General features: G+C 38.5%; 3 protein-coding genes across 5 annotated transcripts in view; all 3 read left to right on the forward strand.

Moving 5' to 3' along the window:
• The first annotated feature begins 5,755 nt into the window (after positions 1-5,755).
• sema3aa (sema domain, immunoglobulin domain (Ig), short basic domain, secreted, (semaphorin) 3Aa) lies at positions 5,756-42,516 on the forward strand. 3 transcript variants are annotated; one of them, XM_055153674.1, is made up of 17 exons: positions 9,903-10,438; positions 25,179-25,339; positions 26,215-26,277; positions 28,728-28,847; positions 29,926-30,016; positions 30,099-30,218; positions 32,809-32,951; positions 33,124-33,238; positions 33,317-33,386; positions 36,594-36,738; positions 36,835-37,054; positions 37,141-37,232; positions 37,333-37,374; positions 37,562-37,719; positions 39,208-39,275; positions 39,357-39,505; positions 40,164-42,516. In XM_055153674.1, the coding sequence occupies exons 1-17, from the start codon at positions 10,333-10,335 to the stop codon at positions 40,851-40,853; spliced, it is 2,553 nt and encodes an 850-aa protein (XP_055009649.1). In that variant the 5' UTR covers positions 9,903-10,332; the 3' UTR covers positions 40,854-42,516. The 3 variants fall into 3 exon arrangements, with proteins under 3 accessions (XP_055009650.1, XP_055009649.1, XP_055009648.1); XM_055153675.1 differs by lacking the exon at positions 9,903-10,438 and adding an exon at positions 5,756-5,947 and having other exon boundaries at positions 33,124-33,386; XM_055153673.1 differs by having other exon boundaries at positions 33,124-33,386.
• Positions 42,517-49,758: 7,242 nt separating this feature from the next.
• pcloa (piccolo presynaptic cytomatrix protein a) lies at positions 49,759-90,490 on the forward strand. The gene is made up of 26 exons (XM_055153672.1): positions 49,759-49,952; positions 51,328-52,321; positions 52,870-53,862; positions 69,323-69,562; positions 71,920-75,892; positions 76,188-77,644; positions 78,194-80,270; positions 81,108-81,155; positions 81,542-81,621; positions 81,766-81,841; positions 82,056-82,181; positions 83,323-83,431; positions 83,511-83,575; positions 83,750-83,919; positions 84,040-84,090; positions 84,201-84,331; positions 85,092-85,118; positions 85,810-85,903; positions 86,166-86,237; positions 86,337-86,577; positions 88,160-88,342; positions 89,060-89,201; positions 89,280-89,341; positions 89,821-89,955; positions 90,121-90,266; positions 90,347-90,490. Exons 1-26 carry the CDS (start codon positions 49,759-49,761, stop codon positions 90,488-90,490), a joined length of 12,030 nt encoding a protein of 4,009 aa, XP_055009647.1.
• A 6,630-nt stretch (positions 90,491-97,120) lies between these two features.
• LOC110161913 (voltage-dependent calcium channel subunit alpha-2/delta-1) overlaps positions 97,121-144,179 on the forward strand; it is a 52,839-nt gene continuing 5,780 nt past the window's right edge. Inside the window, exons 1-36 of the mRNA XM_055153880.1 lie at positions 97,121-97,291; positions 108,991-109,072; positions 110,543-110,659; positions 120,778-120,837; positions 122,432-122,467; positions 123,153-123,276; positions 127,099-127,230; positions 127,326-127,395; positions 128,035-128,085; positions 128,248-128,347; positions 129,962-130,120; positions 130,922-131,026; positions 131,108-131,186; positions 131,531-131,580; positions 131,686-131,775; positions 132,462-132,524; positions 133,241-133,324; positions 134,464-134,538; positions 134,727-134,798; positions 134,898-134,969; positions 135,051-135,112; positions 135,200-135,276; positions 137,460-137,520; positions 137,586-137,692; positions 139,350-139,434; positions 139,539-139,601; positions 139,708-139,823; positions 139,909-139,980; positions 140,313-140,380; positions 140,455-140,493; positions 140,567-140,638; positions 141,883-142,035; positions 142,895-142,947; positions 143,042-143,097; positions 143,422-143,548; positions 144,157-144,179. The exon at positions 144,157-144,179 is cut by the window's right edge and continues 90 nt beyond it. Of these exons, the coding sequence (XP_055009855.1) occupies positions 97,212-97,291; positions 108,991-109,072; positions 110,543-110,659; positions 120,778-120,837; positions 122,432-122,467; positions 123,153-123,276; positions 127,099-127,230; positions 127,326-127,395; positions 128,035-128,085; positions 128,248-128,347; positions 129,962-130,120; positions 130,922-131,026; positions 131,108-131,186; positions 131,531-131,580; positions 131,686-131,775; positions 132,462-132,524; positions 133,241-133,324; positions 134,464-134,538; positions 134,727-134,798; positions 134,898-134,969; positions 135,051-135,112; positions 135,200-135,276; positions 137,460-137,520; positions 137,586-137,692; positions 139,350-139,434; positions 139,539-139,601; positions 139,708-139,823; positions 139,909-139,980; positions 140,313-140,380; positions 140,455-140,493; positions 140,567-140,638; positions 141,883-142,035; positions 142,895-142,947; positions 143,042-143,097; positions 143,422-143,548; positions 144,157-144,179 (2,935 nt within the window). The 5' untranslated portion in view covers positions 97,121-97,211. The remainder of the gene's footprint in view (positions 97,292-108,990; positions 109,073-110,542; positions 110,660-120,777; positions 120,838-122,431; positions 122,468-123,152; positions 123,277-127,098; positions 127,231-127,325; positions 127,396-128,034; positions 128,086-128,247; positions 128,348-129,961; positions 130,121-130,921; positions 131,027-131,107; positions 131,187-131,530; positions 131,581-131,685; positions 131,776-132,461; positions 132,525-133,240; positions 133,325-134,463; positions 134,539-134,726; positions 134,799-134,897; positions 134,970-135,050; positions 135,113-135,199; positions 135,277-137,459; positions 137,521-137,585; positions 137,693-139,349; positions 139,435-139,538; positions 139,602-139,707; positions 139,824-139,908; positions 139,981-140,312; positions 140,381-140,454; positions 140,494-140,566; positions 140,639-141,882; positions 142,036-142,894; positions 142,948-143,041; positions 143,098-143,421; positions 143,549-144,156) is intronic.

Raw genomic sequence — 144,179 nt, forward strand, 5'->3', positions numbered from 1 at the left:
CAGAGTTTCTGTTTTATTTCTGAGAGTAGTGTGTGTGGAGTCTGTGAGTGCTGATGGAGCTTTGACATGGGCTCAGGCTGAGTACACAAACACATGGATTTCACCTAAAGAATATCTTATTGACATGCTCTCATACTGAACTAAAGGTATTTCTGAGCTCAGTTTTTTAAGTATTTTTGGTCAAATTTACATTTACATCTAGTTTCTGTTGTCTATAATTGCTACCTTGAGGCACCCAGTTATACAATCACTGACAGAACTCCACTCCTGACCCAGCCGATAAAGTCTGTCATGAAACATTAAACTCAAGTCCTACAAAACACTTGAAGACAAGCTTCCCCATACTTTGTCTTGGCACTCTGTCCGGCCCAATTAACCTTACAAGCATTCCCCTTTTTGTGGTGCCATTCCAGGGGCAGAAGGGGCACCTCAGCATTGGCATTTCTCTGCACTTGGCAATGGGACACCTTGAACAGAGAAAAATGCAGAAAATGCTCTCCTCTCCTCTTGAGCTCCTGTGGCGGTACTCACGTTGAATCTTTTCAATTAGGCTGCTTGACTTTGCATGGCTAATTAAGTCCTCATCCTGACGAGCTGTCTGACTTCTCCCCAAGCCTCTTACTCTGGACTTACAGCTCCACAGGGGCCACTGGCCAGACGGATTGTTGTCCAGCTGGAATGGGATTAGCAGCGCGCCAGGGGCCTGAGGCCCAGAGTCCCTCTGCTTTGTTTGAGTCTGAAGTGTCGATTTGGACGGGCTGAAGCAGGGAGAGGATTGAGGTAATCCCCTTCTTCAGCACTGCGCCCCAGAGGAGCCAATCCCAGTAAAGCCCCCAACACTGGACCACCAACCACTATCAGAGCACTATTTACCACTAGAACAGCAGGTATCACACCTACTCATTAATTAATTTGTATAATGAAGCTTGATTACCTATTTGTGTCATAATAAAAAATATATATATCTTTGAATTTGACATAAATGATTGGAACTGTGTGGCAGGATTGAGAGCATTAACCTGCGGCATGCAAAAGTTGAAAAGCCACCTGTGCAAGATTGTTTCACAAACAAAATAAAATAATAAACAAGTCCTCTTAATGGCAAAACCCATGTGCCTGACTCAATGAGTACAGTTACACCCATAACCTGAAGAAAGACTTCAATATACTTTGACATTGTTACTATAAATAAGAAGGGATTTGTCATGGGGCATGTCATGTTTTGTGAGATAGGTTTTGTGTACATATTTTGCTGACAGATGTTGTTATAAAGTAATCCCGCATAGACTTGGAGAGACAGTCTTCATTCAGAGAAGTTGATGTTTCCGTCTTGGAAAAAAATGCTACATAGAATTCAGAGGCGTATTTAATTCCTTTATCCTGAAAGGATTAGATTGGGGAAAACTTCGTTCTTTAAATTGTCATGGTAGTCTAAAATTATGTCTTGCAAGCTGAAACAAGCTTTAAGTTTCTGCTAGAGGCTCATTGTGACATTTATAGTGATAATCCCTTTCAGCCAAGTAATAGTTTTCAATTTGTTGTTCATCATCCTGTAATACTGTATGTTATTGGTGTTATTTGACTAAGGTACATAATAGAGTGCAAACAGACATTGCAGCAGTTGTGTGACCTCCTTCACTGTGGTGCACCTGTGCCTCTGACTCAGTCCCTGCATTAAGCCAATACCAACATGCTGTCTTTCATCACAGTGTGACAGAAGCACACGAGATTAGAGGAGAATCCACCAAAAACAACCGTGCTGATCTCAGGGCTAATCCAGGGCACTAACTTCACAGGCAAGGAGACGGACACTGCCCCATCTATCACCCAAAAAGGGAATCCGCCCTGAAGAAAAACACCAGTGGAGATGTACAGCTTTTGTCCCACCCCTCTGGCACAAGAAAAACAGGAAGTGATGGAGGTTTCTGTACCACTGGGGAACAAGGCCTACTGTGTCACCATCATGGAAATTTGTGATGGGATCAGCACAAACAGCACTGATTGGAGAACAAAAAAAAAGTTTTACGTTTTATTGAAAGGTGAATTAGTCTGTAAAAAGGCTGCCCGGGGTGCGTGGCACGAAATCAGGTCTAGCAAATCCTAGTTAGACCTGTCTGACAGTTCATTAGATGTAAGCTGAATTTTACTTGTACATATAATACTGTGTGTTGCGAAACTTTAGCAAGCTGTTTATTTTAAATAGTCTTTTTTTAATCCTTTGCTATTATTGAACCAATCCTGGGTGACTTTTGGATTGCACATCCTCATAAAAACATGTTTGATTTACAAAATGGAGGACAGAAATAGACCTAGAACACATAGATTAAAATGGCATTAGGAATTTAAAAGAAGTTGGCTACAGTGCATTCTCCCTATTTTTTTCCCCCGTGTCTTCACATATTGCACTGTGATTATTTGTTTTTGTGTAGACCCATGCTAAGCAGAGTTTAATTCACTAAAGGCTATAAAGTGTCAAAAATATAGTCAGAAAAAGTCAGATTAATTTTATCAGCCTGTAGATGACCTTGCTTCTGTAACCCCTGAAGGTAGAAGCGGTAATGAAATCTTGGCACAGCAAAAGTTAAACTTCATATGTGTGATTCATTGCCAAACTGCTTGTAATCCTGCTGTTTGAGACAGTCAATCCATCCATATCTATATTGTAATCTTTTATTTTTATCCATCAACAAGCCCAGTACAAAGCCAGCACCCCCTGCCATTGTACAGTATCTTTTGGCTCTCCTCATTGAAATGCAAGCTGGTCTGGTGCCTCTGTGTGCCAGGCAGTATCATATAATTGTGTGTATGTGAGAGTGGCCCCAGTTCTCACCAGCAGGACCAGACACTGTTTTCTGAAGCTGTAGTTTTTGTGTCAGTTGTCAAAAATGTCCAAAGAAGACTCTTATTCAGTCTGATCTTGTGCCAGACATCATCAGTTGGGGGCCACTATCTCCACTTCATATTTTGTAACAAGTCCCCGCCCCCCTCTCATCCACACTCACCCGCTGTCCACCGCCCCTCTTTAATTTCTGGACCAGCTCTGATAATGGAATTTCTGGGGAAGTGTCCAAACAGATTGTCCTGTGTAGTAGAGTGGGAATGTTTTCCAGTACAAATGGCACAGTGCAATATTATTTCATTAGATAGTTTGTTAGCACCTACTGCAGCATGTCAGCACATTTTCTACACCTAAAATTCTTACACTCATCTCCAACCTCTCAAAATGTTTGAGAGGTTGGAGAGGTTTTAACAGTCTTCTCTGAAAATTAAGCATAAATTAATACTTCAAAGATTTGAAGATTAAAAATTAAATCTTTAAAAATGTAAAATTTTAATTACAGATGAGACATGTTAAATTGTTAAATTGTTATTATTTAATTGGGTGTGGATATTTTAATATCTAGTCCTAGTACAGATATTTTATATTTTATTTTATATTGTGTTTGTGCACAGTTAAATTCTTCTGTACCTTTTCCTCGAGTTAAAGCAGGTCTTCAAAAGTCATAGCCACCATTCACTTTATAAGCTGGAAAAAGCTTCTGAATAGTGTGGCTTCTTTAAAGACATTTATTATAAGACAGTAAAGTGTAATGGGGTGTTTCATTTGCCATAATGAAACCTAATCACCCTGTGGACAGTGCTCTGGATCCATCTGCCCTGTGGTTTATTAGTCGGAGCTGAGTGGCAGTGAGCAGAATGGCTTTGGTCTGCCGCAGTTATTGGGATAGAGGTTCAAGAAGCCATCCTTTACAGCTTAAGGAGTCTGACTCAGTAAAATGTTTATAACCAGGGATTAAATGATCTATTTTATATATTTTTATTTTATTTTATCCTATGTATGAAAACACAATCATGCAGTATAATTTTGGCCATTACGGTGAATTAAAGGTGCACTTTTCTGGTAGCAGGACACCACCAACTTGTCTCCTTGGAAATGTTATTGCTGTGCCCAAAAGGGTTCACAGTATGGCATTAAACGTATCTTATTTGTTCAATAACATTTCAGCATTTTCATAGCATTTCAGTGCTCAGGACTACCTTGAAAAACATGTACTTAAGCTGGGTGGTTTCTGCACAGATGTGACCTGTAACTTGGCCTAATGGCATCACCTGCTTATCTCTGTGGAGAATATCATACTTTCATGGAGACAAGCCGAGGGCAGACCCTCCTCCAGAAAAGTTACATATGTTTTATGATCCTTCAGCATTAAAAAACAGCATTATTTGCACTCTTTATTGAATAGTAACTGCAATATACTTTGTCCTTTTTTTTTACTAATAATGAAAAAAGGTACAAAATACAGGTAAAACTACTAACTACTTTTCTTTATGTTTGACAGTCAAGGCTGAAAGATAATTGGCCACCTTGGAGGTTTTAGTTGAGCTGCTGTGATGGAGTCATTTAGTTGCACCTCTTTGCATTTCATCACTTTAGACTGTCAATTATAGTTGATTTACAAGGGATCCGCGGCACGGCCAATGTGAAGCATCAATTTGAGAGAGGGTGATTGCTGTGGAGTGAGGGAAGATGACAGGATATATCATTCATTATCATGCAGCATGTCCTCCAATTATTCCTGCTTAGATTGAGAGTGATTTGGGCCTCTTTCAGGTGGAGCTGGGCCATAGGGTGTGACTGGTAGTAAAGAGCCACAACCACTTCAGAAGCTTGGGAGCTGTGTGGTGATGTATTATGCTTTATGTACAGGTGGGGGGGGGATCGTTCAGCCCAGCAGCCTGTCAGAGCACTCTATTTACACAGATGGTTTGTATTCACACTGGCCTCTATGAGAACACTGTAAAACCTGCAGAATACCAGCACACTTTGTCTACACACTGTAATGAATGGAGAAGACTAGTAATGCACTTCTCAGGGTTACATCATAAAGGAGTTCATAAAAAGCCAGAAGAGACAGACCCAAAGGACTTTCAACACTGACCATTTTACTTAAAAAATAACACACAGAAATCTAGAAGTTTGGTATGTACTTATGTTGCCTTATTGTGTGAAAGATGACATAGTAGAGATGGGTTAAAGTAAAATATGTTCTTTGTGAAATGCCCTTGCAAGTTTTTTGAGTTCTAGTGATGATAAAGCACCAAACGTTTTGTTACTATAGAAGCGTTATCCCATTCACACAGCTGTACAGATTAAGTGTTGGGAAGCTTTGTGTTGTGAAGGTCCCACACTTGCCACATTGCTTTCACAATACCGGAAATTCAGCTTGGGTACTTTAAAGAATCTACCCATGTTTAATGCAAATAAAGAGCAATAGTCAAATGTTTACAAGGTATTTATAGTGTATTATGAAGGACAACGCGAGCCTACCTGACCTACCTCTCTTCTGCTTTTACTTTTAATTATTTATTTTAATCCACTTGCTCCTTGTAAGAAAACAGTACAATATGGGCTACAGTACATATACATAGAAAAGGCTTAATCATTACTTCTCTCGTGCCTGCAAGCAGGTCTATGCACTGTAGTACTACCAAAGGAAATAACATCCTATTTGAGTTGTCCCTGTGAAGCAATGCCATAAATGTTGAAATACAGTAATCTGTGTTTCCACGTCTCTGCCTCTTCCTTATTCAACACACATATTCTTGGAAGTGAATATGAGCCATATTAAATGTGACTCCTGTGCTGGGCTGTAACACGAGCGGTGGTGGTTAGTTTTTATTTGTTTCACAGGCATGTAAATATTTAATACATATACATAATGTGTATATATAAGTACTGTTTCACTTTACTTTAATGAGAATGCCTTTCCTACAAGATTATGTTTAATATAGTTTATGGGTACTGGCATATTCTTAACTATACTATGCAGTAATTTCAAAGTAGTTGGGTGTCTCACAGTCACTGGGTGTCCCTGGATCGTGTGACGCAGACAAGAATATACGAGCTGTTTGTGGTTGGAGATCCTGGTTGCCACTAACTTGATAGGTAAGAAACAAGATGGCAACAGCAGCAGCCTTATCCTGAAATGTATGTTTGAAGGCTTAGCTATGCTCTGCTGTTCTGCGTGTAATTCTTGAAAGCTTGCAAAGACATGCAATATTTATCAACAATTCTCAGTATTATGCATTCAAAATGTTAATATAGTTGTGTTACAAAGATGATTTTTTTTTTCAACTTTTAATAGTTGATTTGTAAAATGCAAATGATCAAATACACTGTTTAGTATGGATAGGGATTTTAGTTTAGTGATGCCATGACTAATTAAAAAGGAATGGTTACTATTTGTGTGAGAGTTTTTAAGCAATAAATTCTTTCGGAGGTTTAAAAATCCCTTGACTCAGTTCAACAGAGCACATAAGGAGTTTGACTTCACCATTGTCTTTACCTGAACCTGGAGTTAGTCCTATCAGAAAGCCCTATTGACAGAATGTGTGCTCCGCATTAACATATACATACATTTAAAGAATCTTTGAGATGTTGGATTAGGCCATACCCCCTTCTCTAAAGACTTGACTAAGGACTTTCTGCATCAGCAGTGTTGTATGGTGGACTTTCTTTGAACTCAACCGACTTAGGAGTCTTTCATCTTCAAGTAAGAAACATTCAGATGCATAACATTGCAGTATATAGTAGTTACTATAATTTACTGCAGAGCAAGTGATTACATGAACATTGCACATGTCTGTTGTTGCCCAACAAGTGCACCCCAGCTGTCAGAGCAAACAGGCCCATCCGCTCCCTCCTCCACACTCACGTCAGAGACACACTCCTCGGGAAGTGATTACATTTTATGAATCAGTCTTACGTTTTAGGTGAAGTACACATTTCCTGCAACTTCATCTGATCTGTACTACCAATGTTATGTGCCTTAACTCTATCTCCTCATCCCTCTCTTATGCTATAAAATGTTATAGTTTTTCCTCTGTTGTGAAATGTGAGATGTTTATTTGTCCTCCCATTCACACATTTTTTTTCTAGATGAATACGGAAACTGCGCACACAAGTCTTTGAATATTTCAACAAAGGAAGTTACTAAGAGCTATTACACAAGCTGTGTCATACTCAATTTTGGTCAGCGTGACCCTATTGTAAATGTGAGGGGTGACCCATGACCTTTTGAGAAGACATGAAATGAGGGGAACCTCCCATTTCCAGCTCAAAAGCATTGTGGGAATTAGAATGAATTTTCACCAACTTTTCAATATAATTGAAGAAAATAGTTGAAACAAAAACAGAACATTTCTCAGTTCTCTCAGTCCCAGGATAGTACTTGAAGAGTGGTGTAAATTACAGCCACCTTATACTATAAAACTGTTTACTGTGCCTCTCTTGGTTTTCACTAAGGTTAATGATAGTCAACACAGATGTTCCTCTTGCTCTTTTCCCATGCCTACCTAATCTGCATCTGTGTTATCCTTTGCAATGATCTATATTTCAGTTGCACTGGTCCCTGTTCTATTCAGAATACACTGTAATACGACTTTCATTTTTGGGCATCAAAGTTACTACTTTTCACTGCTACTGTCCTTCCTGCCACCTTTCCTGACAGTGCTGCACCTTTTCCTGCAGGATTCGTCATGTGCTGAGCCAGGCGTGCCGTGTGACCCCCTGTAACAGAGTGGGTGGTTTGGGACCAGGACAGTGGAGGAAGAGGAAGTCATGTAAGATAGAGGAAGCAATGGTTGTTAAGACCTTGAACCTGGTCTGCAGTTATCGACAGAGCCATTAGTTGTACTGCAGTTTGCCGGCAGTAGTGATGAACTTAGAGTATAGGACTAGGATATGAGTGAGAAGGTCTGTGGGCGTGGGTTAGAACAGGGCTTAGGTCATAATCTGGTGCACGCAAGCATGAGGTGGGACATTTCCGATATTCTCAGTAAAACAGACATGTGGGGTCAGGTTGCAGTAATAATTTTCCCTCTCACACAGAGCCATACACAGGACATTAACAGTGGCTTTAATGCTCAGGATGAAGATGCATATCTCTGACACTGACCACACACAGATCCACTGCGTCCTCATAACTATGGCGTCTCGTGTTCACTTCTATTTTTACCAACAGGCGCTGAAAGCCTCTTGAAGCTCGTTGTCAATGGGCATCTCATTCCAGCACCAACAGCATGTCACCATTTATTAAGTCGTCATTACTTATGGCCCTGCGCTGCCGCTCTGCCTGGGAGTGTCGCAAATAGATCAGTAAAGATAGGTTTCTGCTCTTGCCAAAGGTCAAGCCATGAGCGGGCGTGTTGCGGCACATCTCACTCCAGCCGTGAAGATCAATGCAGGTAGCAGCGCTGCCATTAGTTTGACCAATGCAGATAAATGCAGCTGATGGGGACAGTGCAAAAAGACAGAGGTCGATGAGCAAGACTGTCCTCACTACGCTCTGTTTTGGGTAAACAAATAAAAAGCTTGTTTGGACTAAAGGGGTGATGAGTTACAGGGCCATGGGAGAGGGAGCTCAATGACCAGTGTGGATGCAAACAAGGCAGGCTTTGTCATGTAGGTAATGATAAGAATGCTTACACTGGTATTACAAAACTGCTAAGTATGAATAATTTTTTATTGAGTAATTGTTGCCTCATAAAAGTTGTTGGAAGAGTTTCTTTTTCCAAAGGTTTGTTGCATCAAACTTAAGTCTCTGGATACTGCCCTTACTCGTCCAACCTTTAACAAAACATTGTCTAATACAAAATGCATTTGTTATTGCTAGACAGTCAGTATTGTTATGTCACTCTCCCACAGTCTATATATTAGCCTCATTCTGGATTTTTCTTCAGGCTTCATAGGTGTGTAAGTTTACACATCAGCACCCGGGTTTATCAAAGCTGTTATCACCTCTCCACTCTCTGTGTCACCCAGAGAGAGGAAACAGGAGGTGCCCACACACCTGCACTGGCCTTTGGGGAGGAGGGAGGGCTGAGGGAGGCAGGGGGCACTGTGTGGTGGTGTGTGAATGACTCTAACAGAATTCAGTATAGGCTTCACAGGTGAACTAAGTGTTCCTCTTAACTGGCAAATTAATTCTCAATGGGAAAAAACAACCCCCTTTGTTAAGTGTTCCAATCAAATGTACAGTGATTCTGTGAATAGTAGTTTAATCTGTGGCTTTATCACTGTAATTAATACAAGACGTAAAGCTTTTATGACCTTAAGGAGGTTTATGTTCTTTGTTCTGGTTTATGTTTCTCAGTCATTCCTACCAATACCTCCAAGACCACCAGGATCATTTGTTCCTTTTGTTCGTTAGTCCTGAGGTAAAATAACTTACAATTTGACTTAAAATAAACCTTATACTATCACTATACTAAACTATTTTACCAAGTACAATCAGTGTACAGTGACAAGGAGAATGAGCGATAAGTGAATATAGTTAAACTTTTATTTCTCTTAACAATTCGGAAATTGCATAGCTCAGCAAACTTTTCAAAACATAAAACCTAAAATAAATGTAGTGTAATGAACAAAAGTAGGTTATTCTAGGTCATAAAATGAACAAAGAACAATGAAAAAGTTCGCGAGTGATTGTAAAGTAGCTCTTTATTCACATTTTTCATAAAAAATCTATGATCTACAATCTACAAGTAACTTATTACTGTGTTTTTTTTCACTGTTGCTTAGTTGCTGTTTTATCACAAGATAGATTGTCTTGCCAAGTGTTTGTGGCTCCAGGGATCCGTGAATTGTTGCATGAAAACTGAAGGATATTTTAATATTACAAATAAAATATATATGTAAAAATATGTACTGGGGACACAAACTATAAAAATGTGCCGTCTGATACTTCCTTTGCGCTAAACTGGCTTCTCATCCCTCCCACTCCTCTCTGTCAGCTGCTCTTCCTCCATCCCCTCCCCTCTCTGTGCTGGACGCGCTCTCTCTCTCTCTCTCTCTCTCTCTCTCTCTCTTTCTCTCTCTCAGCCAGTCTGTTGAAGCTGCACACAAGGATTAGAGGCTCGCTGGGAGACAAGCAGCCAGAAGACACACAGATAACAGCAAGAAAGGATAGTGTGGTAGATAAAGCATTTGATATTATTTATTTTTTCTCTTAAGATACTATACTTCTCAGTCTATAAAAGAAGAGTCTACCTGGAGCGGGACAAGCCAAATGGACAACTATCCTAACTGGACATCCACACTGGGAGCCATGTGATCCGCACCGCTCTACCCACTTACCTCTACTCAGTCCCCCCTTGTTTTATACTCTGTGCTGGGAAACCAAAGGATTTTGTTCTTACCTGGAGCCACCACTTTGAGGGCTGGCGTTGTGAGGGACTAACCCCAGGGGAAGACGCTCATCTTGGGGCACTGGTTGGAGTGTAAGTGCCCCCTGGTCTTGGAGGGCCAGCCAACAGCACTCCACCCGCACCATGGATTACCTGTTGGGGATAGTGGTGTTGCTGTGCTCCGCGGTGCAGCCACTGAGAGCACTGGAGCCAAAGCACACTGTACCCAGGTTAAAGCTGTCATTCAAGGGTAAGTCCACTGCTGACTCTGGGACATTCAAAATCACGCTTTTATCCTCGCACCAGCTGGGCCACTAGTTTGACTTTTTGCCCGTGGGTGCTCTTTCCTCCTCATTCATTGTGTCCCATGTTGAGTAGTAGCCTTTCCCCCTCTATTTCTGTAAATGCCTTTTCCGGGCTCATTGTTGGTCACTACACTCTAAATATATTTTTCTCCCTCTCCCATTAACTTGCTGCTTCTTGCTGACTTGTATGCATCAGATGTGCAGTATTCGTTTTACAAATAGTCAGATTGATTCCATATGGTGAGGCAGGGGGCTTGCCTCAAATGTATATATATATTGGCCCTTATTGGACCATTCTCCCATGTGTTGTCCCTTCTGCTAGTACAGTTCAGACCAGCTATAAGTGGCTCTTTTTAATGGCTTCTGACCCAAAACTCCTAAAATGGGTGTTACATTTGACAGTGGCATTTCTTTATAGGTTGTTTCATGCTTCTAATTACCACATCTAGCATTTCAGGGTAGTTTATTCTTCAATGCAAAACTATTGATTTAAATCCGTGGCGATAAATCATTTTTGCAGACTGGAGACAGAAAGGCAGCCACGTACTTATTGGGTCTTTTTATGTGTAAGTTTTTGACGTACACAGCAAACATGTTATTCTCACAGCTTGTATGTTATTTTGAGGGGAGACTGCGGAGCGCCGGCTCTTCCTCTCCTCCCTCCTTTGCTCGCCCGTCCTCTGTCTGGTCGTCTCTCTCACACCCTACGCTAAATCAGGCTCTTTGTAATAGCAGACTTTTCATCTTTAGGCTAGAAATAACCCGTAACATTTCTGGCATATTTTAGTAGTACGCTTTTTCTCATTTAATGTCAGTGAAAAGTGGTCATTGTGGGTTGATGTCCTAAAACAAAATTGAAAAGTATATGGCTCAGCGTGTGGTCTGTCAGTTCTGCATTTTAGTGGAGATTTTTTCATGAAAACAGGTTTTATGTGCCATGCTCAAACATCTGAGAACATGCTTGTGGACTCTTCCTGTGTCACCCAAAGCTGAGGTTGTTCAGATAAATCTAACCCACGTTGAGAGAAAATTGTATTTTACTCCTGAAGAGAGTCAATTTGATGTGTGTCACTCTAATTGCTTGTCTAACTTTAGCCGTCTCACTTGCTATAACGTATGTTTAGAGGCTTACGATATGACATGCTTTATTCTTTATACAGAACACAAGTTGTAATTTTGGTATTTTTTCTCTCTTTTGAATTGAAAAGTCAATTGTCCACAAAACACTTCTTACATTCTTCTCATTTGGAAGGGTGCAGGGTGGCGATAAATTTAATAGGTGATGACACACGTTAACCAGATGATCAAATCAAATCTGGAAAACATCACAGCCAAACTTACCTGCATAAAGTCATAAATCCCCAGAGCTCCATCATGTCAGTTCACACGAAACTGAGCCTCAAGGCATGATGGGAAAATGTCAGCCATACTTTAAACCGCCATCTGTTTAAAGAATGTGAGTTAGGTCCTGATCCTCTGTACCGTTCAATATGAACGTTAACATTGCGATGACAACAATACGAGACTAAAAGTATGTCATTAACTACACTGGATGGTGCTAGTGATGGCTGTGTTCATATAGAAGTTCATAGTAGACAAGTTGTAAAATTAAGCAAAAGTCAAAATTGAACAAAGGAAAATGCCCCTATCTCAAAAAAGAGGTTCTATACTTCAGTATAAATGCAGTTATTTTAGTTTATATAAATGCTTTTAAATTGATTCACAATATTTTTTGTAAAGAATCAACCAAATATTCTATTTTTTTTCATTCTCTTTGTCAATGCTTCTCACCATTTTCAGTACTACATGCCAGCCATTGCATTATTCATTATTCCAGACGCCCTTCCTAACGCAAAACTTTCAATTTATCTGGGCTTTAAACAAGCACTATAGATAAGCTTGCTTTTGGCCTAATGAAACCTTTGTTTTGGAGTTTGAAACTGTTTCACAGTAAAATATGGTTAGCAAAATCCTCTTTGTTAAGCATTTTCAGTTTCATTTTAAGAACGTGTTACCAATTTAGAAATCTGTCAGCTCTGGCATGTCTCCATAATGTAACACCTGGTTGAGCCACTTAGCTGCTTTTTGAGGCTGCAGACTTGGCGTTTGCATTGTCTGTGAGCACATTTGGATGTGCTGGTTCTAACTGCTGTTGGGTTGTGCGCTCTCTAGTGTGTCAGCGTCTTTGTGTCACTTCTCACCAGCGTCTGCATGTGTCTGTGTGTTAGCGGGGCCCACAGGTGTTTGATGGCTCTTTGGATGCCTGTCAGAGGACAATTCACAGCTAACACCCACGCAGATGAGGAGCTAAGGAGGGAAGGGGAGGATGTAGGAGGCAGGGTGAGAGCCACACAAGCAGGCCAGGCCATCAGCTTTAATGAAGGAAATGCTGGCAGACTTACAGTAGACGACACAGGAGGAAAAGGGAGACTAGTTGTTAAGTGAAGTGTCATTCATCTCCCTCTCGCAGTGCAAAGCCGGCATAGTAATTAAGTCAAATAAACAACAAGGGAGGAATCCTCTTGGGGAGGATAGTCAAGCAAGCGCTGAGCTCAACAGTCAGCTAGGCCCTTAAGTTGGACACCGAGAGAATGGGAGAGGAGCAGTTGTACTAGCCTCGAGCAGCAGAATTGATTTATACAAGTCTCTTAAGCTCAGAAACACAAAAAACATTCACTTTTTCTTTTCAGTTTTACATAGTTTGGTTGGTGTTGTTCTTGTATGGGTAAATAGTGTTACTAAACACTTCTCCTTGCAATCTCTTGTATATAGCTGAGAAATAAATTTGTTTTACTATATTACTATTTTTGTTGTTGTTATTGTTGTTTGTTCTTGTAGATTATATATATATATATATATATATATATATATATATATATATATATATATATATATATATATATATATATATATATATATATATATATATATATATATATACACACCAGTCTCTTGTTATATTTGCTACTTATTTTGAATTAATTATTACCATGTATATTTTTGCTCTTTGTTATTGTAAAATATAAAATATTGTGATGTGCGGGCTGAGTCCAAATAATTTCCCTTGTGGATCAGTAAAGTTTGTTAAGTAAAGGTTGTTACTTTAGCTCAAGTTACCTGTGAATATTGTACTGTCTTCAAGAAGTCTTCCCACAGAAATGTTGGCTATATTTTTTTTTTTTTTTAAAAGGAAGACATTTGTCTGGGACACTAGGTTCAGATAATTTGGTTTGCAGTTGGCTTTGGCTACCATACACAAGTATTATTCATCATACTTCCTCAGAGTGCAGTGTCTTTTAAACGTGTACTTTTAAGCGTGTTCTATCATTGAGTAATCTTTTGGCTTTGGCATGGTTTGGTATTTGCAGTTGAGCATGTGAGCCCAGTCCCATGAAATCCCTCTTAAGTGGGTGCTGATGACATGCCTCCAGGGACACTTCTTGTCTGACAAAAATGAGTGATTTTCAACTTTTATGCAGGAGACAGGCCCATGAGTGCAGAGTGGGCAGTTTGAGAGGAAGGTGCTTAGGAATGGCAGCAGGTAGATACAATGACCTCTCCAGGGAGTGACTGCAAGCAACTGCACGGTCAATGATTTCCCAGTGGACATTGAGAAGGATGTGACCGTACAGGACACAGCCATGATCACACAAGTTAATGATTTTCTCTTCTCCTTCATACTGAAATGGCTTTTACTCATCTTAAGTAACATGAGGAGATGAACAAACTTGTGTCAAATAATCTTGCTCAGGTAAAGTAAAGCATGAATGAAGGTTTTGAAGGTTTCTTTTTAGTTTTCATCTGATTAAAGTGATGATTCAGTGTCACTAGTTTTGTAAGTAGTTCTAGTAAAATGCATTGCAAACGGGTATTAAAGGCAAAATATTATACAAAATTTACTCTTGTGAGCTTTAAGCCATATTATAACGCTGTTACCTCATCAAAAGCATACCTGGAGTTGTGTTTTGTTTCTTTCACACATGTTTATTATTAGTTTGCCTACATCTCCAAAGCTCAAAAGGCTCTGTTCCACCTTGTGATATCATGTAGTGGTCGTCTTCATATTAACAGCTCCTTTTGTTTAGTTGAGACAGACAGTATCAGGGCTGAAATTATCCAAATTATTCTAGTGAAGGTGTATGTAGTTTTAAAACACAGTGGAGCACTTCCTGTATTACCACATGAAAAGGCTGAACAGAGTGTTTTCTGTTTGAGAGAAGAACTCAGCCTAAATATACAGAGTTTGTGTGTTAAACATGTGTGAGTGAAACAAAACACAACTCCAGGTTTGTTTGTGATGAGGAAACAACATTATAACAGATCTAAAAATAGTGCAGTGTGGGCCCTTTAATACGCCTCTTTTGATGGCATTTAAGATTAGTTTTGATACTGTTAAAAGTGTCAACAATTATTCATTTATCTTCACTTTATTTACTGGCTTTTGATTGTATCTGATATATGTCAAATGCCCTCCAGCAAATGTCTGCACTCTCCCATTGATCACTACATATCTCCACTCCATCACATTTCTCTCCCATTGTACAGTAAGAAACAATCAGGAGGAACACTGACCCCTAAAGGTCAATTGATGCATCCGCACCAGACTGTCGAGTAAATGTCACTACTGGAGACTGCCAATAAACCGCAGCAGTAACCCTATTGTGATCTCTCAAAAGGTTGCCAGAGACAGCCACAGTGAAAGTCCAAAGTACTCATTAAAGAACATGATAATTAGTAAAGGCCCTGTTAATTATGTAGCCTGCCGTTTGACCTTTTAATGCCTTCAGTAACCCCCCCCCCCTTTCCTTGCTTGATGGTTTAGTGGGTTGAATGAAAGACAGACTGAGAAGGAGACTTGGGAATCTGGAACAGGCTTGCAACCTTTCAAAATAGATACTCAATGCAGAACCGCACAAAATGCAGACTGGCTCTAGTGCCATAATAAGAAGTCTGCCTGAATGACAGAGAATGAGGGAAGCCTTACTACGAGACTGGACAGTAGGAGGCAAATATGCTGCTGAATCTTGATACTAGCTGAAGTATGACGAGCAATGTTTTGATATAGAGCCTCTGAAACTGTCAAAGATTAATGTAGAGGATAAACTATGCATTTATTACAAAAAACATATTTTTTTATTTTTTATATTAAATGTATGATAATATAATGACTTTGTTTACAAAACTTTATGAGTTTTAAGTGTTTGTCTGTGATACTTGTGATTTATAATATTTTGTTTTGAATTTAAATTGGAATTTCAATTTTGATCATGCTGAAATCCATGACTTGAAAAATCGACATCTAATTAGACATGGCATTACATTTCTTGCTCTATGGAAACTGCATTTATTATTATAACATGTACTCTTTGCACTTGTAGAAATATGCAAGTTTGTGGGAGTCTGAAACATTCACTTTACATTCTTATTCTATGAGTATGCTTGTGAGTAAACCTGAGTATTTCTGGCTTTAGCTCCCTCTGCCTTTTGTTGTATGTGCCTGTGGTGTGGGCTGAGGCTGAGTGAGCGGATGTAGATAATTATAAGGTGTTCTTGCAGCGCGCTATAGCTCTCTCCATCACGTTCTCTCTCTCACATCGGCCCTTTATTTCTGGCCCCATGTTCGCCTTTCGTCTGTGGCGCGGTTGCTTTTTAGGAAACCTCAATACCACACGCTGTAAGTACTGCAAAAGAAGACTCCCATAGCTTGTGTGTTTGTCATTTTGCTGGTTGCTTTTCTTGTCTCCTTGATTGCAGCTCAGAAACATCTTTCTGGCTAGCCCTTGGTTCAACTCAGATGTGGACACACAGGGATCTGCCCTTGTTTTTGCTGCCACATTTCAGCTTGAAAAGCCAGAGAACTGTTTTTCAGCTTAATTCTAGAAACACATTTTAACATATTCTTATACTGTAGAAAATCAAAACTCATGTTTATATTCAGGTAAAAGTAAATATATATTTTTTAACATTTCTTGACACATTATATACATATTTCAATTCCTGATGATTTCACTCATTTATAGCACTTGCAATCTTAATTTCACAGGAGCGAAATAGATTTTAAAAAGTCTTTGTTATGATACAAGCTGAACTATGTAACTTTTCTGGTAGGGATTTACCACGAACTTGACTCCATGGAGCTGTTTTTCTTTGCTTGAAATGTTCCACAGTGTCATATCAAACTTATTTTGTCTTGCATTTATTTAATACATACATATTTTTGCATTGCTCAAAAACATGTTGTGTGCATTCTTACCGTGAGCTGGGTTGCCTCTCTACTGCCCCATAAATTGTGATTTGCTCCAGGGAAATAGATATATATTAAATGTCGTACTGGGGAACTTTCTAGGCAAAGCTGTAACATCAACATGGAGACAAGCAGGTGATGGCCCTCCACCAGAAAAGATATATAATAGCATAATAGCAAAAATTTGAATTAAACAAAAAAAAAAAAAAGCATAAGAACTCTCACAAGGGAAGTGAATGAGCATAAATTATATTCTGTGTGTTTATAATGCTCCCAGGACAAATATGCCTATCCTCTGCATCTGTGTTTTGGGGAGTACGGGTTTGGGTTACAGCCGTCTGTAGACTGCTACACTGTGGGTATGAATGGGTCCTGCCACCTGCTGAAGCTTGTCAGTCACATGTACATGGGGTGCACCACTCAATCAGCACAGAGTCGAGTTACAAATGAGGGGGACATCTCCGAGGAAAGAAGCAGCCTCAAAAACACAGGAACAGAAGGAGAGGCAGGAAAAAGGGAAAGTTAAGAAGGATCACTTGGCATAATTGCAAAGATGTGTAGAGTTGTTAATCTCACGGCTCCTATAGTACTTAAAATGTCACTATAAGGTTACTTATAATAACTGTCTTTGAAGTGTTTAAAGACTTTGGTAACTTGAGTAAAATGGTTCCCTCCTTTCATTTTGTTTTTTTTAAATATAACATTAAGTAGGACTATACGCTCTAGGGTCATGTACAACAAACTGTAATATCTATAATGTAATGTATTACAATTATTCTACAGTAATACTAGATTACATGCTTTTATTGCCAGTTGTTCGTAGTTTCAGCTTCATTTTGAGAATTTATTCTTATGACAACTTTCATTTCTTATTATTCTGAAACCCACAACCCGCTGATATACTGTCACAAGATAAAACATTAAAATATATATTAAAGGTATACTCTGTGGCTTTTGACGGAGAGGGTCGGTTATTTGCGAGGCTCCATGGAAATGTTCTTCCTTTGAATGTTCCATGAAGAAACTTAATTAAACATCTCCAGGTGGTTTATCCTCCACCAAAGAAGCTACATAAAGAGAATACTTTAATTTTCATTTTGAGCCTAACTTTAAAAAAATAAACTGGCTCTATTCCATAGGATGCCACATGATTATTATTTTTATCATATTTTGTATGCCTCCTCTCAAAGTAATTACTATTGCATATTTTCAAAATAGAATTCCTCTTTGTGATTTCTAGATTTTGTTTTGCTTTGGTTTGCATTTACACCCAAATATTCTATTACATCCTCCCAGTGTGTCACAAAAAGCCTGATATTCTGGTGGAAATGGTTTTGTTCATTAGACGTGTGCACTGTCACAGTTTGCCGGCGACACTTTCAGATGTGCAGCTTTGCCTCATTAATTCCCAATAAAATGGCAGCACTGTCATGGGGCTCCATGCACGTCTCAGCTGACAGGCCACACTAACAGGCAGAGGCTCCAGACATGACCACGCTAACCACAGCCTGCTTCCTTTCAAAGTTCATTCATCAAACTCCCCTCCACAATGGCACATCTCCCACAGCTACAGAGCACACAATACTGTTTTGATTCTTGGCTTTTTGTACACAGAATAACCTATTATTATTCTGTTTTCACATTGAGATAAGTCACTTTGCATACAACACACAGTGAACCGGCCTCAATGTTGCCATCACATGTTGTAAAAGTCAATTTTTGCTGAGATCTCATTTGTAAACCTAACATTTTGCAAAGATAATATTTATTAAATATATTTATTAAATGCAAACTTACTTGGAATGTAAATATAAGTTAATTGATCATTATGATAATGTTGGTCAAAATGGAACTAAACTGAACTAAAATAAATTATCAAGACCATTTTAGAAGCAAAAATAATAATATTTCTTTTTAGTCTACACTCCAATAGTTAAAAAGTTTGATTTCATAAAGCTGGTCATAGACCAGAGGATTAGTGATCTATTACAGTAGATTATGTAAATGTTGTTAGTTCATAGTGTAAATAATTATGTATAATTGTACTACAACAATTTGATATTGTGACATCCCTAATAGCAACTTATTTGTCTTTTCTTTTTAGGTGACATAAATTATTCTTATTCTTATTATACTGCATTCATTTGCTTTTCAAAATGATTTCAAATTATGCAAGTGTGTATTTTTTTGTATCAGGTTGTCTTACTTTATAATGGAATTATGTTTCATGCAATTTAAGAAACAATCTTACTATTTCCATTCAAATGTCGGTGCGCATTTGTAAGCTTGGCCAAGACTGTGTGGGTTTTTCCTAAATGAAATGTGAAGCTGAGAGCCCGAGCAGCCTTGTTATAGCAGTTGCAGTATTTAGTGGTGTGTGAGTGGGTTTGCTGTGGTGGGTATGGCCAGGCCTCAAGCCGTCTGTGGTCTGTGCGGTCCAGTCGGCCAATGACAGGAGGAGACACTCACTAATGAAACGGTTCCATATCCCACCAAACTTAAATTGTATGGGATTTTTGAATGCACTGCATTCGTGTTCTTTGCTTTTATTTGCTGTCATTAGGTTTTGTTCCTCTTCCTGTCTCTGTCCTCTGGCCTCTGCTTTTTTTCTTATGTCAACTCTCCCAGTATACGCGGCTCTTATACTTGATGTCCTTCTGCACTTACTGGCTTTGGTTCTCTTGGGAAAACAGGAATGCCTTTGTGGTGACAGGGAAATCGAGCAGTTGGCTTAAATAAGACGAATGAGGCTGCGTGGTCAAATTCATCACTTCCTTAAAGTGTAGTCATATACAAAGATTTATGTGGTTTGGAACAGAGCACCATTATTCAGCTGGAGAAATTTAAGCGACAAAATACGAATTGTGTTATAAAATACAATAGTCTATAAAAAGAAGCACTGTTGATACTGGAAATTTGTTCAAACCTTTGCATTGATTGAACAGTTGGGAATGAACTATATGTTGATATTTAAAATGACATAATATTTTATGTATCTGTGGTAGTATGCATTCAGAAGTGGATGAAGTATAAGATGAATTCAACATAATCAGCAAAAATAACTAATTAATAACTCAATAACATTTATGATTTTTTTTTTTTTTTACATTTCTGCTATTTCAAATTCTTTTTCAATATTACAAATCAATGTTGAATTACATCAAAAGTAGTCACAGTATGACCTCTACAATCACCACTAATATAAAAGATGTTTTTACTGCATCTTCTGTTACATCCTATATATCTTCAACTCAATCACTCTGTTTTTATAATTTCAAAGAGGTTCATTTAAGTCTTTCAATATTATTTCCAAATAATCACGTGACCCTTCTGATGAAGGATGCAGAAGGCATTTGAAACATGTTAAGATATGTGTAAATGTATCTGTAAAAATAGGCCTACAACAAATGTAGAAACTTAAAGTAAGTATCTACTGCCTAAAAAGTAATTAATCATCACTCATCCTCCACCCACAACACTTTTATAAGGATTTTCCAACATACTCACATGTCCGGACAGCCCAATTGCCCAGAACTGTCACTCAGCTTCACCTGAATGAGAAATCCATTGACTTGGGTTGTTTTATGGGGACTGTCGTCGTGGAAACCGGCCCACACCTGCTACTGTGCTTAGAGAGAAAGAAAAGAGCGGGGGCAAATAGGGTGCGGAGGTGAACTTTTGAGGTATGTGTGGATATCCCTGAAGCTTAGGATAATATTTGAACACTTTGTTAAGTAAAGCCCTCCGCAAATTTCCATTGGCTGTGTCTCGTCTCTTTACAGACACCTGTGTTTTGTGGCAAAGGCCCCCGTAAGAGCAGCTAAATGTGAGCTACACCACACACAGAGAATAAAGAGTGAACTGGATGGAGAGTTAGTGAAGTCTGGGGGAGCAACATGCCAAACCAAACCACTGCAGATATTACTGTACTCTATGACTTACTTCGTGTTTGAAAGATAAACACAAGTAATTCTCCAGACCCACGCATTTAAGGCTGCTTCTTTCAAAACTGTTAATGGAGTTTCTGTGTGTGGGTTGATTTTAGCTTGTGTTTTCTGTTTTCAAGCTTAATTATGAATGGTATTACAAATCTGAATAGCTTTTAATGGAACTATTGTCTATGCTAGTTTTGATTGACATTTGTTTATATTTATTCTTATGCCAGTCTTTTTTTGTAAATCTTGTTTCTCTTTATCTTGTTCAGTATATTATCTGCCATGGCATTCTTTATGAAGATTGCTATTAATATTGTTATATTTATACTATATTTATTTCTGTTACATTCAATTGTATAGTCAGTCAAATTAATAACATGTATGTGTATTTAGTCTTATTTACAAAATTCCGTACTTAACGTATTTCAATTCTATTCTATTTATTTTTGTATACCCCAAAATCTCAGCAGATCTTAACAAAGTTATCTAGCCAACAGAAAGTTAGAAAATCAAATGGTGGTCATTGGTCAGTATTTGCTATTGTACTTTCTATTGTTTTGTTACTTGCAGATAAATCCTACATTCTACAAATGCATCTAGAAGCACAGACATTTTACAAAGTGGATCAAACACAGCTCAGTGTTTTCCTGTCTCTAAGACATGCCTTTTATGTTTGGTGTCACTCAAACCGACGTTTCCCACTGAACGTACATAGTCAGATAAACATCATTTAATGCCCTGTCTTCTTCCCTTTATCATCACTGCACTGCTATAGCTGATGTGGGGGCGTCTAACTGGCTGTCTGCTGGAGGAGGGGGCTGGAGAGTGCTTCACAGACAAATGCACTTGAAATTTAAATGTGATTCTTCTGTTTGAATTCAGCAGCTTTTAAAAGAGAAGAGCCAGGTTGTTTTGCATAATGAAGTTTGATAGAGAGACGCATTATCATTTATGTGAATGGATTAAGTGCAGTTTCAAATGGTCACATGGGATTATTGCATATGCTCTTTTGTTGGACATAATACACAATGGAACAAATCATGAGTAAAATTTCGAGTAACTGCAAACCATTACGCTGTATAATAAACATATGACAAATGAATTATGAAGTTTAGCATTTATAGATTAGTTTTACTCTTTCATGCACAATTCTTGAAACTAAAACTTGGCTGTCAGTTTACTCACTTTTTCATCCCTCCTCAATCTAGTGGGCAGTGATTTGTGTGATATTTGTGTATCTTCAGTCTAAATAAATAAATCAATCAATCAATGGTGAGCTTGAACAAATATACAATTTCTTGGAGTATGTCAGCTTCCTACTACTGACTGATTCTTGAGTCTAAATTCAACAATGAGATAATTTTTGGAGTATTCTTCTGTAAATTGTGAAAAGCTGTTTCTAGTACACTGTGTAATAGCTGTTATACTGTAGCGCTGAAGTGCATTGCTGTACTATGCTATTGAATGACTGAACTGAACAAAGAGGTTGGACATACAGACACAGGTGCATGTACACATTTGCGTTTGTGTGTATTTCTGTCAGCCATATTTAATGGTGTTTGTTTAGCCCACCTGAATGTATGCACTGCTGAAGTACAATAGTGAGTGAAAAAAACTGCAGGCTCCAAGCATAACAGGAGAAGGTGGGAAAATAATTGGCTATAATATCTTTATTTATATTTTATGTGTAAATTGTGAGGGGCAAATCACAAAATTCAGGTCCACATGATGTAAATCCTGTATTATTAGATCAACAACTTGGTTTAAAGTGGAGTTTAAAATTGAGTATAAATGGTAAGGTTTTAAATTACGATTGGGCAAGTAATAATTCAAGTATTTTTGTACAGCCCAAAAATCACAACAGCACTCACCACGCAGGCCTTTGAGCATTGTTGTTTTAACCCACAGAAAGTCGCAAAATCAATGAGTCATTGGTCAATAAAAGACCAGCAGATTAAGCAACCATTAATTCACAGGAAGCAATTATGGTTAAGGTTAGGATTAGTCTCCAGGAAATGAATTTAAGTCAATGTAATGTCCTCAAAAGCCATGTAAACATGTGCTCAACTGTGTGTATGTGTGTGTTTTTGTGTGTTCAGGGTAGAAGTTGCTGAGTGGGGCAATGTTCTCCGGATGGTGCTGTCTAAGCAAAACCACTGATTGGATTACAACTGTTGTTTTTTGTGGGCATGTCGTGGTATAATGGATGTGTTGTAAACATATAGGTCAATATTAATATATGTATGTCACTGTAGGGGTGTGGCTGCTGTTTTTGTCTTTGCATGCATGCTAACTCAGTCCACCACGGATATTCATCGCTCTAGTTTGTATCCTGTGTTTAGCTTGGAGGTCCTTAGGTACTCATGCCCCAGTTCCTCTGAACCTCCGAATTGAGCTTGATTCATGCTAAGATAAAGCTGTTGTGTGTGTATTTGTACTGGTGAACTCAATGTCGGAGATCAGCGCGTGTTGAAAAATGGATGTGTTTTTGTTCGTTTGGCCCAAACAGAGGGAACCTTTCGTGACCGATCTCTGAGGCTCCAGTGTTCCCTGCTTTAGACTTCAGATCTCACCATTAAATGATACAGTTACATGCACAGTGCCAAAGGAGCAAGTAAGAGAGGGAAAAGATAGCTTCATAAATCAGAGAGGGCAAGTGTATGATTTTATTGGTCTGGATTTTTTATCCTTTAGTCCTCAGGTTTCTTCTCTTATGTTCTTTAATAATGTTCCAGTTAAATTGTAGTGCTCGAGATTGTATGGTACTATTGTATTTAAAGTTCTTCTTCAGAATTATTTATAGTGTGAACCCTGCAATAAATGAGTGACAAGATACTTTTCCAAATATTTTAAATAAAAGAAAAAAAATGTATATAGTCTTTAGGTTATTTTAGTGAATAACAGTTCAATTGTACATTTTGTGTTGAGCAGCCGCACTAAGAATTCATATATAAATTGAAATTGAAATTATTTATTAAAAGAGAAATAGTAGCCATATTTATTACTGTCTAATCTTATATATGTTTCACAAAAGAGCATTGCTGTAATTACCAACCCACTGTCTATGGGTACTCGGCCATAGGAAAAGTAGTATTTCACCATCAATACCGCTGATAACTACAGTAACCAAATAATTGTGCATGTTGTTTGTATTATTGGCGTTTATGTGAAGCAGTTCTATTTTTGTCCTTTAATCCATCCTTAAGCAGCATATATCCTTTGTATTGGTGCCAGGGTGTTGGGCTGACCAGCAGGAGCAGAAATACCTTCACTCTCTCACACCCATGCATGCAGGCTCGGCCCATCTGCGCTACAATGCACCCAAACCCTGAGCTCCTCCAAAGACCTCCAGTGGGCCCACACCCACCATCTCCTTTTTCCAAAATACATATCCTGAAACGGGCCTGACGCAGATGAGCTGTGACTGTCTTTATTAGGTGACAACCACTCCCCTCTATCCCCTCTCTCCCTCCCTTTCTCTTTCTTTCCGTACACTACTTCCTTCTCTCAATCCCTTCTTTTATGTAGACACAGATGTCCAAGATCTTACACACACGCTGTGAGTGGGCACAGATGGCTCCTATAGCAGCCCGTCAATCAGAGCTCCACTGGGAGGGCAGACCAATAGAATGCCTGTGTATGTACAGTGTAGTTACATGTTGTCAGGGGGTGGGATGTGTCTCCAGGTTTCGTGAGGGTCTATGTTGGTGACACTGATGATGATGAACGATGTTGTGTGAAAGTGAAAGTGAAGCATTAAAGCCTCGTACCTGTGGTGATAATAAAAAGCACATGTTTTTTCTTCAATGAACCAGATGGGTTTTGGGTTAATTAAATTTGTGAATTAAATTGATGACCGACTATACACCTCATCACTGTTGTTTGTTTCATCGTGCAAAATATTTATGTAAATCTGGTTTAGGGTAGCACTGAATTACCTAAACTGTTAATTTAATATAATTTTGCCAGGGTCTACATGGATGAGCATACATTGTGAAATGAATACAAATAGTTACCTTTCAAGTTTGTTCATTACATACTTACATAATAAATATTGTACTGATTGAATCCATTGGGTAACTAAACATTAACTTAATTATAATATGTCCATGTCTCCTGAACTCACTGTGCGCCTGACTGGAACAGTGTGGTGAGATACATGTGCAGTCACCCTCTTCTAAAAGTTAATTTACATAATAAGTCCTTTACAGCTAAATGCCACATACACCCACTTGAACTCACACACGCTGTCTGCATGGCCCTAACACCAGATGAATAATTTAACCAATCACACGGCTCAACAATCTGAACTGTGTCTCTGATTGGGACATGCTGTTTTCACTCTGAATGTCTCACGCAATACCTGACTGTCAAGTGTGAGGCATGTCACAAACAATGGCACAGACTAACTCCAACACAAGAAATGTATATGCAAGTATCTTAAAATGAAGGTGTTATTAATGAAATAAAAATGATTAATTTTACTTTCTTTATTTTGCTTTGCAGAGATGTTGGAGTCTAGTAATCTTGTAACCTTCAATGGCCTAGCCAACAGTTCGAGCTATGATGCATTTCTACTGGATGAGGAGCGAGGGAGGTTATTGGTGGGTGCAGAGGACCACATCTTCTCTTTTGACCTTGTGAACATTAACAGAGACCACCGAATGGTAAGGATTTCCCTACACTCTTCTGTACTTTCTCATCACTTCACCTCTCCTGTCTGCTGCCTCTGGGGACCATAACTCTTTCTTCCCCTGCTCTGTTCATCCTTCTCTCTCTGTCTGGTCCAGACAGGGCTGTCCATAATTCCATTACAGCACCTGGACTAGGTTAGATGCTCTTTTATCTGATTGGGGCTCTCACAGACAGATACACACTCAGCCTACAGGCTGTACACAGAGGCAGCAGTTCTCCAGGACTCATGAATGCCCTGTCACTGTCTCTGAAGATATTCCCCTGTGGACTGTGTGTCTGTTTTATTTCTCTCTCTGAGGTTCAGAAAGTACTGATTATGCAAAGTAATTACTGGGCGTATCATTCTTAAACAAATGCAGTTAACCAATACAGACAATGAATCAATTCTCAATGCACTACGGTCCCTTTCAAAACCCCTGTGTGAACATGTATATTCATAGAGCGCCTGAGCCAGTCCACATGTGTGGCCAAAGGCGACTCCTCTCTGGATATAGAGGATATAATCATTTCCTCACCAGCACCGTCATGCTCCATGTGTGTTTATGCTCTGACACCGGGGGCTACAGATGGATCTGCCTTTAGGACAACACTAAGCCATTATTTATTTGACAACCAATCCTGTCCCTCATAGAACAAAGTGCAACCATATGCTCAAGCAAGTAACTGTAAAAAGGAGATTTACTTTTTGATTGAGATTTTGAACATTTGAGAACAGAGAATTCCATAATACAAACACTGAATACAGTAAGAGCAGGATAGACTGTAATAGATGCAATTGTCCATTGATTTAAATAGCCTCTCTTCACCTCCTGCTTGGTGTGATTTTGTCTCTGTCTTCTTTGCACAGATTGCGTGGCCGGCCACCCCCTCAAAACGGGACGAGTGCAAGTGGGCAGGAAAAGATTTAGGGGTAAGCCTGTCCTGACAATAACTACATTTAAACATAACATATCATAACAGTTTGACATTACACATGACAATTACACTACACTGTTATGAAGAATATATTTTTGTGGTCAGTTACATACATTATTTGACACTGGTTTTATTTCCCTTGTAGAGTGTTTTTTTTTACAGTGTGCCCACGGCCCAGTCTGTGCATATTTACTATGTGAGGGAATTGTTTGAATTTCCCCTTATCTCTCCACACTGTTCGAACACATGTGTTATTCTGTACTGTACCTATAATATGTCATTAGGCTTTGTTTGTGTACGCAGAACTATTATAAGTGTTATCGCATTGTTACCATTTGGTTCGTATCTGATTTTAATTTCGTGGCTGGTTGAGTGCCGAATGTGGTGGGCAAAGGGTTTTTTAGGATTATCCTGAATTACATACTTCCAAATATCCCAAGGATTCCACTAACCCAGCATTTTGGGTTGTACATTCACATCTAAGTCACAGCCACACAAGCCATTCAGTGCAAAGCGGGTGCCAAATCTCACAAAACCCAGTGATGAGGTATTTGCGTGATGTGTGAAAATGTTTACTCTTGAAAATGAGGCAGTGAGAGCAGCCGAGTCGGAGTGCCTTGATTAGGACATTACCAGAGCATTTGGAGAGTGCTCTCAAAGTGCTGCATTTCTCCCAAACCACAATTTACAGTCCACCACAGAACAAATGTAACAGCTGCCTCTCTCCAAAAATGCCTGATGGCTGTATCACTCAATTGGCAACACAAGTGCGTAACATGGCCTGCGATGTTGCAGATAGTGGCTTAGCATATAAAAATGGATTCCCAAGAGTCCAGTGTCACTGGAGGATTTAACCTGCTAGATTTTTTAATAATTTATTTATTTAAATAATTTATTCCTTATTTTTATAAATATGTACTTTACTTACACATACATACATATATTTCCAGTATTTTTGTTTATTACACATAATTGTATATTACACAATATAGCCAGAACATAGTAGTTGGAAGATGGTTGATTGTACCATCATTTATTTGTATACAACACTGATTAATTGTACATATATGTCCTAAATAATTATTATTTAAAAGTTTACATTTTCAGAAAAAGTACTCATTATACATAAAAAGCTGCACATTTAAGTAAAATAAACTACACATTATTACCTACCACATACTTAAACTGTTGACCTGAAGACAGCCAGGTCAAACCTTTAACAGAAGTTGATGAAATGTCTATAATAGACGTGAGAGTGACTCAGGGAGGACTTGAGCTGCTGTTGGACATTAGAAACACACAGGGTAAAATCATTAGTCTGAACTTGGGGTCAGCCACAAGATGAAGTGCAATTCATTTAATCTTCTACTACCTACCCAGCTACAGGGTTGTGGCTTGAATAGGCATCACTTTGTTGGGGCAGTGGGTAAATATATCCCACACATTTAAAGGTGTGAATACTTTGATAATCCCCTGCTAGTTCAGCTCAAAATAATTACAGAGTAAAAATACATTTGATGTTAAGCATGAAAAGAAACAGACACATCAAGCTTTGGCGAAAAAAATGCAAAAATCTGAAAGTTAATTTTCTTTTAGCTCTGGAAGATATCAAGACTTTTATCCACTTACTGTATATGTCACATGAGGAGCGTAATTGTGTCGTCAAAACAAAATGTGGGAAGTTTTTGTAACCCAAGGAGATACATGTGGTACAAAGAAGAGGATAATTCAGCCGCCGTCTCCAGTCCCAAATCCCCAAGCTAGTGTGCACTTATTTGTTAGATGGATATCAAGGATGTATTTATAATTAGCCAAACCCCAGTCTAATCTCTTAAACACATGTGCCCAAATCAGTTCCTCTGAGTTGCTAATAAGCCGCCCACATTAACCAATCCTGTTGATTAGCACTTTAATAAACAGTCTCACACCACTGGGACTATAGCAACATGTGCCGCCGCGCCAACTCAAATAGCTTCAGTAAATTCTAACATGTGGATCATTAAAGATGTAAGGTATATAGGTTTCACATACAGGTTGGGTTTCCTTTAAAAGAGGCTCCATTGTGAACCTATGGCAAGTGGAAAGTCCCAGCTTAAGTGTAATACCTGCAAAAATATGAATGTGTATTATTTTGTGCTTTTGATTATTTATTTATCTTGAGCTACTCACATATTAAAAGTGTCTACGTAATTTTCTCAAAGCATTTAATTTGATTTAAATATTACACTGTGAGGGCAAGAAGTGCACTTTGGAGAATTATATACATAATAACATTTGCAAAGATGTTTGAAAAATAACTGGATGGTTTGCATGCCAGTGTAATAAATTCAACAGTGTGTATTACTAGATAAATAAAGGGAGGGATTCCACGTGGATTTAAATGTGTTTAGCAGCTGCAGTTCACACTTATAAAATTGTACTAAAATTTTGTCTTTTATTTTCCAGAAAGAGTGTTCCAACTTTATCCGAGTATTACAACCGTACAACCAAACGCACTTGTACATCTGCGGCACAGGGGCCTTTCATCCCATTTGTTCTTTTCTGGAGATGGGCAAAAGGGCAGAGGTGAGACACGGTTCACACTGGCTCCATGTGTTATTCTTTACCTGGTTTAATCATTTATCTACACTACACACTCTGCTCAAGTCTTTGTGTAAAATGTAGTTTATTCAGTGTGCTTGTAAAGAAAATATTTTAAGTTTTCATATTTGTTTTAAAAATAAATTCTGAAGGTTATTAATGGGTCATAGAAATAATGTTTATTTTTCTTTTAAATCCAGATCACTGTTCAGTTTCAGAAGGACTTGAGGGATTCTGTAACATTTGCTGCCATGTATATGCTATAAACAAAACTAAAATAAATAAAACATATAAATTTCAATAGTCAGATGGAAAAAAAATATTTCTGTACTATTAATTTTAAATTATCTAAACTATAACATATAACATATTTTGCAAATTTTTAGGTTTTTGTAGATAGACACTATTTTATGTTTGTATAAGCATTAGAATACGTTTAGGTCGTGCAGTGTTGTTTCACAATATTATACAGACATTTTCAATTATTGTATTTTCTCCAACAATACACCCTCATGCATCTGTTCTTTCTGCTCATTGATCTGCCTTGGCATCGATGTCTTCTCTTTGTGTTCACAAGTTTAATCAGTCATGTTGATAAAAGGTCTGCAGGTTAATCAATGAACCAGCGTGGGCTCTGCAGTGTGACAGTGAAGAGAGGGGAGAGAGACAGCACCATGCAGCTTTTCTGTTCAAAAGTCAACAAATGTGTTCAATGCTGTTTTATATATGATTTTATTAAAACAAAGCTGTCCAAATTGAGTCTAATTGGTTTTTATTATTGAAGTTTTAAGACCGTATGGGGGAAAAGCACAGAAAAAAATGCTGTATCTGTTCTATTTTATAACACACGTCACTCTACTTTATGAGCTCACGGAAGAGAAAGTTGCACAAATGATGTCTGGGTTATTTCTCCAAAGGAAAAAAAAAAAAGAATATTTAGTTTGGAAGTGAATTTGGTTTATTTTAATCCATATCATTTTATAGATATATTTGAAATGGCTACTATCTGAATAAATGGTGTTCAAAATGACCACTCTTAGAACTTTGACCCTTTCTGCTTCAGGACAACATCTTTCGAATGACCCAGCACTTTGAGAATGGCCGCGGGAAAAGCCCGTACGACCCCAAGATGCTGTCCGCCTCTCTGCTGATCGGTGAGTTTGATCTGCCTGATTAGTTCCAGGAAACATGCGGTTAGAGCAATAACAAATGGTTTCTAACTTCTCTGTTTGGCAGATGGTGAGCTGTACTCTGGCACATCTGCAGATTTTATGGGAAGGGACTTTGCCATTTTCCGTACTCTGGGAGACCACCATCCAATCAGAACCGAGCAGCACGATTCAAGATGGCTGAATGGTAAGTTATTTCTTCGTGCTGTTTTGGAGAAAATTATTATTATACTTTAATGGGGAAATTATGTGGTCAAAGAAGACAAAACGGCTCACTAATGGTAACCAAGGTCACATTTAATTAAGCTCTATCCAAACAAACTTTTAACTGCAAACCTACATCCTTTGTTATGAATGATTTGCTGCCTTATAAAAATACACGGGGCATAAAAATAATAGAAAACAACTTTTTATCTCCAAAAAACATACACAACTAATCTCAATTACTGGAAAAACATATGAGCCTGACGACTCAGTGTCGAACCTCATTTTTGTTGGGGAAATTTCCACTTTGATGCATTGACCAGACTCGAGTTTCAAATCCTCTCTCAGGCAATCATTTCCATTCATGAACAGACATCAGATATCACAGCCCATTGACAAAGGCCTATGGATTTGTCTGTGCTGGTTAGATTAAGCCAGCTATCGACTCCTCTTCCTCTTCATCGCTAACTGTCAGCACTGCCCTGAACTTAAAGCTACAAAGGGTCAGTGGACTTTTGCCTCAAATTGTCCTTTCCCCCACATTCACACATGGCTAATCCACTCTCAGCGGCATTTTCCTATAGCAGGGTTGGATTCCTAGACCACCCCTTTCCACCATGCATTCTCATCAAAAACATACACAAATTTAAGCACTGCTGATTACTGTTAAATCCCCATAAAGAGCTAGTTTGAAGATGAAACTATTGTTATGATGTTAATCCTCCATCGATCTTTCACCTGGTTTAAACAATTGGGGGGTTGTATCCATTCACACAAAGCAGAATTCACCACAAAAGAGGGGATTGTAATTGCGGATTACCGGAGTGGAGATATTCTATTGACATTATCAGAAAGGTTATGGTATTCATTACACAAGGGAGGAAAGTGGGGTCACAGTAAAGGGTTCTGAAAGGAAGGATTAGGGGCTAGTCTTCCTGGGTTTGGGGACATTGTGTGCAGATTTCCTCAGCTCTTAAGAGTCTTTTTCTTGTTAGTAAGCCACGATTTCTGGTGGAGAGTTCGCAACCTGCATGTCTCCGTGGAGATGACTTTGCCTGGAATGTTCCACTGAATGGCATTAAATATCTATCTCCATGGAGACAAGCAGGTGATGCTTCCAAGCCAGGTTAAATAAAATAAGTTACACAGTGCACCTTTAGCATTTTACCATGTGTTTGGAGTTGAAATGCATTGTATCTCATGATTGTTAACAAAAAGGCTTAAACTGGCCTAAAACTAAATATTTCAGCTGCAGCGTCTTGCCTTAAGCTGGAGGTCGGACCAAACCACGGCTGAATAATGTTGTTTGTGTTAGCTGTTACACATATAATGAATAGCATGACCTCTGCGGGTGCTGACAGCATGTTGTTTTTATGCTAGTGCTCGCGCAGTACACTTCATCATGGTGTAGTAAGGACGTATTCACAATAGAGGACTACAGTGTGTGTGGGGTACGCATTATTCATACCAGAGCTCTCACACTCACACAACACGCATAAATCTGCTGTCCACTTTGGCCACACTCGCCTCTTTCACAGTCACTTTATATCCTAATGGGCTCCAGCAGTAACATGGCACTGCTTGTATCTCTTTAACTAGCTCATGTGGTTTCTACTTACTGGCAGAGGGGCAGATTAACTAGATTAAACTTGCAGTAGTTACACATTACTAAAACTATTATGTGTTCAAGTGTTATGTGTGTTAATATGGAAGAAACTGTTATTATGAGTGTGTGGATGTTGTAATGGGTTTCATGGCATTACCTATATATCTTCTGGCTGTCTCAGGCTCTAGCTCGTGTAGTTTTTTATGTGTAAGCGGAGATATAAGTATATTTAGAAGCTTGTTTACATTTTCAGTGCATTTTATAAAGCTTACTTTTGCTTATTTGCTTTGAGGGTTCAAAAGTATGTTGCAATAATTTAGTCTTTGTAGAGATAGTAATAGTGGTAGCAGTATTATTGATACACATGAATATTCTATGAATGTAATCATTAGAAAAATTGTAGTTGTTGTCAGTGTGTTACAGTGGTAATAGTAATAGTAATTTAGCCACAGAATCCTGACTGACTGACTGACCTGGGTTTTAGGTCAGATTTTTGTTGAGTAGTAGCATAAAATAAAAATAAGCACGTTTAATTTCTAATCATACCAACAACACTAAATACAACAGTCCTCATCTTCTGCCCATATGTCTTATATGAGATAAATCCACCATCAGGGCTCCCTGTATTTTGCTTTCTTTTCCTTAAAATTTATTCAAGTGTGTCCTGGGACAATCAGAGCCATGTGTGTTAGAGAGGATGTGGTCTGGGGACAGGGGTTATGTGGGATTTGGATTTGGAGTGGCTGGTCGGGGGCAAAGTCAGATACTGTAACAACAGGGTGTAAAGTAAATGGCGGTTATTACTGAGCCGTGACTGGAGAATATCATGGGGGATTGAATCTGGAGGTGTCAAATAGGGGTAAGAGGATTGTCATAGGGACACAAAGGTAAGGTAGGTTAGATAGGTTTTTTTTTTCAATGTGCAAGCCAGGGCAGAAATTTGATATAAATTTATTTTTCGTTACAGATCCTAGATTTATTAGCGTTCACCTAATTCCTGAGAGCGACAACCCAGAAGACGACAAAATCTTCCTGTTTTTCAAAGAGAATGCCATGGATGGAGAGCACACCGGCAAGGCAACCATTGCAAGGATAGGACAACTGTGTAAGGTAACACAAATTATTACTGTTTGTGAAAGAAAACATTTTACATTTTGGGGAGCAAGTCCAGAATTCAAATATGTCATCTAAATTAAGTCGTCATTTGTTTCTTGAGTAACTTACATAATAAGCATAAGAGAGATTCAGGATCTCCACGTATTCACATTATTTCTTGTTGCAGAATGACATGGGTGGCCACAGAAGTCTTGTCAACAAATGGACCACATTCCTCAAGGCTCGCCTGATGTGCTCCGTACCTGGGGTCAACGGCATAGACACACATTTTGACGAGCTACGTAAGTATTTTTTCTTTCATCTATGCATTTTATGTTTAGGAAAATCCTCTCATTTCCATTCTTGTTTTGTTATTTTAGAGGATGTATATCTTATGAGCGCCAAGGACCCCAAGAACCCACTCATCTATGCTGTGTTCACCACTTCCAGGTAGAAACCAAAACTAATCTTTCTGATGACAAATTCCAAATGCACTGGTGCAAATTCTCAGAGCTTGTCATGTACTCATTTTGACAGATGCTGTAGTATCATATTTGTTTTGTTGATTTGTTGCTTGGAGATCAGCATATACTGTATATTCTACAAGTGGTCATTTTGGACAGGTTATTTCCTCTGTATCTAAAAAACACATGCCTCAGATTTCTTCTTCGTCCCATCCCTTTATCTGAAACATCTAAACCATTTTGAAATGACATGGCAGGATGTGAGCCACCAAGCGCATTTCCAGACAGCAATCCCTTCTCTATAATCCACTTACAGGTGTCTTATGGCTGCTTCCCTTTCTCAGCAATACCCTGAGTTTCCACTTTTTTCATGTATAAGAGATTGCTTTTAGCCAATTCCCTGCTCCTTGCTACCTGTCCCATTCCCCATTGAAAAGCTTGGCAGCAGAGGCTTGTAGGGAAATCAGATTAGAGCTAGAGAAACACGATATTCACTCAACAGGAATGCATGTCTTTCCCCAGGCCACTGCCCCGGGGCTGAGCTGGCTTTGCTACAGGCTGGGTGTGGCGGCTTTATACAAGCATGCACTGAGGAGAGAACATAGGGGAAAGCATTTCTGGGCAAAAGTTTTAGAGAGGCGTTAAAAATACAGTTATCTGTTATCAGGAAAGGTCACCAATGGGCCGGAGGATTTACATTACTGTTTAGCATGATGGCTAGTTTATTAAATGCACTCATTCAGTTCGTTTACCAAGATAATTGTTAAAGGCACTTTATAAACATTTTTTCACAACTTTCAGAGGCCAGAGTGGAATTTGGCTAACAACTGCTAGCACTTCCAGATTGATTGACAAGAAATGCTTTAAAATTTGATGCAAGTTCATACAGTGGACTTATTTTGATTTCAAGAACTGCTTATACAATCTGTACTGGGACAAAAAACATTTTGCTCTGATATATAAATATTTAATTTGTGTACAGGCCCTTTAATTCTTCACCATTAAGAGTTCACTTAATTGTACAGTAATAATTATACAAAATCATAATATCAAACATAACAATTAACCTCTAAAAATAATATAATATAGCTTCGTAATAAGTAATAATGATCATGATTTTAATATTCTACACTATATATTCAAATGGTCTGCTTTTAGGGATATACGGTATTAAGTGTCTGGTGCAGTGCTTGTCTCATACACACTGGCTGTAAAATTCAATTATGAGGCATTGAGGAAAAGAGTGGTTTAATTGGTTTTCTAAGTAGCAGATTTTCTGAGATGAATAGAGAAGAGATTTGAGGGACTAGCTTTTAATATCCTTGCCTAATGATGCTCGGGGATGGTTCCTCTCACAGATCAATGTTTGATTGTGGAATTGTGTACTGTGCATAAAGTCTAGTTATTTTTCCCATTGACTTTATTATTCACACATATAAATGCACACCCTTTCCCTTAACCACACACATCAGCAGTCCCGTAGTTAATTGAATTTTGTAAGTAATTAACATTTTCAAATGCTAATCCATTCATCTTCCATGCTTTAGTGAGCCCTTTTTATTGTATATATGCCAGCCACATCCCTAATTAGTCAAATACCACTTCCCATCGCAGTTAGTAAGACAAAGCACTTTGCAAATTACACCGGACCCATAGCTTCCTATGTGCAAATTAATCCAACTACCATGTGTGTTTCACTAGCAAAGTTAATTGGTGAAGTCAAGATGAAATCTGACATCAGACTTTAAGCAGCATAATTATTCAGTGTGAATTTAAAAGAAAATGCTCAGTAAGAGGTTAATAAATGCTGATGGAGGATGATTCTGAAAACAGCCTTTTTGTTACTCATATAAACACAAAAGGAGCCAAGCTTTTTACTTGATTCAATCACCACAAGTTCCAAAAACACATTTGTTACCACAAGTACTTAAGTAAATCTACTGTGAAATACAGTATATGGAGTATGAAAGCTTTCAGTTCTAGTTTAGTCCTGGTTTAGTCCTGAATTCGTATTCATACTGAAGAAAGTGTAATTGTAAATGTTCATTTTGTGATTGTAATTCTTGATGTCGTAACTTTTCAATTTGTATTCTGATGGATAAAATGCACACAATACATTTTATGTACGACTGGACTCATTCGAGAGTTTACGAATATTTATTTTATGCTCAAATACAGCCAAATATGCATGTATATCTATCCTATGCACACAAATATTTCTGAAAGCTTTTTTACTCCGTAGAAATACTACCAAGTTATTATTATGTACCACTTGTGTTGCATTGTACCAACAGAATTCTCAAGAAATGGTTTCTGTATAGAACTGCACAATATTGCAAATGAATCAAAATCATAACTGAAGTTGGCACAATTATAAAATTGTATTGGCTGAAACTATTTAGTGTATAGAATGTCCTCTGTAAAGAACAAAATATCTCTTTATTGAAATATTGTAAACACACCACATTACAAATGTAACTACTTTCACAATAGTGAATGTCTGAAAAATTGCAATTAGATTTTCTTCCAAGATCGTTCTCTTTGTATCACTGTATTCTGTCATGGATGACCTGGGGCAGACTAAAATAAAAGATTGGCCTATAGACTGATATTTTTATTCACAATGGATTGATCTTACCTCATTCTGCTTTTTTCTGCTATTAAAAATGAAATCCACCCATCTGGCTCAAACAAAGTGCTAGTTAAATATTGGAGAGTGTTTTGAATACAGTCTAGCGCAGGTCCTGTTTGGTTGGTGGTGTGCCCACATTCCTGTCTGTTCTCAGGAGGCTGGGAGCAATCACAGAGAAGTTCCCATCTGTCAGTCCATACTTAGGTAATCACAGCCCTCTCCTCTTCGCGTCTTTGTGTGCCGAAGGGTCATTTTGTTGTCTTTCTTCAGGATTTCACAAGTTCCTAATCCCTGTCTTGTGTGACCGATTATTCACAAATCCCCTTTGTTTATCGGAGTCATCAGCCTAGATTTCAGCAGTCCAAATGGTCTCCAAACTCTTTTGTTGTTGAAAGCTTTTTCATCTAACGCAGTACTTCTCAAATTGTGGATAGGTCTCATAGTGGTACACCGGGTTCTCAAGAGCATTTTAAAATGTGTTTGAGTTCATTTTATTTTAGTTTGAAAGCTAATTATAGGTTATTGCTGTAAAGAAGCCTTGTCTTTTCTCTATCTCCACAGTAACATCTTTAAAGGCTCAGCAGTGTGTATGTACAACATGGCTGACATCAGGAGGGTGTTTCTTGGTCCCTATGCTCACCGAGATGGCCCAAACTACCAATGGGTACCATTTCAAGGAAGAGTACCTTACCCTCGACCTGGCACTGTAAGCATACACTTCTCAACACTGGTATCTTGCATGTTGTGTGTCTCAAAGGAATATGAAATATAGTGAAAGTAACATTTTTTTTTTTTATGCTAGTGTCCCAGTAAGACCTTTGGGGGTTTTGACTCCACCAAAGATCTGCCAGATGATGTCATTACCTTTGCCCGTGGTCACCCAGCCATGTACAACCCCGTTCAGCCCATAGGAGGACGTCCCATAATGGTGCGGACAGATGTGGACTACCAGTTCTCTCAGCTGGTGGTGGACAGAGTGGAGGCTGAGGATGGGCAGTATGATGTCATGTTCATTGGCACAGGTGTGTAAGCCTGCAGTGGGTTAGTGAACATACACACTCATACAGTTTTAAGAGAGTGTGTTATTTATTTATGATATTTCTTATAGACAGGGGCACTGTGCTGAAAGTGGTGACCATCCCCAGGGAAAGTTGGCATGACCTAGAAGAGGTTGTGCTGGAGGAGATGACTGTTTTTAGGGTAGGTCTGGTGACTCATTTAAGATGACATCCCTTGAAAAGTATGTAAAAAATCTACCCATAAAATGCTCACGGGCCTCATCTGTTTTTGTTTTGTACAGGATCCCACTCCTATCACTGCAATGGAGCTGTCAACAAAGCAGGTAAGAGCATGTTTTACACATTGTAATTCCAATAGCTGGAGACAGATGTCACCACAATGAGATATATATGATTAGATGAGCTCTTAAACACACATCAAAATCTTAAAATGTAAAACCACATTCCCTCCACAAATATTCATTCAGCAGTGACTATTTATGACTTTATTATTTTCTGTGGCTCCCACAGCAACAGCTGTACCTTGGCTCTGCACTGGGAGTATCGCAGATGTCTCTGCACCGGTGTGAGGTGTATGGGAAAGCCTGTGCAGAGTGCTGTCTAGCCAGGGACCCGTACTGTGCCTGGGACGGCACAGAGTGCTCCAGATACTTCCCCACTGCCAAAAGGTATGAGGACTTACCAAACAAAAGCTCTGCTCTAACCTTTATTTATCCTCAGGGGAATTGCCAAGGTTGTATGGTTCTTTTCAACAACATGCTCCCATGTATTTATAACGTCACATATGCTCACACCTGGGAGTTATCAGTGCACCTGGATTCGGCTCCTCTTGGCTTTAATGCTCTGTTATAAATGTTTTGCTCAAGGGCATCACTGTGCACAACCTTGATTCTCTGACCTCAGTTTCAAACAGTCTGTGAATCCAAACAAGTACACAGATGCCAGGCACACACTGCATAGATGGAAGACATTTGGAGCTTCAGTCTTACACCAGCATGAAATACAGTAATTAGTGGTGCTCAAAGACATACTGTACTCTGAGAATGTGCGTCAACTTCAGAAACCTGCTTCAAGCTCCTGCCAAAAAGCTGTTCCTCTGAATGCTTCTCCACAGCCAGCACACCACACACAAAAGACACACACTGAGACACACAGAAAATTACAGCCAACAGGAGCTGTCTGACCACTTCACCCCACAGCAAGGAGGTATGAACAAGCTCACCCTCAAATTACCCTCTACTATATCTGGAGGGACTTACTGACCATACAGCCCTCACACACTTCCACTCCACAATACACACTACAGGCCAATGGTATACTTGACTCTGACAGGGAAAGACTGCAGTTGGCACACCCCATGGTTAAGGCCAAGACCAACTCCTCTCTTTTTATCCACCACATATATTTTCTTCTTATCCAGAATGAAAACCAGAAACTCAGTACTGCACGTGCTCAGACAGCCAAAAAGACCTGATCGGTTCACCAGGAAATGAACATGTTTGAGGGATATATGAATGGCACAGTAAAGGCAATATAGACCCAACTGCATCTGTTTCTTTTTAGTCTTTCTCCTTTATTCCCACCGCTTGTCCCTTTCCATACCTCACCTTTGGCTTACATAAAGTCCACAAGTCTTTGATTTTTATAGCGCTTGTCAAACAATTTTATTTCACTGTGACAATCAGGTCCATGTGGAAAATACTTGCCAGGACATCAAAATGTCTTCCCATCATTAAAACACAATAGCAAAGTCCACAAACTATGAGTAATAGGCCAGTAATACCTGGTCAGAATGCACTCAAAGTGCAGTGTTCCCATATCCAATTTTATAGCTTTGCAAATCTGCCAAGGTTTGATTTCTTTTATTACTACTAATGTGAAATACTGAATAAGCAATGGTTGAAGATGGAAAGAAACATTTTTCTAATGTGGACTAAGCATCAGAGAAGATGACTTAGTGTAATATTGCCCCCTAGTGGTTTATAGGTATTAGCACACAATCATAACGCCAGTGATTCAATTTAACATTTATAAATGCTGGCCTTTGTACATTGTCCTTTGTAATTGTTGCCTAGTTTCTTCCTTCTTTTTTCCTTGAATATTTTTGACACCAAAACTCTAAAATACATAAAATGTTGTTTATTGTTATTTTTTAGACGTACCAGGCGACAAGACATTAGAAATGGAGACCCTCTGTCCCAGTGTTCAGACCTTCAACATCATGGTAACCACTATAATGACATTAACAAACATACAGTAGTAAATGTATTTATTATATTTATACATTTTTTGTCTGTTTGGACAGATGACATGGATGGGATTGGAGGCACTATTGAAGATAGGACTGTGTTTGGAGTGGAGAATAGCAGTATGTTTCTGGAGTGCAGTCCTAAATCTCAAAGAGCTCTGATTTACTGGCAACTGCAGCGACTCAATGATGACCGCAAAATAGAGGCATGTTTCTCTTAAATCCTTATTTTTGTTTTATTATATTTTGTGCCCCTGGGGATAATTGTTTGACATTTGCTCTAATTATTAGTCTCTTCCAAAACTTAACCAGCCTGCCATGGGCTACACCTTTATCCTCCTGTATTATGAATGTAATTAGCTCTTAGCCTCTTCTCTTTTAAGGTCATAACCTGTGGGTGAAGATATTTAGGTTGACCTTTGACTTAATCATGTAAGCGTCCTTCATTTCTGCTCATGTTTCCATTGATGCAAGTGAGTGGGTGGCAAATGAATTAACTTTTTCTGGCATCTTTCATATATTTGCACTGTATACCCTTCCAGTTTTTCAAACAGCTGACCCAGTGCATCATATCACATTTCATTTTTAGAATTTGTTGATTTATCTCCTCTCAGACAATTTCTCAACAACTTTTTACAACTTCAACATTTCAAAAATCTCACATAAATAACTATAATAATAAATAAATAATAAATAAATAAATATATACTCATGCAATTAATCGCGATAAATTTTTTTATTTTTGCCCAGCCCTATATATATATATATATATATATATATATATATATATATATATATATATATATATATATATATATATATGTAGAAAAATACTTCATTTTATTATCATTTTCTCATTTGTAGATCAGATTTGATGACAGAATCCTGCGCACTGACCAGGGCCTGCTGATCCGCACTCTGACCCAGTCCGATGTGGGGATCTACCACTGCCAGGCTGTAGAGCACGGCTTCATCCAGCCCCTAATGCGCCTCAATCTTCAAGTCATCCCCACACAGAAGCTGGGTGATATTTTACCAGGTTTCCCTGTTGTGGGCACTGGTGTGGGCCCGTCTGCCAAACACAGAATGTGGTATCGGGATTTCCTTTCTCTCTTGGACCACCCAGACCTCAACAGTGTGGAGGAGTTTTGTGACCGAGTTTGGAAGAAAGAGCGCAAGCAGAAAAAAGTGAAGACTGCTAATGTCAAACCTGACCGTGCTGCTGCAAACCCCTTAATAAGGCAAAAATCTCTTCCACCTAAAGCCCAAAAACAGCAAGGATCTCCCCCACAGAGCAGAGCATGGCTTCAAACAGCAGTATCAACAGCTGAAGGGACACAGCGGAGCCTCAACCCGCCACAACAAAACCTCAGCAGCCAAGCATCTAAGAACAACCAGAAACCACAAGGTGGTCAAAATGCTGGCTCCCAAGCTACTGGGGGAGGGGCTAGGGTGGCCAATCAGCATGCAGCGAAATGGAGACGAATGCAAGAGAACAAGAAGGGACGTAACAGGAGGACCCATGAGCTCCAGAGACCCCCAAGGAGTGTTTGAGGAGGACAAAGCACAATAGTGAAAGACATAAGCACAAGCCCCAAGCATCTAACATCTAGACTTTCTATAGTGTTGTATTCAATGTATGATCCAGTGACCTCTCCATTAGAGCAGTTTTAGTTCCATTACATTACAACGCTGCTGAACTCACTTAAATAATCTGTGAAGTGGACAATAGGACAATGGTAAAGACAATTCCACTGGAATTAAGTGGCAATGAGTGGGGACATGACTGCCTAAAATGTGGTCAGGCAGCCTTTAGGCTACTGTAAATAAGCTACAAAATTAACTGGGTCAGACTAAAGTGTTGTGTTCCTTCAGTGGACGTCCTGTGAAGAGACAAAGAGATAAAAGGGACAGTCTTAGAGACTTGTGCACCTGTACATTGGGCCCTTTACCTGAGCATGTGAACTGATACAATACATGGAATGGATTATTTTGGAGAAGTGTCTAAGAGGAAAGATTCTTTCCTGGAAACATTTAAAGTGACAGAGCAACAATTGCGCCCTTAATGATGGACAAGGGGTTGCCATCAGTGGCCATTATATTGAAGCATCATTCACAAGTCAGCCACAGTGTTGGGACAATGCTTTATTATACTCGACATGAGGAAAGAAACGCATTGTGCATGTCATCATCAATCAATGTTTAATAAGCTAGGTATTTTACTGACATTAGAGGTTTTTTACGCCCTACCAAATGTAACTTAAATTCTTTTATATTTACTTTCCCTTCAAAACCAGTGCTTTGAATGTCAGACAAGACATACATCATAATCTCATTGTGCTCTTATATGGTTTCCATGTAACTTATTGTGTCATTGTTTTCTCTGGGATTTCTAGAATATAGATTCCATATGGTTCATGGCTAAATGCTAAAACCCTGTTATTTGTGTGCATACATAATGCAAATGTATCGTTGTGTATATACAGTACCTATACAGCACAAGAACGTCACTTGATTACTATTATTTATTGCTCATAGTTATGTGAAAGGGTTACATTTATTTTTGATATTTTTGGCTCATTAGTATAAAGACAAAGCAATGGCATCAACGGCCATGAACTGTGGGATGGACCAACAAACTGAAACTGGAATCCTTTTTGTAGATACTGTATAATGAATGAGAAATGCACAAGTGGCTTGACACAAGAGCCACTCATTTTCTAGCTCCCACAATAATAAGCACAAGTTTGTTTTATTTCATTTCCCTACATCTTTCATTTGTCAAGTTGCCATTGAGTGTAAAATAAACCCCAACCTGATAAAAGATTAGCTGTGAATCTCTGTAATAGTGGAGAAAATGTAAAATCTAGTTTGAGGAGAAGACATGTTATTCTGCATGTGAATGCTACCTACAGTAAATGCATCTTTTTAGTGTCTCTTAGTGTTTTGTGTGAAAGGTGAAGTTCCCTTAAAACAAGGTGTGAAATACTTTTGTCCTTTTGCCAAAACAGTGATAATAACAACTCTCCAGCCAAAGTTGAATGGTCCTCCATGATACAGCAGCGCCCTCTGCTGGTCTTCCTCTCTCCTAGCACATTACAAAAACACGTGCCAGTGCAATAAATTAGTGCAGATATGTACCTAGTCCTGTTTCAGTCCTCTCCTGTTTGACAAATGAGAGAGCTAAAAGTTACCGCTGCTGTAACAGTACTTTCTGGCATGCATTCAGTTGTCTAAATAAACATCTCTGTTACAAATAAGTTGTTCTCATTTCTGCACACACTTTCTATAGCCTATATAGCAATACATTAACAAGTATTGCGTAGATCTATAAAACATTATGTTCAATATGCACATGCAGTGGCCATACACTGCATAATTTGTGTCATTTTGCAGGTTATTACCTGACTTAAATACAATATGAATGCAATACACATGTTTCCCATCAGATGCCGCCATAATAACATTATTTGTACTGTACGTTTCATTATACTTCACGTCCACAAGATGACACTGTAGAGCAGCATCATAACTCAAATTTTCCTCAAGGCCTTATTGGAACCATTTTTCATCCTCTTAAGTCTTCACACATAACTTACTTTTGTTTAAACATTCAGATGATTTCTGATTGCCCTCATCTCCACAATCATGCTGTAGTGTGCAGACGTCGGTAAGGGTGATTCAAGTGTTAAACTGTTGCCTGTCTTCAAGTTTCACACAGTTAATAAATTTGCTTCTGTGGTTGTCATGGCGACTGTCCTTGAATGTCCTGTGTGGGTGGATATGTATCACATTGTGGGGACTAAAATCTGTACACACTCACATCAGACCTGTCTCCCTTATGTGGACAAAATCAGGTCCTTGTGATGTAATGAATGAATGTCCCCAAAAAGCTGGGAAACTCAGCATGTGAGCTTGTGTATATGTGTGCTTTGATCCAAAAACACACTCACATTTGGAGCAGTAGACACAGGGTTTCTTCACCATTATGTTATGTGAGGTTTGCTGTAGGCAGCTCTGAGCCATCTCAAGGACTCATGTCCACTGCAGTGTCTCACAGCTATTTTGTTAGCTACCCTTTGCTTCACCCTTCTCATGAAGCTAGCTCAATGCAATTTATTAGCTAAAAATATATTTTGTATTTCATTTTAACCTGCACTTATTTCTATGCATCATTCTTTTGGATTCAAAAAGCCCCCTATAGAATGTGCAGAATGCAAAATTATATGTATTCCTTTTGTGTGTTAATATGTAAATCGTCTCACAAATAGGAAAATGGTGCTTTCTATCCAAATGCTCTGACTCATTGCTTCCTACTTATATGAGTACTCAAAGGACTGTGGGAACTCAAGACCGTGGGCATGAAGAGAAAACAGTTTGATCACTGGCAAGATAAAATATATCGAATGACTTGCTCATAGCATTTTTTAAATGGGAACATTTGCATTTTATCTTTAGCCACACCCCCTGATGTTTGTTATAGTTTAACTGCAGTTATACTAGTGGTTACAATACAATAGGTTACTAAAATATACATATTTGAAATACTTGCATCTATAAATTTTTTACACAACATTTTGTATATGCATCACATGTAAACTATGTACCAAACAATGTATGCTAGTGTCTTGATATTTGCCATTTACATTGTACATTGCATGTACTGTGCACAGCTTTTGGAGAGAAACCACAGTTGGAGCCTGAAGGTGAGTGGCATCTGCTGCTGAAACCATGGCAACCAAGGAGGGATCCATTGTGACACAGCTCCACTGATCACTGGCGATGTTTGCTATTGATTATTGGTCTGCATGGAGATTAAGGGCTCTTATGAACAACTAAGAGACTAGAAGAATTATATTACTGTCAACAATATAGCCTGTTTTAATTTAAAATATACACTTATTTGTGAGAGTGAAAATGCATTTTATTCTGAAAATAATCAGATTATTGTTTCACCTATGTGATATTGATTCTAGAAGCCTTTTATTTTTAATCAAGTTTTTTTTTTACTTCATACAGATATACAGCATCTAATCATCAATTACTCGGGATAATGCAACAGAAATACTATTTAGTGTAAATTCAAATAATACACACAAATAATTAGTACTGAGGTTGAAGGTATACTATGTAACTTTGCCACTTACTTCCCTCAGGAAGATGTTACTATTTTGTGATTCACATTTTTTATTGCCATAAACATACTTGGTTTGATGGTGCCTGCCTAGTTTATGCCAATATTTGAAACATTTCAGACAAAACAGTAACATTATAGACATAAGAAGGTGCTGGACCTTATAAGAGAAAATATATACAGTGCCCCTTAAACATTTTCTGTGTCAATAGCTAATCTAATGGAAAGGCCCATGTTGACAATGTTGTTCACACCATATTACAATCATATTTGCCAGTACAGAAATGCATCTTAATTTGTTTACCTTTCCCTCTAACTCCCTAATCACATGGTGTATCTGAGCCTGCTTTGTATACCACCATCTGGGACATAAATTTCCCTGTGTGTTGTGGAGAAAGGATGATTTATAGCCATGGGCCCACCTCCTCAACAGATCGCTACAAGACTGGTAGTCATAAACCTGGGCGATCAACACAGCTGCACGTGTGAGAGGAGAGATAGTCACACATACGCACATGCACACATACATAAAAGAAGACGCTGCCTTGACCTCATCTTACGGCCATTTTGTCTGATTGCATGGGATTGATTAGCTGATCAATGCCTCACACTTGTCTGTCTCTGTGGAGATTTGTGGTTTCACTGCAAACTTACGGTTAAGGACTAGATAAATCACAAGCTTTTTACTGTTGTGCCTTTGCAACATGGTGATGAGCCAAGGGGTAGATTTTATTAGCGTTAGTATTTGGTACAATGCTCAAGGCCAATGACTTACAGTTTCCAGTTAATTTCTTAAAGTACATATATATAAATGTGCTCTTGTTAAGCATCATAATGTGAGCATGTGTGACTCATCTATGTGCACACACTCTGGAGACCTTCCCCCATAAGAATAAAGGAGTGACGTTGCCAGGCCTGACGCACTGCCTAGGTAACAGGTGTAATGATTCATGTGCACAGTGGGTGGGTGACGCTTGATTTGCACATAAGCAAATACGTTTTTACCTTGACAGTATTTTTCATCTTTCTCTCACTTAAAAGTGCTCATTGAAAAATTCCATCCTCTACACCTCCCCCACCACAATGAATCAGGCTATTAGGACTAAAGCACATTAGTCAAAGATGCCAACTGCTGTCAGTCTCTTAAAACAGAGCGTGATGCACAGGGAGGGAGAGCTAAAGAGGAATTGTAGAGAAGATAAATTACCACTAGATGGAGTAAAGAGCATTCTTTCATCTGCAGACACACTTACATATTTTTATATGGGTGATGGGCAATTGTAGAGTGTAAGATTCAATTCTGCTTTTAATTGCTGAGTATTATTTTTATTCATTAACAACTGGTGTTATTATGTTGGCATGAAATATTGAGTTTCACCTTAGTTATGCTGTGTTGGTTTATTTGAGTTTCTAGATTAAATGTAGTTTTTCCACAAAAGGCAGAGAAGCTGGAGCACAGCTAATTAAGCTGGATCTCTTGCACAGACGGTGGATAGACTGCAATACTCACAGGAATTCACATTTCTGAGGAACAAGACATCAGAGCAATGATATGTTTTACTGTCTGAATATTCTCAACAAAGAAGAAATACAATTGCAAGTGATGAGGTGCGTGCAATTAGTATAAAACTAAATGCAAACTAATCTTTGTTGTTCCAAACTGCAATGTTGTCCTGTGAACTGTGGCTTTTCAGATTGGCCTCCAGACTGATAAATCCTATTAGCAGTTGTGTTCCCAGTTAAACTGTCCTTCCTATGCCCTTTCACCTGTGACTATCAAAACAAAAGAAGTGCATACAGTACTTTTTCTCAAGCCTTTTTTGAATTGAATTTGATGTTTTGTATAGTAAAGGTCAGAGATGTCATACAATTTTAGTAGCTTTCCCATGAAATAGAGAAAAGTATTCAAGACAGTTGTATAATAATGCATATTTGGGATAAGTTAGTAAAATTACCCAATACTACTGGTAAAGTACATTTTTATAACCTACAAAGCAATCTGCTTTCTGTTTATATTTACATCAACAGAAGCTAATAGCTAATGTTTAATTTTATAGGTCTTTAGTGAGCTTAGGATGATCCTGAATTAATAATTGATCTCTTTGTGTGTTCATTTGATATGATGATAGCCAGTGAGTTAACTTGCAATGGGAATTACAGCAGTGTGTGGACAGGGAAAGGGCTTACAGTAGAGAAGTGTGTGATTGGCCTATCTCTCAGAGGAAAAGAGGATTACTTGGTCTTCTTATGTCCATGCAAGAGGCTGTCTTTGTTACTAGGTGCGTGTGCCGGAGTGTATAGATGCCACAGAGTACGGCAACAGTGAAGGCACTCGCTGTGAAAGGTATTTTTAGTTCAGGGTGTCTCGCTGGTCAGGAGCAAATTGCCGTTGATGGTGGACTGGGGCGCATGCCAGGTAGCTAATCAGGATGAGGGCGGCTCAATCTGAATGTAGCAAAAATTAAACGCCTCTCAAAGTACACTGGGGACTTGAGTCACCTCAGAACTCACTGGCTTCAAGGATACCGGCAGTCTCCTCTCAGACGCAAGCTTAACAAAAAGGTATGTTTTATTTGCTTTGGCTTATAAATATACTGATGTTTCTGGTGCATGGGGAAGCTCTCAAAGGATTATTTCAATCTTAAATACAGTGTTGTGTTATTCTTTTTCACTATAGATTACCTTTTATACTGTCTAATTTTCTGGTTTGTTTTCTAATCTCGAACTTTCCTTTTAAATGTTTTCTTTTAAATTCAAAATACATATTTTTCTAGCCTTTGTCTTTGTAAGAAATGGTCTTACACTGCTACTGACAATTCAAATTTAATGAACAGCACACGGTGTCTTCTCTGGTTACCTTCCTCATGTTACATTGCCAAAGATGCAAAACACACATGTGAGCTTGTCCTATTTCACATCATTGACTTAATGTCTATTCTTGTCACATTGTGTCACAAATGAAAGCAAGGGAATTATTTTAATCATACTATTATTTGAAGTAGCTGACACAAGCTTGTTGATCCCATATGCTTGTTTGCTGTAACCAACCTCTGCCATTTTCTTCTAACAGAAAGAACTATAGGTGTATGGTGAGAATGACAGAAAAACCATAGTGACCTTTCCCCCATTACAGCTGTGACTTTGACAGACAGCGGCCATAGGATCGGCCCCATATTTGACTCAGTGACTTTACACCTGTATGCATTTCACTGAGTGAGACACTGGTTTCTGCCTGACAGCATATAGATAATCAGGCCATGCTTCAGCGATCAGTGGGGGAAATAAACTGAAGTGAGAAGCAGATAAACCAATGCTACTAGTATTGTTTGTTCAAGAAATGATGCTATAGCCTACACAACTATGCAGACTGTAGAAAGATATGATTAGGAAGTTATTAGAGAATACAAAATCCCTGGAATGGTAAAAATGGAAGAAACATTAGCTCACTATACCTTTAAAACCTTTTCTACCATAGACCACTCCTGGACAAAAGAGGAATTACACTGAAACAGTTGAAGCATTGATGATTTATAATGCTATGTACTGTGCAATGAAATAACTAATGACAGCTATCTTAAAATATGAAAATCATATTGCTCGTGTACCATGCATTACTCGTCAAACACTGCAGCTAAGTGTGAGACGGGGAGTAAAGGGTACTTGTTTAGCTGGGGACCACTGCAGCGTGGATAAAACAAGATGGTTTGGAAAACAGTGGAACACTGAAAACACGTAGTTAAGTGACACAAGACCGAACACAAAGAACATGTAGTAAACCAATTGTCTGAGAACCAAAGAGCCTTGAATCTTTGTCTAATATCTGTTGATCCTGTTGATTTGTGCTTGGTTACAAAAGATGGTGAGGACACATGTGCCCCTCAGCTCCACAGTAAGGATGAGCCCTCACTGTCACATTGCTGCACATCTGCTTGATGCACAACAGAACAGACGTATTTTAACGTCTCTTCATGTGGCAGCTTGTGCATACTATCTGTACAGTCATTAGCTGTAGATTTGTTTCACACTCCTTCAGCTCCGCATGTGGGTGTAGATTATGTAATTTTGTTACATCGCCTGGTTCATTTTAGCATTTGGTACATTGAGTATTTTCATTAAGCAATCTTAATACATTTTTTATTTTTTTGTAAATACTAATATTACATTATAATTTCTTAATATTTGTCAAAATATGGTTAGCGAGGCCTTGCATGAACATGAAGTTAAGTCAGTGAACAGTAAAGTCTTATGGAAGTATTTATAGAGTATAGTTAGGATAGCATGCACAGTGCTCCTACACATAAAAAATATAGAGCATAAGTTATATTCACCATGCATGTGTCATTGTGGTAAATTGGCTTATTAGAAGCCCTAGCAACATTTTGTAAGATATAACTGTGTAATGATGGCCCTCAGGCCAAATGAGCCGATTATCCATGTTACACCTGTTTAAACTATCTCATAAGCGGGATTTAAGTGGAGTCAATCTGCTTTAAAACCACTATTTCCATTGCTGATGTCTCCTGATGGCCTGTCACCAGAGGCGCATGCGCGTTAAAAGCGAAGTGGGTGAGAAATAGCGTCAAGTTAACTGAAGTGTTGTACTGAAAAGGAAGTGAACAACATGCTTTATAGAAATGTTTTTGGTTTTTTTTATATGTAGAAAAAAATAATTACCTATTTAACTATAATATAGCCACATATAGAACGTCCTTTAAAGGGAGTTGACTTAAATTAGGCGAGTGTTTGCCCAAATCCAGCTGCAGCTCTTGGTCTTATGATAAAGCGTTTTGCAGCAGTTTACATTTATATTTCCATCTTGCTTACAAATAGTGCAGCAGAATATGTTTAAAGAAACGCTTCAAGAATATGATTTAAATGTATATGATTTCCCATACTAATCGATTGAGCATTTATCTGCCAATTGAGAAGGATAACTTGCGTGGAAATGTGGTAACAAGTTGTTGTTTGGAATAGAATCTCGTGCATCCATATTATTTCTTTCCCATAAGCTTAAAGGAAGAAAAAACGGATTTCATTGGATTTGCTCTATTTTGTAAACCGGAAGTTGCTTTAGTGAGCCTTTACAGTAGTAATATGGAGACCCTGCTCAGTGAGAACTGTTGTAACTGTGGTACAGCTGCAGAGATGCGCGACAGAGAAAAACAATGAGAAACGAGGATATGAAAGCTCGGCAACAGAAAAACGGAGTGAGCAGTAAATCTTGGTCTTTTATGATGATCCGAAGCACCGAAGAACGCCGTGTCCGCTCCGCGCTTTGGACGTAAAACACATTGATCGGTGTAAGGAAGACGGGAGGGGTCCATCATGGGGAATGAAGCGAGTCTAGAAGGAGGAGAGGGGCTACCCGAAGGGCTGGCTCCGGATGGGAAAGGTGGATTTGTGCGTGTTCCTGGTGGAGACCCGGTGGACCTGAGCGAACTGAGCGAGGAGCAAAGAAAACAACTAGAAGTCGCGATGGCGAGAGCGCAGGGCAGGCAGCCTGGAGGAGCAGCACGAAGGCACGGCTCTCAACACCCGCTACCCTTACACACACACTACTACACACTATTAGTCAACATACAGTGTAGGCTATGTAACCTTTATAGCTTATGTAGGACAAGAAATCCATCCAGTTACCAACAGTTACAATCACAGGCCACTTGGTGCACAGGACGTCTTACATTTGTACAATTGGGTAAAGGTTTACAACACAAAGGTTACCATGTCGTTTAGACTAGCCTATCGTTGAACATTTTATTATAAATTATTATTTCTCGTCTATTGTATTACTCTGTTCATTTCCCATACTCTGTGGGTGATTCCTGAAGTAGACACACTTCCACTTGATAATACAGTTGTTCGAAATGCCTGCTGGGTAAGAAAATCTGTCGTGCACCGAGTTTCTCCTTCTCATTTGTCTGTCTGATTAACCTCTTCTTCAAACACACAGTCTTATAGTTCGGTGATATGTTGTGTAGTTTCACACCAGTGGAGGATCCTAAGCAGAGCATGCACAATAGTAAACAATGTGCTAGTTCTACAATTCTATCAAGTGATAATAAAAAGTGGCTTTCGTCCGTCTGTTAGATCTGATAACATGGGATGAGTCCCTGTTAATTAGTTTCAATTGGGGGAGAATTGTTATTTATAGGCTTGTCATAGCTAGAGACTGGGGGGAGGGGGCATCAATATTAATATGTCTATAAATAGAACTACTTTCGATGATGCAATATTTTATAGACGTCCCCCTACAGTAAGTTTTCAGTTTCAAATTATAAACTATAGTAGCAAACTTCGTGGCGTAGTTGTTCTGCACTGAGTGTGTGATCGCTGGCCATGGTGCTGAAATTCCCCACTGCCTTGAATGCGGCTCCAGCTGGTAGAGTATTGGCCCACAGTACCTTATACATCAACAGAGCATTATACCATCGGACTCATCCAGTAGTCATGAGATTATCCAATACTCTAAATCAATCTTGAAGTTAATCACACTGCTCTCTGCCCACAAAAGTATTGTATGCATTTTAAATACCATATAACATTATTTATTTACTTACATGATCAGCAAGGGCCCTGTTTACAGTGTTTGTTTCTGCTCTGCTCTCAGACTATGTGGAGATGTCTCAGCTTACTGCCATGTAGCCAGGCATTTTCTTTCCATGATCAGTGGGTTATTTGATGGTATTCATTTTCTGTCAGTTATGTTTAGGGGTTCTGGATTCATATTAATGCTCCCTGTTGGATTGAAGCTATACTTGGGGTCCTATATAATTTTGCACAGCAGGTCTCTGAGACTTGTGATTCGATGCTGAGTAAATGTGATATTTGTAGAGTTTTTAAAAAGTCATATCCTGACATGAACCTAACCCTGGCCCTCTTTTCTTTTCTCATCAGACCCTCACAAGGTGATGTCCAACAGCGTTCCCAGGTGGTTGGAGCCTCCAGGGGCTCAGCAGGTCTCAGCAAGAGCCGCACTATAGATGCTTTCAACCAGGGTCCAGTTGGGAAGCCTTCCCCCGGCCGCAGTCCGTCATCCTTAAGCCTTTTTGAGTCACGATTTCGGCAAGAGCCAAAGAGCTCTGAAAGCAAATCCTCAGGCATGTTCGGATCCAGTTTCCTGAGTGGGGCCAACCCCCTGAGTGCCATGACCTCCTCAGTTTCCTCTTCTTTATCCTCAATGGGTGATGCCGTCACCATCCCTAAATTTGGAATATTTGGAGATGAAGAAGAGGGTGATACACCAGCCAAAGGCCCTCAACAGCAGGGCCCTAAAGGTCCACAACAAGGAGCACCACAAAAACCTGGCCAGGGACCTCCAGGACAAGGTCCTAAACAAGCTCAGGCTCCCACGGGACAGGGACCTCCAGGACAGGGACCCAAACCTGGGCAGGGACCTCCAGGACAGGGACCCAAGCCTGGACAGGGGCCTCCAGGACAGGGACCCAAGCCTGGACAGGGGCCTCCAGGACAGGGACCCAAGCCTGGACAGGGGCCTCCAGGACAGGGACCCAAGCCCGGACAGGGGTCTCCAGGACAAGGTCCCAAACAAGCCCAGGGACCTCCAGGACAACAGGGCCCCAAAACAGGACCAGGACCCCCAGGCCCAGGGGCTAAACAAGGTGGTCCTCCTCAGCAAAAGGGTGTTGCTCCTTCATCTCAGGGAGCTGGTCCAAAACAGCAGGGCCCATCTGGTCCTGGAGGTCAACCTGGACCAGCTAAAAGTGTTGGGCCTGCTGCCCAACAGGGAGCTGGGAAAGATGTGCCCTGTCCACTGTGTAAGACCACCCAGATGAATGTTGGGGCTAAAGAACCACCAAACTATAACAACTGCACTGAGTGTAAGAACCAGGTGTGCAGCCTGTGTGGCTTCAGTCCTCCAGACTCAGCGGTAAGACTAGACTACCTATTCTGCTACATTTTTTTCTGTTGCATTTATTTGTATTTCAATGGGGAGTTTACAAAAAGAATAAATATAATTTGTAATGACAGACTGCATATAGTATTATAATTACAAATATTTTCCATCAACACAATGTAAAAAAAATAAATAAAAAAAGTTGTATCTGTTCATTCAGATTATAAACCTAGACTGTAGGAACTGCGCCCATGTTGTTCAAGGGGACTAATGGCACGGCCAAATACCAAAGACACCACAACTTGTAGATTATTTCCACTTGTGAAGACAAGCAAGAATCTCTGTATTTCAATGAATTACTGATATTTCATACATCATCATAATATTACTCATGCTTGGTGGGTAGTAGAAATTAGTCAGTAATATTTAGATTTTTTTAAATGCCAAATCTTATGAAGTTTGATTTATAATAATCATCTACATGAAAACAATTGTGATTTTGATTGCATCATAATATACAGACAAAAAATATGGTTATAGCATTTTCTTGAAGCTCTGATACATGTGTTCTTCATTTCCAGGGAAAGGAATGGCTGTGTCTGAACTGCCAAATGCAGCGAGCAATGGGAGGCATGGACCCCCCAAATCCCAAACAAGGTTCTGTCCCACCATCCCCTCAGAAACAGCCTCCTGGGAAACCTGGCAACCTCCTCATAAAGCAGCAGAGCCACCAGAGCGAGCAGGGCTTGACTCCGCCCACCACCCCCAGGCAAAAATCCCCTGGTCCAACATCACCAGGACCATCACCGGGCTCATCCATGTCAGGATCCCCAAAGATTGACCCCAAAACTGGAAAGCCTATCATGCAGAAGACCAGTCCACAGCAGTCTCCATCGAAAGCCAAACAGGAGTCTAGTTTCTTTGGTGGATTTGGTCTTGGAGGTCTAACAGATTCAGTAAAATCTTCCACCACTTCTTCACAATCAGAATCTGTTACGGGCAAACTGTTTGGTGGATTTGGTGGTTTGATGGAAACTTCAAAGCCACAAGCACAAACTGCACCAAAACAGGATGAGTCTGTAGCGGGGAAGTTATTTAGCGGTTTTGGTGGGTTGTCCGACTCATCCTCGAAACCTCCAGCAGCTGCCTCTCAGATGTTCAGCTTTGGGTCATCTTTGTTAAGCTCAGCCTCCAATCTTGTCACTGGAGAGGACAGTAAACCAGCAGAACCCTCTGGATCTCCTCCACAGTCTCCTGCTGACTCTGGCCCAGGATCACCTCCTGATTCTGGCCCCGGTTCACCCCCTGACTCCCCCTTCTCCCCCCCAGGATCTCCCCCAGACACTGACTCTGCTCCAGATACTCCTCCCGCTAAACTTACTAAACCAACCAAGTCCATGTCTGTGGATAAGGAGGAGACACCTGCTTCAGCTACACCAAAACAAAGCTGTCCTCTTTGCAACATAGAACTTAATGTGGGATCGTCTGACACGCCCAACTACAGTCTCTGCACCGAGTGTAAGAAGACGGTGTGCAACTTATGTGGATTCAATCCCACGCCGCACTTAGGAGAGGTAAGATTTGCACAGCTTTTCACGCAACACCACTCTGCTACAACAGTAATTTATGTTCCATCATATATAAATAGAACATAGACATCCACTGCACTGTGTAGTTGAAATAGGTCACTGGAAAGATAGCACTGGGAGACTTTTCTACTCAGTATTTTTCCCATATTTTCAATAATCAAAAGAGGAAGAGCAAAGCAGTGATTTCTGGAGCAATTATTGAGCTTTATTCATCATAATTTGGCTGTTGAATAATAAATCCTTTATGATGTGACAGACTTGTATCAGTTGTTCTAAGACCGGCTTAACTAAGATCGCTGTTGATTATACATTTAAAAGCCACCTCACTAGCTTCTTCTTGGTGGTATGCTATAAAATTTCACTTTGAATTTTTTTTTTTTTAGGTCCTGCTTTAACACTGTCTCACTATTCTTCTTTATCATTTAAATGTATCAGTTAAATTTCATGTGACCACACTTTGGTTTAGTGCTGTATTATCTAGAGGTAAGATACTCCAACTTATGTTAGGGTGTGTCAGCTAAAAGATGCTTTAGTTTTTTGGGGGTTCTTTTTAAATTTGCATTTGTTTTTATTTGAACCTTTCTAAAGGGTTTGACTATTCCCTTTGCTAATGTTGTTTCAGGCTAATTCGTTTTAGTAATGACTTAGAGCTAATCCAGTTTGATATAGGGTGATGTTATGGCAAACTTTAATACTGGTTTAGTTGTGTAATTATGTTGATTTAGACCCAATTTAGCATGTGGATTTCCGTTTTTAAATTAGTTGGATTTTGACATTTTCTATGTCAAGCCCACCCTCTCCTGCACATGGCATTTAACCTGCTTTTTAAATGTCTGGTCTTACTGGTGTACATTTTATGCGTTGTCTGATCTGCATGCCCACTTTGAAAACATAACAGATGGTGCAATGTGTATGTGGCATTAGTACACTGTGAAAAGGGGCCAAAAAGTGATTGTGCATGAGTGGATTCTCAGCAGGCATGATAAAGATGAACACATATTGTACACCCACTGAAGATCCTATATCGCAGACATTGTAGGTTACTGTACCATCCCATTGAAAACTACTAGGCATGAATGATGGAATCCCCTGAGGACATAGGTTAGAGAGAGTGGTCTTGGCTGGCCCTCACGTGCGTTTGTCAATCTACATCCTGCATTCACGTGTTCAGTTCTGTCATTAGTAATCCTTGAGGTATTTCTGTCTCTGCAAAGGGTCTCCTCTCACTACACACCAAGAGCTAAGCTAAGACCCAAATGTAACATAAACTTTGCATACAAGTAACATTTAATAATTTACTTTAATTTATTTTACTTATTTATTGCTATTTTATGGTATTACAGCTATGCTCTAATTTTATTTTACTGCTTTCATTATTTTAGGAGTAGTACCATCAAATTTAGCATGTATACCTTTTGTTGGCTTTATGATCTGTCCCTGTGCAGCACTTTTGAAACGGTTTTGTTTCTAAAATGTGATATATAAAGTTTAGGATTTTAAGTTAATATTATATTTAAAAAGTAAATCAGAGGCATACTGATTTTCTTTTTAATGTGGATGAAAATCTAACTGGTTACTCAGCAAAATTGCAACAAATTATGTATAAATGCATCTACCCTAAAGACCCTGTCAGATTTCCTCTACTATTGTTTTGGAAGTACTCTGCTAAAGAAACAATATAATTTCCCTACAATGCATCATGCATAGCTATTTTTATTTGAGCATGGACAAATGGTGACTCTATATCCTTTAATGTACTTACATTTTTCACCTTTAAATTGCACAGTATTACTGAATAATGAATAATGAATAAAAGAATGAACTGCAATCACTTAGATTAGAACAAGCAGAGAAGAAAATGTAATTGTGTGCTACAGATGGCTATTTCAGGCACTGATGCCATAATTGGATAAAGATTTGTCTTTTCAGCACAACCACAATTTAAAATCTGAACTTAGTAACAAGCAAATATGTTATGGTACATTTAATCCATGTGGTTAAATATACCAAGTCGCTCAAATTGCTTCAGAAGATACTCACACACAACACCTTGGTTGAGTCATCTGCCCCCTCCATACTGTGCCTCTGTGCCTGTCATGATGTCGACTGTCAGCGAGGGTTCACTTGCTGACGCATGCGAATGGGTCACACTGTGTGGGGGGTTGTAATGGACTGGGAAGCCATGAAGCTACACTGGTGTTCAAGATTTGCCCACATCATGTGGTAATTTGTTGGTTGTGGCAATTTAGTATTGTGTTAAGCAGAGGGGGATGTACTCAAGTAAAACTATGGTAAATTAAATTTTTAAATTTTTTAGTTATACTATAAAGTAATGAACTCTCACAATTAGAGCCCGACCGATATATCGGCTGGCCGATATTATCGGCCGGTATGAGCAACTGGAGGCATATCGGCTATCGGCTGATATGCTGATAGGGGCCGATATTTCACATAGGCATGTTATACCTCGTTATAAATATTAGACTCTCTACATTCTGTTCATTTAATCCAATTTACAGACAGATAAATGTCCAGATATGTGGCTCCGCATCAGTATTTATCTGCGGTGTAATTTGTCTGTGTCTGTGTCCGTACTGTCCCTGAACACCCCCCCAGAGTCACGTGTGTTTGATTACAGCCGCAGAAACAGATCCATGTGCGCAACACTGAGATTATTTTCTTTTTACGGACAATCGGTTTGAGTCTGGATTAAAAGGACATTTATTAGTGCAGACTTGTGATGTGAGGAGGAGCCTGTGTGAGCGGTGAGTGTTGGAAATACATCGACTTTGAAACTAGCTGATTAGTTAGCGATTATCTGCTGTAGCTCCCGCACATAAACAGGCTGTTTTCTATTGGTCTATTGTAAAGTGACTACATTGGCCGTATATTTGCTACTGGACCAGCATTGATATGTAAATGAGCTGTGAATAGACGTGTGAATGATCCACATTTATGCATATAATTAATTACCGCGGCGTGCAGCATTTACGGCTAAAGGCTAATAGCGATAGTTTATTTACTCGCTAGTAGTTATGGGTCGGTCGCCAACGAAGCGGCTCTTAGAACCGGCTCTTTGAAGCAAACGACGGGAGCCTGATCCTTATTGGGAGCTGTGTTTTCTCTTTCTCTCACTTTTTTTCTCTTCACGTGGCGTGCAGACTTGTGGTAGTTTGACAGCGGCAGCGGCTGAAAACTAAACTTTCAAAAAATCTGCGTGTGCATAGGGTAAAAAAAAAAAAAAAAAAAAAAAAAGCATAAATATATTCAGCATAAAATAAATAAACCAGGATTAATCTTGAGGTCGAGAGAGGGAGAGCGATAGAGATCGAGTCCCGACACTCAGTCCTGGTTAAGTTCTGGTTTAGTCCTGTTTTACACATGGTTTAGATCTGTTTTAGTCCTGGTTTAGTACTTTTTCAGTCCTGGTTTAGTCCTGGTTCAGTTCTGGTTTAGACCTGGTTTAGTCCTATGACATATCATGTAAAGAGGCAGAATAACAATAAATGCTGCCTAAATAAACCCAGTTTAAAATCCACCAGAGCCAAACCTAAGTTTTTTTTTTAATAATTCAAGATTTACAGTGAATTTTTACATCACTAAATATATCGGCGATTATATCGGCAGCGCCAACGCCATTATATCGGTATCATATCGGCCACAACAAAATCCATATCGGTCGGGCTCTACTCACAATATATGTTTTTGTTATATAAAACATAATTTTATAATTATTCACAATGACTGAAATCATGACCTTAATCTACATTAATTCACACAAGATTTTCATACCTTTATTATGCCACCAGCTTATGGAAATCAAATGTTCTATATGAAAAAGTAATATAAACAGCCAGATAGAAAGCTTTTGTTTAGTACCTTGAGTAGGTTTACATTTAGATTGAAATTCTCACAATTATTACTATTAGTTAGTGTCTACAAATATTGTGACCTCAGTAATCATGACAGTTGATTAACTGAATTACATCTGAACATCTAAACTAAATGTAAAGGATTGTCATCTGTTGGTATCTGTTTACTATTCACAACCATAATTGCTGCAATTACCAGCAATTCTGTAATTAATACAATGATGTTACTTCTACCAATATTACTACCTACCCAACCACCTTTTTAGAGCCTTAGAAGTGAGACAAAAAAACAAACATTTGACCAAAGAAATTAGATATACATAAGGAATTTCCTTTTGATAATATATAATATAATAATATTATAATATTCACTTGTATGTTTGTGTCCCTCCCATACTCCCCACATATGACATCACGTGTGCGAGTGAGAGTAATCTGGACTTCTTAAAAGGATTTAAAGGCTAACAGGAAGTCATTTGTGTGGGAGCTTGATCCTAGACTAAGGTGTCTTAATCCCCCTTCATAAGTGTTGGAAATAGACATCAGAGCAGGAAATACACTTATGATAATGTTTTTGTTTTATAGGTCAGTCATTGAGAGGGACTCAGATACTCTATTGCGTTGGGATATTTATAGTAATACTCAAGCTGCCTCCATATTTCTCTCCATTGATCATCTTTTTAAAATGAAGGATTTGTGCTGTGCTAGTGTACCATAGCACTGTTATTGTAGCTACTGCTGCTTCATGTCATGTCGCCCTTATCAATAATGAGCGTGCCTTACGTAAAATGGGAGAGGCACCACTTTGCTAACAAGCATGAGTCAAAGGATCCAGACTGAGAGGGAGATGAAGGGAACTCAGCTGGTTTCGGCCTACATTTATTAATAAGACCAATCATTATTTTTAGATTTTGAACACTATCACTGGGGTTAGTCTTATGTGATATAGTTTATGATCTAGTTCTCTATTGGGCTGAAAATTGTGTCAACAACTATTCATTACTTTAACACTTCCATTACCATCAATTATTGTATTTCCTTATTGCATAATAATTTAAATATTGACAACATAATTATAGTTAACAGGACTAACAAAAACTTAACATAACTTGCTTAAGTAAGTAAGTAAGTGTTATTTAAGAGGACAGTAGTTTTATTGTTGCTCTTTTTGGTCATAGAAATCCACTATTGTGATCACATCTATTTTCCTCAAGTGTCTACCAATCTACCAGAGCTTCTTCATTCACCTCACAAATTAGTACTAGCATGAAATCTTGGATATTATATTGTGTCTTCCTCTTGTCTCATTGTTATTCTGTCATTGTAGCAGTCTCTCCACCCACTGTCTGTACCCTTCAAACTGTGGTCTACAGTCAACAATCATTCTCTGTTGTCTTTTTGGCCTACAAATTTTGCTCCTTAATGATAAGCTTTTTTCCCCAATTCCCAAATTATTATTTTTCTACATGTGAAATTTAACCTGATCAAGTGCATATTTTGTTAGACAGACTGTTTTGTTGCTTGAAGTGCCTGCAAACCCAAGGAATATAAAAATAGCTATAGTCACAAAAGAGCCATAAAGGGGACAAGGCAAGCAGCTGTAGGGCAGCTCTCAGTCACTTACACTCTCAGACACCCTTAGCGTTATAGCAACGCTGTATTATATGGCTTTCCTTTGTCATATTATTTTATAATACAGTACTGACCCTCTAAAGATTATATTTAGTGATAGATGATATGAGAAAATCTATAAATGGTACATAGGACTGTGTGATATAGGACTATGTCTCTCAAAATATTCACAGATAAACAAATACCATGTAAGATAAGATTTGGTTCACTTTGGCTGTCTAAACTAGGTCTATAACAAGACTATTCACAGTTTAAATTAGGGCCATAACCAAGTCTCAGTTTGGCCCATGCTACTAGTCTTGCCATGGTAGTTATAACCAAGAACTTACCCCAATGAGAAAAAATATGGGCAAACTTCAGGTCATTGTGTACTACCAGAGCTTGCCCATCTCAGAAATGTAGGGCATCCGATCTAAAACATGTTCCAAATCAATATTCAAATGACTGCTTGCTAGGTGGCAGATGTTTTCTTAATTTGTCCAGTGCCAGTACTCTTTGCACTCATCCCATGCTGGGTTAAAAAGAAAGTGTTGCATGCCATGTGGAAAGACATCTGGTACAAAACCCATGCAAAATCAATACACCAAAATCCACTTCACACAGTTGGAGGAAAAAATATTTACTGTGGTGCGCCAGAAAGGCAAAATCTGAAGAAAATAGTGGTTTATATTAGTCTTCTATATCACATAAATCTTGTTTAGGAGTTTGACAGTGTGGCAGACTGTAATCACACACAGAGAAAACAATAATTTATCGTTTTTACACTGCGCCCCCATAAGCCTTGCTCCAGCATGATTTTCAATTACTCCCATCCTTATTTACTTGTGCTTACATGTGCTCAAGCCAAGCCTCTGTTTAAGCCACTGAATCCATTGGCTCTGAGAGGAGAGAAGGGGAGCCAGGAGGAGCGCTTGTTTTCTAGTGCTGAGAAGTGATGGTGAGACAGAGGGGCAGGCAAGGACAGGGCCCGACAGCCACACATACCCACACTTCTTGGCACTGGCTTCTCCTCAGAGGTCCAGTCCTCTCTTTAGGACAATGACATTCATTTGAAATAGTGGGTTTGACTGATGCCGGCCAAATTCACTATCCAAAACTCATATTTTTATTGTGTCTCATTCTTTAGAAAATTCAAATTACATGTATCCATTTTTCAATGTCATTTTTTATGCATTGAACTACTATTGTTGTCCAATTTAGGATATCCATAGAATGTACGTTATTTCTTCCTTTAGGCTTCCCCCTGTTCAGCATCTGCCTTCTGTTGAGCTGTCATTTGCATATTGATTTTGTATGCTTTACCCTAGGTGCTCTTCCTGACACAATTCTCTCTCAGTAATGGCTGTGAGTGACCTGAAGTAACTGTACATAACACTTGTCTAGATAAGCAAACCACTGCATGTGATTATTATTTTTTTTCTTTTGTTTTTTGGTGGTGTGATATATATACAAATTTGGAAAAAAATATCTGAGATGGTAAAAGTAAAATGGAATATATTTTAGTTTTGGTGTCTTTCTCCAGTCTGTCACAACCATTGTTGCCTTTACAAAATTGTTGCAACATAAACAGTAGAAGATCATTAAATACAATAGTAACTGGTCAATATAAGACAACATGACTGACAAGCACACAGAAAACAAAAATGCATGTCCATCCATGGGCATCCTCTGCCCTTAGATACTTCTCTAAAGCAGGAATATCTCAGTGGGAAAATGAGAACAAACATAGTGAAGGAGAGATTCACTCCCACGGGCAAACAGGCTGTTGAAGTGACCAGGACTTATGTACATAATTTTAAAATAGAGTTCAGTCTGCAGAGCCAGAGTCCACTGAAGAGCTCTAATAAGTCCTAATTTACAAATTGAGAACTGTGAACGCAAGACAATTATGTTAAACTGCATACCAAATGTATCCAATCTGAAAATGGGACATAATGGGAGCTACACTAGCAGATAATGTTAGCATTTAAGTGGATAGGGAACGATCCTGAGTAAAAAGGCCCAAGATGACAGAGCAAAGCAAAGCCTCTGTCACTGAATATGTTTGTGCCTGTCCTTATACCCAAAGCCGCTCTGACCAACCTGACCGCTGTGCTTAGCTTTAGCACTCGTCATGCATGCCTCTGAGTCACACCTGAAGGCAAGATTTCACATCAAGCCGAAGCACCCACTACGGACTACAGCAACATGATTGGTACTCCTGATAGAAAGCTAAAAATACAAAACTATCCAGTCAAATTTGGAACATTCAAAAGTAGCACTGATTAACAGAGATTATATTGCATTGTCTGGTTATGTGCTTCCATTTGTCTCTTTCTCTTCCTGTATATCACATAACAGTGACATTTTAGACTCTGAATTAGCAGACAAAATAAAACCTTTGTATAGAGTGGCATAACTTAAATATAAGTTATTTGGCATAACTTATATTTAATTAAACAGAACTATTTAACTACTATTATATTCTTCTAGATGGGGCATTTCAGCAAACCTTGTTTTTTAATTTTATGCCAATAGCCCTGCACCAGGTTTCCTTCCAATTTCTGTCCATTTTGTCTAGACTTTGAAATGGTGCAAAAATACAGACTTGTAAATGAATTCCCTATTGCTAAATTGCTGTAACACAGTTTGGTGGTTAAAAATAGTTTTCTCACATGGTTTTCTTTTATCAGCTTCCTATCCCAGATTCCCCACTCTTAATTGGGTTAAAAACTGCTCTTGCCTCATGTTATGCCCAGTTACCCAACCTTAGGGGCATCTATCTGTGCTCGTATAACATTTAGTTACACAGAGCAATTGAGAATCACATGAGGACATTAGTATAAGTGTCCAAACACAGACTGGAATCCTCTTTTGTACAGAACATTTATGAGGACAAAGGTGTTTTTTTGGGCTTGTAAAGAAGCTGATGCTGTTATGTTCCACTGAAGCTCTGGTGCATCCTAATGAAGTTGGCCACTCAGCAGCTCTCATCACTGAAGAACGAGCATGGACGACAAACTTTAATTTTAGCAGGAAGTTTAGTAGAACTGCACTGCACAAAGGACAGAAGTCATTTATCAGCAGTATTTAATCTGGTGATTTGTGACTTAAGGCGTATTGGGTGCATATGAATGAACTTGAAAGCCCATAATATTACTGCTTATATATTTGTGTGGTCTTTGTAGGTGTGTCCGTCTTGTTACCTTTTTAGCCCTTCTAGGAAGATTTGTTTGATATAATACACCAGACAAATCATACCACATTTAAGCTCAGGCCACTTGTCCTGGCTGGAATGTAATTTTAAGTGTTCCTTGCTCATAGGTGCCACTAATTTTTGCTCTCTGAAAATGGATAGTTATTCAGTACGACTCTTTTTGTTGATCCCAGCTTGGAAGTTTGAACCAATATAAAGATGTAGAAGGTGTAAAATTGTAGGTGCAAAGGGCGACCACAGTGTATAACAAGTGTATAACAACCTATCTCCAGATCTTAGGTAGTTAGGTTTGGTCAGGACTACTTAGCTCGAGGATTTGCCTTCTGACCATGTTTTGAGATAATGACCCAAACACAGGAAGAACATGCATACAAAACAACAAAAGGTATACACTGGGACCTTTTGTTGTTAGAGTGGTATCTACTCAGCCACCCTGCTAAGTAAAAGCATATCTTATATTGCAGGGGAGTTTATTAATAGAGAACAACAATTCACACCGTTTAAGTGGATGTGTTGTTTTCACACAGCCCTATAATTAACCAGTTATTTATTTCTGCATAGCACTTTACCTCCTGCAGCTCGTGTGTGTGTTGCTGCTGCGATGTGTGCTCAGACAGCAGCTTGTATGATTCATTAAAGGCAGAAAGTCTCTCACTCTTGTCACCACAGAACAAGAACATTTTGAAACCAAAAACATGACACTTCCAAAGAGACAAGCTTACGATCAGCAACTACATACAACTGAGTACTTGATCTGACAAATAAGAAAAATAAGAAGTTTCTGCTTTCTCAAACAAATACACATTTAAATATGCATGAAGTCAATCTCTAACTCCCTCAAAAGTTTTAAAGCATAAACTGATCTTATAAAAATAAGAAAAAATATTACAAAGTTAATACTAAATGTTCTAACTCACTTAAAAATGTTAAATACTCTGATTTAAAGTTCATATTTGTTCATGTTAAATATTTTCCATATAGGGACAATAAATTACTACATATCAAATCTAAAGTACAACTATATATATATATATATATATTAGAGCCCTACCGATATGTATTTTTGTTGTGACCGATATGAAACCGATATAATGGTAGTTGGAGCTGCCGATAGCCGATATAATCGCCGATATATTTAGTATGTAAAAATTCACTGTAAATCTTGAATTGATTAAAAAACTTAGGTTTGGCTCTAGTGGATTCTAAATTGGGTTTATTTAGGCAACATTTATTGTTATTTTGACTCTTTACATCATATTTACATACAGTAGGTCGGCCTAATGGCATTTTTGCATCACATTCTAGCTACTGTTACTGTCACTGCGAGTGATGGGTATAGAGCTCCGGACCCCACATGACTCACGGTGGGCGGGCCGCCATTTTGGCAGTAAAAATGGATAGCGCCACCGCTGAATTTTTCAAGCCATCGGAGTACTCACTTTAATTCACAAGACATTGAGCTTAAAATTAAATGGATTAAACATTGACCGTATAATGCCCCGGGGGTGTTTTTAAAAAATATTTCCGCTGAAGAAGACGTCCCAGATCCGCAGTACATCGCCAAATGAACCAAAATTGGTCCGATTGACATGCCTCTGTTTCCTGGTAGAACAGCAATACCTCCAATTATCAACACAGATGTTCCCTGGGACATCCTCATCTCAAGAGTCATCATGAACTCGTAAAACACAAAAGCACGGGTAACAGCAGCAGCAACAGCGATAAAGAGGAGCCCTCACCGCAGCTCAGATCCCTCAGGACGGGGTCTGCGGTCTGGTCCTTGGTCCGGAGGCTCCGTCCTCCATGTGCTGGTTCCAGACGGTAGCGAGCAAGACCAGTGCTTGATGGGCTGGGTCTGAGCTGTGCCGTGTCATCGTCTGCACGCTGATTCCTTGCGGGAAAAGCGAGAATGCACTGTGGACTACAGGTCTGGACAGTTCGCTCCGACGGTCAAGAACTGCGGCTGGTTCCGAGGTGATGCAAAGCATCCGGACAGAAGCGTGAATAGTTTGGTGGGTTATATGTTGTTCTGAGCGTCCGACCTCCGCGCTCTTTGTTCCTGGGGAACGTTCTTGTCAGGCCAAGGCTCCTGACACCACTCCCCGCTGTAGCTCCTCTGAGCCCGGCCTGAACCGGAGCTTCTCCCGCTGGTTCAGGACTCTGGTTTGGATCTAGTCCGACTGTAGCATTTCTCACACTAGGCTAAAAGCAGGACATTTTTAAAGTTGAATCAATTGAATAAGCTATTGCCTATTTCCATAAAATTATTTGGTTAATTATAAGCCTAAAATAACAATTGCTGATTGCTACTTTGGAGCCACACGTTCGCACATTGGTTCTTGCTCTGATCTTTGTGTATTACATTATCTGTATTGGAAAATTGTTGGCAAAATAATTCGGAAATGAATCGCGGCTGCGTCTGGAGAACAATCTGTTATTGCGCTGGAGTCGTACAGCGCGAGTCAGCCGATCTGCCGATTACTGCCAAAATGGCGACACCTTGTGCCTGACGAGCCGGTATGACGTCAGCTCCCGGAGCTCTATTCCAGTTTTTTTTTTTGAGAACCGGCTCGGCTCACTAAAGCAGCTGGCTCTTTCGGCTCCCAAGCGACTCTTGAGATGGTTTTGTTGCAAGCAGGACTAAACCAGAACTGAACCAGGACTGAGTGTCGGGACTCGGTTTCTATCTCTCTCCTTCACTCAAGCCCAAGTTTAGTCCTGGTTTATTCATTTTATGCTGAACTGCAGCCAAATATGCACTTTTTTTTATCCTATGCACACGCAGATTTCTGAAAGTTTCGTTATCAGCCGCTGCTGCTGTCAAACTATGGGTCTACATGCGGCATGAAGAGAAAAAGTGAGAAAAAGGCTCCTGTTGTTCACTTCAAAGAGTCGGCACTAAGAGCCGCTTCGATCGCGACCGGTGTTCCGGATTGTCTGGCGATCAGCTTAACTGGTAAAGGCGGGGCCACATCTGGAAGCATGGGGGGCGTGTCCTCTCGCTTCCATTCACTCCCATAGAGACACAAAACTGCCAGAGCTGTATTGTCGCGTTAAACCTTCTTTATCGTGGCGTATTATTTCCCCATTGAAAAATAATCCAAATGTATCCCGCACATGTTCCCATCAAGACCTGGTTTGAAATAACAAACGTTGTTCTTTACTGCAGCGCATAAACGCGCTCAACGACTTGATCTGTTCGCTGCTCCAGACGCTCCTATAACAGGTGCCATATCACTATGTCGTGTAACAAATAAACATGGTCAAACACAAAATACTGTCCGTGTCTTCACTGTCATGAATGTAGTGTTTGTGTAGACATGTACAGGCTTATATAATGTGTATAATGATCTAGTTCACACAATTTGCTACCAAAATAGGGACTGACTCATTGGATCATTTTGACACAATCACCCAGAGTGAAATATTACACAACATCTTGCTGTGAACACAACAGGTAGACTACATCTCCTGCTTCCAGATCCAGACGTGTTGGGCGTGTCCACTCAGCTGTAGATGCGGTGGGCGTGCACCATGCTCCCAATCCTTTTAGTCAGGTACAAAAGAAATAACTATCATATAGGCCAAAAGTCGTTTACACGTTCAGTATTTGTCATCCCTAATGCACTGTGTAATTGGCTGGTCTAGAATATATATATATATATATATATATATATATATATATATATATATATATATATATATATATATATATATATATATACATACATACATACATACATACATACATACATACACACACATACATACATAGGACCAACCAGGAGGCATGAAAGAAAAAATAAATAAATAAAGTCTTTGTCCAGACCACTAAAATGTGTATCTTTAATTGCCCTCACTGAGATGGTGTGATAATGTCAGCAAGTATCTATCTATCTGACTGAGTATCTTTTCTAAATTCACTATCTATGGTCATCTCTCTTCCACTCAGTGCCTGTTCCTCTCTGTTTTAACTGATAGAGCCGTCAAGCTGTACAAACTCTCCAGTGCGCCCCATGGGGAATCACGGCATTGGTCCACATCATGTCTCTGGATTAAGTGGATTTTCTGTCAAGTTATTGGATGCAACTCACTAACGTCAGCACTCTATACAGACGAAGGAACTTATTTTAGTTTGCCTTTTTTTGGAACTTTGCCTTTTTTCTGTCTTCTCTGAGTTGGCATTTTAGGATGAAGCTAAGATAAATTTGCTTAAATAAGTAACTAATTTTGATACTATTTATAATATTGATTTGTATTTGAGCTTTTGACAACCCTAGAACACAGCTTTACAATCTTACTTTGTGACCATAGTAGGTGCAAGTGAAGAGGAAATGGCTGAATGGTGAACAGTCATTTAAATAGCACTCTTAAAATATATGATATTACCTTATAATAGCCAACCCCTAAGTTGGCTGTAATAAAAATTTACACCTGATAGTGTCCACGGAATAGCTGACCTTGAACTGAGTGGCTCACCTTAAACATTTTAACAACAACACCAATGTTGCTTTTATTCCAGTCCTAGCATGACACACTGTCTCATGCCTTATTTACATACTGCTGCACCACTTTCTTGATCTGACCTGCTTTCCCTTCTCTCTCCACTCTCCTCTTACGACTCTAAACTGAAGAGGAGGAGATGGCTGTCGGCGGCAGGGCTTAACACTGGAGCTGTGATATTCTCTGAGGCCTGACTTTAGCACAAAGCCTTCCGTTAAGCTGCTGATGGCGCTCATGCATATGCCAGCGTCACTGGGGCGTGTTGGAGAGGAGGGAGAGGGTGCTGAAATGTAAAATAAGGTGTTTACGTCACACACCATGCTGCTGACTACTACCACTCTGAATAGGCTGTCTGTTAAAAAGTGGTTTGTTTTTCAATACTGTTAATGTCGTGAGGAGATCCTGTTCCTGTGTTAAAGTCAACTTTGTAGTTACCCCATATTTTATGAATCTATATCTAAAAGTGTATATATAGTACCACCCTGCACTATCTTACTGCACTTTTATAAAGCATTCATAGTAAATTCATAACAATAGTCAGACCAGTATAAAGCCCTCTTAGAAAATAAGTAACTACAACAATCATTTTAGTACTTTAATGGTTATAATATTGATGTAACGGCTTATATTAATAATTTAACAGGTGATTCCTATTCTCTTACTGATGCTCGGTCCATTATGATAATAACAACTTAAATGATGGAATAATAACTTGTATCAGTATTTATCGTGAATGCTTTTTTACTTTTTATGAGAGGGAGTTTTTGTTTTGTTTTTTTAAAACATGATTTGAGCTGTAGGGAGGTGAATAAATAACTCGTAGATACTAAATTGCAGTGCGTCATTCTGCTATTTATTTTCAGCAGCACATAATTTTTTTTGTACAATATTGTACTTTTTGAATATTTTGGGGAAGCCATATACTGCACTTAAAAATTTGACAGGCTTAACTGATGCTCTAGTCTTTGATGATAAATTATAGCATCTGTTTCAAAAATCTTACATACTCTTCTAACCCAGTTCAGTGTGCTCTGAGCATGTTTTGTCTGCTCAAGAAGGCTCAACCCTCTGAGTCAGGCCATGGTGAAGCCCTGTCCCATTACCATGTATTATGCATACGCATATCTCTGGAGTCCCATAGATGTAAAAGCCCCTTGAAATAGAAGAAGTTACTGCGTGTTTGGTCACATTGACGTTTTAATGATGTAGATATGTTCTTTTGTCCCAACTCTAACATTATTAACATTTTACTTTTTTTGTAAACTGAAAATGCTTATGCCACATGTATACAACTCATTGTTATATAACAGACAGTGCAACAAAATATGCTAAAAGTGTTCAAATTGTTAGGTAAGTAATACTTACCTATGCAATATTTATTGATTAAGTAGGGGGGTTCCATCACCAGCTTGTGGGAAACTGTGACCTACATACACCTACTTCTGTTGCAACATAGTGTATGTCTCTACTCTAGTAAGCGACATCTGTGGAGGAGGATGTTGTTAAAATGGAAACTATCAAACAGAGTGTTATTGAGAGCCCTGTAGTTATGGATAAATCACAGGATGGAAAGGTATTTGAGCAAGAGGAGGTGATGGCAGAGAGGTCGGCCCAGGTAAAGGCGGAAGAGGTAATAAAGAACACACAGGAAGAGTTAGGAGGGACTGTGATTAATGAAGAATTATGCACCAATTTATCACTGACTAAAATGGGAGATAATATTGCTGTGATAGAGCAATCAAACCAGGATGCAACCCAAGCAAGTACACATTTTGATGAAAATTTAGTCACATCTGAGCAAACTGGGTCAGCTTATGAGAAATGTGGAAAACACTACAAATACTAAAGAGCCCTTGCCAAGTGAAGATAACATACAAGTTTTGTAGTAAATACATAACAACAATCTGATAAAGCCTTCTTAGAAAATAAGTAACTATAATAATCCTTTCAAGTAAGCGACATCTGCTTTTTTTTCAGTTTTGAAAGCTTTTAGATATAAAACCAGATACAGCTAGAAGATTGTGTAAAATGTTTACTGTGCAACTACTTAAAAAGTGCATTTTCATTTTTTTTATGGTCTATTAAGTAGACTTTCGAGTACATCATGCCAAGCAACTGACAGATAACAATTATATTTTAGCTGGGAGTTGGAACAGAATGAAAAAACGTGGACATAAATGTTTCTATAACCTTTGAATATCTACTAACTTGTTGTTTTCTGTTCTTTCTTGTTCTCTTGCAGAAAGAATGGCTGTGTCTCAACTGTCAGACGCAGAGGGCCATGTCAGGTCAGCTGGGAGATGTGCCACCTCCAGCCATGGAGTCTCCAAAGAAACAACCATCAGCTCCTGTCCCTGTTGCTCCCACCTCTACCACCCCCCCAGCCCCTGCAAGCCCCCCAATCCCTGCTGCCCCTGCTTCTGTAGATAGCCAACCTGTAGTGGAACCAGCTGACTTGAACCCTGCAGCTCCTGAAGCAAAGGTAGAAGATCCAATCCCTCCCATACTTGACAATGCTAGTGTTACCTCTCCTCCTGACAGCATACCTCAGCAGGAAATAGCACAAGATCAAACTGATGGCTGTATTACAGGGAATGTCGCAGAACTCCCAGCTGTGATGCAAAAACAGAACAGCTTAGAGAGGGAGAAGGCTGGCCCTAAACCTGAGACAGACACTGAACATTGCGTACCTGTTAGTGTAGTAGCAGGGGATCAGGAAGACAAAAACACACTCATTCAGTCTATCTCAGAGGAAAGTGAGAAGCTAAATCTATTGAGCAAAACAGAAATAGACAAAACAACAGCTCTTTCTGAGACACAGCCAAATCCTGAGATTAGTCAGAGTGAGGCTCCGTCAGATAAGCAGGAAGAAGCGTCATCTACTCAAGATGCGCTTTTAGACAAGACAACAAACTCAGGTGAAGCAACGACTGCAGAGGATACTCTAGTCACTCCAAATTATTGTAATAAAGCTGCTGATGTAATAGAACAGCAAGAAACCCAGGTAGTTGAAAATGTTCCGTCCACTCCAATAGATCAGTCTCAACCAGAAGCTTCTTGTGAAAATATTGTAGAGACTGAAAAAGGTTGTGACCCCCCAACAGAAATCATTACTGAAATAAAACCAGACATAGGGAATACACAGCCTACACCTTTGGGTCAGGCAGCAGCTGAAGTTAAGGATGACAGTTTCATAAATACTGAAACTGGAAGTCATCCCAAAATAGAAAATATTACAGAAAACAAGTCTGACGTTGAAACTGTTATAGAGAAAGGGCACCAGTGCATTGAAAACAAGGGAACTGAAAGCATAATTGAACAAGCTCCAGAAACTGAAAATCCTACAGAGGATATAGTCACTGAGGTAAAACCAGGGAAAGAAAATATTGTCGAGGTAACACCTGGAAATAACAGTGCTGTGGAGGAGGATGTTGTTAAAATGGAAACTATCAAACAGAGTGCTATTGAGAGCCCTGTAGCTATGGATAAATCACATGATGGAAAGGTATTTGAGCAAGAGGAGGTGATGGCAGAGGAGTCGGTTCAGGTAAAGGTAGAAGAGGTTGTAAAGAACACACAGGAAGAGTTAGGAGGGACTGTGATTAATGAAGAAGTATGCACCAATTTATCATTGACTAAAACAGAAGATAATACTGTTGTGATAGAGAAATCAAACCACGATGTAGCCCAAGCAAATACACATTTTGAGGGAAATTTAGGCACATCTGAACAAACCGGGTCATCTTATCTTCATGAGGAAGACACTACAAATACTAAAGAATGCTTGCTAAGTGAAGATAACATACAAGTTCCAGCTGTCACTTCAGAAGCTGTCAAAAGTGAAATTTCACAGGAGGATCCAGGTCAGAGCAGCGCAAACATTGTCACAGAAAGCCAACATGAAGTTAGCTATGATCCTTCAGCTTTGACAGGAACTGATGAGAAACAAGTCGAGGAAGTCGCTGAGCAGAATGTGTCAGTCACAGAACAGGAGAGAGATTTTGGCACAAATGTAGTCGAGTCACAACCTGTTGCAGAAAATCTTAAGATATCTATTTCAGACACTGTCACAGCAGGTGAGAAAGATGCCACTGCAGAGTGTAAGATAGAGAACAGCACAATATCACAGGTTGAACAAAATCAAAGTGTGTCTCAATTAGATTCTACACCTCCTCTAGCAAAACCTGACATCCCAGACTCAGTAGTGTGTAGTTCACTGGACAAAAGTAACCAAGAAGAGAAAACAGAAGAGTCCTCGGTAAAGCCTAGTGAAGAAGACACAGCTGAGGTGACTGTACTGTAGCATGTAGTGTGACTAGTATTTATAGTAAGCGTGCTGTAAATAGTATTCAGGTTGAAATTGTTATTATGGTATTGTGTTTCCAAAATCACGCATGTATCATTTTGTGTATCATTTTGCAAAATGGAATTGTATACAGTGATCAAGTCAGATATTTTCATCCTTTGAAAAAATATGTTTAAAGGTGCACTATAAAACCTTTTTGTTGGCCTGCTTGTTTCCATGGAGATTGTTATTGCTTTGCATGAACTGTTTCAAGGTAATGTTTGGTAATAAACCAAATCAAATTATACATGAGATTAGCAGAGAGGCGGCCCCACTCGTAGTAAGAATGCAAGGCATTTTAGCAATAATACATCTGTAACTGAATCAATGAAAGATTAGCAAGTTGGGGAACACCCACCAAAAAACTTACATAGTGCATCTTTAAGAGTCCAGAATGAATCAGCATTTCACAGTTTATATACAGTTTATTGAGGTGCATGTGTGTGTCCTCCACATGGCATTTTTATTGACACTTTCTTTTCTTTTTTTCACAGGTGAAAACAGCAGAGCAAGCTCCTACAGAGAAAGAACCTATGACTAAAGAAGGCAGCCCCACAAGCTTATCAGATCTTACCAAACTAGAGAACACTGTCCTTCCTATTCTTGAAGCACAACCAAAGCCAGAAGAGAAAACAAGCATAGACACTCCCAAAACAAGACGTAAACTAGAGGTTCTGCCTATTATGCCTGACTCACCAAGTTCTGAGGAAGACCGAGAAATCCCTGAGCAAAATGTCAAAGTACCAGAAAAGAAGAAGCTCTTGGTGCCTATGGACATTAGGGGTGACTCTCTAGAGGACAGCAGTGAGAGCATTGGAAAGGAGAGCCCCATATCGGGAGATGATGAGGACTTTATTAGAAAACAAATCATTGAAATGAGTGAGAATGAGGATGCTTCTCCTACAGACGAGGAAAACCTTATTCGACAAAAGATCAAAGAGCAAGAAAAGATAAGTGAAAATGTAGAAAAGAGTGCATCAGGGAGAGCCCGACGTCTTACTAAAAAAGCTACTATAAGCCCTGATGATGAGGAGGAGAAACATTTAGGGGATGCACTGAGTAAACCAGCTGAAGAGAGCAAAGAATCTAAACAAGAAGAATCTAAACAAGAAGAAAGTGGCACAGCAGTTCGACAATTTCAGACTATGGAGCTTAATACACCGAGTATGAGAATAGCTACATCTGAAGGGGAGGTAGAGATGGAGTGCCTCACAGACTCACCAGATGACAGGTCGAAAGGGGAGGGGTCATCCAGTCTACATGCATCCAGTTTCACCCCAGGTACATCTCCAACATCCATGTCTTCATTTGACGAAGACAGTGACAGCAGCAGTCCCAGTAATATGTCTACTGGTGAAGGTAAGCAACAAAGAAAGGCTAAGCACAGACAACCAGGGCAATTACCGACTATTGAAGACTCGTCTGAGGAAGAAGAGCTGCGTGAGGAAGAGGAGTTACTCAGGGAACAGGAGAAACAGAAAGGCTCAGGGAAAAAGTCTAAAAAAGACAAAGAAGACAAAAGCAGGAGACGGGAACGGTCAAAAACTCCACCAAGTAACCTGTCGCCGATTGAGGATGCATCGCCAACCGAGGAGCTACGACAGGAGGCTGAAATGGAAGAGATAAGGCGGTCTTCTTGTTCTGATTTCTCCCCCAGTCTTGAATCTGACCCTGAAGGTTTTGAAATTCATGCCTCAAAGATCGCAGCAGTTCAAAAATCATATAAACTTCCGGTATCTGCTGACTCTTTAAATGAAGATAAAACACAAAAGAAACCACTCAAATCTGCAGATGAGGCTTATGAAGAGATCATGTTGAGGGCTAAGTCTCCAACCACTGATAAAGTTGACAACCAACCAGAGAAAGAAGCACTTTATGGGGGAATGCTAATTGAAGACTATGCCTATACTTCCCTTATTGACAATTCAACAAATGAGAGAGAAGAACCTGATAAAATGGTTGTTCCGACTCAACCCAAAAAGTTGAGGTCTCCAGATGAGGTTTACGAAGACATGTTAAAGAAGCGTAAAGAATTCCAGAAACTTGAGGAGGAGTATCAGAAACTGCAACCAAAACAAGAACAACCAAGTCCAACTCCTGAGATTGTATTGCAACCTGCTGAGAATATCAACAAACCCACTACAGTAACAATAGGCACAGATGGAAAGCCTTTGCTGGATGCTGATACGGCCTACGAAGAGCTAATGAAAAAAGTGCTAACCCCAGGAACAAGTCCGACTCAACAAGACCAAGATGAGGGAACTGGTACATTTAAGAGGGCACTGCACCCCATCCCAGATTTAAAAGTGACTCAGTGTTCTTCAGGAGAGCTGTCTTCAGATGATGAGAGTTTGTATAAGAAAGAGGAAGAGCCAGACACACCCGAACCTCCACCAGTCAGTGAGTCTAGCCCAGTTTCTCCCCCCGAACCATCTAAAATCACAGTTACAACCACTCAAGCTGCAGTGGATTTATCTGCACTATCAAGAACCACCCCTATGATGGGTAGTGTGGCCCCCTTACCCACAGTCCCCCAATACACTCCTGGTGTTCAGAGTGTAGTGTCAACCGCCCCACCTGTGCCCCCTAAACCACATGTCATGCGAAGAGGCAATTCTCAAGACAGTGCAGATATGCCGATTGCTCCTCCCCCTACCCCACCAAAACCAACTGTATTTCCAAGAAAAGCACCAGTTCCTTTGCCACCTCAGGCATCAACATCTCCGGTAATGCCAGATGATTCAGTTGCAATGACCGCAGTTCAAGGATCGCCCTCAAGGCAGCCAACAGTTACACCAACATACAAAGCTCATGTACCTCCACCTGTTCCTCCTAAACCATGCATACCTTCTGGAATGAGTGAAGGACCAAGAGTAGCACATGGTGTCAAACCACCAATTGCACCAAAACCAGGATCACATCCAACTTCTCCAGCCCATGTCCCTCATCCTCCAAGACCGACAATGCTACCCACTGGTCCTGCTGAAATAGCTCTTAATCTGAGCCCCACTTCTGAGCAAAAGCAATTTCAACCATCGCCAAGATCTCCCCCATCTCCAAGATATGCCAGTAATCTTCGTGACACATATGTGGTTATAACACTGCCATCTCAGCCAAGCTCTCCAGTAGAAACCATTTCGACCCAAGCACCTTCCAGTCCTGGTCCAGCATCTCCCTTGCACCAAGCACCGCCCCAAAATTATTCCCAGCCACAAACACAACAACAGGGCTATCCACCGCATGAAGTTCCACCTCATCCTCCAAGAGTACCTTTAGCTTACACACGAGTCACAGAATCTATTGAAAGTCAAGAAATCTGCAGCCCAGAGAAACATGTGTCAAGTTCATGTCATATAATTGAGGCAATATCTGCTTCAGCTCAGCCACCTGTGGTAACTCCAAATCTGATCTCCCAAGTTGTTACCACTGAAGTCCAAAGAACAACAGTCTCAGTTGTTCATGAGAGGGCAGCCCCACCAGTGCCAGCCCCGAGGGCAAACGGTGTCCCTCTGGATAAGTCTAAGCCACAGATACCCCCACAGACAACTCAGACTGTCCAACCTTGTGAAGTTGTGGATCTAAGAACAATGAAAGTCGATCAACAATCAACCATGAATGGCGTTGACCTGTCCTCTGGCCCTGACTCAAGACGCCAGTCGTACGTAACGGATGCCAGTCGTCAGAACAGTGCTGTACAGTCTCCTGTTGTCAACCTCAGTGCAGAATCCTCCACTGTTTCCATAACGACAGACAGCATCACCATTGTCACATGTGCTGCCACGATTCAAAGATGGGACAGTGCAGACACTACAACAACCTCCTCAGTGCCACTTCAATTGACAAAGAACAAATCATTTGAACCTGTTTCTCAAATTATCTATCGACCAGTTGATTCACAGCCCCCCGTTCAAACTGGAACAGAAATTCCAATAAATCTGTCAGTTGGATCAGGTGCAGGTACATATCAGAGTGCTCCTATAACTACAGTACCCCCATGTGCTTCAAGTTGTGCTGCCAATGGCCTCACTACAGGCACAGCGACAGTGGCTGGAGCTGTTGACCTAAGCACAGCTAAACCATTCAGCACAATGGTGTCAGTGGATGGGGCCTCCTCTGAAGTTGTCACAGCAGTAATCACAGATGATGATGGCAAACCAGTGGATTTAACTGCAGGGAAACGAGCTGTGTGCTGTGATGTTGTGTATAATCTCCCATTTGCAGGAAGTTGTACGAGTCAGCAGCCCACCACACCTCTGCCTGAAGATCGCTTTGGATATCGTGATGACCATTATCAGTATGACCGAACCCCATATGGAATGAGAGGGTTTGGAGGAATTAAACCTTCAATGTCAGACACCAATCTGGCCGAGGCTGGGCTCTTTTTTTATAAGAGTAAGAATAGTTACAACTTCAGTGGCACTACAGATGGTGCAGTAGATCTTACTTCAGCTAAAATTTCTGATGCAGGTCAGTGGAATGATATTACAGACCTTTCTCTTAAATGTCATTTCGAACTGTTGCCACTCATCTATGGCTAAAATGGCATTTTTATTCATTTTGCATGGACATTTAACATTTTGTGTTATTTTTTTGCATGTGTCTGCATGCGGTGACTGTCATCTTTTTGTAACCTTGTTGCACTCACCATTTTTTTTTTTCATTTCCATTTTTTATTATTATTATGGTTTTGGCATGGTTTGCTCCACAATCACGTAAAAGTAAATCGGCATTGTTTTCAACTGATATTTTTGACTTTTAACAGGTGAAGCTGTTGACTACTCCAAAAAAGGAATGTATGCAGGCATGACAATACCACCATACTCTGATGCAAGAGCCACAAGTGCAGTTGGTACAGCTCTCGGTACAACTAATGTTCTGAGGTCATCAAATGGAATAGTCTATTCCTCTGTGGGATCACCTAACCCTTCCACATATGCCATCACTACTCAGCCAGGGTCCATATTTAGTACTACCTATAACAACCAGTCTGGTATGCACACAAGTGACACCATGCCTTCACTCTCCAACCTCCAGAACATGCCACTAACCAGATCACACAGTTTCCTCTCTACCATATCCACAACAGACGCAGAGGTCCCACTTAATCTTGAGCTGTCCAGAGCAGGTACCACGGGCATAGAGAGTATCACCACAGCTTCACTGTCTTTGGACACTTACACTGATGCATCCCTAGAGGCCATTGCTGCCTCTCTGGAAGCTCTGTCCTCCCCCATGGTCGCTGGAGATGGACAGTATCAGGCAGAGCGCGAAAGACTAGAGATGGAGAAACTCAAACAACAACGTCTGGCCGAGGAACTTGAAAAGGAGCGTCAGGAGATTCAGCGCTTCAGGGAACATGAACAACTCCTAGTGCAGAAAGAACTGGAGGAGTTGCAGGCCATGAAACAACAGATTTTGAATCAGCAAGAGGAGGAACGGCAAGCTCATTTATTAATGCAAAAAGAGACATATGCCCAACAACAGCAGCAACTAGAACAAATTCAGAGGCTTCAAGAGCAGCTTCGTATGCAGCTAGAGGAGCAAAAGCTTAGACAGATGTATCCAGGTGATGTTACTGGTCATGGTGTACAGGAGGCAGTAGTCCTGGGGCCAGATGGCACAGTGCTAGCCCGTAAGATTACAGACAGTGGATGTCAGACAGATGAAGAGGATGAGACTATTAGCAATGCATACACAGCAAGAAAGAAGAAGAATGCTAAAAAGAGTGTGGATAGCTGTGTGCAGACAGATGATGAGGATCAAGAAGAGTGGGAGGAGAACAGGAATCGGAGGCCACGCACTGCCAGAGGAGATAGGAGTTCACAGTCAGAGGTATCTCACCAAGTCCACACTGAAATCTCTATACAAACTGATACAGAAGGCAATATTAGAATGGAATCCAGATTGGAGTTATCTGACTCTGAGCGAACCTCACCAAAGAAACGTCCCTCTCCATTAGAAATAGGCCAATCTGCAAACCTCAAAGCTGACCCCTCCACTTTGCAACCCCCCAAATCCCCCAAAGTGCTATACTCTCCCCTATCCCCCTGCATATCCCCTAGTAAATCTCTTGAGTTTGTATCCCTGGGTGGTACAAGCCCCCAAAAACTAAGTCCAAGGGGAAAATCCATGCAGAGATCCCTGTCTGATCCTAAGCCCATGAGTCCAACAGCAGAGGAGAGGGCAACATCTGGCACCCAGTATGGTGATAGCTATTCTGTGAGTAATGCAATTACCCCATTTAAACCTGCAATGCTTCTCCTGACCAGAGGACTTCTTTTCTTTCTTTCCTCCTATTTTTAAGTTTAAACAATTAAAAAAAAGAAATAGTCACAATTCAATAATCTTATATACTGTAATTCATTGTTTGGCTAATAAATGCCACTTTATAGAATATTTATATATAGAGAAGAAGAAATATTGCAATATTACATTGATTAAAAATAGATTTACTTTTACTGGGATTTGCCAGGGGTAAAAAAGGCATACAACTAAATGAAAAAGAAGTCATCTGAATGCTGTTTGCATTTATAGTTTTGACACATTTTGATTTGGCCTAATACTAACAGCAATACTAATATTATTATTTTAATACTACCACTTATACTAACATATTAATAATACTAATACTAACACAAATTCTCCCTCCTCCCTTTAATCTTTACTTTCTATTTCTGGAAGTTTCCATTCTAATTGTATTAAATTATATTATAGTAAACCCATGCATTTACTGAGTCCTTAATCTAATTGTTATTTCTTTATCACCAGGGCAAAGCCAGTACCCCCACAGGCACTCAGAAGAAGGTGAAGAGGACACTGCCTAATCCTCCATCAGAGGAGGAGTCCACAACTACCACTGCCACTACTACAACTGGACAGACAGCATACAGCACTAACTCAGCAAGGAGACGTATGTGTCGCAACTCAAATATGGCACGGGCCAAAATCCTCCAAGATATTGACAGGGAATTAGACATGGTAGAGAGAGAATCTTCAAAACTTCGTAAACGCCAAGCTGAATTAGATGAGGAGGAGAAAGAGATTGATGCCAAGCTTAGGTACCTAGAAATGGGCATCAACCGAAGAAAGGATGCTCTACTAAAGGAAAGAGACAAGAGGGAGAGGGCATATTTACAAAGTGTTGCAGATGAACGTGACTACATGTCTGACAGCGAAGTTAGTCATATACGTGAGACTAGAAGTGTCATCGGTGCAGTGGAGGATGAAGAAATTGAAGTACACGGTTTAGAACGTCCCAGAACTGCCCCTCAGTCTGAGCTAGATGACTTTGGTAATGCTCAAACCAAAGGTGACTATGATAAATACTCTCAGTATCCATATTCACAAAGCCAGTACCAGTCCCTATACCAGACACCTCAGTCATACCAGTCCCCTTCTATCTACTCCTCTGTGCCATCGCTAACTAGCTCACAACAGCAGAGCTATCATCAGATGCTGCTTCTCCAACAGAAAGCCGCTCGACAGGCTGCTCTCCTCTCTGAACTTGATGCGACTAAATATGATGTCATTAGTCGGCAGCCTGATCCCACCTCATCAGCTTACCTAGGGGTCAAGTACGACAAATACGGAAACCATCTTGACCTCAGAGCCCTTGATGTGGGAAGTATAGCGAGCACACCCATGTCAGCTGTGTCTGATTCCTACTACCCAGACGTGGATCACCATACACCTCGTAGTTATATGCTGTTGGAAGATGCTGCAGAAATAGCTAAGGGGTCCACTGGTCTGTCGTCATCTTATAGTCTGGCAGAGAGAGAACTTGCTAAAGCAGAAAAGTTGCTTAGAAGGAGTGCTGCTGATTTGGGGTCTACAGATTATCTGGGTTCAACCTCCAGGCTACACACATATGGTAAAACACCTGACGAGGAGGATACAATGGAGGAACCCTATGAGCTAAAACTTCTTAAACAACAGCTAAAGCAGGAGTTCAGAAGAAGTACAGGTGGCACTGAAAGCCTTGAGCAGTTATCAGGGATGTCTCAGCATTATTATACCCCCACAACAGGCCTATCCAGTTACTCCCAAAGGCAATATCCTAAAACAGATAAGTACAGCATTAGCAGGCTAACTCTGGAGAAGCAAGCAGCCAAACAACTTCCAGCTTCTATGTTGTACCAAAAACACAAGACACCACTGATAGATCCTAAGATATCTTCAAAATATTCTTCCATAGGCGACAGGGGGCTAGAGTCAGAGTATACTAGTTATATAGGCTCCAGTGGGTCACCTAGAACAAGTCGACTTATGCAAGACGAGATCACATTTGGTCTTAGGAAGAACATTGCAGAGCAGCAGAAGTACTTGGGGTCTAACCTGGGGGCTAATCTAGCTGGATCTTTAAATTTAGGTCAGAGCTTAGGTTTAGACTCTGCCTATCCCAGTGGTAGCCGCTCAAGACCTCCATCCAGACCTACATCTTGCTATGGGCTTGACCTATCAATCAAAAGAGACCCATCAAGCTCTTCTCTGAGACTTAAAGGGGATGGAGAATCAGGCGATGGTTCCAGTTATCAAACACCATCCGGTCGCACCAAACCCACCAGCCTTCCCATAGTGCAGAGTGGGCGTGGAAGGATACCAATAGTAGCTCAAAACTCAGAAGAAGAGAGTCCACTTAGCCCCGTGGGGCAGCCAATGGGGATGGCTCGTGCATCCGCTGGACCTCTTCCACCCATCTCAGCTGACTCCAGGGATCAGTTTGGGTCATGCCTGTCCCTACAAGACCCCCAACAGCAGCAGCAGCAGTATATCAGGGAGGAGCCCACTAGAGGGAGGGGCTCTGTGCTCCTGGATGATCTTCAGGGCACCATGTCAGATAGTGAAGGTAAAATTGTCCTATTTGTGTTTGTTTTGCATGCACAGAGTTCTAAGGGATTAGTTATATCTGTATCTGTCGCTTAACAATAGTTTGTTCTTAAGTGTGTATGTCTCATATCTGAATTGTCAATACAGTTTACTTGTATTGTAAATCTTGCATGACTGTCATAACTTTAATTTCTCTTTATTTACCAATTATCTTGATTTAGTTTTGCATGTTTATTTTTACATTTTATAGATGTTAAGAGTAAAGTTACTTAATTTCAAAACCAAAGTTATTATGTTATTTCTCAGATTGAAAATCAAGTGCCTCCAATTACAGTAAAAAGAAGTTGCAGTTTTAATAAAGTGTATTTATTTATAGTAATGAATGTGTTCTGAAGATAAATATTGTAAATATGAAATCAACATCAGAAATTGTACTCCTCCTCTGTCATCACTGTGTTGTGTGTAATAAATCTTGCATGCAGTTGTTCATTTTCTTTTTGCATGTTTTTTTTTTATTTATCTTTCTTTTCTATTTTTTCTTCTACTGTTCTATATTTTCTTTTCAATGGGGCTTTGTTGTTGTTAGACATATTCAGGCTATTGTTGTTTCCTGGGCTCATACATTTACAATTAATCTAATACACTATATTCCTGTATCCTGTCCACACACATATACTTATTATGTTCCCATTTATTTCAGCTGTCATCTCTCACATATGAAAATTATCTTATCACATAAATTTTTATTTTTGTATGTGTTATTGTGCAGTAGTGTAGTGGTGTAAGTGACTGAAACTTGCATTGAAATTAGTTACTACGTTTTAATAAATAATACAACAATGTTCCTTGATTTCAGCGTTAAGTGAACATCCAATGACTGTGAGCAGTGGCGACACAACCCATGGTAGGGTATTGGTTATTCCATAGGCTTGTACTAACTAACACATTAACTTGCAAGCCTAATACTAATTGGACTTAAAAACCTGTGTATTGAAGTGTTGGGCAGTTTTGCATAAATGTTAAATAGTAGAGGAAATGTAACAACAATATACTTGCATCAAATATAAAAACAATATTAATATTCATACATATGATAAAACTGTGTAGGGCATATTTACAATTATTATATCCACTAATACTATACTAATATCTTAATTATCTACTAACTGTTCTCTGCACATGTTGGTGACTACTCTTTCCTCTTTGTTCTAAATACAAATTGATTTCTATTATAAAGAACTATAGTCATTTGAACTGGTCATAAAGAAGAAGGTGTTTTTGTCCCCTAAGCATATCACCTAAGACGAGAAGAAACAGACTGGTTTGAGAAACCTCGAGATGGACGACCAGACGGAGTGGATAAGAGACAGGTGAAGCGCTATACTTATTGTATGCAGGCCTACTGTAAATGCATACCTCGCAAATGGAGATCAGCCAGCTCCTGTGTGTGATTCATGCCCATTTATTTATGTACATTTAACCCAATTCCTCTGCCTATTGTGTATGCACCACAGGGAAAAGGCCCCTATTACCCCTTCCCTCACCTCAGGGTTAAACTACAGAGAGATCCCAAGGACCGCACTGTCTCAGGTAATACACTGCATAATAAAGCAGTGCAAAGGACAAAATGTGAATGTGTTTATATATGAGCCACATGTTATAGGTATGATGCATAGACATGTTTAATTGTTTATGCATTGAACAAAGTGGCAACTGAAAGGCCAAAATCCATTCTGCACAATTACTGGTGCATGGGTTTCATATAGCGTTTAAACGAACTCCTTGTTACTGTCCTTCTTTCAAGGAAATGGTCTGGGTATCCGCATAGTTGGAGGTAAAGAAGTTCCTAATAGTAATGGGGACATTGGAGCATACGTTGCCAAAGTCTTACCAGGTGGAGCAGCAGAACAAACTGGAAAAATTCTTGAAGGTAAGATCTTTCACAAAGAAGATAGAAAGCAAACCCAGAGCCCATAATCACATGTTAAAAAAACATATGGTTTTATATGTTTCGAGATGCTTAGGTTGCTATTTGAGAGAGTGCTGCAACTGTATTAGCTGAAAGACGGTATTAAAAATACGTCCTGATTAAATTATCAGCCCTGTTCAGAGAGAACCATGACTCAGTTTAGGCTATTAGTAGTATAAAAATGTTATACTATTACTAGTATAAAAAATGCACAAAACACTCAAGTTGAACAGTTAGAGAGGAATATTAACAGAGATTAAAATAATTATTGATTTCACAGTGTAAAACAAGAAGTGATGAATATGTTTCCAAAAATAGTGTTTTTTGTCACAGCAAGAAGTGTAGACAGAACGCTCTGGGGATTGTTGTGATAAATTTTTCAAGACGTTTCTTTAAGAGCCTCACTTTCCTTAAAAAGGAACATAATTTTTGATATTAAAGTATGCTAAATAATATTATAAAACATTTAAGTGAGTAAAATACACATTATATTCACTACAGCAGAGCTGAAGTCTGATATCTGTTTTGTGCAATGACTGGTGATTTTAAGTTGTCAGGAGTCAGTTGACATCTGTGGTGCTGATAGCTACAAGGACATGTGAGCCATGACAACAGTCCTGTCATTAACACTGAACAGAACGGCTGCAGAGCACACTGTATGAGCCCTCAACTGTGTCAAGGAACCATCACTATTCAGTGTCACATGAAAACAAATTTAAATAATTTTTAGTGTTTTAAATTGCTGCATATTCCCTGTCGCCCACATCTTCAGTTCGAGAGTATCGCCACAAACACAGGAACCTGCTCATGAGTTGCTTCAGACCGTGTAAGTCCTGCTATGTTGCAGGTGTGCCTAAAGGGTGCAGTGTGTTTGCTGTGTGCCTGTGGATCTATTTTTCATATATTGAATTTAACCTTTTTAACCCCCCTCTGCTTAACAAGCAAGTTTGGGCCATGGGCTGAAAGTGTCTCTTTTACACTCTCTGTTGTAATACTTGGATTGCAGTGACTTTTGGTAATAAGTACATTTTGAGCAAACCAGACTCCATATACCAGTATGTCAGTTGCTATGGCATTCGCATTTAACAATCTCTGTTTTCAGGAATGCAAGTCCTGGAGTGGAATGGTGTGTTCCTGACAGGGAAAACCTATGAAGAGGTGCAAGGACTTGTTGGTCAGCCTTGTAATGAGGCGGAAGTGTGTGTAAGACTGTGAGTAGAAACCCTAAGAATTAGATTTTAGATTTGTCTGTGCTATTTGCTTTTGTATTGAACTGGTTTTACTTTGCAGAGATCTTAATATGCTTGCTGAGTCAGAGACGTCTCAGAACTTGGATTTCCAGGAACACAGTAGAAGTAGGTTCACAAGTATCTGCTTGAAGCTCTGTCTGATCTATGTTCTACTTTATTGTCTGTGTGGAGTTTTTGTGTTTTTACTATGAACACGGTTGCACCCTGGCTGTACATGTGCTGTCAGTGCCTGTTCATTAACTATTGGTGACATGTGACATGATGTGTGCCCGCTGACAGGTGAGCGACCTCCCAGGTCTCCAGGCGTTGACCCTAAGCAGCTGGCCGCTGAGCTGCAAAAGGTGTCACAGCAGCAGGCCCCCTCTGCTCTGCCCCCCACCACCTCTGCCATATCCAGCCCAGCCCAGCCAGGATCTCCGTCTGTCGGCAAGAAGCGCCATAGCAGCAAGGCAGGAGTCTTTATAAAACAACTACAAATCAAATGCCAGAACACAAAAGATCCATTATTCACTACCAATCACTAGTACATCACCAGTCGTAACTGTTGCTTTATGCTTTCATCTTTATAGAGTGCAGAGGGAGCAAAGACTCATTCACACCCCATCTCTGGAGAGATACAGGTATGTCAGCAGGATTACATCTAAACTACAGTGCCATGTTTTTTCTCAGTAATTACCTGTATGTAATATCTCCTCCAGTAAAATTATTGATTTTCTGTCTCCTGTTTTAGCTTCAAATCCACTATGACAAACAGCTGGGAAATCTGATCGTTCATGTCCTGCAGGCCCGAAACCTTGCCCCACGGGACAACAATGGCTACTCTGACCCATTTGTCAAAGTGTATCTTCTTCCAGGGAGAGGGTGAGTCAAGGGGATGGAAACTTTACACACATAAGTAGTTATGGGAATACACTGAAGGTGGTAATAGGGAAACAGTTTTATCTTGTTGCTTGTTGTTGCATTCTGTTTAAAATATATATGACAGAAAGAAACAATATGATTTTGTAATTTTTACTTTGCTCATCATATATTGTTAAACTACACAAATATTTTTGTATCATTATTCTATTATTGTGTTGTTCAGTCAAAATTTCCATTTCCTCTCTACACATTAATTTCTGTGATAAGAGGTCAGTCACGTACTAAATACTTTCAAGAGAACATTATTTTACATTCCGTGCAGAGTGCTGATTTTACATCATCGATCAGAAACATGCATGTTATGCTATGGTACATGTCACCTTTTTCAGTTTTATCCCAAATTCATTAGCAACACTAAGAATGCGCAGATATTTCAATAATAATGATAAAAAATAAAAAAAATTCAGTCTATATGGCTGATCATACCATAAATGTCATTATCTATTTCCATCCATCAGCCCATCACTGTGGCTATATGATGTAGCTGTAAAAAGGCCTTGTCATTGTATGCAGTTTTTGTTCATACACACAAGTGCACTACACAATAGAAACCCCTTCTGATAAAACAACAGTCTGGGAAAACCCTCTTCCAAGCTATGCACCGTCCACAATCCTTGGGCACTCATTTGACCCCCCACTCCCGCTGACTATTGTTTCTGTATGTTGTTCTCTATATTTAATGCATGCTGGATCCCCTCAGTCAGGTCATGGTTGTCCAGAATGCCAGGTATGTGAATTGCCAAAATAAATTATTATACTTTGATCCATTGGTTCTGTTGAAATGCAGTTGTTTCTTCCTCGATATCAACTTTATGAAGGTAAAAAGTTACTAACCAGGATTAACTTCATTTATTAAAAAACACACACAGACATAATGCTCCAAACAATGTTGTGCAAGCTGTTTTTTTCCCTCTGTAGTACTTAACTGTAATTTAATTCTAGATACCTAACCTTATCTACTCATCCAAATCGCACATATTTCAGAAAACAACACCCTCAAACCCCTCCTGTCTTTAACAAACTAATATTGAAAGAATCCCACTTGCCCTGCAGCCTTCAGTCCTAAACCAAACATACAGTACAGTACTGCAAAAAACATCCATTTTAGCAAGTGTGCGACACTGTACAGTCCCTTGAAATAAGACAGCATGTTGAAGGAGTCATCCCAAGTGGACTTTTTTGCAGCACTCCCTGACATCGTAACCCACTGCCCATAGGTCCGTACATTGTTCCTGTCACGTCATGCACTCCTCCAACAATGTGCGTCAACATCCTCACTTCCCCTTGCTGTCACCCTTTTGTACCCTGTGTACTGATTACATTGTTCTCACCTCATTTTGGTGGTCTGGTAAACTACATGGGTAGTGCTCATGAGTGACCCCTTCTACAATATGTTTTGTGTTATTGTGTTTTCCCAGTGCTGAAAACAAGAGGAGGTCCAAACCCGCTGGCAAGAGCATCAACCCTGAGTGGAACCAGACTGTGATCTACAAAAACATCCATCTGGAGCAGGTACATACAGGAGACTGTCACACAGGGCTTTAGTATGGGACTGAAGAATTGGAGAAACACTTCAGTTGTATCAAAGTTACATTTTGACAAGGAGCAAGATTTTAAAATTAGATTTGAATTCTTAACAATTTCGCAAAACTAAACTTTGCTGGTGAGACTTGGATAATATAAAACAACTGTGTTGCTTTGAATGTGAACATAACCCTGTTTATTATTTGGTTTGGGCTCAATTCACAAATATTTAAATCTAATCATGCTGCAGCTGAAAAAGAAGACTCTGGAGGTCAGTGTGTGGGACTATGACAAGTGCTCATCCAATGATTTTCTTGGAGAGGTAAACTTGATTTTACAATTTTAAATAATTTGCCTATGTTTTTTTTTTTAGCTATGCATGTATTTTTTACCTTTTTTTGACCCTTTTTGACAATTTTAGGTTCTTATTGACCTCTCCAATACATCTCAACTGGACAACGTACCCCGATGGCTTTCTCTGAAGGAACAGAGTGAAGGGGACCACCACAGACGATCTCACTCAGGACAAAGTCGGCACAGCTCCAAAACCTCTTCACAGCATTCCTCACCAAAAACTGGTTCAACGCACGATATCCAGGATTCACCTAAATCATCTGTCACCAAGAGTCGCAGTCATGGTGTCTTTCCAGATCCAGCAAAGGGTAGGAAAGCATAAACACCACTTGCCTGCTAGACCTTAGCACTCTCACCATGAAATCCCCTGAACAATTCTTTTCAGTTGTATCATTTATCTGTAGTCTCTTATGTCTTTTATTGCTTTGAGAAGTGGTGTTACATCTGTCCAAAAGTTTCTCACTTAAGAGCTTGCCCTGCTTCTGCACTCATTCTTTTGCATCGCTCACAATATTCATGCTTTTTTGCTTTGTCATAGTCTGTTTTCTTGGTTGTCATAATGTCAAAAAAGTCTAAGACCTACCTCTAGCGTCCCTCTAATTAAAATCTAACACAGAGGAGAGCATGGCCGATAAATAGTTCCTAGTGTTGGTATTTTCAAATATATAGTCTTGAAGTGGTGCAACCCTAAAGCTCTTTTGCTTTAAAGTAATCTAGACATTGTAGACAAATAATAATCTGGTTAATCTGGTTGTTTTAGATACACAGGCGCCCTCTATTGAGAAATCTCACAGTAGCCCTGGCACAGCGAAGCCTGCCCAGTCTGAGGGCCAGAGTCATGGACACAGCCAACACTCGCGCTCACACGGTGCTCATACCAAAAGCACCACACGGCACCATCAGGACAGCGGCAGAGGAAGTACCATAGCTACAGGCGATACTCCTGAGCAGTCACAGCAGCAGCCACCGCAACGCCTCCAACCAAGTAAACCAAGACGCAAATAAAGCCCACGCAGCATGGCTTCCTCGCATTCATCTGTTCAGCCTTCTGTTCACTTATTTATTTTCACTTCCTTTGGTTTTCTTTGGATTCTTGCCCCTCTCACCACGACCCCTGGTGCTTCCCCTGTTTTCAAAGTGTGCCAGCCCTCACACTTCTCTTCTGTATGTAAATATGATAGACCAAGCCCTGATATGCACTATGGCACTTTATTTAATTTATTTTCAACTAATTTTTTTCTAAATTACAAGCAGTATGTCACAAGCAATACTACATTTACACATAAAATCTTTAGATTAAAGATTTGTAAAAATATTCTAATATCTCATTTTAAATAATCATTTATTTTATTAAAAATAGTATAAATAATATAAAGATACTTCAGCTGAATTAGACTAACTTTTACATGAGTGAAATTACTCAATAAATCCATAAATATGGCACCAATGACAGAAGAAAGTTGCACCCCAACCTTTTTCAATAGATAATATCAACCCGCATTGATATTTCTATTTAACTTTTTTCCCCCTTTGGGGGTGTTAAAAATGTCTTTAAGTCTATTAACAAACAACATACAAGTTTCCCCTTTGATGGGGACTGCTGTGCATGCAGTTGGTTACCTCCCTCCATCTTTGTTTAATGAACTACTGAGCACCATGCCCCTCAGCCCATGCTGCACAGCCTGCCTCACAGAGACATGCAGGTGGCGCCAATGTACACTGCTCACTGTGGCTGCATGACGTTGGTATCCATGGTGAAGAGACACTGTCCCACTCTCTGAATCTCCATCTTGCTCCTCCCTCCTCCATCTTGGACTGGAACCATGACCTTTGTTACCTGGTTTTGATCCTTCACTTGTGACCTGCGCCCACACAAACTAATGGATCCAGGAAATAGAGGTCGTTTTTCACTGAGGCCCCAAAGGCACAGCGTAGTGGGTGTGCTCACCATTCAGAGAGCCCAGTCCGACTGGCTGCCCACCTTGCCGCCTGTGGCCCTGAGACGCCCTCCGGATGGCAGACATGTGACTCTCAGGAAGGCCTGGTCAGAGGAGAGGCCCCAGAGCTGCGGAGGTGAGAGCAGAGACCAATGCCCTGAGGGAGCACGGAAAATGTGTGAGAGAAATGCTGTACTACTAACACACACCTGCAAAAAGTGAGGGACATCCTATACACTTAATAAAATCATGAGAAAACTTGAGTTGAATTAAATTGCCCAAGATTCATGCAATTAAACACACTCCTTAATAGCCCACCAACACAGTTCATTACTACCACGCAGTTATAATGTCAGAATATAATTCTCTCATCTTGGCTTTCACATGCACTGGTCTTATGATCTCACAGTTACTTTGTGTTGAGTGGTCAGAAAGTGATGTATTTAACATAAATCTTGAGTCTCATGGACATACTTCACCTCATTCATACATTTTAGACTGTATACAGGAGGGAGGAAGGAAATCAATCAATACAAAAGATAAACAAATATAATGAAACAAAAGTTATGTTACATTTAAATACATTCATATACCTACTAACAATGTTAAATAGTTTAGGTGCCTCTTGTTAAAACATGCTCTTATAAATGTAATGTTTCAGATTTACTCTTAATGTAATGTCACATTACTACATTGTCTGTCTGAGATAATGACATTGTGTGCTTCTTGCTGCTCTTCACTGTTTGTGTGATTCATTTTTATACTCTTGTGTCCACTATAACAATGTGTAGGAATTCCCAATTTCCCAGTAGTAGTGCAATATTTCATATACGTTGTTGTGGCATTTGTGCAGCCCGCTCAGCCTACAGATCTGGGGAAACTCCGGTCACAGCAGCCTCTCTGGACAGTGGGCTGAGTGGGAGTGTCTACAGCCTGCTGGATGAAGAAGCAGAAGCCAATGAGGTGGACAGTGCCATTTTCCAAGTGCCCAGATTGTAAGACCTCACTTACTCACATGAACAATGTAAAACTAATATTCTAATACTGATGGTTTCCTTTAAACTTTATTCTAGTGGGAAAATCCCAAATGGCACAGACATGGTGAAATCTTCCATGGGGCACAATAATGGTGAAGGTAAAAGAACTTTTTTTTGTATGACCACAAAGAAATTTACACATCTTAAATTGTTGTTTGTATCTTACTTTCTCAAGGTTCTAAATCACACCAATCATTAATTAAAATGTGTGAATTACTGCATATAAAAACAGCTTTCCTGTTGTAGTTTTCATTTGTAATAATGTAATCTGAAATGAATGAAGAATGATACACAGATTTGACTACAGTTACTTTAATTCTAATCTTTAGCCAGAATAGCGCGGGTTTTCAGAATGCAGTGTTGTCAGGTCTTTTTGACCCTTTATTCCAAAGGCCAATTTCTATTGAGTTGCTAAGGCAACTAAGGTCTGAGCAAACCCTATTATTGCTTTTTGGTCAGTGTTTGGTATTACTCATTGTGACAATTCTCTTAGGGTCCACCAGAGGTCACCTGTCATTCTCGCTCATCTATGTGTGTACTGCAGTCTCTTTGTAATATGTGGTGTGTGTGTGTGCAGGTAAGTCTCATGTGATGGGGGAAATTAAAATTGCTCTGAAGAAGGAGGTTAAAACTGAAGGTGACCATCTGGTCTTGGAAATTCTTCAATGTCGCAATATCACCTATAAATTCAAAACTCCGGACCACCTGCCAGGTAAAACTGACATTTGAATTTAATTAACCATTATGCTGATGATATGTAAACATGACACATCCAGTATAAAACAATAAAGATACATGACTGACAGTACTCAAGCAAATGTTGGTCAGATTTGCCCAGCAAAAGAGTATTTAAACTGATCTGTATTTGTACTTACAGACCTTTATGTGAAGCTGTATGTAGTCAACATTGCTACTCAGAAAAGGATCATAAAGAAGAAGACCAGAGTGTGCCGCCATGACCGAGAGCCATCTTTCAATGAGACCTTCCGCTTCTGCATGAACCCCACAGGCCATGCCCTACAGGTGATTTTGTTTTTTATACCATACAAATGACAGAAATGTGTATGTATGCATTATTAAGTACTGACTGTACCTTCAAACAGTTGTTCCTGGTATCTAATGGAGGCAAGTTTGTGAAGAAGACCCTAATCGGTGAGGCCTACGTGTGGTTGGACAAAGTGGATCTACGTAAACGGGTGGTGAGCTGGCACAAGCTGCACGCTAGTACTGCCCAAATCCACTCATAGAAGGACACAGAAATGCCAGTGACCTCGATTTTATTAAACATCTATCAATATACGATGGGCAAACTAAATTCTGGATGCAGTGCAACAATGGACAATAAAAGAGAGATGATCGATAAATGTTTTCTAGAAGAGACTGTTGACATGTTTACAGAATGCACAGCATAGTGTAACCAGGGTCAAAGGTCAAGAGTAATCAACCAGGTACGTCACATTTTAACAGATTCATGATATGTATATGTTACATATACACTTTCAGTCACTAACACACATTCACTGACACTAAAAATAATACTAAAGTTTACTAGAAACAGGGAATAGACATAACAGTTATTGTAGAACTTGCATATTTTATTCGTTAAATTGTTTGAAAGCCACTATTACACCATATCCCATGGATTTATTATCTACAGAGTTTACTGATTTACAAAACATCTAAATTTTATTTACTGCTTTATAAAGTTCTCTTATTTATTTTTATATTATAACAATAGCAGAGACTTTATTTGTTGTCTCCTTGGGAAGGATAGTCTATTTTGTAACACTGTCTAGCATTCCACAGAAAGAGAAAAAGAATCCTACAGCATGTATTTAATTATCGCTCCTGAGAACCGATTGTGTTTCTTAAGTAAGTTTAAGGTGATGAAATAATAATAATTATTATTTGATATAGTCAATATTCATACTATCTGATATATGAGTCTTGATATTATACTATATATTGTGCGCATGAGTATTCGGTTTGCAGTGCCACATGTTCTGCACAGAAGACCTCAATGGTTCACTTTGTAAATAGTGAATAAAATGTTAACACTGGAAGTTTAACTATACTGATAGATATATAGAATATATAGATAGAGTTATCTTTATCACAGACAATCGAGTGTTAATGATTGTGATAGAGCTTTTATTTATCCACAATGCCCCTCCAAATGTGAGTCCTTAATTCAGCATTTGGCATTTACATGTGTTTTTGTCAGGAGATCCAAGCACACAACGTTTAGACTAGACTGCTTTTGTACTATTTTGCACTTTTTGCTCAGAATGTAAAGGTAACATGGTCATTCTGCTTTAAATTACATATCCATATATGTGTTTACGTTTAAAGGAATGAGGAAGGGTTTCAAACGAACCAATGTTATACTACATTGGCTTACAAAGATCGTGTAATAAAATACATCACTTAGAACAGTGGCAGTAAGACATTTATGTGTTTATGTTCCTTGTACATGCTGTCCTAACGTAATATTACAATGTTGAGTTGATCTTGCAGCATCTGAAGAAGGCCATTCAGTGTGCACTTGGAAGTCAGGAGTGAATCAGTGGCTTTATAAGTTACTCTTTCATTGAATAAAAAACAAAAAAACAAAACTGAGTGGCTTCTATGCAACATTGGACAGCAAGTATATCTCTAATTGAGAAATTTCACTTTTGGTTATAGTTTGCAATTAGTTTTGTTAATATTGTTTTATTACATTAAAATCCATGTTGTGTTTTTAAATTATCAAATTATTTTTATTTATTTATTCACAGATCAGCTTTAGATAAGAAGTGAGGTTTTTATACTTGGTGATGTTTGTTTACAATATTTAGAGGGCCTAAAAACTCAGAGAACTAATTCCATTTTCTTTTACAAACAAATACTTGCAAAAACTCAACTTCACAGGTAGAAATGTACTTATCATACACTTTTCATTTGGCTAGTTTCATTGCTCAGTAACATATCCATAACAATTGTATAAAAGGGTAAACTCTGCATAAAATGTTTATTGGTTCTACCTGTTATTTTTGTATCTATGTGCTTGTACGTATAGCATCTTCATACTAAGTCCATGCATGCCATTGGCTCATATATATTTTTCTTAAACTGTGGTTTGTTTTATTTTTGCATTTTTCGTGACACTAAAGATGAAAATACACTTTCATGTACCCCATACAACTGTCATCTCTATTTCCAACTTTGTAAATACATGTTTTGTACTGGGTTTTGTGGGCAAATGGTTCATGGCAGACAACTAGGTACAATTGACTTGAATAATGTACAGTGATGAGATAAAAGAATAAGCCTTCTGTCTTTATGGACTGAGATTCATCAACCCCCCTCATACCAAACACTAAAGCATTATCATAGTCTAACTAACACAAATCTTAACAAGGAGATTTAAATGTGCCCTCACTGGATGTTGCATGTTTTGTTGGTGGTTCATACTATTTTTGTGTCCAGATATTAATGAAAAAATGACTGAAGTAGAAGGATATTGAGGGAAATAGATATAGAGGCAAATAATATATGATATTGTATGCTGACTGTACAAAGATATGCTTGTAAACCTGTCCCGGTTTTCCTCTTGTAAAGTATACTGACATACTGTCATGGTTTTGTGATTGTATACAGGAGGTATTGATGAATTATGCAAATTGTGCTGTAAAAATGGCTGTTGCCCCATGTGTCAATATTAAATATCAATACAACTTAATTTGTGTCTAGAGTTTCATTTATAGTCTATGCTGAATAGGTTCCCGATTATATTTTGTGACGTGCTTAATGAGAATAGTGATGAAGGGTTAGAAACAAATAAAACAACACAAAAGTCTGTACAGTTCCAAATCAATGACCCTGGCAACATACTAAAATATGCAGCATCCGCAATCATGCAGTCTTTATTGTTTAAAAAAAAAAAAAGTTTTTTGTTTTTTTTTTCCTTCTTCCCGCCATTTTTTAAAATTAATTAATTTTTTTTTTTTTTTCCTTCTTCCCGCCAGTAAGCGGCACTACTGTTTTAGAGTGAGTGCACGTATGCAGATAGAGCCGTAAAAGTAGGCTACAGGTTTTTCATTTTTGGTTGTTTTTAGGCTGCAGGTTTGGGTAGGTTCATGGCAATGATTCTGAGATGGGTTTCACTTTGTCATTATTGTTTTATCAAATCTGTGGTGTGTGTTACTTACAAATATATATGCTTTAAGTTACCACAAAGTTAAATTTTTGGTGTAGATAAGTGTCGGGGAACCCCTATATGCACGAAGAGCGGTGCCTACAGTGTCCGCCAGATGGCGATATTTTCCTTCTCATCCTCAGCTGTGTTCTCTGCGCTACAGAACTACAGAACACAGACACGTGATAGTAAGTCGAATTATGAATTTAACCGGGCCTTGACAAAGCATAGCCTATTGAATTGTTCCGTGATGTCTAAAAATTGTAGTGGTAGCGATTAATCACTTTACTTTACATAACACCAAGTAAAAAGGCCTCATAATTTTCCCTACTCCTTGATCTCATATATAGATAAAAGTGAATGTTAAAGGCGCAATGTAACTTTTTTGGTAGGAGTCCGCTTCTGGGTTCAGTCCTGGAGATGAATTTACTTTGCCTGAAGTCAATGTTCCACTGTATGGCATTAAACGTTATAAAAATGTACATAGTGCACCTTTGCCTTATTATTACCTTATTAAACTGTGACCTACACCTAATGTTTACATTACATACCACAGCTATACAAGCCAGAGTTAAGCATAATCATTGTCAGTGTGGTTACTTATAATGCAGGATAATGACCATCTGTTGCAGATGCCACAGAGGCCTCAGCAGTGTGTGTAAATAGTTTAGCAGTCACTGTATTTTTAGAATTAATGATATGTGGTTGGTGAGTCACTTGAGTCAGATCTTCCTAAAATTGGTTGTTTATGGTAATGGAGACTGAAATAATAAATCTTTAAATAGATATGTTATAATGTTTGTGCTTTTATTTCAGTGACCTTAGTAAATGCAGCCTTCGAGGACATTACACATCTGTCAAGGGGCCAGAATCATCCTGAGGTGAGACTGAAAAACAGAATTGATAAGAGAGTGTTTAAATACCAATCCAGTTTATTCATGAAGCATTATCAAAAACACTAATTCAACCAAAGTGCTATGCATAAAGATAAAATACAACAGAGTATCACAGTGAAGAATGCAATTATTGAAACAGCAAAAGCCAAAGAAAACATCTGATCTGAGTTATGAGGACCCAGTTTTTTTTTTTATATCACTCTAGAGCCCAGAGTAATACCAGAAGATGTTAGCAAAAAGCACAAATCTAGAAGTTCTAAGAAATGCCTTGGTTTTATTTATATTTCTATTTAGATATATTTGTTCAAAGGAACAAAATTCCAAACAACATAGTTAAAGCTCATGCATCTTTATGCTATGTGGTAAGTTCAGAAAATATCTTGAAACAGCATTTGCAACTTGAAAAACTAACAGGACAGCGCTGAGTGTTCACATCCAATCATCCCCAAATCCCCCTGAGGCCAGCTCTGTGACACTAGATGGCTGTTTCAGCCCATGGTCTTCCCTCACTGGCCCGTAACTTCTCCTCCTGACAGAGGAGTTTGGGTAATAGTAATGTGCTCAGTCAGTGCACAGAGGGGACTGAGGCTGTCCCTGTCCTGATTGAGACATCAAATCACACACACTCGCCATCACTCCTCTCTCAGAGGAGTATAGCTCCAGCAAATCCACTGTCTCAGTGTATTTTCTAAAAATGTGATTATTTTTGTTTGTGCAAAGTGTGAAATAGGACAAAGATTGTGAAACAAATCTCTTCTGTATGAATATGATGGGATCTGAAAAAGGCAAAGATGTTGTCTTGTTAAATATTTTTCATATGTCCTGTCAGAGCACACATAATGTTACAGCACAGTATCTCTGAGTCAGAATTATATCTGTCTTCGATGAAGCCATAGTCCATCCTGCCAAGTACACAGAGCAGAAGAAATTCAGATTAAACTTTAAATTGGAAATCATTTGTTGCCAGGGCAACATACTCGCCCAGGACATTTAATAAATTAATTGCACTTGGCAGCCAGTGGGAAATGAGAGGAGGATTCGTACTATGTTGCCATATTTTTGCATGAAGACAGTTCTCACAAGGGTATTTTAGCATACAGTATAGATAATAAAAATAGCATATAGAATGGTGAGGTGTGTTAATGTGTCTTGTTTTTATTGTAACCATTTTTTTTTATCCACTCCCCATATTCAGAGTTTGAAAAGTTATTTCTTTAGCCACTGCTGCCTTAGAAATGACTGATGAATACATGGCTGAGAATCAGCGTTGTTGGTGTGAGTGACCACCAATCACTCACACAACAAATCCACATGGTTTAAGTGAGTGAAGTGTCTTGCCCAAGGACATAATAACAGTATGAACCAGCTTGAGCTGGATTCCAACTTCAATTTGGATTCAAACTTTATTTTATAAGACAGCTCTACCACCTGAGCAAACATCTTGTCTTTTTAGTAGTTTTGTTTGGCTCCTCTGAGTGGACACGACATGTAAGATGTAAGATGTGCCCTGACTGTCTAAAAACAACAGCCTTGTGGCTCCAGTTGGTTTGGAGGCAGAGAACGGTTGCTAGGCAACGGCAGCAGGGCAATTCCCTGGACAGGTGGGAGGGATGGAGCAGAACAGGCCACACCTGCTGTCGGCGCACACATGCTTTATTATGCAAGGAACACATCAGCATGATGCCTTCTCAACATATTAACTGTTCTGCGCAATCAACAGAGGCACAAAGTAAAGTGCAGGTTTACCTCTGGAAAGTTACTATTATTTTGAAATAATACTTGAGTGGTGCCACATTTATACATATTGTTGCTCTCACGTTTAAGAAAAGCAGAATTTGACATTTCTGTTGATAGTTTCTATAACTTGCCAATCCCATGCCCATGCTATCTAGCTGCTCTTTCTGGCTTCCTATTTATCTGCTTTCAGAAGATGAAGTGTAACCTGAGTCAGGGACCTGGACTGCTATTTGCACAGCAATTCTGTTGGTCTGATTTATGATAGCAAATGTGCAGCTGTGTGATTTGTCCTCTAGACGCTTTGTGACGCTTTGTGAACTTATTTGCCTAAAAACAAGTACTTACAGGAATCATCAAGGGTTTCTAGAGTCCACACTAAACCACAGTAAAACAAAGAAAATATAAAAATTTTCTCAGGGAACAGATTAATGAAAGAGTACTTTGGTACTCTGGACAGTCTTTTGCACTTGATGTCAAAATAACAGAAACTATTTATATTGCTCAAACCTTCAAGAAATCTGAATTCATTATTGACATCTCCAAGGGGACCTGGGCTATGTGCCTCAGTTATTTAGAGAAGGTGCTATGTTGCTTCTGTTCATATCTTTCAGAAAAGTTCTGTTGTGTGTTAGCGGGTTTACTGTGGGAGGTGCATGGTGCCTGAAAGGCTGCGTAATTGTTGTTATCTGCTGGGATGATAGCATAAGGAAAAGAAACGATGGCCACACAAATTAATTAAAACTGTTTAATTAGGCCTACTGTAGGCTACTTAGCGACTGAACAAATAAAATGTCTGCCTGACATCCGGCTCATCCGTTTTTACAGAGACCGCAACTGTTGGAGACGCGAAGGAAGATAGTTTGGGTTATTTTTCTGCGCGTCGAGCTGTGTCGCTTGTGTGAATTTACAATCTCCTTTTACAGACTTTAATTTGAATTGACTATATCAAAGTTTCAGCGTCGCCTGCGTCCTAGTCTCACGCGTTGAGAGACCCCTCCTTGGTCCACCGGTGGGGAGGGAGGGACTTAGATACCAGATGAGATTTGTTTCCAAACGCGCACCGATGGCGGTGTGAGGCGTTTGCCAGAGGAGACCGAGCAGCAGAGGATTTGTGATGTTCTCCATGTGGATCGGACTGGAAGTATAACAACTTAAACTATGGATTATTCAGTTGCTGTACTTTTACTTCTCGCCACGTTCGCGTCAGTGTCGGCAGGGCAATTCCCAACAGCGCAGACGTAAGTACCGCTGCTGTTTGAGAAAGTGCGTTCATGGGCTTTCAAACTACAATATTATGCTACTGTTCTTTTTAATGGACCACTGTAAAATACTTCTGTTTTAGGCATATATGTGTGTGTGTGTGTGTGTGTGTGTGTGTGTATATATATATATATATATATATATATATATATATATATATATATATATATATATATATATATATTTGTATCGATATTAGTCTTTCTGACAGTAGACTGAAAATAGTGTTTTCAAGCATAATTTTGTGACATTTGACATTGTGCGACAAGTTTGCCTTGTGAACCATTATATTTAGGCCACTGTCCATTTGTGGCTTGCTCACAGTAGAGAGACATGTGGTTGGCTGTCATGCGAATTATGCCGGTTTAACAGAGCGCTCTCAAGGTTTGCGAAGGTTCCCACAAGCAGGTATAGGCTACGTTTTGCTTAACTTTATTTTTTTTTTCACTTAAAACCTGCAAACCTAATGAAATACACAGAAACCTGGCTGCAGAGTTTGTTTATTTATTTTTGTCTGTGAATAACTGGTTAAAATAGATTAAACCTGAACCCATTAGTTAATTATACATAGTAAAAAAGTTGATTAAGTTATATAGTAAGATAAGTTAATCTATATCATTGATATTTCACACATGGGATGTTGTCATATGCATGCAATTGGCAGTTCAGATATCACAAGATCAGTTTGAATATGACTCCCAAATCTATATTTGAAATGCTACATTTATAGTGATAGCAGATGATGCTTCTACAGTCACATTGTAATTTAAAATTTTAAATAGTTTGTAGTTGTTTTTGCCTGTCCAGCCCAAATTTCACACCTCACACTCGATCAACAGGTTTAAGACACTGCAGATGGTTGTAACAAATGGTGAACTGCATTTGGTTCGTTTGAAGCTCAGTGGTCCCCTACAGTGATGGTAAGCCATGATGGCACTCAGCCTAATGGCCGAGTGCTATGATGTCAGACTAGAAGAGTAGCCTGCCCACTCCCTTTATTTTATGGGCACTAAGTGGATTGATCCTGTGGGTTGTGTACATAATATTCACACAGACTGGATATGCAGCTCTTACAGACACACAGCTCTACTTCCTGAGCTATCCGGCTCCACAAATAATACTATGTTTGATGTTACATGTATAATGCCATTTAAGTGTGATAACAGTCTGTATTTATTATATTTTATCACACATAAAGTTAACCTAATATAATATTATCTTGTCAGTCAAAACAGTTTTAATATAGCCACAGCATAGCAAGGTGATCCGTAGAAGTGAAGTGTTGGTGGTTTCCAGTCGAGTCAGTAGTGTGGTACATTTATAGCGATGGTGATTGTGAGTGACAAGCTTCACATTGACTCCTGGAGGTGTAAGTGACAGAGAAATACTAGAAGGGCAGAAATTGAAAGAGTGACCCAGGATGGCTCCCTTCAGCTGTTATAAAAGAGAGATAAAACACAATAACAAGAAGAATTGATTTACGATTTTGAAAAAAAAAAAAAATCCTTGTTTCCTTCGCTTTACATTCATCTGTCATGGCTAAAAGCATCTCAGATTTTCTTTGTGGACTGTCAACTTGTGTGAGCTTCAAAAGACGCTACCCCCTCTTTGTCCCTGCATGCCAATCTCTGTTCTAGCATCTTCCTCGTGCATCTTGTCCATCTTCACGTTGTGTCTGTATATATAATGCCTCTCTCTCTTTTCTTTGCGGCCTGAAGGCAGATGATTAACATCATCAAATCTGAAATGCAAAGCCTGATGTCACAGACTGTGTCCTGAAGGTCTCGGCTCCTGTTATTTACTCTGAAACCAGGAGGATGAAAAGAAAAGATGAAAGAATGAAAAACAGACTTTTTTCAGATGTGTTCTATATAGTGCTGATACGGCAAAAAAAAATTTAAAAAAAATCATTATTACATTTTTATTTTGTTTTATCTAAAACAAATGGCTGTCAACACATCTTGAACATAGACAGTATACAGACTTTTTATACTTTTTATGTAATTCATGTCATTTAACACAAAAAAGTAGTCACTTTGTCTGACATCCGAACCATATGCATTAATTGACTGAGGATTGAAAATCAGTTTATTAAAGGCATTTTTGTCTATAATTATAAATGAGCTCTATGTTTCCTCTTGAATACTATTGTCTATGTCTGTATTTGCTTTTACTCTGATTCTGGCGCCATCCCTTCTCCCTCTTTTGGTTAAGATAAATAGATTTCATGCTTAACCGGATTAAGAGCTGTATCTTTCTAATGCTGATTTTGTTATCACTGGTGGTGTAATAGTATGGACCATGATAGACATATCAGACATTGCTCATTCATCAGAATTTCAAAGTTCAAAACTGAAATCTCTGGAAATGTATTTTAACTGTCATCTGCATTTTTAAGTTTGATAATTCACAAACAATCCTAAAATAGAACAGTCCCCTACATAGGCCTGTCACGATAACAATAAGAGCAGATTTAAACCAAAAAAAAAACAACCTTTTGTTAATGTAAAATATTGTTAAACACAGTTTAGATTGCATCTGTAATGAGTCATAGAAGTTATTATTTCAAGCTTCTATGGTTTAAATCTGACCACATTGCCAAAAAACATTTCTCTGAAGTGCAATTAAAATATACAGAATGAAAAGCTGATATATGAAATGACATATACATCAGACATATTGATGAAATCTTAAAATTTTATCAAAATAACATGCCTATGGTTATAGGAAATCATCCTATTTCTCTGTTTAGTAACTTTGCCACAGGGGAGTGAATGCAACCAGGTATATTTCAGGATGCACGCTATTAATTAGAGTTTAACAGCTGGTGGCATATATCTGTTACACATTTTGTAGTGCTTGTTGCTCTACATTCTCTTCACCCATACTGTTTTGTTTTGCTTCTTGTAGAGTCGCCCCCCTTTAACTCTGGCCATGACCACTTGTTCTCCTTTGCTTTCTTTTTCCACTTGGCTATATTTAGAAAAACTGTGCTGAAGAAGGGGTGTCCTTATTGAGATGTGGGTATGTTTTACCTCTGAACAGTGGCCATGCATGTGTAAAGTGAGAAGACTGGATTTCCTTAGCTAACTTTTCTCCACAGGAAAAAGAAGCCAGTCTTTATGTCTTAGTTATTCACAACCCAGTAAAACAAATCCCAGAGAGTTTCCATTACACGGCTTCCTGGAGGGAAAAACAGGGAATGGCTAACAGCTGTTTGGATGTGATCCTTACTGTTAAGGATGCATCATGGGAAGTGTAGTGTTTGTAATGGAGGCAATTTCAAATGTTTTATTAAACACTAAATCAAATCACTGGTTATATTGTAAATATTGTTTTGAATATAAAATACAGGAAGTAGTGCAGAGTTAAGTCCCAATGTCTATGTCATAAATAAAAATGGACCAAATAAATAAAATTAAGTAAAATTAAGTGAAACTGTAAACTTTTTTAAAAAAATGTCTGTTTTTTTGTTTGTTTGTTTTTTGTAAAATCTTAAATTCATTAATGTTAACTATACATTTGGTGAAATGCTTAGTCTTCAGATTTTAAAAAATGTAAATATTCATTAAATCCGTATCATTTGCCTGAATGTTTTGTTTTTCTGCTCATTTGAACATTCGAGTAACTTATAATAAGTATGATCTGGTACTGTGAGTGCTGGTCTTTGTGCTCCCTGCCTGCTGCTGGCAGTAAGGGTGATTCTCTGTGCAGTGGTAGTACAACAGTAGTGGTCTGCTTGTGTGGGCGTACAGACTGACATTAATTGGACATTTTAGCCAAGGGCTTTTTTAATCTCACATGAACTCAGTCTGATGCAAAGATTGTATTTAAGTGTGAAACAAAGTGTCCAGGCAAATGTATGAACTAGTGTTAAGAGACTGTGAGTGCCAGGCTGAGGCTGGTGGCACTGGGCTTGTCTTGGGAGAATAGTTCATAATAATAACTTGCAGGGAGGAAGTAAGAATGATAAAACCAAAGAAATAATACGAACATATGTTACAAGTTATTGTGAAGGTTTGAAATTACTGAGGGTTTTGAGAGTTGGTATGAAAATAAACATGTCAGTGAACATGAAAATATACAAAAAAGATGAAGTAGTAGACACATAAAAAGTCAATTGTTGTTTGATGCACAGTGAGTAATGAACATACAACAGTGCATATAAGAAAACAGTTCAGATGGAATAGAGTCTAGATCAAGGGGAAGCAGTGCACTTATGCAAAACATAACAAGTACAGTTGAATGCAATTTTCAGTTCTGATTAGATTTTTAATGTTCATCCTTCACTCAAGATCCTATTTCAAACATGTCCCAGAGCATTATCCTTTGAGAGAAGATTGACTATACAATGCATAACATACATTTAAGAGCATGTTGGAAGAGGACATGGGAATTGTGTCCTCTTTTAAGAACAGTTTATTACCCATGTCATAACCTAAATAATTGTTATTGACTCATTGTGACTGAACCAAAATGTGAATTGCAATTTTGATTAATTTTGACATCATGACAATTTTAGGAGAGGGCAACAGAATAATGTAAAAACAAATAAAACAAATGGAGTTTCAGAAGCAACAGGTGTGAATGCTCCACAACAGGAACAAACACTTGTCACAACTATTGTGTTTGGTTTGATTTAACTCACTCCAACACCTGTACACAGAGCTGAGACAATGGAAGTTGTGAATACTGTCAGACTGTGTCTGCTGCTCGTTGGGATAGTGTGGACCAGACTGACACTGAGCTACAAGGACCCAGGAATTAGGGTTGCGTGATGTGCAAAAGAAGCGAACAGAATATGCAAAGATTGCTCTAATAAATTACTTCAAAATGATATTACTCAAGTACAAAGTAGTGGCCCAAGAAATTATGAAAAAGTAAGAATAAAAAGTATGCACAACTACACCCAATTAACAGTAAATGTCTAAATGTAACATCTGACAAACAAACCATAAGATACATGAATAATACAAAATAATGCTTAAAACTGATAGACTGAGAGGCTAGACTAAACAATGAAAAAACAAAATCATAACATTTTTTACTTGTAGAGATACTCAGAGTGAGAAAATAACCAAAATATCTACTCAAGTAACCGCACTGTATACAATATTCCAAGTTGAATTAAAAGTAAGTGAGGTATCTGTGAAGTAGAATTTTTTTTTAAAGTTACTCAAGTAAATGTAACTGAGTACTACCCACCTCTGTTGGAGTTGGGCAGTCAGTCAGTGTTAGGGCAGTTATATTAGAACGAGTCTTCCAACATCATTTATGAATAATGCAATCTGAAGGAACATTGAGTATCTAGAAAATCACTATCACTATAAAAACAATACATTACTATTATGGTTTTACTCTGACTCCTGACTTTAGGCTCTGTGAGTATATTGGCTTTTTTTTTTTTTTTTTTTTTTTAATAAGCCTGAAAAATATGCATTTGGTGATGGCTTACCTTAACGTGCACCATTCTAGTCTTCATCGTTTTCTCAGAGGCACTGCCTGATCATTTGATAATGATGACTGCATCAGGTCATCGTGCTGTGATAGCCCAAACATGACAGTGTAACAGGGCAGACAGATCCTGTTGTGGAGGCCTGTTTAAATGTGACTCTTCAGCTTGAGAGGAAAAACCGACAGGCAGAAACATCAATAATGTCTCACCATAGACGATAATGAGGGTACAAGACATTTACAAAGCCTGTAATCATGCTGTTATTGACCTCAGTGAAACAGACAGCAACACTTGGTCTTGTGATGATACGTGATGGGAAGTGGGGAAAACCATAATGAAGCAGAAAATACTTGCTAACTAACTTTTGTAATTTAACTGACTATGTATGATCATTTTACACACATGAAAAATGACAAATGAAAAAGACCACTGATCGATGAACAGTGAGTTTATGAAAGCACAGACACAATTTGAGTGACATAGAATTAAAGGGCAGTTGGGCTTCTGTTCTGGGGTCAGTGGATCCCAGTATAAGATCCTTTTAATAAGTGATTGTTGACAATGGGAAATAATTATTTACTATGTTTGTGTCATAGATTATAATAAATGTGTTGAGGTTGAGGTTCAAACACCATAAAATGTGAATACATTTGACTGTTCTGTTTACACAAGTGTGTTTAATCAACTCTTTTTACAACCTTGCTCTACTTTTTTTCATAATTTAGCAAAATTGAAAAACAACCAGTGTGGTAATAATGACTTCTCTCACTTCTTAGTCTGAGGACAGAATATGTATTATGTTTGTTTATTACTGTATGAAAAAGGAGCATTTAAGGACTGCTGAAAAAATATGAGACTAGTGCTCTAAAACTGTAAAAAAAAAGTATGTGATTCTCAGTGAAAGGAGATAAAACAGAAGAAAAGTGGTGATAGCTTCCTGCTGCTCTGTCACTATGATAGTTGCTTATTAGATGCCTGGCTTCATCGTCAAAGCTCTTATTAACTATCCCCCTGTGGCACAATTACATCCACGCTTTCTTCAAACATTACTATCTTTGCTGCACATCTCTCCTCTCCACATACTGTCAGCCTGTCTCTGTCGAGGAACAGATTAGAAGTGCTAAATTACTACTATTAGAGAAGGATTTAAGATTTCAAACTGTCCTTCTGAGTAAGTCGTGAGGAACTGTGGAGTTGACAGTAGAAAGTTGTTTCTAACTTTCCAACAGTGTTTTTGTAGTTTGGTCTTGATTCTGATCAGAGGTTGGGGTTGGGAGACATAACCATTTCAGTGTTAGTTTAAAATTCCTGGTGCACCAGTTATATTATGAAGTTCTTTAAAAATGTACCTTTCATAAAAAACTAGGAGAAAGTTGACCTACCTGCCTGCATGATGGTCTTGAAGATTTCTAATCCCAAGTGACTGTAAAAGGCACGCATAAAAATGTTCAAAATCATATGAAGATAGAAACCAGTATAAATTGCCAAGGGCAAGAAGAAGTCTGCAAAGTGTTACAAACTTCTTTAGTTGTTTAGATTTTAAATTCAGACCGAGTCATTTTCTTTTAAACCTCCTCATAATATACACCTGGGAAGAACCTCTAAAAGCTATTGTTAAGTTGAACTGGCAAAGTTCTTCAAAATACTCAAGGGCATTGCGATCTGGATATAGTTTTTTTTTTTCTTTTACTTGAAGACATCAATTGTGTCTAAGCAAAAAGAATGAGAATCTAATCCACACAAAATCAAATCAATATCTCAATTCGTTATTAGCAAATAGCCCATCTTGTAGTTTAGACCTCTTCAAACATTTTCTGAAATGCATCTAATTCCTATATTTGTGATTATATTTAGAAGCTTTTTTTTCTCTCAAAACACTTCTGTGTGTGTTTTTTTATGTGACCTAAACAGAATCCTACTTATTAAACACACATTTCCAATCTAATCACAACTGGAAAGCTTGTCAGAGAAATCACATCTAAATAGTAATACCTTTCCTAAATTGTTCAGGCCTAGTTTCACACTATACAAAATCAAAAGCATGTGATAGGTACTACAAGCAGTGTGTATGAATGGTGGACACACAAGGACAAGAGCACATGAAGGGCCTCCTCCACAGTCACATACTAATGCTGGCCGCAGGGGTCCATGTGCTGAGTCATGCTCTCTATTCTAGGATTAGAGCCACTTCCCCATTCAGTGGGACCATGCGCTCTGATTGGACGAAGGGATAATTTTTATTGCAGTGTGTTCTTGTGAGTGAGGGCTTTCTTGAAACATGAAAAGTTCTACACATTTCATTGCTCTGGTTGACACAGCTGATCAGTGATGCTGTTATTTGAAGTTTTGAAGTTCAGCCAGATGAGTCTAATTTACACAGTGACTAATTGATCTAATTGTAGACTCCTTTTTTAACATGATTATTAAAATGTTGAGACAACAATCTAAACATCAGCTTCACTTATTTGGAGAAATTTGTTTGGGAAATCACATTAAGATTTGCGATCATTACACTGTGTTATGTATGGTTTTGTTCTCACTCAGTCAGGACCCCCCGTAAATGAGGGGTCATATAATACTGAGCCTGCTCGTACACTAACAGACCGCCCTCTTCATTAGATTAAGTGCTTTTGCAATAGAGTTGCACCTGTGCCATGACCTTTGACCCTTAGCTGCCCCCTGCTGTCCCTTTATAAGTCCGGTGCTCCGTTACACACATGGACACACCCACACAGAGCTGACAACTGTTGTGATGGATGCATCCTGTGCAGGTGATGAAAAAGGGGGAAAGGCACTATTGTCTGCCCACTAACCACAGTATTCCTGTCTGTGGATTTAGAGGCTGTAATACTTGCACTGGACTGCAGCACCTCGGCTAGTAGCACACCTCCGTGACCCATCTGTGCTTCTTTCTGAAGACAGAGGTCTTCTTCAAATTTATTTTAGTTTTGTGCTTCAATGTACCAGGGTTTCTCATTTTTTTCCTCAAATCTGCATTACATTTTAAACAGGACTTTTACTCCTACTCTCCACGGTTAAAAGTTGGACTTTTAACTAAAAGTTGGACTTTTAACTATGGAGAGTAGGACTGGGCAATTAATAGAATTTTAATTGAGATTGAGATTCATTAATGTTTAATTGTCAATGATATGATTGGATCATTTTAATCAAGAGGTCCAGAGCCTGTAAAAGGATGTGTTTTTTTTATTTTTTGTATTTTGGAAATTTGACTATTTTTGTGTTAAACTGCACTTATTAAAAGACTATATTATGGCCATGAAATTCGTAGTTAAAATTATATATTTTTTTTATTTTTTAAGATTGTAGCAAATGTTTAAGCTTGTAGAAAAATGCATTAGCGGAACTTACTTTTTTCTTTTCCTTTACTTTCACTATTAAAGGCTAAAGCAAGCCCTGGAATAACGAAGTGCAGTCACGACCTAGTCAGTTGTAAAAAGGAAAAATAAGTGTGTGTTATTAATATGTCAGAAAAAAGATGCTTGTGATTCCTGTTGGTCGCGGATTCAGTTTCAGAGACGCTGTGGCACTATGTGACCTCACCAGCCATTTTGGAGGTCTGCTTCCCCTCCACATACTCCCATTCCCACCGGAGAGGAAGCATGAGAAGGGTTACAGGGTGGGCATCAAGATCATCTAATTTTACCAATGGTCAAACTCACACGGCCCAGTTATAAGTTCTTTCTTATGTTTTTCTTTCTATAGTAGGAATATGCCGTGTTTTACTGATGAGAGAAAGATGTTTATCTGTTTAAAAAGCTCACAGTTAAAGCTGGTTTGGGGTTGGACCAGTGAGATACAGAGTGATAACAACAGGAAAGGGACACTTTAAGGGGACATGCCATGGTTGTTGGTGGGATTTTGCTTTCCTTGTGAGCTTTGGGTGATATATTTGCAACTAAGGCGGTGTTCACATTTCCATACCAACGACACATCGAAACTGAACCTTAACTGGGACTAAATTTGGAACAAAACCTGGATTAGACCACCATTAAACACTGTGTACATCTCAAGGAGACTGGCATCAAGTCAGAGCCAGGACAAGTGTGAATGCACCATTACAGTCTTATGGTGCTGTCACACTTGTCCTGGTTCTGACTTGCGGACCATATAATCTTATTTTATGGTAGATCATTTTACATTCACACTCCAGGCTTATTTCATAACAGAAAGACAGTTGGGTCAATCTGTATTCTTGGTGTATTTATAGGACTTGGTTCAATCCTGTTGTGGTTCTGTTTTAGTCCTGGTCTACTTCATGGTTTAGTCCTAGTTTGGTGAACATTTATCGTGTGTACCTTTTCTTTGCACTAATGGGAAAATGTTGGTTATTTTGAGCCATAGAAGGTTGAATTATGAATTTCTATGACTCATAGATAGATGCAAACTAACTGCTTAAGTGTTGCATTCTGTTATCTATTTTTTGCAGGTAATATTTTTTAACAATATTGTACACTTAGAATACTTTTTAGGGGATAATTTCGCTTTAGGGTTTGGATTCGCTATTATCTTTTATCATCTGTATTTACTTCAGCAATATATCACACTTCAAAATGTGTTATCGTGACAAGCCGACATCAGAGTCTGAATTTTATACTTGACCTCTACAAAATGTGTTGTATGTAATGTTTAAATGGACAATGTTACATTTCATAGTTTCTTATACTCCATATTTAAGAAGCTGCCAGATCTTAAGGATCTATGGACTGCTACACACAACAAATAGTATGTGATCTCCATGCCACACACTTTAGCTTGTATCTCACATTACAGTGTATGTTTTTGAATAAGAAAACACAGACAGGGTTCATATGTCAAAGGCCTCTCACCACAGTACCAGGTTAAGAGGTTAATTTACTCTCGGCCAGAAAGGATCATTTACTTTATGGATTCTGTCATGTATTATATATTTAGTCTTGTAAAAGATCAGGGTGAGGGACTCTGTTATATAAAGAGGTGTCAGAAATAACATGGACTAAACATATACTCAATGTGATGACTGGTTCCTTCATAGCACTAAAAAAAAAGGCCGACATGAACTTAGTTACCTCTGTACTGTAATGAGTGTGTCTATATCGTGTAACAGGTCCATGTGTCAGGTGCAGATTAATCTCATGTTTTGACAGTCAGTGAAATTATCATATTAGTTTCACACATTAAACACTCACATGGTTAACCTGAGCTGAACTAAAGGGGTCTGCAGTGCTTAAGGTCTATTAAGGATTTATTAATTACTGTTATTACCTCCTTACAGATGGGGGAGATCTATTGGCTGTTTTAGAGATATGCAAAATGTATTACTGATTATATATTTTAGAATAAAAATAAACAGGTTGTAAAAAGTTGTTCAAATCAAAAAATAATATTAAAATGAGTATGTAAAAGTAGGGGTATAAATCATGATTATAAAATATGTGATAATCAGGGGTGGTCCTAGGCATGGGCCAACAGGGCAGCCGCTCTGGGCGGAATTGCATGGGGTACAAGAAAAAATTGCGATTGTTCAACACGCACATCAGTCAGTGTAGGTTCACCACTGGTGATAATGATATGCATATGTAGCATGTTTTCATTTTAAAGAAATGTACCGAATCAGCCTCAAGTTACATAAATGAGAAAATATAACACGGAAACGTTTACATGACTCAACATCTTACTGAGTTCCAGTATTGTGTTATTTTTGCAATAAGTTTTATAGTGCATGCAAACAACAAAAGCATTATATTTGTAGATAGATAGATAGATAGATAGATAGATAGATAGATTAGAGAGAGAGATACTTTATTGATCCCGAGGGAAATTCAAGTTTTGCTGCAGCAACATTTACACTGTGCTTCTTATTCGCCTCTGTGTCTCAGTCAAAGGTCTGGTCAGGTAGGGTCAGCAGAATTGTGTCAGTGCAGTTTGAGGCGAGGAATAACCAAATGTTCTGCAGCATCACAGCAGTCTCCTGGATAGATAGATACTATTAGTCTAGAGGGAAATTTTCTCTGGTTTGGCAAATATTGTTCATTTTCCATTAAAGCTGCACTGGGTTTTCTTCAGCAGATAATCTGTAGCATTAACATTCAGTTTGAGTCGGATGCTTATCTAGACTGAATAAAATTACTGAAGCTCAATTACTTTGATGAGAAGATGTAAGAGATTTGGAAGCTCTCATTGGCTGTGGAAATGTTGTCTAATTGATTGTTTTTATGTTCTCAGGATAAAAGAATGGGTCGACCAGATACAAAAGGATTTAATCACATTAACAGACTCAGCCAGTGGCATGCAGAACCTAGTGGAGGTAAGGAAAAATATATATATATTCTATGGAAACACATGAGCATTTTATATATATATATATAAAATGCTCATGTGTTTCCATAGAATACACTGTGCATTTTTGTGACAGCTTTGAAATAGAGAAGACAGCAAGTAATGTATTGCAGTCATTAATGCTGTTTGCGCTTCAGCTGTCAAAACACATATGATATAACCTTACTATCTATAGCAGCTTTATGTTAGGCAACACATCTTCATTTCATTCAGCAAGCCCCATGTACCTAAGGTTACCTAAGGGAAGTAATATAAAAATATTACATTTAAATGTATATGCAGTGAAACAGAGATAGTTATAATCCATAATTAGAATTTGGTAATACTTAAAAAATGTGAAATTTAGAAATACATTATTATTTTTATTATTATTATTATTATTATTAGTAGTAGTAGTAGTAGTAGTAGTAGTAGTAGTAGTAGTAGTAGTAGTAGTATTAATATTAGTATTGTTATTCATAGTAGCAATGCCAAAGGGATTTAAGAGAAGGGATTTGAGAATTAGAAACAAGTTAGAGAGTGTAAGAGTTAAATACCCTTTTCCTCCTTTTGTGTTTTGAAAATCAGGTAATGCACGTTTAACCAATATAATGGAGAATGACAGTCTTCAGAGTAATTGTGTCCATCTTTATCTACTTCTTCTAGTCTTATTAATATATTACTGAGAAATAAAGTGGTAACCACTCTACTTTAATGGACATTTTTAGTCATAAAAAAATATGTATTTAAATGAAAAATGACACTTCATGCATTATGGCCCTAATGCATATTATCATTAGTGGTGCGTCTGTTGGTGGCAACATGTGAAATCCATTTTTAGAATCAATTTCAATTTGATATTTTAAAGAATAAAAAAAGATTCATTATAACATCTTAAATTACTTCGAGTGACAGTTATGATATACAACATAATGGATATGCCATAAGTCTATGGTCCATGGGAATTGCTTTATTTAAGTGGACAACTGTCAGTCCCCATGGTTTATGCATATTCAGTGAAAAATTATTATTATTATATATATATTTTTTTTACTTCATGGTCCATCACTGTACTAACCCATAAGATGCCAAACATAAAGAACATCTAATAATGCATAGATCAGTGGGTGAATGTGTGTTGAAGACATTGCTCCAGGCTGCTATATAATTGGTTGTTTGGCGTTTGTGGCCCTTATTTTTGTCTCTTCTGACTTTTCTTTTTTTCTCTTTTCAGCATATTCTACAGAACAGTAAATTATTTTTGTTATGCAGCTCTTTGCTTAATGATCACAAAGTAATAAAATATTTATACTTTCTTACCCAATATTATAGTAATGTTCTTTGATAAAAGTCGGGCATATACATGTACAGGTAGTTTTGATTAATAGCGTAAAAAGAGCTATGTTCTGTATACTAACTCTGCTAAAATGATTTGTCTCACTGTTTTATTTGTTCATAGATATATCACAAACACGAAAAGCGCTTCAGTGTGGAGCACAATAATGCAACTGAGCTGGTAGCCAAGGCTGCAGGGGAAATTGAGAGACTGCTTGCAAAGCGCTCTGAAGCCCTCAGGGTGAGTAAAACTTTAGCACCAAACTCTCATTTGTTGTCACAGTTCAATTTATAGTATATAGTAGCTGATGATTTTGTAGTCTTCTGTTGGCATGGATTTTTAGTTTAGGGTTGTGATTATGCCATGGATCATATGTTAGTTTCTCTTTGTATAGCCCACTGAAAAACACACAGGAACAATCTGTTCATTTTATGACAGAAGACACTGGAGCATGGCCATAGCTCGGGGCTTTACAGTGATCAGATGTAAGCAGACATCCTCCAGCCAGATGATTTAATGCAGATTACCAGTCGGTAATGCTGCATGACAAAAGGCAAAAACAAAAGAAAGAGATTTGTGCCCCGATTTTGAGCGTTTAGCGTCTGTATTTGTTACTTACTTAGTGATCTGTACCCATGAGACTTGCATTACCAGTAACAAAAATGCTCTTACTTACTTACATTGCTTATTTCGAAAATATACGTACATACATACATACATACATACTAGGGATGGGCATGATTAATCGATAATTGATCATTAAGAATTTCATCAGTTACATTCATTTTAATCAACAAACCGAATGTAGGTTGCTGTGCGTAGCATAGGGTGACCAAACAGGGGTCCGTACATGTAGCTCTCTGCACTCAGAAGAAGCGAGCAGACAGAAACAGTAGGTCAGCCTGCAGCGTGCCGAAGCGCAAATGCGTATTTAACGATGACTTGTACAAGAAATTCCACGTTTTCCGTTACGGTCAGGACAAGTGGGAGTCCATGTGCACAGTGTACAAAGCAGGCAGATATGTTTCGGTGTCCAGTGGAAAATAGCTCACCAGGTGAGAGTCGCGCAATGTCGATGACGAGTCCCCACCTCACACCCCCCGTATGGTGTCCTGGTTTTGACAAACGCAACCTGTCACTGTAACCTGTATTCCACTGAGTCGTGCTGTATCCCCGCACAAGAGCTTTTTTTTTTGTTTATGCAAATTAGTCATGTGGTTTTAAGTTTCGTTTCTGTGAGAGTTGCGCAAATCTGCATTAAACACATTATAATCTCAAAGTAAAGTTGAATTTATTTATGCAGATTAGTAGTACAGACAGTAATAATAATGATGACAATTTTAATATAAAAACGTTAATGATTAATCGATAATCCATCGTTAATTCTCCCGACGATCGATTAAGAAAATTTAATGGAATGCCCATCCCTAATACATACATACATACATCATTGGTTATATTTATGTAATTATCCTCTCAAGGTATCAAGGGGTTCTTTTTGTGCCTGCCCCAAACACTGATAAATTAAGGCCTTCTGGTGTAAAACACGAAATGAGGCAGATGGTTTGTGTCAGTTAAGGGTTTCATTCGAGGGTAACCACCCAAAGGTAAAGGTGTGACTTAAACACTGAAAAGTTGCACAAATGTCAGTTACAGACGTTTTTCTCTTGTTATAAACATCATTAGTGCTTAAAAAAGCAGGGGCAACTTGCATTGGTTTAAGCACAACAGCAAACCAGTAAGTAACTCAATTAGGATCTGCGTGGGCCGCTGGTCCAGATCAATCTAGCTCCGGGAGACAGCGATATCCAATTAAGTCATGACAGCATGTTGCCATAGTTACATTGTCATTGATTTCTCTATCAATCGGCCACACACTGCTTTAACTTCACCATAATGGTTAAGGGACAAGGAACATCTAGTTTTAATGTTGTTCTGCTGCTGCTCATTAACCTGGTGTCATTGTTCTTACAGAATAGTGGACAACATCTGCAGCATATTTTTTTTGTATTTCAAAATACACTAGATAGTATCTTAGGACATGCTTCTGTAACAGGATTGTGAGGCTGTAATGAAGTGGCGTAGAGCCAGGCTTATTACAGCTCAAAGAGGGACCATAACTATTTGCCTAACCACTTTAGAGATCTATGAATTTAAAAGGGCATAGGAAAGATGGTTATAGCTGAAGTAATGTCCATTATCTAACCTGTAGGTTAATCTGATGTTCTACTTCAGTGTGCACCCTGATTAACGACCTTCACAAATGTCCTCTGTTTGATTTATAGCTCTCATGTCCTACCGCCACAAGCTGAACACATTGGATTATCAGAATTCATATTTTACTGCAAAATCTATTACTTGTAGAAGTAATGGACCTCAGCAGATTTTTACTACTTGAATACAAACAGTACTTGAGTAATGCATATCTTTGCTATTTGCACTGCCACTTGTAGTTATTAATACAGAAAATGGCACTGAACCATGCCATACAAATGTTACATATGTAAGTAAGTAAGTAAGTCTTTATTTATTTATTTATTTATTTATTGTTCTATGACATTGTATTATTATGTTATATTCACACCATGTCTTGCAGAAAGGGCTAGCAAATAACGAAAATCCTCCATATAACTTTGTTGTTTCTCCCTGTACCTGCAGCTTTACATCCATGTTTGAGCTTGTTGAAATTATTAGGAAAGACACTGTCCCTCTCACTATTGCTCTTTACACCAGGTGAAAGTGTCTCCTCCAGCTACATGCATGTGTTCTCTGTAAGGCTGTGGATGCTTACAAATAACACAACACGTGAAACATCATTGGTTTGAAAACAGTGGCTAACAGTCACATTAGCCCAGTTTTATATATATTTTGGGCATAAAGCACAGTGAATTCAGTGAAAATGTTCATAATATACTATACTAAAATGTTGTGGCCCTTATTTCTTGTCACATACTCTATGACTATATGACATACTTGTCATATAGTAAAAATCTGATATTAAGGAAGTTAGATTAGAGAAGATAGCACTGTTAACAAAACTAACACAAGTGATTAAAATAATTCACTAAGTTTTACTATGTTAAAATCCAAACAAGAAGTAACTAGTACATATCATGAATTATTGTTCATTATTTATTTGTTGTTGTGTTTGTAGATTCTACCTCTAAAAACTTTAAAATGTAAAATAATAATAATTTCCATTAACACCATGCCTTGTTCTGAATATAATTGGTTTGCTTGAAAGCATACAGCAGTGAACAGGAAAGAGACCTTTGTCTCTGCACCGTTTACTTTGGGTTCTTAAATGCCAGATCTAATTTGTCAATTTCCTTCTTTTTAACCTTTAGCTGCGACTGTCTGTGATATCCAGGCCACCTTTGACTTACCTGACTTTCCTCTCATTAATAATTAAAACACATCCTTTAGAGGGCCTTTTTGACGAGACCTTTAGTTACTGCCCCAGTGGAAAACATCATTTATCTTTTTACACAAGGCTCTGTTTGTTATATTACACTGTTCGGAGAGGCTCTCAGCTGCAAGGGGAAAATATCTGTGAGTTAACAGTGCTGTCATAATACTAAATCTTCAAATACAATGTTGATACTTAAAAAGTTTTCATACTCAGTCCCACAATACCAAATAATGATTACTTTTGTGCCAATAAAATTTTATTTTCAAAGCGAAATCTTTCTAGTTTCTTCATCTGGTCTTATACTAGTTTTGATATAGATGAAAGATGTGCTAAAACTACATAGGAAAGTTAGAATTTTGTCTTATTCATGTATTTTTTTAAGAATCTAGTTTTAGTATCAGTGGTGTCTGGGTATCTTTTTTTCCTAAACCCTGAACTTTTGCTACCAATTATAAAACTAAAAAGAGAATTGTATTACATGAAGTCTGGCTATGTTGACTTTTCTCCAGCTGTAACAAAAGACATTGGTTTCAAGACTAGGGAGGTTATTCTAGGGTTTACTAAAAGCTTGTGGGTTATTGGTTTTGGCAAAAAGCACCTGTTCACTGAGATGTGACAGTAAACCAAGACCTTTCCATGAGAGTAAGAGAGATGTCGTGATCAAATTCAAGCTTGACCAAACACATTTAAAACAAAGGGCTAATTTTTCAAGTTGGAATAAATGGGCACAACATGAGACCAACACTGACAGAATCCATTTAGAAAAACAAACAACCAGTCACAAAAACAATACAATTGAGTTATCTGGATAGATTTCAGTAGAAATGTATTTTAGGCCCTGGTACACTCTGACCAGCAAGCAAAATATTCTGTTTGACCCAGACAATAATATCAACAGAATTCAGTGAAAGTAAAGGACAACACAAAATTGACCTTTTCAATTGTAAGTTAAATTGAAAATGATAGATGCCTCTGTTTAGCACAAAGGGATGGAGAGCTACAGGAGAAGGAGAGCCGCCCGCACAGAAGAGCCATGTTGGATTATGGATTTTTGAGAGTGAGTCTTGGGATTGCATTAGCACTTTGCCAAAATATCTAAAAAGCTTTGGCTATCCACCAGAGTGGACTAGGCATGGACTGCATCTATTTTGGAAAGTGAATGTAATTTGTTTTCCAAAGTTGTCTCTTTGCTGATTTAATATCACGTTTGAGAGAAAGATGTTTGTAATTATGAGTCATTGAAGTTGGAAGATGTTGCTTGACATTTTGTTGCAATTGCTAAAAATGGTTGAGTTTTCTTCAGCTTTTAAAATAATCCAACTGTTGTTTCGGATGTTGCTGTTTCTAAAGAGCAGGTCCACAGATGCAATGGGTTTCCATGACACCGCAATTGCTTAGCAACGTGAGCATCATAAACAGATTCCTAAAAATCCCCTAATAATACATTAATTTTATTAGTTTCGCGACTTAAAATGTCATGTAATATTACATGAACACATTAGCTTCGGAAGAAAGTCATGATAATGAAATATGTGATCTTACTCAGAGCTCCTATTTGTGCTTATGTGGGGAGTATAATTACCATGGAGTCACTGATCTCTTGTGTGTGAAAGTGTGTTATTAAAACGACAGTCAGTGACATGCTGTGACTCATTAGACTTTACTGTTTAAGCCCTAATCACAGCAGCTCACACTCTCAACAGCTCATTACAGACCACTCACACACTCCTGCTTTTGCTAAAACCAGAGTGGGTTCCTCCAGCTCTATAAATTTACTTTAATGGCCCTCACCATAAAATGTTATCTGATCATCAAAGAGTAACTCAATGTAAGTCACAATGTAGATAGCATTTACAGAATTTTATGTGCAGAGTAGCCAGAAATGCAATTACTAAAACTAATAGTTCAAAAAATTACTCAAGGAACAGTAAAACTGGGAAGCTATGATATAGTGATTTATTTATTATTTGAAGTTACTGTAACTAGACTGACAAAACATTAAATCACGTAATAATAATAATCCAAATAAATTCTGGCATATTTAACGGATTGACCACAAGAACAAGAAAACTAAATTATATCTTCAGGAGTGGTGCATAAAACATGTTCAACATAAAGCTTTTGTCACTTGTAGACTTTCAAACAAATGTTCTTCTGTAAGAACAAATACTATGAACAGCCAGGACCACTCATAAGACATTATTACTCTGATAAAACAAAAAAATGTGAATTCCTCCATGATGGTAAGTTATATATTTTCTTAAATTATTTCCTCTAAAAATATCCAATAACATTTATGATGTGTTTTATAAAGCATGTGGACTGTTGGGTCTAACAAACTTTATACAGACAGTCCCAGCCTCAGTGCTCTCCATATGGGCCACTGTCATAGTCCTGCGCCTGGTCACAGCGCTGGACCCCATCATCACCCCCATTACCACCCCTGACACCCCAACACTCCCCTGACCCCATGACCAGAGCGCACTATTATGCACCTCCATCCCATATTCCCTCACTGACTGTGTTCATGTGAGATTGGACGTTTGAAATCGCAGCTAAAGCTGTTAAACAGACATAGTCTGTAGATGCCCTCCACCTCACTTCCTCATCACTCTTCCTCTTCCACATGCCATAATACCAAACCCATATTGGCCATATTTGGATGTTTAGAGGGCATTTCCAACCAAGTACAAGTAAATTTTCTATGTAAATTAGATGTAAATGAGCGTGTGTTTTGATGTAAAGGTGTTCGTAGGTGAGTGTAGGCGCACCTGTCATTTAAGAAGGAATGTGGGAGCTTAAGAACACTTTGTGAATCTGGCTCTCTCTCAGCATCTTCTTAAAGTGAAAGTTACTAACATTTTTTAAAGAAAAGATTCATGAATGAGTCTCAAAACACTCTGACCCTAAATAACTGTTACACTGTAAAATATACTCTTTAAGAAGTAAAGTAAGTAAAATTATGGTGTCTGAAAACTAGTCCAAAAGGTAATTACTAGTAAATGTCAAGTTTATATATATACTATATTTGTAATGGAAATGTAAGGAAGGTCTCAAAAATATAATGCTATTTTGTTTTATTTTGTTAAACTGTTAAGATTTTTATTATGTCAAGCTGCCAGAATAGTGAAATCATTTACATAATTTTATTTGCTGAGCTAACAACATATTTTGCTGCCACATGCCAAAAATCTGTGCTCATTCATCACTGCATTGGTCAATAGGGCATTTCATTTACCAAATGAGCCATAAAATATTGCTGTCACTCGTATTTAAAGACCCACAGCCAACGGTCACACATAGCTGAGGTGGTCTGTGTTGTGAAGACCACAGACAACATTGCAGAGCAGCCCACACAGACCTTTCTTCTATCTCTACAAATGATCTGTAATAATTTTAAAAGGCTTCTCTTTGTGGTGAGTCACTTCCAGGAGCTGCCTGCTTTTATCAGACCAGCTGTTTCAATCCTAGCAGGTCTCAGAGTTTGCCAGCTTTCTGTTTATTATCTTTGTCTGCTATATTAAAATTCTGATACACAGAGGAGACCAAGTATTATATTTCAGAACAGACCTTTTCAATCCTACAATGTACAAACACATAACATACAATATAATACATGTTAATGCCTTTCTTCATGGTTTCTTTAGTTAGTTTCCTCAAAGGTGCACTATGTAACTTGGTGTAAGGCTTTGCTGGAATGTTCCACACTATGGCGTTAAACAAGTCTGTCATCAGGCAAAGTTTCTGGTCAGAACTGTGGAGAGACGGTATCACTCAAACTAGAATATATGCTTTTCAGGGCATTTCTTAGCAATAAATACATGTAATTGAATCTCAATGTGGCAAAGAACATTCCAGGCAATATTCTCCTTCTGACATAAGCAGGTGGTGGACCCGCCACTGGAAAAGTTACATGGTAGACCTTTAAAAACAGACATTATGGATAACGGATCAGACATTAAAACGAACTGGGTACAAAGGGGGTTTTTTTGTTTTTGTTTTTTTGTTTTTTTTGTTTTGTTTTTTGTTTTTGTTTTTATGAAGTGATGTTTGCTTAATGCAGCTCACATCTCAAATTTACAGTTTCCGTCCCAATGGTCTAATTGTTCAAGTGCTTATTCTGCTCTGCGTGCATGACAGATGGATTCAGCCCACCACAAAGATGTTGGAATTCTCAAAAGTAACAGATAGCTTTAATGGCCCCTTAAAAGCAACAAGACGCATGATTTGTAGTTACAAAAAAATATCCTGTAGGATCTAAGAAAATGATGACATGCAAATTGTTGCCATTTGGATGTTCTTAGTTGCCAAATGACACAGATTGCATGCATGGGTGGAATAATTTGCTGCAAGAAACATGAGTTCTTAGTTTTTCAGTTCCTAGCTGAATAAACGCCTTGTAAAATCACAGAGAATTGTGGTGTTGGGAATTCTCTCTTGACAGAGGTTGATTTAAATGTCATATTTCTGTCCTGATGGGCATGTATGAGATGGTCTTTCCTCTCCTCCTGGGTCCCTGGAGGATGAGGATAGATCTGACTAAAGTGTTGCCAGTCACAACAGCAGATGCTGGAGCTTCCTGCTCTCCCCCGCTCACACATCAGTCAGATGGCAGGTGTGCATTAGTGTGTGTGCTGGGCGGGCTTCATGCGCTCTCCAGAATGTGTGTCAGAACAACAAGCTAGGGGCCTGTTACACTGCTTTATCTGTGGTACTTTCCCATTTTGGATAATACTTGTTTACTTCTTTAATATTTTTGGTTAAATTAAGCTTATTTAACCCCATATATTATACTTTTCCATTCACAGTTCACTGCATAGTTACTCCAGAGTCTCTAAATTTGAGAATAAACGACATCACTGCTATAGCAGACCATCATCTCCACTGTCTGCTCAGTATCTCTAGTGTGCTCACATTTGACATTATGCAGCTATTGCAGTACTGAAGTTTATGTAAGTCATGAGTCACTCTTGTTATACTCATTACTTACATCAAATTTGTACCTTTTTCATAACTATTTGTACCCACAGGTAGCCCTGTGTTGCATGAAGGACAAATCTTAAATGCTTATTTTTTAATTAGCTAAGAGAATTTGCAGCAAAATGGAAATCATGTTTTTTAGTACACCTCTCCAAAACAAATGTTTTTGTTGTTGAAAGGACATGTGTTTTTGAATGCAGCTCAGCTGACCTAACATCAAACAGACATGAGCATTGCCCTGTGAGTGGACCAGCTTTCACTTTTATCTGTAGATGTAAAAAGGATGTATTGGTGTTGGTTTGTATTTCAGTCCAATGAGGATCAAACATTTCAAATTGTAAGTGATCATCTTGGGGCATTTTAAGTGGCCCAAATTGTACTATTTTCTAATTAATCCAAGTTATGATATTATGATGTTGACATCAAAAACATACATGGAGTACACAAAGGAAGGACAACACCACCTTGTAATGTCAAGTGGTAATACAGGAAGTTCTCCACTGTGTTTTTAAACTTCATACATCTTCACTAGAATCATTTGGATCATTTCAGCCCTGGATTTGCCAGTCTCTACTGAGCTAAATGTAAATTGTCTATTAACTACCACTACACAACATTGCAAGATGGAAAATAACATTTTCAGCTTTGGAGATGTAGACAGACTGATAAAAAAAACACAACTGGGTACGTTTTTGAGGAGGTAACACAATTCTAACGTTCTAAAGCTCACAAGAATCAAATTTGCAAAATATAGGACCTTTAATCAAGAGGTCTACAGGTTTAGATTTTGTAGGAAATACATTTGGACTATTTTTAAGTGCAGTTATTGAAAGTCTGTCTTGTTTATATGCAAATTACAGTTAAAGGCTATATTTACTAGTGTATGTGTTTGCATTTAAAAAATGAATTTGTGATATGGGGCGGCAGTAGCTCAGTAGAGCATTTGCCTACTGCTCTGAAGGTTGGTGGTTCAAATCCAGTTCTCGACATAAAACAGTACAGGTTGAGCGGTCAGGTCTACTGACCCTTAGGTTGGCTGATGTGATTCCACCTCCCACAGATGAATGCTGTTGTTGTGTCCTTGGGTAAGACACTTAACCCACCTTGCCCACAGTGTCTGTGTACACTGGTGTGTGAATGGGTGAGTGGTTCCTTGTTGTAAAGCGCTTTGAGTGCCTTGAAGGTGGAAAAGCGCTATAGAAAAATGTGACCATTTACCATATATAGATTACAAGAAATATACAACAGCAGCATCATAAGTAAATGCAATTTGACATGTGATTCAAGATAAAAAAAACAAAACAAAAAAAAACATGGTATTCATTTTGTAACTGAACTGAACAGTTATAATAGTAAGATGAGATTGAAGTGCAAAGACTGGAAAGATGTGGATTTAACTGAATATGATGACAATGCAGGCAGCTCAATGCTAAGGTTTAACAGTATGTTGGGCTTATCGATTAAGTGCCTCAGTTTCCTGTTGACATTGCACACAGTAGTGACTCATTCCATAAAATTTGTAAAATGTCATTCACAAAGAGATGGAGTTTTCATTCATTGTCTTGTTAAGATGCATTGTAAAAAGTATTCATATTCCCCTTCTTTCTTCTGGCCTTTATCTCCTCTCATTTCATAAATTAATTTAGTTCTTGGATACACCACACCTTTCTCTAAGTGACTGGTAGCCTCCAGTGTCACATCCCTGAGTAGAAACTATTTGGTTTGATATTTCCCATGGGAAATTAATAGTACAGTGTGTTTTTGGATCAGGTAGAGATTAAAAGTCGAATCCATTATAAATACATTAACAAAGTCATTAGGACTAGATCTAAAGAAAGACAGAAAAAGAGGCTCTAATTTTAGTACACTGTAACAGTAATGAGGGTTTCACTTCGAAAGTGTCTCCCATAGGAATTGTGTATGTGATTTTCAGTTAATTCTGTTTTGATAATTTTTCTGTTTACAGAAACTGGTAAAAGAAGCAGAACTACTTCAGATGAATCACAAATGGAGCCTTGAAACAGAGGTGAGCCCAGTTAATAACATTTAATTCATACATACATACATACATACATACATACATGTTAAGTCAAACTCTTTTTCAAACAATAAAACTGGGTGTATATGAGTACACGTATACTTTCTAGGGATAGGGTATTTGCCATACAACACAAGCACTTCAAGGCCATGTGCCTTTTCATCTAGTTCAGGAAAACACACCTAGCATAAAACAGTGTGTTGTAAAAGTATCTATGTTAAAAAAAAAAAAAAAAAAGACAAATCACCAATGCCTTTTAATACAATATAGATGTTGTATTGGATGAGAACTATAAAGTTACAACCCAGCGGGATGCCCCATTTTGTCCATTTAGGCACATTAGCAACTGCTTGGAACTATCCCAGACAGCAGTAGTAATATGAGACATGCAGTATGTAGAATTGACTTTGTTACTATTACCTTCAGGACGCCATTGCGTGTGCCAAACCAGCATGGATTTATTTAGTTAAATTAAATTATTCATTATGTATATTCTGAACTGTTAATTAAAGTTGTTTAAAATTAAGCCACTAAAATAAATGTTGTGTTCTTTTCATATGTAATTGCTTGTCTTGGTTATATAAACAAAAATTGTTTAAACATTTTTGGTTTAGTAGAAAATTAGATTTGCATGTAGATCTATGTAACAGTACATTATCTATAAATCACCTTTAACAACTAGGCCAGGACTACTGAGCTCTTTTCTCAGAGGATGTCAAGCTTCGATGACTTTAATTATGCTTTTTTTTTTTTTTTTTTTTTTTTTTTTTTTTTGCATGAAAATGAAGTACTTTATGTGGGGCATGTTATTAATAGGTTGTAATCCAATTATTTGCATCATAATATTGTTATTTTATGCTTGAATTGAATTGGCTCTGAGTGTTACTACCTTAGATGCTCTAATTTTCTACTTCAGTATGGAGCAGTTTAAAAGCAAGACAGTTAGCAGATGGCACTACTTGGCACTTTACTCAAGTCTGATCATCGGCAATGATGTAACTTCTGTCTGACTAAACACTGTAACAATAACAATGGATGATCACTGTTGATTTCCTGTTTGTTTGGAGCTATAGAGGTGGTAGGCAGATTTACCCTTTAACATTACAGTTTCTAAATATCTGTGCTAATAAAAACAGGAACTGCTGTCATAAACCAAAGCTAAAAGTTGTTCCTTTTTACACAATGCTTAATTACTTTATTATTATTATTATTATTATTATTATTATTATTATTTCTTAATAGGCTCATTAATTAATTATGAATACAAATTAAAATGAGTTTTGATTCATTTTTCACCTATACATTGGGCTTTCATCTATTGATATTGTGTGTGCATGTGTGTGTGTGTGTGTGTGTGTGTGTGTGTGTGTGTGTGTGTGTGTCTGTGTGTGTGCGTGTGTGTGCGTGCGTGTGTGTTCAATTATATAATAAAATGTATGTTATGTATTTGAAAAGACCCCAGGAAGAATATGATATTTTAGAATGGGGATTTTAATAAGCTAAACTAAACTGAACTAAACCACATACCTTATTTAATTCAAATGCGCACAAACTGTGATAACAGTGGGTGTTTCTGTTACAGAGTGATGATATTGTTTACTACAATGCCAAAGATGATGTAAGTATTTCTTTGTTTTATCTTGGTTATGGAGAGTACAGTGGAAACACTGACTGTGGTTACATGCACACTCAAGATCTGATTAATATCAGATTTTGGAAGATTATTTAAATGAAATGTTAAAAGCAAAATTGTCAAATTTCTGATGATGGTCCTTCAGATTTCTGTCATCACTTTTCTCAGATATTTAAATTTTAAATGTCCAGAAATTAGATTAAAATCAGATTTTGGCCACTGTTGCATTGCCTTCATTCACTGTTTGTGAGGGCCTCAATGCAGCAGTGGAAACCAGGGCCACCAGTTCATACCCTCCCTGAGCACATATTCTTGTGTCCCTCAATAAGACACTTCACTCCCATCTAAGTAATGCTGTTCTGATGTAAGAAATACCATGCCGCAGATTCCCTGTGGCAACCAATCCATAAAGCCGCCATAGACGTCATATTTGTGCTCTGTTGATATAGGATCGGTCTCTGATTCTCAACACTGTCTCAGAGGGAAGAAATCACACTCCCACAACACACTTATGTCACTCGCAGTTTGACTGACACACTCAGTCAAACGCTCACTCCAATAATGTAGATTTCTACATTTATAGTTCATTTTATAAATATGTATTAACTAAAATGCATGTATTTATTTCCTCATGAAAGCTTCATAAAGTTCTGTCTTTATCCATCTGTAGCTTAATCAAACTGACATGAAGAACCGTTACGTCCCTGATGACTTCCATATTGACCCTGATTTTAAGCGCCTGGTCTCCTACAACACCACAGCGGTGCATATCCCGACGGACATATATGAAGGATGTAAGTTAACACATAGATGTACATAGATATACACTCTGCAGCCACCTTCCAGGTTGTTCAACACTTGTAGAAGTAACCCCTACCCTGCCTTCTGTCTCTATCTGTCCCTGTCAACACAATGTCAAGTACAGTATAGTCACATGATGCACTGCTGCTTAGCCTTCTAGCACAGCCTACACAAGAACAGCTCCACATCCAGGCTTGGCCACTCGGCTCTATTTTTAGCCCAGAGTCCAGTTCCCCCTCTGCACCCCTCTCACTGACCACCAGCTGCTCAAGTCCCTCCTATCCTAGACAGTGGGACATTGTGCACATTGTCACTGTTTTACATACTGTATATTCCTTTGCCTTTTTGCTATGAATGGGAATTTAGTTGAAAGTTAAGTTAATAATAAGATTATTATATAGATAACTTTAGCCATGTAATAACTGTTTCAGATTGACTGAGGTAAGCTGGAATTGGGTATGTACAAGGACACTTGCTCATAGTCGTTGGATCCTAAGTGTCTTATTAAAGCACATATCCTTGTTCAGAGGGAGTGCAAAGAGAGGACACATGCATAATTTGGACCTCTAAAAGAACTGTCAGCTTAGAAACTAAATACACAAAAAGTATAACATTTTATGTTTAACTGATCGTAAATTTACAAATCACTCAGTATGAGGCTTTATTCTGAAGCCTCAGCTTGACATAATAAGTATTATATAAGATCTGACTAATGTCCATGTGGTTTCCCCAAATGCAGTTGTTGCATGATATCTGCACAGTAACAGTGAGTCTCTCAGCATAGGTTGGACTATAAATGTGCAGAATGACAGGCCTCTGAGGCGTCTGACTGTGCAGACATTTTTGTCATTGCCAAATGGCCAAATGTACTCAGTTATTTTTACAGGCTGCAGCAGTTATAATGATGTGAGCTGGAGGAGGAGGGGCTGAGGTGTTTCTTATGTGACTCATCAGACCAACTTAACACATCAGTTTCCCAGTGTATGTAGGAAAAACAAAAGTCAGGATATATAAAATTAGCACATACATACAATCACAGTATGGGCTAATATGGTCTCATACATATTCCATAAATACATGGATTTTAATTACATATTATACTTACTCCTATTGAACACAGGTTAAGAATTTTAAGAGATTTTGAAAATACATACAAACAAAAAGTACTTCAGTAGGCAAAGGCAATGATTCTCATGTGAGAACAATACAGCTTATCTACGTGAATAACAATCCAGATAATAAAATGTGCTTGTTTATCCACTGGGTACTGTCTTGAATGTGGTTGTGGGTGGCCATTGGGATGCTGTCCTTTCTTTGCTTAACCTAAGCAGCAGTATTGCCTTTTCTCAGTCTCGAAGACAGACTGTCAATTTGACTGTCTGAGTTGCCATAGTGATGTCTATCTACCCCTGTGTGTAGAAAGGGAGGACACACTCTTGGCCACACCCTAATGCTCCATCATGTTGTGTGGAGGGAAAGCGCTGGTAACTTGATTAGGGGACTTTGTCTAGACAAGGCTGGCGTCCTTGTGGCTTTTACTGATGCTCAAGGAGAGATGTGTCATCCACCTCCTCCGCTTTAATTGAAGTAGATTCTCGAGACAACACTTCTTGTTCTCATACACTGTCCTTGGATTTCTATTTTTTAACAGTGATTTCAATGTTCCTACCTTACATTTCACTAGGTCTTTTGATTTATAAGTGAATTCATAATAGAGTAGACTGAGACAAATGTGTTGTCCGCCCCCTCATTCATCCCACTGATTGTCACAGTATTTTCCCAGGTGATCTAATGTGGGCGATCACACTCTCTTTGAATGTATTTACTATTTGTGGTTTTATAGGAAAGGGAAAAGCATCATTAATAATAATCACAAATCAATAGCAACACTTTACCATTTTCATTCTGCTGTTAAAAATACCCAAATACTAACTGATATAAAAAAAATGTATTTAAAACTAGTTACTCAAGTATCTGTACTAAAACAAAGTAGTTATAGAATGAATAGTTACTGAATGTTACTGAAATTGATATCAGAGCTAGTATAAGACAACATGGTCATATTAAAAGAATAATTAATTTGAGGTGAAAAAATCTGATCCATTGTCAGCGCTGTAAAAACTATATTAAATACTGAAATCTGAAACTTTCCTTGTTAGTTATGGCATTATATGATTTATCTCTGTCATGATTAAGTGCATAAATCATGTTTGTAAGGAAAAACAGTTGGGCTGTGAGAGTGGGCGTGTGTGCCTTTCCCACCACATGCACCTACTGGACTGAATATGGATGTGAAGGCTGTGTGTGTGTCTCCGAGCTCATTACGCAGATTGGCATGGCCGCGTGGAGTGGAGATGAGAGGAGAGAGAGTGTTGGCCTTGGCAGTAGATCCGAGGCTGGTCTGATGGCCGTTTGCATCTACCCTGTGTGGCACCTGTCAGTGTGAGAGAGGCACACACAGTGAAGTGCTCAGATACCCTGACACCCCGCACCAAAGCTGAACTCACCCTCCCTGTGGCAAAGTTTACAACAACAATCTTCTTTTTTTTTTATTCACTTCCTGTTAAGTTTTACAGCAGTGCCAGAAAATGTTCCCTGCTGTCCCCTTAATAAGACTAAGGAGTCCTTTTCTTCCTCTTCCACCTCTGTCCTTGTCCTGGGTTGGATGCCTTCCCAGAAAGCACTAATCAGATGAATGAGATTTGCATCAGTATCAGTAATCTATACTATTCAGTATTATTAGTACCTCTCTCTTCTTGAGGTCACCCAGCAAGGTGTGCATTTATATTGTTAAATGTTTTTTTAAATGCTTAAAAAATACATTAAAAATTTAAAATTCCAAATAATATTGTGGTGATGCTGTCCTCGGGAGCTTGGGAGCATTGAAAAATGCTCATAAACACTCGCACAAGTTGGAAAAACAAATCAGTCTCAGAACTCAGGCCAAAACCCTCTGCCTGACTCTCACACCGGATGCTACCTGCTCCATGCAGATAAAAGAAAACCTGCACATTTGAGCTCTTTGACTAACAGTTAGTACATTTAGGGGTTAGCTGTCAGTCAACCATATCATAAACACATTGGATCTGCAAGAAAGAGCTACAGCAGTAAACTATAACAGTTTAATTAATTACTGATGTAACATTAACTAGCTGAAGTAAACAAATAACCTAACATTTAGTTCTGAAAAGACTGGTTAGCTCTTTTGCATCGTTATTGAGCGGGCTCAGTGAATTTATTGATGCTGACATCAAAATCCAGACTTTCCAAGATAAAAGCACATGAATGGATTTTTTTTAGATGTAATGTATTAATGCATTTCTCTCTGTGGCATGGGTCTATTTATGTGATATTTTAATGGCTGTGGCTTCATTATAAAGACATACCATAAAACCACTCAATCTGTGGCAATAATGATTTATATTTGTATGTACAGAACAGAAACACACAACAGTGACAACAACCCCGTTACCTTGTGACTTCCTGTCACTAATGTCATTGAAAGTAGTGAGAGTAATCCATTAAGGGACATCCTCAGAGAGCAGAGGGATCAGGGCTGAGCAAATTGTCACCACTTATCATTGGGACAAGCTTTGCTCTACAACTCCACTGGGAGCCATTGTAAGCTTGCCCATATGTTTCCTTAAACTCATTGTCCAGGAGTGTAGATGCCAGTAAACAAGAGGAATGTTAGTAAGTTTGATATTTTTGCTAATTGTTATTTATGCTTTAAGACATAATACTCTTGTCCATATAACTCTTTGTTTTCACCAAAGACATTTTGCTTTATTATTGTGTGTTTGTGTATTCTTTAGCCGCCATCATTTTAAATGAGCTGAACTGGACTCAGGGTTTGGAGAATGTTTTCCGGAAAAACAAAGAGGAGGACCCATCCCTGCTCTGGCAAGTTTTTGGCTCAGCCACTGGATTACTACGATATTTTCCAGGTAATCAGCATAATTTGTAGCAGTAATAAGTAACTGTATTTTAGCTTGATGGAAGTTTAGCAATTTTTACATTTCCTATTCCAACACACTTGCAGCATCTCCCTGGATTGACTTAGGCAATGCAGCCACAAAAATTGACCTTTATGATGTACGCCGGCGTCCGTGGTGAGTTATTTTTATTGTTTGATCAATATTGTGACATTATTAACTTGTATTGAATAGCATCGTTATACTGAAAATTTAATTCACAAACTATTGTCACTTAACTACTTTATTGCTTTAGTTATACCTCTGTAAGACACAGTACATTTAAGTGCACTAATATACATATAATGCAATTAAAGGAAGGACTGGACCCAGACACTTCAGTACACAGTGATCTGGCCATACCAGATCAAAGTGTGCAATACAAAGACTTCAGTAGTCTCCTTCCTAAAACTGATTAACATCTGGCTTGCAGCCAGCATTGGTCCTTTACCCACGTTATTAAATTTCACTACCTCAAAAGCCCTGCAAGCTACAAAGCTCTCTTCGCCCAGAACAAAGAAACACAGCTGTTTATTAAAGACATGTAAAAGAGAACTGATAAATATAAAAAATACCTTGATATGTTTTATCTAAATAATTAAAATGTGTTCATACTCTGAAATAATAGTGATGAGGCTGATCTGTGTTATGTGTATGTTTTCATCTGTGTTCTGCTTTGCAAATTTAAAGATATGATTTAGTTGAATTATGATATGTGTGATTGTAGCATATTACTTCTTCAGTCATTTGTAAATCTTGTGTACTGTTCAACCCTAGGTACATTCAAGGAGCAGCCTCACCAAAAGACATGCTGATTTTGGTGGATGCGTGAGTGACAAATTTATGCTTAAACCTAGTGTTAGGTTTTTCTAATTTGTACAAGCTTTCCCTTAGCAGAACCTTCTATGCACATGTATTACAATCAACGTTCCCAAATAATTTCATATTAAAATGCATATCTGTTTGTGATTGTATGGTTTTGAATTTCAGGAGTGGCAGTGTGTCTGGTCTCACTCTGAAGCTGATCCGACAGTCTGTCAGCAGGATGCTGGAGACTCTCTCAGACGACGACTATGTCAATGTGGTCTATGTAAGTGTGACTGTTTTCACTGTGCACTTACGATTTTCAGAATAAAAGCTGGAAATATTCTACCATGTAAATAGATGTTATTTACCTTTACTTTTTTATATCAGAGAACACTGTCAGTGAAAAGGTTGCTACCCTGTTTTTTTGTTTTTTTTTGTTTTTTGTGTTTTTCAATATTAACATGGATTTTTCATTTTGATTATTGACCTGTAAATGCAGAATAACCAAAATTTAATTATTTTATGTGTAATATTTCCAGTACATATTTTGTATTAGCTTGCATTTATAACTATAGAATTATTGGCAAGATTCTGAGGTGAAGTTAAATCTTACACTAAAGCCCATATGCCTAATGGGGCAGTAATACTAGTATAAGATGCTAAAATGTCACAAATTATGTTAAAGATTATGTGCAGCATATTAGCCTCCACTGACACTGACTTCGTTCACATGTTAAAATCTGATTATTTTCTGATTTCTGAACCTTTTAGATCATTTTATTAACATGCAACTTGCAAAATCTGATGCGAGTAATTAGAGGGACTGTGATCAGAAAGAATTTAGATGATTTTAATGTGTACTTGTAATTTTAAGAATTTCCCTCTTCAAATCTCCAAAAATGTGATAATAATCTGTTTATGATACTTCCCGTGAGGGGAGGTGTAAAACATATTTTGAATGCATGGGGTTATAAATACATACACGATATATAAAAAAGACATTCAGAAATACATGTATGTATATGATGGATTATACTGTGGAAACATTTTATAAAATAGTTAATTTGTATCATCATAGTACTAGTTATCTGCAGCACCAGCAAATTAACTGTCAGTCTCAACCTGAGTAACTTGTGAATGGATTTCTAAATTTGCCCTCTAAACATTTATGAATTACAACCACATTGCGCTCTTCTACCTCTTTTCTTAATAGAGGGGGGTTTGTGCACTGCTTTCCAATCTGCCAAATGAAATTGCTTTCATAGTTAATTAAAGCAGATCCTGACAGAATCTGTTTATTGGTGGCATTAAGTTCATATTGGCCTTTCTTTAATACAATTTGGGTACAACAGCCATCTGGTAGTGGCCTGAAAATAACAGAGGTATCATATCATATAATAAATGCACAGATCAAAACTGCCATTTGTAGAACTGTAATGAGAGTTTCATAATTTTTCAGGAGAGAAATTTTACAATCAAGATTTAGTGAGGTATAGGCAAGATTGAAACAGATGCTAGCTATTAATGAGCTGTATCTCAGTTCTGTGTGTCTAGAGAAATTGAAAATCTGGTTAGAAACCCATCTGCCATCTCCATTAGTCTTCAATATGTGTGTACACACTATGCCTATCTATTTTGCACTAATCATATATCTCCTTTCATACCCTATTATCCTTTGACTGTTTTCCTTGTGTCCAAAAGCTCCCTTTGGTTTGTGCATTGTAGATTTTTTTATTTTTTTTTTAGTAAAAGTTTAATATTTCTGTAGGTCCGTCATAAATAGTTTACATATAAATTGATTTACATTACTACAAAGGGAAAACCACATATTTAACAGAAATATGTGCTAGTGCCATCCCTGTTCTCTTCCCTTTACCCTGATTCCCTCTCCCTCCAGTTCAATGAGAAGGCCCAAGATGCAGCGTGTTTTTCCAACCTGGTCCAAGCCAACGTGCGCAACAAGCGGATCCTGAAAGACGCAGTACAGACCATCACAGCGAAGGGCATCACCAACTACAAAGGAGGGTTTGAACTGGCCTTCCAGCAGCTCTCTCAGGTACAGGTGTCAGCAACACTGTTGTGTAACATGAGGACGTGGGAGTGTTTGTGTTTGTGGGTATGAGGTTGACTGGACATCACTGTTAGTCTGTTAAACCAAGCACTATTTTTCTCTACACAGCACATTTTCAAAAATGTTAAAGGTCCTTTATTACACAATAACCTGGAGCTGTGTTTTGTTTCAGTCACACATCTTTGAGTAATCTTTTATTATTTATCGGTTCACATCTCCAAAGCTCAAATGCTCTGTTCCACCTTGTGATGTCATGTAGTGGTAGTTTTCAAGTGAACAGCTTCTTTTACCTTTTTTTCAGTAGAGACTGGCACAGGGCTGAAATCATCAAGCTGATTTTAATGAAGATGTATGGAGTTTAAAAACAAAAAGCACTTCCTGTATTACCACATGGGATGAGTGTTTTTTGTTTGAAAAAAGAACAGAGCTTAAGTATGCATGGTTTGTGTGTTAAACATCCGATCATCCAGGTATGTTTTTGGTGAGGAAACAACATTATAACATAGATTAGAAAATAGTGTAATATAGGCCCTTTAAATCTTAATTGTTTTGAGGGTAACTGGGTTCAACTTAATTCATACACAACTATGAAATTACTTAAGTAGTGAAACAAGAATCAAAACAGAAACAAGAATCCACAAACAGTCAAAAGTGAGATAAAAGTGACATCTGCTGGTTGTTTTTGAAATTACATTTTTGTTCAAATGTGTTAGTCCTTTCCCTACACTGTTCTTGTTTTTAGATTATGTTCACATGTGTTTCTCTTTTCTTTCACTTTTCCTGTAGATGAACATCTCAAGAGCCCATTGTAACAAAATAATCATGCTTTTTACTGATGGAGGTGAGGAGCGGGCTGAAGAGATTTTTGAGAAGTATAACCCCAAACAAGCGGTATAAACATGTTCTATTGTTGGATTTGTGAATTATATTATATATCATTCAGGATTTCTCTCTCCTTTTCTCTGTTTTTAGGTCCGTATCTTTACGTTTTCAGTTGGCCAGCATAACTATGACAAAGGACCTATCCAATGGATGGCTTGTGCTAACAAAGGTACTGTAAATCTCCCATATGTAAATAATCATTTATGACTGTTGATAAATGATAATTAGATATCTTATATTAAGATCTTTTTACCATTATCATGTTTAACCCTTATAGTAAATTATGTGATTTCAGTGAGTAAATTTCTCATGTAATATCTGTTTTTAGAGGTTTATTATAATGTCTCTTTTGGATCCCCACTATTGTACTTCCTGGGGTCCATTAAATATAAAATTTAACTTTTAGGGGTACATTATTCTGACTTTATGGCCCACAGTGTTTCTAATATTTCTCTATCTATAATGTATTGTGTTGATCAGTGTAAAATATGTATTATTTGCTCTCTCTCACAGGGTACTACTATGAAATTCCCTCAATAGGTGCCATCAGACTCAACACCCAAGTAAGAATGTACTTTCTGATCTGTTTTTGCTGTTCTTTGAAATATTTGCAAACTGCTCCCTCTTGTGGTCAAAACAGCCAACCAAATCCATTTTTCTTTTCAAAGGAGTACCTAGATGTTCTGGGCAGACCGATGGTTAAGGCTGACAGAAGGGCCAAGCAGGTTCAGTGGACCAATGTCTACTTGGATGCTCTAGTATGTTAATTTTCATTATTGTTCTAAATATATTTTGGCAATAACTTATTAGTGTAATCTCAAATAACAGGATATGATGAAATATTACAAATTTAAAGATAAACTCGATTTTAAAAGATACTCCCAGTAGCTGTTTTTGTCATGTTTATATTCTTATCTGCACTCAGGCGACTATGTGAGTGTGAGAGCTGTCTGGGGCTCTGAGGCAAGTTCAGTCCATTAGTTTAAGAGATAACACTCTGTCAGCTTTCATCACTGATCAGCTTGATCCACAACAGAAATATCTGTGTTGTTTGTGAAAATTATATGTTTTTTAAAAAGCTGTGTAAAGGTGCACTCTTAAATCACTGTCCTGCTTGTCCTCATTTACATAATGGTCCTTTGCTTTGCCTTATTCTTCAAAAGTACTTGAAAAAGATGCATTCTTGCAGTGGCTAGGGATGCTCTCCACATATTTGACATGTAACTTGGCCTTGTGGCATTGTCTCTTTGTCTCCAAAGAGATGCATAATTTTAATACTTTACAGTACTGTGGTATGTTCTAATAACATCGAATTGAGGACAAGCAGATGGTGTACCCTCCATCTAAAAAGTTACATAGTATGGGTATACCTTTAAATTAATGTGTTTCTTTTTCATTTTTTAATCTCTGTGCACTCTGCAATGTAATGTTTGTTATGATGTAGGAGCTTGGCCTTGTCATCACTGGGACCATGCCTGTTTTCAACAAGACCAACACTGGCTCAAAGGTACACAGAGGGATACACCCATATGTTTCTTCACTTAACCTCAATTACTTCTTTAGCCTTTGAGTTTGCCTTTATGGCGTTAAAGGACTTAGCCTCCCCCTACTCAGTCACTCTGTCTGTATCTGTCCACTGCATAAATCTTCTCTTGACAAAATTTACTGTGCAGCTGATGTTATGATCCACAATTGCAAGTCATTAGATTTGCATCACACCATAATTTTAACCAGACTAACATATAAACTTTCAACATGAATACTCATTTACCATCCCATTTTTTACTTTTATCTCCTGTTTTGTTGTGGCTGCCTATTGTTTCCTTTGTATATCCAAAACCTCCCATGTGCACCAACAGGAAGAGGAACTAGGATGTCAAAGCAAAAATCATACAAGCGATCAAACCTGCAAATCACAGAGACAAATGATCCGGTAGCTAAATAGTTCAAGATGAGTTTTCATGTCAACCTCGAAGGAGTTGGGGGTTACTTCGGCTGTGACTGAAGTGAGAGTGGAAATGCCTTGTCTGTGAGTCATGGCAGCATGTAAAGCTTTTGGGAATGAGACTGTCCAGATTTCAAATGTTGTCCATTTCCTTGAAGTCATTCAGAACACGCCGAGGGATTTGACTCATCCAGAAAGAACAACAGAGATCTGAAGTCGGTCTCGCAGAAAGAAGGTTATCTTCCTCTGACGCGGGTCTCTGTTGTGTTTGCTTTCAGAAATCACAAAACCAGCTCATCCTTGGAGTCGTGGCTGTTGATGTTTCCTTGGAGGACATAAAACGCCTTACTCCTCGGTTTACTGTAAGTGAATATGTTTACATGTGTATTTTAGATACAGTACATGTATAGTCACCAAGGCTAATTTAAAGGTGCAAAGGTGCACTGCGTAACATTTCTAATGGAGAGTCACCACCTGCTTATCTCCATGGAAATGTTATTCCTTTGTCCTGAATATTCCACAGTATCGATTAAAACTATCTAAGCAGGCTACATACAGCACTACGCTACATTATGATTCAGATGTGTGGAGAGTCGCCCCTATTCACAGAAGGAATTTGAGCAATAGAAACAGTTAGTAAATTAGTAAATGCTTGACATATATGCTTGACATATATGTCATACCATGGAACAGTCCAGAGAAAGCAATAACATCTCCATGGGGACAAGGTAAGGCAAGTTTATTTGTATAGCACAATTCGTACACAAAGTAATTTACAGAATAAAAAAGACATTACAATCACAATACAAACAAATCAAAACATAAATAATCTTCATAAAATCAAAAAGAGAGACATTAAATGATTGAAGAGTGCAGAATGAAAACCTTTCTGTCATATGCAGCTAAACAGAACTGTTTTGAGCCTGGATTTAAACAACATCAAAGTAGAGGTTTGTCTCACATGTTCATGAAGACTGTTTCAGGTTTTAGCTGCATGAATCTGAAACGCTTGACTGCCCGTGTTTAGTCCTGACTCTGGGCACCAGCAGTAGGTCGTGCTCTGTGGTCCTCAGAGTGCGAGATGGTTCATATGGCACTAACAGAGAGACAAGTAGGTAGGGGACAAGTAGGTTGCGCAGTGTACCTTTGAATACAAATTCAGTTAGGACTAAATTGTGGTTAAGGGTGCGTTCACACACACCACATGAAAACTGATATGAAACCTTGGACTAAACCTGGACCAGATTAGAACTAGAACAGGACCAAAACAACTGCCAAAATGACATGAACCCAAACGTGAACGCACCCTTAACCGCTGTTAAACTATAACAAAATGAGCAGGAGATCAGGCTTACACCAGGACTTACACATGCCTTTTCCTTAGCTATGATTTGAATTTTGAATGTATCTCTGTACAGTATTTTATTTTTTTAAATATGTATGCATGTAATTTTCTTCTTCACTCATATACAAAACTCCGCTCTCTTTTCCCTCTGTCTAGTTTGGACCAAATGGATATTACTTTGCTATTGACCCAAATGGCTACGTGCTGCTTCACCCAAATCTCCAGCCTCTGGTGTGTCATATTTATCTTCATTATTTACAGACTCAATGATCTGTTTTGTCATGCTGAATTCTGCATAAACCAGAATGACTGAAAACATAGTACAAATTAGAAATCACATTAGTACAATCAGTACATTAGTGCATTAGTACAAATTAGCAATGTGTAATGTGTGGCTAATTAGGTGTATTTCCATGCAGACTGCCAAGTTTGATGAACCTGTAACTCTGGATTTCCTGGATGCTGAGATGGAAAATGAAGACAAAGTGGAGGTTTGGAAATAAAAACAGAAACTTTATGTACAAGTTAAACTCATTATAATTTTTTTCCCTTTAACATTGTATATTTATGTAGACATGTTTTGTTGACAGATGAGAAGAAACATGATTGATGGCAACAAAGGGCAATACACAATGACTACTTTTGTCAAATCCCAAGATGAGGTAATTGTATAACTCTAAAGATTATGAGCTTCATACAATGGATCTATATTTATCATTGTTCTATTTTGTGTATCTTTAAAGCGCTACATGGACATTGGGAAGAGGACATACACATACGCTCCTGTGAAGTCAACAGATTATAGGTAACTCTATCAACTTATTATTAATATTGATGTGAATGTCTTTGGACAAAATATATAATCATGTTTTTTGCATATGTGTTTGTTCAGTCTTGCCCTGGTTCTCCCTGAGTACAGTAAGCACTACATCCAGGCCAAAATTGGAGACACTATCACCCAAGCCAAATGTAAGTCCAGCCTCGATTCTTGTCTCTGCTCTGTAACATTTGTGTTTCATTTTCACAGACAGTAGACAAATAGTTCTGCCTGGAAAATGACTGCTAATGTACTCCAGCAGTCCCATACTTACTCTGTACAAGTTTGAGATATACAGTTCTTATGGTTTATATCAGCTATTAGCACATATACATTCAAATTGACTAATCTACTCTCAGTTGTGGTGATGTTCAAAGCCTTGTTACCAGACAGCAGGGAGAGTGGCTTGGGTCTCCTGTTTCATAAATGTAGTTGTGTGTCTACATGTGACACTGTGAGATATTATGCATTCAAACCAAACTTCAATATGGCCCCATTATGCTTTTATGTCTCTTTGTGCTGGGTCTGTTCTCGCTTGTAAAAGATGTCACTGACTCATAGTGTTACTCAAAGGACTGTTTTATAGTGTACTGACTGCAGTGAAGATGGAGCCATGCTTGATTAGACCCTGTTTTTCTGTCTGTCTGTTAGGTTGTTAGTCCGCCTCATGTACATTACTTAGCAGTTAATAATTCATGACATTAATAGTTTTATTACAGAACTCAAATGCTTAAATGCTGAGACTGAAAGCCATGTGTCATAATGACAAAAATATTTGACTCACCAAGTGTTGCTGCTCAATTGTAGTTAAAATAGCTGTTGTATGTGTTTAGTCTAATTGATTTTTGTGCTACTAGTTGTTTGCAATATTCTTATTCAAATCTGAATAAAATATTGGAAACCCCCTTTCTTTCTTTTTCATTTCCCTTTCTCCCTTCCTGATGTCTTCACCTCCTCTTGTCTCTCCTGACCCTGCTTATTCCTGATCCTGGTATGTTGGATCCTCCTGCAGCATTTTTGGGCAAGTATTCTCCTCTTGTGTATTTCCTACTATACGTTGTTAATTAAAATTCATATTTTTTTGGATGTACATGTACATACCCCTCCTATAAAGCTCCATTTTGCCCTTATCATTAGTGTCTTTTGCTATAACAGACGGTTTTGTCATAATGATGCCAGCTGACACCTGCTGCTCAAAATATGCTAATGTGGTTACATTCATTTTTACTGTTCCAGTGGTCTTCAAATACTCCAAACACAAGATGTTTTTTTGTATAATGGATTTAGCATGCACATTTTATTTTTTCATGTTTGATATTTCCAGCACATATTTTGTATTAGCTTGCATAAAACTTTCTCTACTTAACCAAGCTTGTATAAGTACTTGCTATCTGTCTGTGATAACTACCACACTTGGTTAGATTTCTAAGCACTTTGTAAGCAAAGAAAAGCACATGGCTACAATTACATCACAGTCATGGCCACCAAAGAGGACAAGGGGTAGCCCATGTCGTCATCTGAGTTGAAATTGTAGTACACTGTAATACAGTTGTCAACATAACGTGCCTGGTGCAATGTCAGAGCAATGTTTGGTTTATGCAGAACTGGCCTGTGGTTAATATCTCATAGTTTGATCAGATGTGCACATGACACTATAATGCAAATACATGACTGAAGTTGGTTAAGTCCATGGATTTACTTTGTCACAAAAGGAATTTTAATAAAAATGCTAAAATCACATCTAAATGATGACTTAGCCCAGACCACATTACAGGCTTCTCTTTGTGCCCCCATCAGTGCTGTCTTCATGTGCATCCAAAGGCCTCAAACCGTTTGATTGGGAGCAATATTTCTATTCAGGACTCGCTCTGTGAATAAAATATTGTGCCACCTTTAAACCTTGTGGTTACACCCTGTCTCTTCTGCCTCTCTCTCCCCTCTTGTCTTCACCTCCCCTGGGACGACCCTCTCTCACCCACTCTCTCTCTCTGCTGGGATTATTTTCCACTCCAGGGAAAGAGGGCAAGTATTTTTTTTCTTTACTTTCATCTCATTCCTCTTGTTCTTGAGCTGTGTCAGACCTCAATACAACATACTGTATCTGACCTATACCAGTATGCCTTTTATTATTCTAAATTGACGGGTTTCTGACTGACACTACAGATAACTTTAGAATGAGTATATGCATAGAACTTACAATTTAAATGTAAAATAAGGTGATGTTTTGAATGTTTTATTATTATATAATATATAATTATAATTGTTTTATAATGACAATATACCCCTTTGTTTGCTTTTCAATATTAACTTGACAATCTTTCCTGTTTTATACCAGTTTCTGAAAGTCTTCTTGCAGACAAGTTTGATGAGTATGGCTACACATTTATTGCACCAAGGTAAGAACAAGGTTTTGGCTGATGTTCTACAATAAATGTATCTATAATTATTTATTCCTCCACAGAGAATACTGCAAGGACTTGAAGACACCAGACAAGGACACCAATAACACAGAATTCCTGATGGAGTTCAACAATTACATTGATACAGAGACGCCAAACAATCCCATGTGTAAGTCACTGTAATTAGTTAAAATTAACTTTTAACCTTTAAACCTTTATTATCCATTATCCATTACTTTTTGAGATCTTACTTGATGTCTTTACTCAAGTAAAAACTTTTGACTTCAAAAACACATGGAAGCTTTATTCACTACCTGCAGTCACATACAAGTGCAGAGAACACGTTTTGAGTTCTGGAGAGAAACATGGAAAAATATGCAAGGTTACTGAAACCTGAAAGAAAGATGCAGCATTATAACATAGTTAAGAGGTAAAAAGGTACAAAATAAAATAAGCCAAGTCTTTGTTGCTGTTTTAATGTTATACTCTCCAGAATTATAATATAGATTGCTTGGGTGTATAGGTTTGCTATGGCCCCACATTTGAACTACAATTGGAGTTTTTAATGGACAACAGATACACTATATGAGTGACTTGTTGCAGTGAAATACTGGTCTGGTTAAGTGGTTTTGTTGTGCATGACCAAGCAAGGCATTATTATATGGAAATCCTGTGTTCTTACTGTTACCCATTTGATGCTATAGCGTTTAAAGTCCAACCATCACACGGCTCAGTGCACATGCTTAGATGTGACACACTCACCCACACACACAGTATTCACGCCTAATATGCCTTCCACACTCCGCCCATAGCTGCTCGACCTCATCCAATTACTGTGTGTTTGTGAGAAAGAGCAGGACACGTCAGGCAAGGAGTACGAGTGGACCAATAAAACACCAATCAGGGACCACTGGGCCTTCCTTTTAACATTTGACCCAGGTATTATGTCTTTACCAATGCATTTCATTTGAATACAATATTGAGTCCTTTACACCTGTTAAATCCTTTACATCATATTTTTTATCTTGGTTACAGTAAATTATTTTTGCTAACACATTTTTGGCCTGTCTTGAGCTCAGATAATAGAAGGAGAATGAATATTACATATAAAAATCCCACAAATTCTTTGGCACAAGAAGGAAAACTATCTCATGAGACAATCCTTGAAGGGAAAGGCCTAATGGAAAATAAGAATTGTGCTGTATTTACAGAATGTTGGTTTGTTCATTATACGCTTCGCACATTTAACCAGCCTATAAAACCACAAAGTAAAATATTATTTTTGCCATGATTAGCTGCCAGTTTAATGGAGTCCACAGTGAGAACAAATAGAGTGGTTACGTTAGACCCATGTGGGCTATTTGGGGGCTCAAGTATTGTTACACTTTTTACTCGGTTAAGCCACTGCAGAAGTTATAAGTACATTAGGAATTTGTGGGCTGCCTTCAATAAAGATATCCTTAATGAAAACCACGGCGGGCGCTGGGTAGGTGGTGTGGCGGGGAATAAAGCGTTAGAGCAGCTGTTCTCTCTGATGTGTGTGGTGTGTTATAAAGATCGGAGAAGGTGGTGGAGGGATCAACGAGCCTGGATGTTAATGGACTGGAGCAAGTTTTGGGAGAGTTCAAAGTGCCTGCGCGCTGCAAAGGGACGGACCAGCGCCTTTTATCACCTGTTATGTTAGTCATGTGGTCGTGTCAGACGTCTTGGAAAATAATTTTTTACACTCAGCCTAGCCTACCACCTACAACTATTTAGAATAGGTTAAAAAAGTCAACCTGAGTATGAATCCCTGTTATGTTTTAATTGTTAATATTTCTGCTTAGGTAACGTTGAACTGTTGAACCGACTGCTTTTGGATGCAGGCATCACCTCTGATCTAATAAAAGTTTGGAGAAAGACTGAGATGCCGTGAGTAGCCTTTCTTGTACACTGCAGGTTATATATGTAACTAAATGTCCTGTATACTGTCTTTATTCATAGTTTAAATACTTACTGTATCTGTTGTATGTTAGGAATGGTGTGACTGCCAGATTTGTGGCCACTGATGGAGGCATCACTAGAGTCTATCCAAAAAAGTAAGTTTTCTATTAATATGATAAAAAGATGTACATTTTTAGATTGTAAATTCTACCATTGCATGTTATGTTTACATTCTTAGTTTAATTGTAATTTGTTTGACAGTGCTGGCCTTAACTGGAAAGAGGACGCAGAGACCTATGAGTCAAGTTTCTACAAGAGAAGTTTGGACAATGACCTGTATATTTTTACTCCAACACCTTTCATTGACAGAGAGAATTGTATGGCATGCGTTACTGCACTTTCTTACAACTACTTACTTTACTTTTTGTATACTAATACAGTATTTCTACATTTTCCATATAGCAAGTGATGACTCTATTCTTGTGAGCAGAGCAGTGGATCTTACTCTTAAAAACATCACAGTCAAACCGGCTGGTAAGACCATTCAAATAAACCAGTGACTTTCCGTTACTAATCACATTTGTTTTGTCATATTGTCATCATCATTTGCTACCCTGAGGCGTTAACCTTATTAAACTTACACCTGACACACACCAGGGACTTGGCCTTTACAGCCAGAGAAGCCTTTGTCTTTTTCTCGCTCTCCTTCTGACATATGCACACAAACAAATGCATACTAACCACACATCACATTGTCTACTAGCCTGTGATGTCGCGCCAAGTTAGCATTCGCAGAGTTCAAAGAGTAAAGTTGACTCAGGGGTTGGCTATGATCTTGGATGTCTGCTCTCTCTGTTTGATCGCAGTGGTAGGAGTGAAGTTGGACATCAATACCTGGATGTCCAATTTCATTAACACTACACAGAAACTGGACGTGAGTACATTTCCTTTAGTGTCTTAATCTAGTTATCTGTTACTTATCTAATTACTTTAATGTTGCATTTTTAGTGCAATGATGAGATTTGTGGCTGCCAAAGAAATGATGAGGTACAATTTAAACTGTTATTGTTTCCACTCCAAACTGTTTGGACACCAATAATGCAATGGTATTGTGTTGCAGTATGTAGACTGTGTCATTCTCGATGATGGCGGATTCCTGGTGATGTCTAACAGGGACATATATATTGATCAGGCAAGTATTATTTTCACTGTTCACAATTCCCTGTAGTTACATACTATGCCAACTACTCTGAATATCTCTTTGTCAGTGATCTGTGGCTCATTAAGGAAACATTATGAAATTTAACCTTGGTAGTCTAAGGGGAGCCAGAAAACTTAATCCTCAAGGAATTTGGGAAATTCAAATTTTTATTTCCATATAGCTGGACAATATCTTGTAATCAGTATTAAATGCAAATCAAACTGTCACACATGTCTTAGGCAGTGATTTGCTGGAGCTATTATGTTTCAGTGGTGGTATAATTGTATCAGGAACCCCCTGTTTGACATACAGTAAGTGTGCACCATTTCCCTGTTGCCCCATGTTAAACGCTGAGTTGGGCCCCTGCTGGTGTCTGAGTAAATGTTTTTTCATGCTGCGGCTCCTTCCTAATCAGAGCTGGGTGTGCGCTGGATAAATCAGTCCCTCTGAAGTTTGGCAGCGGCACTAAAACCCAGGGACCTAAGGCCGTGTTTGGAGAAGGCAGTGTGCCCTCAATCATATTTCCTACAGGAGCAAAGTTTCTGCTTTGCTACAAGCTTCTCGCTTACTCTTTATATTTATGTCTTCTCTCTGCAGCTCATTCTTTTCTTTCTCTGAAGTCCTCAGGGAGTCTGCAGCCAGGCCTGTGACTGTTAATTCATTATTTGTGTTATTGCACAGGGAATGGAGTGGAGTCTCTCTTTACCTTATAGATTGGAAGATTTATGTATCCTTTGGCCGTCAGACTGAAGAGGATGGGTTGTTAGCAGTGACCTTACTAAATGGAAGGAAAGGGGTGCATTACACTTCCTCTGCTCACAAGTGCAGACACATATCTGCAGCTCACACACCTGATGAGTGCTGCTGTTTACCTCATATCTCACACCCTCCCACTGGACAGACGAATACTTCAACACGTCTTGTCACACCATAATCACCAGATAAACATTCCCCTCCCCAGTTATTATTTAAGGCTGCCCATTAGGCTATGCTGTCAGTCAGCCTGGTTCTGTGAAATTTATTGGGTGTGTTTAAGACCTTTTAATCACAATCAAATCAAACTATCTATGTCTTTAGACATGCAACAAGTTGAATGCAAAAAGTATTCTTCAGCTATATTATGAATCATTTCCCTTTGATTTCTGAGATCTTTGTGTGTTCATGCTTGTGTTAAAATCTAATAAAGGTGTTTTTCATTCTACATAGGTTTTTATGGAATGATGTTTGTGTTTTAGATTGGAAAATTCTTTGGTGTTATTGATCCCATCCTGATGGTGAGCCTTGTGAACTCATCATTGTTCACCTTTAAGAAGACCTTCGACTACCAGTCTCTGTGTGACCCGGTGAAGGAGAGCAAAGCGGCTGCAGGTCTGCGCTCTGTCTATGTGGTGAGTTATATAAGCCAGAGACAACTTGTCACACCACCATATTGAGACATTAAGATAATGATTCATATAAATACTAGATCAGAAACACTGAACTGACCCACGTAGCCATAGAGAGTCAATTGCTACATCACTCAAATACAGAACTAAGGTTCCCCTCTAGAGAACTATAAATCTAGACTGAGCAGATAAGAAGCTCAGGGGATGGTGAAAGCAACAGAGAGGAGATCTGTAACAGTAACAGGATTAGGTGGTCCTGCACACTGAGCCAACACACAAAAACTGATTTTGTAACATGTGCTGTTTTTCATCACTTCCAAAACACACAACTTTGAAATTATGAAAAATTGGCTGCAGACATCCAGTGGTAATGATACTGAAGACATACAGAAAGCATTGTACATGTGCTGAGTGTTAGGGCCATAAGATGATGGCTGCAATAGAAAGAAAAACAGTTGTAGTTCACAGGTCCCTATTTCCCAGCACTAATTGACAGCTGTAACCACGTAATTTACCGACTTGTAGTACATGTGTGCAACACGCTCTAGTCACCAAAGTGAGATGAAAGATGAAGATGTGAGTGATCAAAGACCTACTGAACACTGAGCGATGCCTTTAACACGGTTAGTTTGAACTCCTGGATGACTCAACACAGCACAGACTACAGTGAAAGGACGCTGCACTGATTCACCAAAACAAGGCCCTCGCATGCTAGCCATAATCAAAGCAACATGTTCAGACCTGTTGTAACTGTGTTTTTCTCTACATTTATATTTACATATCAGGTTTAATAATTTCATCATCCATACTGACAAAACACATAAGTGCAGTTTGCAGTTGATAATAATATTACTCTTTTCAGCCTACCATTGCAGATATCCTGAGTGTTGGTTGGTGGGCAACTGCAGCAGCTTGGTGAGTTTAATACTTAACATGAAGTGCATCATGTTGACATATACACATGTTTTTGATATGTGCATATGACAGCACTGGTGGTCTCTATTTGTAGGTCTATGTTGCAGCAGTTATTAGTCAGCATCACATTGCCTTCCTACCTAGAAGCTGGTAAGTTTCTGTCATTATTATTATTATTATTATTATTATTATTATTATTATTATTATTATTATTATTATTATTATTATTATTATTATTATTGTCATTATATTATCATTATTATTATCATTATTATTATTATCATGTAAGAAACCACTCTACACCTGATAAATAACTCAATACCCTGACTGTAAATGTGTAATATATGCACAGGTGTCACCTGGACAGTTTAAAAACCCTTTAAGCCTTCCTGTCTCTTAAGTTTGATATTTGACCTGTCTGTACATCATTTACTTATTTGAAATGAATACTGATTAATGCGTTTTGTTTCCCAGCTGAAATGGATGATAAGCTATCAGATGCCATGCTCAAAGAAGTGTGTATCACAGAGCAAACTCAGTACTTGTTTGAGTCATCCAACCTGTCATTCAGAGGCACTGTGGACTGTGAAAACTGCTCCAGGTAAGAGGTCACATAAATCTCTGCAAACAAGGAGCATTAGGAGACAAACAGAGCTGTGAGAAGTGAGACCTCTCAAACGTCGTCCCCAGAGGTGCCACTCAGAAAGAGTTATAAAAGTTCACATGCCATAAAGGTGAAGTCAATTCACTTGTATGGACCACCGTCCTGGCATGGTGCACATGTGGCTCACGTACTTTTTAAGGTCCCCTCGTGCCGACTAATAGAGTGCCTGCCTGCGTGCTGCGTGGCATTCCTGCACATTAGCTGCGCATATGTTTCTCTTTAATGACTGCCATAAAAAAAGCAGAGAAAATCATTTGTGCACCGGTGACATGTGGCTTTCACTAAAGGTGCGGCCGAAAAGTGGGGTGGCACAGCAGGTCAGTGTCCCCTCCACAATACAGACCTTTACCAAACATTACACAGCGTATACATTGTGTTTTTGTGTTTGTAGAGGAAACATGTCAGAGTTTAAATGCCTGAGGGAGGGACTTTCGGACCGTTGTTTTTTGGACCTTTGCATGCCTCTCAATGAAGTGTCTTTTATCTGCATCTTTTCTAAGTTGAATCCGTTGTAACTTGTCTCTTGTGATTATGCTCCTCCTCAGACTGTACCATGCTGAAAAACTGC

This window comes from Boleophthalmus pectinirostris, unplaced genomic scaffold, assembly GCF_026225935.1.
Source record: "Boleophthalmus pectinirostris isolate CB_2022bp ecotype Guang Dong unplaced genomic scaffold, ASM2622593v1 HiC_scaffold_18, whole genome shotgun sequence".
NCBI classification, from domain to species: Eukaryota; Metazoa; Chordata; class Actinopteri; order Gobiiformes; family Gobiidae; genus Boleophthalmus; species Boleophthalmus pectinirostris.

Excerpts from the sequence above, each read along its gene's own strand:
- pcloa (XM_055153672.1), top strand. The coding sequence starts at position 49,759 with ATGGGGAATGAAGCGAGTCTAGAAGGAGGAGAGGGGCTACCCGAAGGG. Across the intron at positions 75,893-76,187 it reads AGCTAAAATTTCTGATGCAG|GTGAAGCTGTTGACTACTCC; the intron begins GTCAGTGGAATG and ends GACTTTTAACAG. Across the intron at positions 88,343-89,059 it reads GAGGCCCCAGAGCTGCGGAG|CCCGCTCAGCCTACAGATCT; the intron begins GTGAGAGCAGAG and ends GCATTTGTGCAG.
- sema3aa (XM_055153673.1), top strand. The coding sequence starts at position 10,333 with ATGGATTACCTGTTGGGGATAGTGGTGTTGCTGTGCTCCGCGGTGCAG. Across the intron at positions 33,387-36,593 it reads GCTGTGTTCACCACTTCCAG|TAACATCTTTAAAGGCTCAG; the intron begins GTAGAAACCAAA and ends CTATCTCCACAG. Across the intron at positions 39,506-40,163 it reads ATGATGACCGCAAAATAGAG|ATCAGATTTGATGACAGAAT; the intron begins GCATGTTTCTCT and ends TCTCATTTGTAG.